Here is a 134,691-nt window from a genome sequence, read left to right as displayed (position 1 = left end):
AGAGCTGGCTCTGATAGGATACAGATAAATATGTCCCTGTTGTACAGATGGGTGAACTGATAGACAGTACATGAGTTGACTACAGATATACAGTCAGACGGGGGGCAGGAACAGGGAGCTTCAAATTTGCTCTGTGCTACTGTAACCGCCAGATCACGTTCCCACCTCCAGGGGTGAAGCGTTCTGCTTATCACACTCATTCTGGCTCTGCTGCGCCCTGCCAGGGTTTCACATTTCACACACGCCTGCTGCAAAAACTGCTTTCTGCCTTTATTTATATTGGCAAAAATAAAAGTCTATTTCATTCCCATGAAATCCCTTTCTAAACATTGTTAACATGTTGCTTATTTCTACTTCCTTCCAGTTTGCGTTCCCATAGGGTGTCTAAGCCTTGATGATACAAAGATGTGACAGATATTTCTAAATAGGTTAGAAAGATTTCATTAAGACAACGGTTTGAATATGATCTAGAGAGGAGCCTTGGGTTTAACTTGGCCTGTGTAGTACATGCATATTGTTCACTGCCCACATGAGATTTCTCAGAGACCTTAGAGCATGATAGCTGAGAAACGCCACCTCCTCCAAATCCATGCTGAGCATGACCTCAGAATGCCTGAGAAGTGCTTTGAGTGCTGTGATTTGCAAGTCTCTCTTGGATGCAACAAACACAAGTATTTGTTAGTAGTTACCATATCTCTTTCAGGACAGAGCTAGGGATAAAAGGAGTTGGGTGTGTTTTTATACAGAAAGGCCCTTTTTCCAGAACTGGAAGAAAGGCACATGGCCCAAGTGCTGGCCGTGCCTAAGGGAAGATCCCAACTCGCCCACACCATTCATGCGTGGGCAGAGTTTCCCCTCCATGGCTGAGATGAAGAATGTAGTGAGAGTCCTATGTATCGGATAGGTGGGTCCTGTTGCTCTGGATGAGCTACAGCTGCGGGGTCCTTGGTTGGGCAGCAGCTGTAGCTCATGAAGGCTACTGGGATAAAAGGGGTTGGGTCGAGAGCCCAGAAGGAGCCCCTGTGAAGCCATGAGGAACTGCACAGCAGAGAGGAGCTGCATGGTAGAAAACCAGCTAGAAGGTATGGACTTTAAGAATATCATAACAAGAGTATGGGACTTGAGAAATATGAAATACAATACAATAGAAGAGCACATCGGGAAGCCAAGGGGAAAGCAGTGTGTGGGCTGCCTGCCTCTCAGGAGTGGTGTCAGGAGAGCTGTGCCAGGGGATGCCGGGGATGGCGCTTCTCTGGGCAGAGGAGCTGGGAGCAGGGCAGTGATGGCGTGACCACTCTGGTGGAGCTGGCAGAGGGGCAGCAGCAGGGACAGCAGCAGCCTCAGTGGCTCACCGCCATCCCCAAAGGGGCTGGGCACCCTGGCCACGTGTTTCAGTTATTCTGTCTTTGCTGCTCATTAGAAAAAGTGAGCAAGTTAGTGTATGTTACAGTCACATCCTCTTTTTGTCATACAAACACAACCAGATCAAATTATGCAAGTACACAGCTGCTGCATGCAAGAGGAGAATGAGACTCCAAACACAGGTCATATGATGTGAAAACAATTGCTGTACTGAGAGCTCTTTATTTTTGGGATTAATTTTTGTTGGCTATTTGCCAAATTTCTCTGTGCAAGACATTTATATATTTTTGATGTAAACTCTGGACACCTAATAAATAAAAACCATGTTAAAAAGAAAAAGGGGGGAATGTGTTTTTACCTAAGAAGAAGCAAAACTGTAACTGATCTAAGTGTATGGATCAGACGAAAATGCAGGAAAGGGACAATAAACTATGAAGGTCCCCTCGTGGCTGGAATTAAAATTGCTTTTCCAAGTCACGCCTGCGCAAAGTATCTCCCACTATTCAGCTACCTCGCACACTAAACTGGAGAGAGGGAGACAGCACACCTCAGGCACAGTCAAATGCCAATGTCCCCTTGGAAAAATGGGTGCTACTGTCTGAGATCATGAGGTGATAGCTATGGCAGTGAGGAAGGACACAAAGGAAAAGGCCACAGGGGAGGAAGGACAGTGCACAGCACCCCTGCTACCAAAATGTCTGCTGGTGTTTAGGGCATAGGGTCACTCTATAAGAAAGGGTAGGGAAATACTCTGGAATGAAAGACCTACACAGAAGGTGGACATCACCAGAGAGAAAAAAATCTGGAAGAAAAACCATTTTTCTCCCACATCTGCACCATCTCATGCTGCAGGCAGTTGCTATTCTTTGTCATGAAAGTGGAAGAGAAATGCCTTTTCTTGTCACTTCCCTCTCACTACTTTATCCCTCACATTCTTACTGCTGCCCTGAGGGCCAACATATCCAGGGAATGAAATAAAATGGGGGAGGAGAAAGGGCCCTAGGTATAGTATTGCATGTCAGGAAACATGTGCTGAAAGGAGCAAGCAGGCAGCAGCATCACTGGCTGCAGGTTGTTGGTTTGGCCTGTGGATTGTGCGCTCCCTCCTCAAATTTCCTGTAGCTCCACAGAAGAGCATCTGAGATACTCTCACAGTTTCTGCTAAAGTTTTCCCTGTTCTTGCCTTAAATAAAGGATTTATCTTCCACAACTGGCATTTTAGCAGAAAATCCACACAAAAATTTTGTAATTAAGCATAGTTGTTATTTTTGACTAGCCATTTGTAACCCCTCAGAACACTGGGACATATTTGCCTGTATTTATGTTGACACATCAAATTTTGTGGACTTACTCCTGGTTTATAATCGTGTAAAGAAGAGGGGGATTGTGTCTCATTGTGAATACAGACAGACTAGTTTCAACAAGTTTAATTTCACCTGTTAATCTTTCAAACTGTGGATGTGCTTAAAGAACAAATCATGGTTCTATTGTTAAAAGACATCTTCAGCAAAAGACTATTCCACTTCTGAGACATTTAAAGGAATAAACTATTGTGGTGGTTTGCCCCTGGCTGGATGCCAGGTGCCCATCAAAACCACTCTATCACCCTCCTCCTCAACTATACAGGGAAGAGAAGATATAATGAAAAGTCATGGGCTGAGGTAAGGCTTAGGAGAGATCACTCACTGATTACTATCACAAGCAAAACAGACTCAACTTGGAGAAATTAATTGAATTTATTATTAATCAACATTGGACTAAGACAATGAGAAGTAAAACAAAACTTAAAAATCACCTTTCCCCATCCCTTCCTTCTTCCTTGGCTTTATTTTATTCTCAGTTCTCTACCTTCTCCCCCTCAGAGATGCAGGGAGACAGGAATGGGGACTATGGTCAGTTCATCATGTGGTTCCTGCTGCTGTTTCCTCCTTAGGGGAAAGATGCTTCTCCTGCTCCAGTGTGAGGTCTCACCCACAGGAGAGACTTCTTCAACATGAGTCCTTCCCACAAACCACAGTTCTTCACAAACTGCTCCAGTGTGGGTCCCTTTCCAGGAGTTGCAGTCCTTCAAGAGCAGTGTCCAGCCTGGATGTGCCGCAGGGCCGCAGGTCCAGCCAGCAAACCCGCTCCAGCACGGGCTCCTCACTCCCTGGGTGCTCCAGTTCTGCCAGGAGCCCGTCTCAGCCTGGGCTTCCAGCAGGGCACAGCCTCCTTTGGGCATCCACCTGCTCCAGCCTGGGATCCTCTGGGGCTGCAGGAGGATCTCTGCACCCGCTCCATGGGCTGCAGGGACACAGCTGCCCCGCCAAAGTCTGCACCACGGACAGCAGGGGAATCTGAGCTTTGGTTCCTGGAGCACCTCCTGCCCCTCCTTCTGCACTGACCCTGGTGCCTGTGCAGTTCTTTCTCTCACATATCCTCACTTCTCTCTCCTCTGTCTGCAAGTACTTTTGCACAATAACATTTTTTTCCTTCTCAAATGTTATCCCAGAAGCACTTCTACCATCACTGCCTGGCCCAGCCTCAGCCAGCAGCAGATCTGTCTTGGCGCTGGCTGGCATTGGCTCTGTCAGACACAGGGAAAGCTTCTGGCAGCTCCTCAAAGAAGGCACTCCTGTAGCCCCCATATATGCAATCTAAATAAAATTATAAAAACCTCAGTAGATTATGGGGATAAAAAAGCTCAAAAAAACTGAAAGTCTAAAAAAACTAGATTTTAATGAAGATTTAAGCTAAATATAATGTTTTCCACAGAAACCAAGACTACTATTATTTTTTACAGCAATCTGGCATAGCAGCTGCATTGAAATAGTCTTTTTAATGGTGTTACTACTCAAATGTGGCCAAAAATTATATCTCAACAGTCACGGGCTTTTATTTCCCTTTGCATGAGGGATATCTCTGGAAAACCCATTAAACTTCTTACTGGGCAATTGACTGCCTGGATGCTGGAGGTAGGGGAGCTAAGTACACACTAACGTTTCTTTGTCCACAGTTTGCTTTGCCAGTTCATTTGACAGTGCTGCATTAAGAATCAAACATATCCTGAAAGGTCATAGACACACCCTAGTGAGATGAATGATGCCACATGAGTGTATATTTAAGAAAAAAAATCTAAGCAGGAGTAACTACTAAGCAACAAGCAAACAGCTTTGTTTTAATGTAAGGGTCTGGTTTGTGCTTGTGCAAAAGAACTCCAAATGGTTTGTAGAGGGTTTTTAGGAATAAAGGTGCTCTGTGGCATGACCATAACTCCAAATCAGTGCAAATATGTCTCTTACAAAGACCATTTTTTCCTCTGTATTCCCAGCATTTGTTGGCACACACATTTGCCCAGCTTTGTGGACTAGATCACAGTATGACATAGAACTTGACAGAGATTTTTATTCGCAAGACTTGATAGTTTGTCTCTGGAATCAACTCAAATATAGAGTAAAAACAGTAATGCGAGAGAGAATAAAAAGTAAAATAATTCAAAAAAAATACCAAGAAAAATTTTTCTCTGGGGTTTTTGACATTTCTGCTTCACAGACTCAAATATTGTGTGCTTTATGTTTATTTGCCTGGGAGAAGTACTTTCTTCACTTGAGGTCATAGGAACCAATTTTGCACTAATATAAGTATGTCCATGTTGTCACCGTCTTCAAGGAGTTTTTCACTACAGGTATTGGAATTTTTTCAGGCGGAGAGTGTTGCAAAGGAGTGCATTCCGTAACGACTTCCTCCAGTCGATCATCAAGGTGTCAGGGAAAAGAGTGGCCTATGAAACTCCCCAAAAGCAGAGGAGAGGGGGGTACAGGCATTGGCGGGTGCGCGGGGGCCGTGCCGGGCCCGTTCAGCACCGCGGACAGCTCCGGGCCGCGCCAGGCGCTGTGCCTGGGACACGGCAGGGCCATTGGTGCCACGGCAGAGTTCACACCGGCACAAAACCTAATGCTTGTACTCAGTTATGGCTCTAGTTCTGTCTTCAAAACAGAGAACCCATATTTTGTCATCATTTTGAAATCCACAACACTACTGTTGCTAGTAATGCCTTTACAAAATGTCTGATAAGGTTCTTAAATGGTGTCCTGGTTTGGGCTGGAATAGAGTTCATTTTCTTCCTAGTAACTGGTAGAGTGCTGAGTTTTGGATTCAGTACGAGAACAATGCTGACAGCCCTCTGTTGTTTTGGCTGTGCTCACCCTAAGCCAAGGGTGTCTCAGTGTCCAGGCTCTCCAGTGAGGAGGTGAACAAAGCCAGGACAGCTGACCTGAACCTGCCAAAGGGACACTCCATCCCTCAGAACATCACAGCCCGTATATAAACTGCGGGGAGCTGGCCAGGAGGTGTCTTTGTCTCTGCTGCTTCCACCATTGCTAAGAGCACACAGAGTTCTCTTCAGTAACTAAACTGGGATTGTAGATCATTAGATTGGATTCCCATCTGTTTCTCTTTCCATGTGAGCAGATTGCTAGAAAAAAAAGACACTGAAAACAAGACAAATAAACCAACCATTCTTCCTTGTAAGGAGCTGCATAACCATGAGTCAGGGGTAGCCAATATTTCACCAAATTCTTCAAATTCCTCAGAAAGAGTAAGTGGCACAGCAACCAAGCATTCCTCCAGCCTCCTGAACTCTAGGTGTTTTCCACTGTTTTGTCCTTTCCATGGGACAAGTAGCACAATTTGTCAACAGTGATAAACAAAGTAGCCCTGCAAAAGTACCAGGGGAAAAATATTCCACGCTTTTTTTGGCATAAAAGATATTAACGTAGCATTTAACATTAAGGGAAAAAAAGCAGCAAAATGAAGAAGAATTGTCAGAGGTGTTTTATTCATGCATCCAATGTATCATTGCCTCAGGTAAGTGCAATTTTGCAAGGCTGCCCGATGACTAGACAGGAAGCAAAGAGAAACACACATCCTCTGCAAAAATGCTTCCCTAATGGGGTTATTATCAGGCTGAAGAAACAACTTTTGGGTTTTCCTTTACGAAGCTGCTAAGTGTGGCTATTAGTTAGTTATCATATTTACTAACTGCTAGCAAATATTTTTGTAGTGGGTTTTTTTCTGTATATCACTTGTAGTAATAATTAATCCTATTTTTCTTATAATGTTATCAAGGTTCTTGCCAAAGAGCTTAAAAAATTTGCCTCTGAGAGTATAAGCACCTTCAGAAAGTGAAAGATTGGGCTGAGATGATACAGGGACATTGATTGCAGTTTGCTGGATTTCATTTTCATTCTAGAAATTGCATTTCTCTCATAGGCAGCTGTCTGTAATTGTCATGAAAACACTTTCACTTTGATGCAAATGTATATGGATTCCTGGAAAAGAATGTTATTTCAGCTTTCATCATGTTCAGCAGAACTTTGGCTGAAATTAATAATGGAGGTATTAAGTTGCACTTTATACAGAAAATGCATAATGACAGGTTACATATTCATCTATCTATATACATACCTGTTTTTCAGGTTGTCAAATGAGGATAAAATTAATAAAGAGGTATTCAGAGAGACTGAATGGACAAATGTCTTCATGAAAAAGTTTTGGATTTGAATCACAGCACACAAAAGCAAATGCCTTTCCAAATATAATTAAGTGAATATTAACTGTCATCATAAATAATTTTATATAAAATGGAACCCTAAAGTTCAGTTAGAGCTTAGTTATAAATGAAATCCATAATGCCGTATTACAGGCCAGAATTTTTACAAATTTTTACAAAGGTAGGCTCTCACCATAGAATAAGATAAGAAGTTCTTGCTGGGACAGCACAGTGTAACTTCCAGTGTCAGCAGCCGGTCAGTCCTCACCAGTGGGCAAGTTAGGTAGGAAAGCTTGTGGTGAACCTGTGAAAAAACTACTGGGACAAGAAAGCTTGACTAGTGGTCAAGTTGAAACAGAATTCTTGTCCAAGGAAAGAGGAAGATAATCAGAGGGAGAAGGGGAGAGAAGAGGGAGAGAAAGAACAGGCATGAGAGCCTTGACATAGAAGGCTTCAGGGAAAAAAACAGCAGCATTGAAACACAGCATCCATCAAGGAGCTCTGCCCGGGAGAGCCTCCCTTGCCGAGCCCCCGGCGCCACCAGATGGCCCCGTAAGGACGCGGATGATATTGGGCGCTTGCTCCACAGACTTCGGGCCTGGGTTTCAGCGCCTAAATTCCAAGGATCCTAGCTGTCAACGGGGAAAAAAACGAAACAGAAATAAACCCCAACGTCCAAAGGTGTGGCCTTATGAGGCTGGAGAGAGAGTTTGAACAGTCCAGGTTCAAGAGCTTGGATTAGAATACACATCTCAAGTCCTGGGATGTTTTCCATGGAGTATCGTGGTTCAATTTTTAAATTACAAGAAGTGATTTGTTCCTACGAGGGTTGGCATTGAATTAACACTGAACTGAGAGTATAAATGGGAACTTAATAACATGTGATGTACCTGGGTTCATACATTCAATCTATGTGGCATCTGTAAAGTCACAGGTTTGCATCCAGCTCTGGGTACTCCAGGAGAGCCGGAAAACACCTGAGCTGTAGAGAATTAAAAGCAGAGCAGCACAGATGAACAGAAATGAAACATTGCCAGCATGCAATGCCTGAAATATTGGCTTGCTAAGCTGTTTGACAAAAGGAATAAACTATTGTGGTGGTTTGGCTTTGTTGGCCAGTTACAGGCAGCAGCTGGCACGGTGGGCAGGGTCCTGAATTAAAGTTCCTAGCCAGAAGTTATCATTAGGACAATAATCTGCTTATATTAATTTGTTTGCTTTTCCCTGTGTTTGTTTCTTGCCTGTGCTGCCTTTCTGAGATAGACTGGACCTAAAATCAATTGTTTAATGTCAGGTGTCAGGTGGATTCTCTCTTAAATTTGTCACTCTACTTTTCCATGCTTATTTCAGGCTAAAACCTCAAGGGGCTCTTTTGCCATGCAGACATCCCTAAGGACCAATCTGAACAGATCTCTGAGGGTAAACAAAACTTAACCCTGAAGAGAATTATGGCCCCTCATTAGAGAAAGTTTCCTGGAACTTTTCTTTTATGATTAACAGAGGTCTCTGAAACCTGATGTAAATCCCCAAAAGAGCTTTCTTCCTTAACCACTAAACCTATCTGAATAGAAGACAAGCTTATTTTTAAGGGGGTGGAATGCCTTCAAAACATCCTTCACTTTATATTTACATCTCAGCTTGTAGTAGCTAATATCTCACTGGTAGAGCAGGTGCTTAAAGAACTTTCTGACATAAAAAGCCTTCTGAAAATAGTTGTAATAATGCAAATTCACCTGACAACAACCTGTGCCTGAGTACATTAGCATTTGTAGCACCTGTTTGGAGGCTCCCAGCTGTGGGAACTCAGCAGGAGTCCATACATGCAGCTCAGGGGAATGCTGAAGAAGAGATCTGGGAAAAAATAGAGGATAACACAATCAAGTGAGGTAAGAGTCAGGATATAGTCATAGATTTGTACATAAAGACCTTTCCCCCTAGTTCTGCTACAGAATAGAAAATGGAGTATGCCTACCTGGATTGGGTAGAGTTGAGCAGAACTCATGCTAAGTTCTGCTCTGAGCCCCACTTGTGGCTGGATTGTTGCTCCTTTGATGGCACTCCACAAATGCTGCATAAACTTGTTAACAATGGCTTTGCAGGGTTATGGGGAATGGGACTTTTTGAGAAAACCTTTTCATCTTGCTAAGCTTTGGTACATCTCCAAAAGAAGCCATAATCAGGGTCCTGAAGATGTAAAAGAAGTGTTTTTCTAGTGGTGAGAAAAGGTGAGGTGTACATGGGTAGTGGTGAAATAGTGTGGAGCCATTTCCTTTTCACAGACCTGATGCTGTTATGCATCACTCATTTTTGCTCTGCTGATTCATTTGGAATATCAGCCTCAGTATACTGACTGAGATCTATGATTACTTGAGCTTTTTCTATAAAAATAGTTCTTACTAGAAGCATCATTGCAACTGCCCCCCTGTGTACATTTGATACCTGTTCAGAACTTGCAAGAGGAAGTTCCTGAAATTTCGGGCATTTCTATCAGGTAAACTCTCTGTCTGTTTTGATTTTATTTAGTTTACATTGATTTATGCATGTCACCCAATTCAATTACTTTTTGTTTTATACTAAAGCATGTCCTAAATTATAATTCTGGAAGGGAGGTAAGAACTGCTGTGACAGAGAGAAATCATCTCAGGCCAAAGGTAGGGTCATGGAGTGTTGGTGCCTTTTTAATTTTCCTGTTTCATTTTCTTTTTCTACTTGTATGACAGACAAGCCAAAAACCCCTGGCTATCATCAAGCTAAAAGCTTTTGACTTATTAACACTCTAAACACAGAAATGGAATCACCTTTAGCTGTGAGCAGTGAGTTCTGCAGTTTATCTGATGTGCAATGACTTGCATGGGTGCTGTTTCCTCTGCTTCCCATTAGTCAAAGACACTTCTGTGGAACACCAGACATTTGAAGTTTCACCGCTCACACGTTTTATTCTGTTCACGGCTGTCCTGCTCTTTGAAGTTCTCTGAGCAAGAAGCCACTAATCCCAGTTTACCTGTTAAGACTCAGGTTCAAAACTGTGTGAAAAATTAGGACTGCTTGCAGGCAGAATAATTGTTTTTAAAGTGGAGGAAACATCTTCTTCAAGGAACACCTGGTGACATGGTCTCCATTGCTGACAGACACGGATCATCTGTTAGATCTGTTATACTTCCATGAAGAAAGTGAGATGTCAGGTTTGTGGACACCTATCCTGAAAGCATATGTGAGGATTTTTATGAGTCTCTTATTTTCTCACTGCTGATAGATTTGTGGGAAAGATGCTAGCTTGACTTTGCAAGATTTTTTTCATTCTCTTTCTTTTGTTCTACTTATTTGCATTTTTTCTCCAAACTGGAGCATACATTAGTATTTGCTAATTCTTTCAAGTCTTTAAAATTTCTGAGAGTCAGACATAATAATGTAGCAAAACAGAGGCAAGCAGCTTTGTGTTGATTGTTGCCTAATAGTGTGCAGCCTTTGTTTTGATTTGATAGAACAATTTTGAGGTAAGTTTGTTTTTCAAACAGATGTTATTGAGAAGGATGAACAAATAGATTAATGTGTTAACTCTCTACAGTTTATTAAGGTAATCAGAAATGAACATTGCAATGATTATATTGCAGGCATATAACAATAAATCAAAAGATGAATTATGGCACTCCCTCCCCATTCAAATCCTCCCCAGGGCCAGAGCCTCACCACACTGCCTCCACCTTTGCTCCCAACTGCAAGAATCCATTTTCCTCCCAGGAACACACCACCAAGGGTTAGCAAAGGAAAGAAGCTCCACTGAGGGTTATTCTCTGAGCAAAAGTCAGGAGGGATCCTAGCTCAGCTTAGAGCCTTATTCTGGACAGTGCACTTGTAGGAAAGACAGCACACCCTGTTATATGGACACATACACGTACATATGTCCTCTGCTGCTTTTTTTTTGTTCAGACCCACATCAGCTAAACAGCATTGCAGCAGCCAGCGAGCTGAGGCAATGTGCTACTTACAGTTCTCTGTAGGCAAATGGCAAAACTCAAAGCCTGCTGTGAATAGTTACAGAGATTTTTCTGCTTTAATAGATACCCTTCTGCTACTGACTAATGCTTTTGATGAATGAATTAGCCATCATTTTTCTGCAACCACTGTAGGAACAATTCGTGAACCTGTGAAAGAGGAAATAAGAATAGAAAGCCACTCACATCTAACAGCAAGAAACTGGAGGGGGTGTTAACACTGAGTGCTGATAGCAAAGACATCTATAAAACTCTGTCAGTATCATTTCTTCAGAGCGTTCCTAGGCTGGATGAGGGGGCCAGAGTACTGATGAATTTTTAGATATTCTTACAGCTTCAGATATAGCTCTGGAGAGATCTCTCATGTAGAAGTGGGTTATGAAGCAAATCTTATTCCCCTCCACTTCTGCATGATCTGAAGCATATAGCTCTGTTTCAGGAAAGAGAGACTGCATCCTTCTGCGCAGCCTTAACTTTGATGGGAGTAATTTCCAGCTTCCTCTGACTAAACAAGACTAACAAGTGAAGAAAAATAAAAACCTACATGAGCTACAGAGTTGCCAGGGCAGCATGAACAATCCGATATCAGAGGATAGCAGGTTTATGGGGACACCAGATATGGTGATGGTGAGGGTAAGATCCAGAAATATGAATCATTCTGCATAAAATCATAACTTTTTATTTTCCAACTTGTTTTGCTGTTCTTGCTTGGTCTTCTCACTTTGAATCTCTCCCTATGCCAAAGGTGCCCCATTTAGGAAACAGTCAGCCAGGCAAGACCTGCCAGGTGTACACAATGCTAGTCCTGGCTTGTGTACAATCTGCTGGCAAGGGGGATAGAAAGCATTTCCTCCTGGGCCTCTCCTGCCACTGTGGCCTGGTCACTGTCTCCAGCTGATGTTGTGTGTCGCTGCACCTTCCCACTGGAGCAGATAATTCCTGCAACTCACTTCCTGCACTGGCAGGGCTCCTCCAAACCCTCATAAGTTAAACCCCATTTTGTCAATTTTTCACAGTCTCCTTTTCCCTCTCCCTTGCCCATGCTCCTGGCAGCAAAGGCTGTACAGATTGGTAACTACTCTGTGGTTAACTTATTTTGTATCTGTCCTTTTCTGTGTAATGAGAAGCTGAGAGCCAGCTTTGGGTCCAAGACCAGTCTGCCAGCCTTTAAGCATCTGCAGATTTAGCTGAAAGGAACTAAGTGCATTTGAGAGATTTTCAAGTTAGCTGCTGAGAGACTGACATCCCCTAGAGGTGGTGCCAATAGTCACAATTAGTTGCTAAAATTTTTTACAATTAATATGGTCACAAATTAATAATTGAACTTGACATACAATTTTTTTAAAAGGGGAAAATTTCTTGTTTAATAAAATAGCAGTTATAGGCCCCTCAGTGATCTCAAACCAAAGTCACCTATACAAGAAGGAATATAAAAAGAGGGTAATGGTTTGAGTTGCTTCTCTCACGTTTCCTTGTTCCCCTCACCATAACTCCACAATTTATTTGTAGTCATTCTCCTGCAATGTGAGAAAGCAACAAGTAGAACAAATATATTATCTAAGGTTACCCAGCTCCTCCCAAGTGCCATGCTCAGGTAAGTCCCAGGGGCTTGTGGATTCCAGCAGTACAAATGGGAAAGCCCAAACATTGTCCCCACTGCACTGACTGGCCTGTCCATTGACTGGGTGTTAAGTGCTTTTGGAGAATAAATAATAATCACTTTTCCACTGAGGTTTTAGATCATGCACCACCCCAGCTGAACAGTTTTGAAGGTATCTCTAACTACTTCTTTAAAAAAACTCCAATGCATTTTTCAGACCTTCTGCTAAAATGATTACAAAACTGGTGAAAAGAGTTTGTAAGGTCACCATGAATGCCAGATCTGCTCATCAGAAGATTTTTAAGAGCTATAATGCTGACAACTGTGCTGCTTGAGGGATGAGGCTGATGGGTGTGATCAGAGCACTGCTAGATAGGAAGATATACTGGCATTAGGTTCTGTGTAATGCAGCTTCAAGCATCTGAAGTTATTTGCTCCTTTCCTACAGCATTTATGATCGAGGCTCTTGCAAAGTGGTTTAACTCTCAAGCAGATTATTTATTGCTTCTTATGCAAATTTTATAATTAAAAAAAAAACCAAGTAAAAATGGTGTTCTAAAATATCAATTGTGAAATGCAACATTCTTCATCCTTCCTGTGTCTTTTGCCAATGGACCAAAATCTATCACTTATGAACACTTTTCATGAAACCAACATATGCTGTTAAAGATCAATAGGAAACAATAATTTTAATAGGTAAAGGTCTGCATGGAACAAGAGATCATGACAGGGATTTTATATAAGAGTGCTTACAATGATAAACCATATATACAAACTCCAGGATAATCTCAGCAGCAGTCACCAACCCATCAATCAAGCACTGGTGAGGACAAGTTCTGCCCATTTTGTACAAAGGAAACTTCTCTTTGTTTAGCCTACATTAGTCATTCAGGGAAAAATAATCCTCATATTTCGTAGTATAGTTGAACAAATAAAAATCCATTTCATACAATTTTTTTATCTTCTCAATCTGTTCTGAGGTCAGTTGTCTGAGGTATTCTAAGGTGATATCACCATCAGTTCGTTTCTCTGAGCTGTATCTCTTCAAGCTGGGGTATTGCAGGCTCTCTGGTGCACCAATGACCTTCAGAACATGCTCAGAGTCCAAGCCAAGAGTTTCATACTTACCCACAATATCATAGTGAATGTTGCAAGGGTCACAGAGCAGAAACATTGGTTTCCAGTGAATGTCAAGAGTATGTGGTGGTTTTGCTATAATGAAGTTGACAAATTCCTGGAAACTCACTTTTTCAGGAGAATTTTTATTTTTCCTGAACATTGCCCTGATCTCATTAGCTATAGTGGTACTGTAGAATGGTTCAGAGTGCAGGAGTTTGTCTCTGTAAGCTGAAACCAGCCGTTCCAGGGGATGTCTGGTGAACATCACTTTGGTGTAATTGCTTAGAAATTCCTTTTGTAAGGCAGGAGGGTAGGACACCAGCCTTTTGATTAGTCGGGTATGGTGGATGTTGTCATGCTCAATTTCAGAAGCTTCTGCATTCAAGTCTGATTGAAGAAGAAAAATAATTCTCTTCCAGTTGGAGCAGCCTACCTTAGGCACCTCACAGTAGATAAATTTGTGTTTGTGCTCCACAAAGAGCTGGTTTGCAACATGAGAATCCAATTTGCTTCTTGGTTTATTGAGGTTATTCCTCAGGCAGACAGAAGCCAGTGTGTTTTTCCGACCGTTTTGAATTGCCAGCCAATTTTCAGTAGGATTGGAAAAAGCATCTGTAACCAAGGAAGAATTGAAACCATTTCAGTGAAATAGGCTTGTATAAATCTCTTTATCTGTGACAATCATAGCACTCTATCACACTGCATACAAAATCTAATGAAGATGCTAAAATTATTTTTTTTTTACTGTAACTGGACTAGACCATGGCAAACATGCAATAAACTATCCTCCCTAGTGAAACACTTATGAAAATGAAAACTTTCAATATGTCAGCAGTACTAGTCTAAGCAAGTTTGGTGTTCCAATATCATGCTTTTGTAGTGCTCTCCTCTCATATATTTCTGAGATAACTTCCATAGTGACAAGTGACTAGGCCTTGAATATTTTCACAGTATTGTTTATATCTTGGGCTCTATAGTTACTTTCTAACACATTTGGAAATGGTGTCTCTCTTTCTATAAAACGTTAAATTATTTTGGTAATTTCTTTACTCACCTGTTAGGTTTTTTTGTCTCCTACAGAAAAACCCAAAAAGAAATATTCCAAATACAAAATTTGGGAGAAGGAAAACTAACACCTTCTGGTTCATGTTATTCTCACAGGAAGGAAAATGATGTGGTGTCTAAAGTGGAAATCTGTCTTTCTGTCAACAAGAAAAGATAATTCAGGTTAGATTTTGTATGACTGATATAACAAAGATAACATGTATATCTCCTTCAAAATTTAGGCCACAAAAAGACTTTTCAAGCCCTATAAAAATAGATTTTGCTAATAAGAAAAAATTCTCTTATGGAAAAGACTCATCACAATTATATTGTTAAACCAAATAAATAAATAATATGTCCATTTTGAAGTCTTTCAAAATTCCTTCTTTTTTCAGAACAATGAACTGCTTATGAGCAAACACTCCTCCCTTGTCTTTTAAAGCTGTTGGGGAACAATAACATCATTTAGAATTACAAAGTTGTATTTTTTTATAATCTTAGGAATCTGGGAACACAAACATCTCTATAAATTGTAACAGGTGTAGCCACAAAGACCAGGACACATTCAGGATGAATTTATTTCCATTTATTGCCCTGAAGCTTTGTACTTTGGACAAATAAATCATGGCAGTAGAAACTCTTCCCTATTCCTGCAGAGAATCCGCACCACTAATTTGAATTCTCCCTTTTCCCTCTCCAAAGACCCTGCATGGTATATATGTTTGTTGCCATTGCTGCTGCAGCAGAAGAGGTCCAAAATGGCTCAGTATGATAGGAAATGCAGAAAGTGGTAAACAACAGAAAAAGAGCTGTTCCATGTTCCCAGACAGAAGGAAAGAAGACAGTCCAACACAACATATATTCTCTCTTGTGCTCACTCATTTTCTCCTGGTGCTTCATGAAGAGAGACCTATCTAAATCCTCTGTGCAATCTTACTCTGTTTCCCCCAGTAGAGAGCTCTTCATCAGCATGCTTTTATTGGAATTTGCAAAATTAGGTGCAAAACAATAACTACTGGCAAACATAACATTCTCTTTCTGTTCCATAAAGTCTGCACAATCAAAAAAGCCAAACAGCACTGTCTTCCTTTCCTGTTTCTCAAGTTTTCACCCTGAACCTGCTGGCACTAAACACATCACTGTCTAGATTCCTTTAGGACATAATTTCTTCTTTTTTTCCCGATTTTTCTTATTTTGTTTTGTTTTTGCAAGATACAATAGGAGCAATTCTGGTTTCTGGTGTGTTCTGAGACAGCAGTGGAGGCAGTACCAGTTACACTGCTGAAACTGTAATTGAGCCAAGGGTTCCTCCTTTCACGGCTGATATGTGATTTTGATATCACACACTTTTACCAGAATATCTGCAGACTCATAGAGTTAGCAGCATTACTGACAATTAAATCTCTCTCAGAGTAGGTATGACCTAGGGAATGGAGAGGGACACTGTTCACTATCTCTGTATTAAAAATTTACTCATATTTACAATAAAATATTACAATAGTGATTCAAATTAATGCAGCACTCTTAAATGCAGCAGCATTTAGCCTTTTTTTTTTTTTTTTCATTTTCTTGGCTGTATAAGATCATTGTAAGGGCTACAGGAAAGGTCATGGGAAGATTGCCTTTAACCTTTCCTTCACTGTACATCAATTCTCATTTCACAATGTGATCCTTGAGTCCTAATGCACCAGAGGCCATTTTCAAGGCCAGCTAAAGTCAGTCAGGTTGTTCATTGATCTCATAAGGGCCAAGATTGAGTGTTCCCTTTTCTTCTCTTTCAGAAGCAGTTTGAAGACACAACTTTACACTGTATAGCAATTAAAATCAATGTGAGTTTAAACAATTCTGTACAAGGACTCCATGTTAGAGTATGCCTAGGAGAAAGATGTTGGGCTTCATTCACTTTAAATGCTGTCACTTCAGAAAAGAAATGTTATCATACCTGTCTCAGGAATCAGAAAATGAACTAGATTAATTTTACCCTATTATGATACTTGTATCATGCATATTTAATAATATTTACACCACCACTAGAGACTATAAGGTCTGCTATAAGACATATTTCACATGGAAACATGTCAATGACTCACCACAGGGAAATAGAAGAGACTTGTTTCCTTGGGGGAAAGAAGCTGTTTAGGAGCTAGCTACACACAGTAGACAACTCCTCTTCAAAGACTTATGCATAATTGTGGAAACAAAAGAATCTTTAATTAAATTCATGAGAACAATCAGACCATAAGGAGGGATAGAACAAGCTCCAAGCTGACAGGCGAAATCTTTCTGGACTCCTTAGAAAACCTCACAGAGCAGACTGGCAGTAAGAGTTAACATTGCCCTCAAGTAGGGAGGTCAACATGACATGAAGCTACCTTAAGGTGAAGTCCAAAGCCTTCTTCAGAAGATGTTTTCAGATGTAGGACCCCAGTATGGAGTTCTGTGTAATGCAAAGTTTCCACTGATGAAAATCACCTAAGGGAAACCTGAGGAAGAGGAGGAAAGAAAATTCTGAGAGCCATTTTGTCAAAGAGGGACAAGTGACCTGGAAATTGAAAAGGAGGAAAAAAATCCAAAATGGAAAGCACCTTTGCCGATAGGTGTCAGTGTCAGTAAATCAGATGAACTTTTCCTTATATTTTTTTATGGCTTTCCTATGTAATTGTGCTTGCTGTTTAAGATGTAATGAGTTAATACTTCTCTTTGCATTTTCCCTCATCCTACCTTGAATTAAGTGTGATTTTAGGTAACTCCAAGGCATTCATCAGTAAAGGAATGGCTAGTCTATTAACACAACAGGTTCATACTGAATAGACTATTTCTGCTGTAACTAAAGGGCAGCAGTACGGGCTCTCCCAGACAAGAAGGAAAGACAGCATCATAAGACTTATGAAACAAAAAAAGCAGAAACCTCTTCTACTGAAAAGTAACAAAAGAGGAGACAGGGAGACAGGGATCTAAATATCTTTTTGAATCTTGCATATTTCCAGAAAAGAAGAACCTAAAAATTAAATATAAGGCATTAATTTGCACTGTTCTTGTTGTACATAGTGGAGGGAACCAGAGAGGGAGTTGGATTTTTTTTTTTTATTTTTTAAAATTAATTAACCATAAAATCTTCCAGATAAGAGCCTTACACTGCACTGTGGTTTTTTCCTTGTTCTTCAGATCACATAGTTATAAATCAACTATACAGAGCTATGACTTGATATTTTTAATATCTGCATGTCTTACTGGATTCTGCAAATTACATAAAAAATAATTTTTGGACTCGTTTTTGGTCATTACTAAAGAGTAAGCCAGGCCAGGGAGCAAGAATTATCCCCACAGAATTCCTTCTTGCAGGAATCTTTCAGAAGGATTGCTATCAGGAGATTTTTTGAGGCCTGTCAGTTAATTAGTGTTTAATTTCTTCAGTGTGTATCCAGCTGTCTTGATGTCTTTCTAGCTCCTAAGCCAGAACATGCTGTCATTTCAAATGCTTTATACACTTCTAAATCCACCACATCAGTGCTATTGCCTAAATCAACCAAAGCCAAGCAAAAACAGTAAGTCAGACTGGTGACATCTGTTTCCTGTAACATAATCCAAAGTTTCTATATGAGAACAGCCAGAGCAATTGTTCAAGCAAAGAGTGGTAACAAATGGGGAATAGATTACTGGAGAAAGCAATTCCAATCATCTCATGTGCATACAAAAAGGCTTGAAGTCCTCATAAAATTAAAAATATTTACTGAATTCAACCCTTCTTTGCACTGCTGATAATTCCACCAAGGCCCTCTATAATTCCATTTCAAAGATTCTTTTCTTCCTGATAAACACACTGCAAGTAACGAAGCTAAAAACATTGTATCCTGTTGTTCATATCTTTGTTGTCAAGTTTGCTGACCATAAAATGTTCTTCCCATCCTGTTTACTTCAAGAAATTTCTGACAATTTTATGCTTTTCATTACTCTCAACATCTCCCTTTTCTACATGGTACACTGGGTATGGAGGTGTGGAGGTGGCTGGCAACCTACTTGCACATCCCGTGCATGGCAGGTGAGACTCACTGCATCTCTGAGACTGCTCTCCATCTCTGTATTGCACTTCTCCAGGGGTGTCAAAAATTGTCATATGATGACATTATTGGAATATTTTTTTTTCTGTTAAATTGCTTTTTATTGGTTCATTTGTCTCATTCTTGCTTTACATTTTATGATACTAGACCTTCTGCAACCTTCTTCTCTCCATGTCTGTTAGTTGTCTGTACTTTAACTGAGCCTGTGTAAGCTACACCACAACCAGCCACGCTTGTCCAACCACCAACTTTGGATTTATAATGAGTTCCCTTCCCCCTGATCAAAACAAGGTCTGATAGAAAATCTCTAGTATTCTTTCAATTGGGAAATGCTTAGTCAAACATGTTTTAATAATAGTCACACGAGTACATGACCCAACACATCCACACTCAGACTGAAGTTCTTCCCCCTGCCATGCAGATTTATTTCCAGAACAGGCACCAAAGGAATAGGTTACATTGCCTTGCATAGGTAGCACTTGTACACTGCTCTGTCCTTGAACTGCTGAAAAAATGATTCCTAATACAGCATTCCCTAATCCTTCTCCTGGAGCTTCTGAACCATTGCAATTGCAAAATCTTCAGTATTCAAAGAAATTTAGCAAAAAAAACCCTCTAAAATATTTTTATACTTTCATAAACAATAAGAAGTACTATAGCTGGAAATGTTGAATAATGTTAAGCCTTTCTGTGTGGCACCTATTACCCAAGTACAGAAACACATGTGCACACACATGTGTACATATATATACACACACATGAATAGTTCCAAAACACATTAATATCAGTTACACTGGCATATTATTTGCTCCAAGTAAACTAACTAAGCAAGCTGATAATGATTTAAAGTATTCTGATAATAAACGTACAAAGGTGTGTCTCAAGCTAGTTTTTCACAGACATACCTTGGTCAAAGCTGAGCATGTGGAGAAATCCTCTGCACCCATTTGATAAGTGGAACTTTCCAGACTAAAAGAATGAAATTACAACAATACTTATTTGTGTTCCTGATACATTTGAAGCCAGAAGAAAAAGAAAGTACCAGTACAGCAGCTCAGTGGAAGGTAGGGAAAAATCTCTGAAAACAGATAACATTTTCAGTTGCTGAACCCCATTCTGTACTTAAGCCCTGTTAATCCCTTCAAAAAGACATCTGCAAATACATACATACTGATATGTACACGGGTACATAGAAGGTGAGGAGGGGATGAAGGGTAGAAAGCCCCCAAGAACAGCCTGAACAGGAAAACCAAGCTCTGGGTGCAGTTCTGCATGTGCTGTTCTATCAGAGTGAATTGCAAGAACAAGACCCTTGTTTGACCAAATCTGCAGCACCCTTGATGCTGTACAGTTTGTGATGGGTGGACAGGAGGGAGAAGGACCCCAGAAAGTGGAGCTTTTGCAGCCAGGCTGGCCTGTCCAAGAAGTGGAAAATCAGTCATGGGTTAGGAAACTCACACAAGTTACAGACAGCCAAGGGCTAAAAAAAGTGTCTGATCTGGGTCATTTTGCCAATAAGAGACAGTATTTGACATCATCTCATTTGCAGCAAGGGTTGAATGGTGTCAGGTGAGAATGGGTAGAAGCTCAGTGGGGAGACACCATATGGGCCAGGCTGGGAGCTCCTGAGGAAAAGGCTGACAAGGGTGTCCTACAGACCAACACAGCACTGAGGTGGGCATGAAGCAACGATTTCCATTACAAGCACAATCTAAAACTCTTGTTCTGTGATCACCTCAGCCGTCCATTACTGCATCAGACTTCCTTCTGGTCTCAGCAACTGTAGTGAGACTTTCCTTGATGCCATCATTAATCTGCTTATTCTTCTCATTATACCACTTCTTATGCCTGCCTTTTAGCTTTTCCTTTTCTACTTAATTCCATGTCATCTCCTTGTCTTACCTTCCAAGCTTTTTTGTTATCTATAATTTCTCATGCAGTATTAAAAGCTCAGCTTTACTTTGTGATATATCATATTGGTAGCCCCTCTTGTCATTAGCCCTTGATAACAAAGAAATAGTTTCTGCTTTCTCCTCTGCTGCCCCTGCTTTTGGATTAAGTTTATGAAGCACCTACAGAGCCATTACATTTTTCACCTAAAATCACTCCTAAAAGTTTTCCTTTTCAGAGATGCCAACACCAGTTATGATGCCAGTGTGCTAAAAGTGTTACCAACCAGCCCAAAGGAGCAAATTAAAGGAAGAGCCAGTTTGGGGATGAGAAGAACCAAAGTGAAGAGAAAAAAAAGAGTTCTTGGGGAAAGGCAGCAGCAAGTCTGACAGAAAAGCTCCCAGAGAGAGGCAGGAAACAGAAACCCAAGGAAAAGTGGTACAGCTGGGGCCCAAGGGAAATAGAAAGTTTCTGTAGCCTGCTCTAAGTTGTGGAAAAGGGAGGTTGAGAACTGGACTGAAAAAGACACAATGTACAATTCAGTGAAGAAGAAAAACAAATTCAAAGAAATGAGTATAGAAAGCAGTATGCTAATTTTCCAATAAATTACCACAGATGTTTAAAAAGGAATGAGACTATATGCACTGCAGTCATTCTTGCACTGGAATCCAGCCCTTAGTATGTGATCAAAATTGTGTTTCTTTTCCTTCCTGGAACTGCAGCCAGAAAGGCCACTGACTCTTGATTTTCTGAGAGATACGTTCAGTGAGAAGAGCTGGCTCGTGGGTGGGCCCAGCGTGGCTGGAACCTGGGAAGCTGGATGCCAGCTCTGCTGCAGCATCACTGGGGCAGGGCCTGGTGCCCTCAGGAGGCTGACATGGGGTCCTGGGCTGTGGGCAGGGGGAGCAGCCCCAGGGGACTGGCCAGTGCCCTGTTACTGCTTTTGGTGCCTGACACCTGCTAATGGGCTGTGGGGCCTTTTTATCTAAACGCTTAATTCAAAATTCCATGCACTTGTCAACTGCCATTTAAATCCTGCAAAATCAATCACAGAAGAACAAACTTCGCTGCTGTCTTTTATGGGATCTGGATAAGCCTAAAAAACTTGGAAAGAAGGAAAAAGGAGAAAAAAGAAAGCATAGAAGAAAAGTTTAGAACAATGCACTCTGGCCAGGGCGGCAGTGAATGATCTCCCACCAAGCTTGTTTCATAGCAGATGGGCCTCACAACCCCTCTGCTTTGTCACATGTATAACTAACTCTCTGCCTTTGCATATGCCTTAGTGTCCCCTCCCATGTTTCTCTTCTCAGTTAATGTCAGTAATAGCAATGTTTTCCTTGCCATTCAGGTCTACCTGCCTTGTCTCAGCCCTAGATCCTCTTTGTCCCCTCCTGCTTTTCACCTCCCTGTGCAAGCTTGATTCATTTATCCCTGCCACTGCACACCAAATAGTACAGTCAAAACTGCTTGTAAAAGTCCTGGTTACTTAGAACACCACCCCCAGGCAAACTCCTGTTTGCTGTTCACCTTGTTATACCCCTGTGTCCCCACCCCTAGTACCCCTTAACCATAATTGATGACAGCTATGACCTCTCTTTCCCTCTTTACACTCCAGTGAATACAAAGCCTTTCTGCTTAAATGGTTTTCCTTTTTGCTCCTATCTCTTCCAGCTTCTCCTGTCATTTTAGTCAAGATTTTGAACTTTATTTTCAGGATCCAAAACTAATTTTGTCTGAATCCATACCTCTACTCTCATTACTCCCCATTTCTTTCTTTTTTATACTCCTTCAAAGACTCCCTTAGAGGAATCATGTGCAAGTCCTATCACCAGTGATTCGGTGTCTGCTCTTTTACAGAAATAACCTTTTGCCTGAAACATCCTGACACTTACTGACAAAATGTGTGTACACCTTTTTCTCTCTTCCTACATGAATTTAGGCTTATTCTTTCTTTCCCTTCTGCTCTCCTGTGCGTTGCAGGGCAAGCTGTTCAGCAGAAATGTTATGTTTAAAGTCTGTTTCTATGAAACATGTTTTTATAGCATACTGTGACACATGCAGCATCAAAAATTAAGAAGTTTGGAGACAGTAGGATTAAACTGATAATTTAAATCATAGACACTATAAAATGAAGTGTCTGCTGGCTTTTGGCAGAACAGTCTTGAAACTAAAGACTTGACATTTCAGAGCATTTGATGTTACACTACACTCTAAGTTCAAAATAGTCTTGTGGATTCAGTTACAGATAGAAATGCTTTAAAAATCTGCAAATCTGGTTTCCAGACTCTGCTCAAGTATCCAGAAAATGGAGAATGGTCAATCAATGAGTCTCTGAAAAGGTGGGTACCCCACACCCCATGGGATTATCATAGCAGACAAAGAATACAAGCTCTCCTCCTAAAAACTCTTGCCTGACTCACTGCACACCTTCCTTCATCTGACAGATAGTGGGGATCCTACTGGACAGCCCTTGAGTGTCTCAAGAACATGTTCATCCTCTGAACCAAACATATGAAGTTTGTGAAGTATTTTGTTTCTTTAAAAACTAAGTGCTGAAAAGGTACTAAAAAAAAGTATTCATGAAGTATCACAACAACATGCACAAAAGTCATTTTCAGGGTTGAATCAGCTCTCCTGACCAGTCTTATGATACTTACTCTAATGGAATAACCAATAGTGGCAGCAGATTGCTATCTTCTGAGCAAACCCAGCATCAACAGTGACAAGTCCCAAACTCACCAGTTTTACCTGCTAGCAGCAACAAAACAGTGAGACTTGGCCATGTGGGATGCCATTCCTGGCACTGAAGGAAAATGGTCCATAGCACAGCTTGTCCCTGCTTTCCCTGCTCCCAGCATTAGCATGGCCTGCCCAGACCCTTCCCCTCCTGGTCCCCCACCTCTTTGCACTCCACTGTCCAGCAGCACTCCCACACTCCTGCTCAACACATACTTATTTGCGTGGGCAACAGAGCTTTTCCCTTAGCCCCCATCTCAGGTGTGACCCCATCTTTCCCAGTCCCTTCTTCTACTCCTCAGGCAAAACTTTAACCCAATCTCCAGCAAATTCTCACCTCCAAAAACCTTCCTCATATCGTCCCCAGGCAGCTCGCCCAGCAAATCCTGTTTTCCAGCTTCCCAAACACCCATCAGATCTCACCCTGGTTCTGCTTTCAGCCTTCCTCATGCACAAGCCAGCTCGTTGCTGGCTCCCCCTGCCAGACTCCTCCCTTTGTCTCCTCAGTCAGCCTCACAGCCCCCCCTCCAACAACCACCCTTCCGAGCCAGCTCATCAGAACTGTCTCTCCTTCTACTTCCAAGATTCCCACACAGCCCTACTGCTTCTCACTCTCTGTTCTGTTCTCAGCTAGTTCCAGGCTCTACACTGCAGCTTCTATAGTTATTTTAGTATCTCCCAAACTGAACTGATACATTTTCCTTTTCTTTCCCTCCTACATCAATTTTCACACTAGTCATCAAGGCACATTTTCCTGCTGATTTTGTTCCTTGAATCTATTTTGCCAGCAATCTCCAACAATTTCTCCCTCGAAATCTTGCTCATGCTTGTTCTTTAAAATGAATTGTTTATTCTCCTGTGCAGAAGAGGTTCCACTAAGAATGTACAAGAGGAAACTCTTAACCTCATTTTTGAAATGTTTATTTCAAAATCTGCAATGTACTTGAACTTCTTAGAGAAAAGGTTGCTGGAATAATTTAAGAGAAGAAAAAAGAGCACAGATTTCCTGTACAAAAATCAATAAATTATTTTTGTTCAAATGGATTAAAAAATATCCTCAGGCAGATATCTGGCCCGAGGATAGCTCTGCTGAAATGTTTGAAATTTGACAAAAAACCTATGTAGATGCAAACTGTATTGAACTTAGAAGAATCAAGATGCATACCACCCTTAATAAAGTCAGAAAGTGAATGAAAGCCATTGTCATTTCATTTCAGGCACCAGAATCCCTGTAACATCAACTTCTTAATTGAGGAAAGCCATAGCAATGAATAGTAGTCTGCCAAAAAAATCCTCTGTAGATTCATTTCATCACTGTGTGATTTGAAAAGCTAAACAATGTCTCAGTTTATGCCTCAAAATATTTGATGTCAGTTTCTAAATATATAAACAAATAAAAAACCCAACTAACTCTGAAAAGAAATCTCTTTTTTGCAGAAATTTGCCTACACTTACAAAATCATGGTGACAGGAAAAGCTACTAACAATCCAATTTTACTCACTAATCAGACAGCCTCAGTGGAGATTTCCCATGCCTCTGAGTGATGCTAAACAAACAACAAAGATTCCGACAAAGAAATGTCAGTCCAGAGAAACATGTCATTTTAAATTTATGCCTAGGGATGGAAAGGAAATAGGGGAAAGATTTTGTGTTCTCCTTACCTGATCTCTATGGCTGGGTAAAGTGCTTCTGTATCCACACAGATGCTTTCACAGGAGAGCATTTGAAAGACTTTGTACACTTAATATTTGCCTCTGTTTTGATTAAAAGCCCCACTAAAAGTTGCCAGTGTTTCCCTGAGGATGTTTAGGTGAGCATCTCTTTGCCCTTTCCAAAGCACTGTGCTGTGCCTGTCTCTAGGTATACGGAGCAGCCTTTAACCACTCCCCGCGCAGGGTCTGCAGCAGCTGGTAGAGACTGCCAAGTGCTTCAAGAGCAGCCTGCCAAGAGGCTGCCTGCTCAGCAACCAAGAAAGGGGATGGTCTGGAATATGAGGGCAAATGTAGTTTGGTTGAGAGTAATTGTGTTGTGATAATATGCATTATTTTTAGATGGAGAACAAGAGACAAGATCAACTCAAACCCGAAGAACTCTATGCAGGAAGACTCCAATAAACTCTGGGAACTGGAAGGTAAGTTCTCATGGGAGACATGGCTAAAGCAGAAGGAATTCAGTAGAGTTGGCACTTTCTTAAAGAAATTGTGTTTAGGATACAAACACAAACAGTCCTACACAGTAGGAGGATAGGAAGTATAGTCAGAGACCTACTTGGCTAAGCGGCACAGTCTTCAGTGACCTGAAACACAAGAAGGAAATGTACAGAAAGTGGAAACCAGGTCAAACTCCTAAGGACTAGTATGAAAGAATAGCAGTAGATGCTGAAACCAAATCATAAAGGATAAAGCACAACTTTAACTGCAAAAAGCAATGGATATAAAGAGATAGTAAGAAAACAAATCTGGAAGGAAAAGAAAAACCTAGTGATAGTTCACTTGCAGAAGGCTGATGTACATTTTCCATCATTCTTCATAAAAGGGTGAACTGTAATTACATGACTAATAACTAAACTCAGCAAGAAAGAAACTATCTAAAATAGGAAAAGAACAGGACCAAAAATAATTTGAATATACTGCAGTTCGCATCATCCTCAATTATACCACTATAGCATGTATCCAGGAGAGCTCTCTAGTTGTGGTTGCTGTACTAAGTGTCCCTGGACTGATATAGGAACCTACATCCCTGCACAAATACAGGAGAGGAGAAGTCAGTGTTATACAGACTGGCACCTGGGCCTGAGGAAGTGCATGTTAAGGTACCTTGGCTATGGAGAGAAGAAAGGTCAGATCTGTTTGCTTTGTCTGAAAACCCTCAGAAGTTGTGTGAGAAATGTGTGAAGTGGTGAACACAGAGCTACATTGCTTTATAAAGTCAAGAAATGAAGAAGGATCAATTCTGGAAAAAATACTAGAAAAAAATGAAAATAAAGATTATTCATAATTATTCATATTTATAAAGCTACATTGCTTTATAAAGTCAAGAAATGAAGAAGGATCAATTCTGGAAAAAATACCAGAAAAAATGAAAATATAGATTATTCATAAAAGTTTGGAGATACTCAAGCTACATTGCTTTATATTTTTTGGCACATTGGCCATTAATTTCTGTAACATGGCAAGAAGTCTTACAAATACAGATGCAGTAGGTCACATAATATGTTTTAATTTTAATGCTGGTATTGACATTATAGCATTGACTTCTACCATTTTCAAAAGTATATTAAAGTGAAACTGTTTCTAGAAGAGTGAAAAACTAGCTGGGTGTAGGTAACAAACAGGGAAAACAAATCCAAGCAGAAAAACCCAACACCAAAATCAGAGACTAAGATTAGTTTTTCATCATTCACCATCTAACTCAAAAAATATAATAAGTAAGATTCTAGCTGGGTCCATTCTGGGCAGAGTAATGGTGCAGATCTTTAATGATTTGGATAAAGGAACAATCCTTCAACCAGTAAGCCCATGTGAACAGTAAACTCATTGCATGATACATTAAACTCAGAATGCTTTTGACAAATAAGATAAATTATCTGTAGGAGAAAACACATTACAATGCAGTTGTGTTACAAGTGTTAGGTTCTAAGGGGGAATAATAGTTCATAAAAATGTGGCAGCCATTCTGCCTAAAAAGGGATAAGAGGGGTACCAGTCAGTCACAAGTTATTCACTAATAAGTAGCATTTCATCATATCAAGAATGCAAACTGCATATTAGGAAGAGAGGCTGCTTTGACTGTGTACTTGGTTGATACATTAAGGAATGCCTCCTATTATATTTCTGTCTAGCACTGCAACAAGTAGCACTGTGTCCTGTTCAAGCAAAACTGTTCCAAGAGAAGGCAGACCAACTGGAAAGAGTCCAGAACAAAGCAGAGAAAATGGTCAGTTGTCTTGGGAAAAAAGAAAAGTCACAAGAAAGAGGGATTGAAAGAGTTTGAGTTACTCAGTTTAAAGAGCAGAATGACAACTAAACACATGAGAACCATCATCTACAAAGGTATCTGTAGGGAGGTAAGGAGGAATTATATTTTTTTTATCTGTAGTGGATAAAGTGATGGGTTCAAACTATGACATTGAAGATTATGCTAAATATTAAGAAAATCTTATTAACAGTAAAGACAATTAGATAATTTTTCATTTCTTGATTCTCTTTTGGAGATTCAGAATGCACAAGATGAAGTCTTGAGGTCTTTTCCAGTTTTCTTTCCTTTAAGTCTGTGTTTCATCCTGTTGTATAATTTAGACACCCCATCTCTACAAAAACTACATTTATCAAATTTTTCATGCTAAATTATACAAACCCAGACTGTTATTTCAATATAGTGACTCCAAACCAATACAGTCACTATGGGGCATAGCACAGTCCAGACTGGCATGATGTCACTTTTTTTCTACTGTAAATCACATTAGCTCTCATAAAAAATGTGAAGAGTTTTGGCAGAAGGACTGCTACCTTCCAGAAATGGATCTGGTATTTGATGGTTGTACACTGCTATTTCAACTGCCATAAATTTGTTCTTTCCTCAGGATTCAGATAAGAAGACTTCTAGAGAAGTCTTCTTACCTGCTGAAGCCTGCCCTTCTGGTAAGCTGCTCCACCAACTGCTAACAAGGCACAGAGCTCATTTGCCTCAGGGGCCACTTACTATGATCAGAGATGAAAGACACAGAACTGTGTGAAATGAGATGTGGGCAGAAAATATGGAGACACACCTTGTTAGAGGGCTGCAGAATCAGGTTGCTTCATCTAACAATTTTTTCATGTGCTCGTTCTTTGTATTAATCAAAATTCCAGATCATGTGATTTTAATAAAGTATCCTCACTTGGCAGAAAAGATTAAATTCCTTTTGCCTGCCTTCCACCAAAGATCCAATTCTGTCAAAGCACAGACATTCTTGGCCAAAGAACCCTGTCATATAGATGAACAGCTGCCCTGGTTTAGGACATATTTGGAAGGAAACTCAAAGAAAATCTCATAAAGTGATGTTGCATCATTACAGAAGTTCCAAGGACATGTGACTCCATTGCCAACAAATACCATTGTTGGTCATTACCTGTATTGCCTCTGCAATTTGCTTATAGACACATGTTCAGGTGATTTTGTACAGAATAAATTCTCCTTGAAGCAGTTTTAATCTTGCAGAAAAAGTACGTTTCTCACATTTTATAAACTATTGGAACCAGGAAAAATCAATTTGATACTCCTTCCTGGCCTTCTGAATTTCTATTGAACTCTGCATTTGTCTAAAATACACAAGATAATCTGTTTCTGTGAAACATACTTTTCAAATTCAGAGTAATATCCAGCATAGCATGAAATTCATGCTTAATCTATAATAACATACTGGAGGGGTCATACAACAAATATTTTTTCCATAAATTCATTAGCCTACAACTTTTCTCTGGGTAAACCTTTCAGATTTTGCTGAAGTAAATTTTTGGTGAGGACTAGGTATTTCACTTCAAATAAGGCTGAGAAGAAAAGAACAAATAAACTAAACCATTCATTTATACTATCAGAGTTTAAAAGCTTTATACATCAGGGGAAAACTTTACATCTAAAAGCAATGTCTGTCCCTCTGTCTAAGCAACTGTGGCCACATCTATCCAAATCCACAAGGCAATATTAGTGACTGAGTCCCAAAGAATCTGCCAATAGCTGTGCTTCTGAGCCCATGTTCCATTCCATTGAAATTAAAATGTAATAAAAAGTTTAATAAACCTAATAAACAGAATCCCCAGGGCCAAGTTCCAATACACAAAGCAATGGTTATCCTGAGAGAAAAATCCTGTTTCCTCAAAGATAAAAGATGTCATGATGGATATGAGATAGATTTTTTTGACCATGTGGAGTTGTTTTATAATATCAGTGTTCCTATGAGGCTTCAAAGATGAGAGATGTTAAACTATGTTAATCAGTAGCAACACCATTTAGAATTAAGTAATAAGTCAGATAAACTTCAGTTTTCTCACAACTTCTACTCTTCCAAAAAGAAAAGTAGCACTAGCAGCATTCAGATTTCAGATGAATAATGCAGCCTCAGAAAAGCAGTTCTGATTGAAACCTTGCAATGAAACTGTCTGGAAAGATCATAAATTTTTAAATTATGGACTCTCCACTGCATCCTCTTCCCCCTCAGGTCCTATTTTGGCATGACTGTAGTAATACAAATAAAACATGGCTTTTAATGGCCCTTTTAACAGCTATTTAAGAAACAGGCATGTTTAAGAAACATGCCATGGTACCATGTTGTGCAACCAGAGCATGGGTTATACAAATGTGGCTAACCATGCCTATGTCCAGCTGTGAGCCAGGGCTCACTCACCATGGGAGAGCAGAATGAGGAATGTCTGCAGGAAGAGGGCAGAAGCCCTTTGTGCAGTCACAATTTGGTAGCACTGGTAGAGCTCTCCCTCCCTTGCTTTGTCCACACAGGCATGACTAAAGCATGTCTCTGTTACACATTTACATGCTTGCTCAGAAAATCTGCTAGTACTGTTCACTGGAATTTCTAGCTAGTGACCCACTCCTAGTATATGTGAAGCCCAAAGGGGAACAAACCCACAAGGTGATCCTTCATTTCAGTTTTATTTGCTTTAAATTTGGAACTATTAGAATATTTTAAAAGGCCAAAATTAAAAAAAAAAAAAAAAAAAAAAAAAACAACAACAAAAAAAACCAACAAAACAGAGTGTGAAATAGAAGAAATAGAATAATCTATTAATTTGTATTGTCAATTTGCAACCTCTACTCAAATGCTGCAAGATCTGAAAAAAAGGGCAATTTGCTGCTTCCAAAATAATGTAGCAGAACCCATCCTACAAGTAAAAGTGTTCAGAAGTTTAGGATTTTTACTGGGGAAAGATTTACCCAGCAGATTCAGATTTTGGCAACTAAGAATCCAAAAGGAAAGAGTTTTCTAGAAATAATCCCAAAAATAAAATGTCAGTAAAAGAAACTTGCGAGCACTTTTGGTTTTTCTGCATGTTTTCATGAATAAGAGTCCTAGCACTACTAAAAAAATAGTTTCATGCATCACCATATCTATCATATTGATAGATAAAAAAATTCAGAAATTTGAAGGGGCAAAAAACCTCTTGCATTAAGAGGCTTTTCCAGGATTTTGAGGCCAAGAGTTTGAGATATCAGTAAGAAAGTGAAGAAGTTAAATAAGATTGTGTTCTGGGTTTTGATCAAAGCAAACAGAACAAAAATACAGAAAACATAGAATGGAATAACCCATGCTGTTCAAATGAGTCTATAAACAATATCAACATTTCTTGTTTAAACTACTACTTTAAATCTATTATCTAAAAAACATTTAGCTTCTTTTGTGATTTATGTGTCTTCTTTACATGGATAGTTACACATAATATTTCTCAGATAATAGGAATTAATCCTGGATATCTGGCTTAAATTCTGTACTCTTTTTTTTCCCCCCTGAAATTAGGGGAACATAACAAAAAAACTAGCAAACCACATAGAAATGTTAACAGCTGCAAAATTATTAAAATTTTTTCTGCATCTGAGGAGGTCAGTTGAAAAGCCAATTGCCTGTGACATCACTAAACATAAATCAGAACTCAGTGTCTTTTAAAACACAAACAGGAAACACAGAAGTTTTAATTTACTAAGAAAACACCTAGAAGATTAAAAAAAATCCTACTACTCTTCTAAAAGGAATAGATAAAAAAATAAGTACCTCTACAACATTTTCTGTCTCTGGAGGTTCCTGCTGAACACGGCTTTGTGCAAGTCTGGCTGAGTTTACTGCTTTCTGTTTACTTAATGCCTCAGCTCAGATAAAGAGAAGGTGTATCCTTGAATACTATACGCACAGCACGGCACATTGTGGTCTTTCTTCAGCAAGCAAGTATGAAGTTTTTCTTAGCAATGTTTGACTTCTGAAAAAAAGGGAAGAAAGTATTTATGCTGAGTGACCTTTACCTTAATTTTTAAAACTTCCTTGATTTTAAACAATTTCTTTCATCCATTCCCTGTCCCTGCGCTATGTAACCTTTCAACTTCTACTTCAAAAAATGTCTGACTCAAAGCTCAGAGAAGTTCTTCTGAGACATTTCAGTCACTGATGTCAAATACATTGATTTCTACCTCTTCTGGTGTGGTATGCAATCATTTCACTTCTAGCCTGCCTGAGTGTCAAGAGCTGTTTGGTGACGTTAGGATGGATAAAAGTGCATATGTGAAGTACTCAAAGAGATGAAAGTGTATGCATTGGGTTTAGCCTGAGACTGACATTGATTGAAGGATTGAAGAAGATGGAAAAAGGAATTAAATACTTGAATAGAATGCATTTTAAAATATTTTTTAAATATCTGTCCTTAACTCTCTCACAGCTCATTGATGACACTATGAAATAACCCTTGCCAAGGGGATGCCTGAAGCCCCTGCCATCCAAAGGGACATGACAGACTTGAAAAGAAGGCTTTTGAAAATGTCATGGGTTCACAAGACCAGGTGCAAGGTCCTGCTCCTGGCTTGAGGCAATCCCAGCCACAAAGGCAGGCTGGACATGGAATGATTGAGAGCAGTCCTGAGGAGGACTTGGGGGTTTTGGTGGATGAGAAGCTGGGCATGAGCTGGCAATGTGTGTTTGCAGCCCAGAAAGCCAGCTGAACCCTGGGCTGCATCAAAAGCAGCGAGGCCAGAGGGATGAGGGAGGGGATTCAGCCCCTCTGCTCTGCTCTGCTCTGGTGAGACCTCACCTGCAGTGCTGTATTCAGTGCTGGAGACCCCAACACAGAAAGGACATGAATCTCTTGGACCGAGTCCACAGGAGGGCCACAGAAATGACCAGAGAGCTGGAGCATTTCTCCTGTGAAGACAGGTTGAAAGAGCTGGCAACATTCAGTGTGGAGAAGTGAAGACTTCAGGAAGACCAAATTGCAACCTTCCAGTATTTAAAGGGGGCTTATAAGAAAGATGAGGACAAACTTTTCTATAGGGCCTGTAGTGATAGGACAAGGGGCAAAGTCTTTTAACTGAAAACAGGTATATTTATACTAGATATAAGGAAGGTGTTTTTTATTATGAGGGTGGTGAGACACTGGAACAGCATGCTCAGAAAAGCTGTGGATGCCCCATCCCTGGATGTGTTCAAGACCAGGCTGGATGAAGATTTGAACAACTTTATCTAGTGGAAGGTGTCCCTGCCCATAGCAGGGTGGTTGTAACTAGATGATCTTTAAGGTCTCTTCCAACCCAAATCATTCCATGATTCTATAGAACCAGTTGTTCAACTCTAATGAATACATAAATAGAATATGGGCCTGTCCTAGGCACAGCAACCTGTGTATTGTGACTGCCCCTTTGTCATGGGCAGGAAGGGGATTGGAAGAAGTAAGCTGGACTTCAAGCCTAACTTACTACCTACTGGAACTAACAGCAACTTGAGCTCATGAGTTTTAGGTCTAATACGAGTCACAGTAGTGCCCTGTAGTCCTGCATCAGCAGCCTTGCCTAGCCTTATCTTTTAGTTCATTTCACACCCTCTTTGGGCCTCAAAAGTGAGACTCTGCAGTCTGCAATAGAGTTAGATGTTCATTTTGGAAGAACAAAATCAGACCACATCACTAGACCACAATGACTGCCTAAAGACCTATATCACTAGTACTCACCTATCCAAAGAGAAAAGCAACACTCTAACCAAGTCCACAGCATGAACCTGATTCCTTCAGGTAAAGCCTAAAAGTGGTATGGTTGCAATTAAAAATGCAAAAGTGCAAGTGACTTTCTTGATAAATTTGCTGATTTTCTGCTTTCTGGAGGTATAGCACTATGTTACCTAATGTACATTTAAACAAAATGGAAGAAAATCAAAAAAAGTTCACTGGAAGTTGCCTCCCAGTATGTTTCTTTGTTGTCAGTGACTTAGAAATCCTCTGGTGAATGATGGACTTTATTAGCCAATGACAATTAATAAGATTATAAGATTTAATAATTTGCAGATAACCTTTGTTAAGGTTGTACCCTGAGGCAGAACAACACCTTATAAAATAAAACCACAAGTGGATCAGTTATACATTATCTTTAGAAGTTAAAGTGCCAACTAAAGCAACTGTGACATAAGTATGATATACAGGCAATTATTTTCAGTTATGACTGTTTTTAGGAGAGCAATACCTAGAGAAGAATCAGAATGTAATTTTTCTACGCAGAAGAAAGGAGTACTGCTGATAGAAGAAACTAACCTCATTATTAAGGAGGCTAAGCAGAATGTTTCAGCAAAAGTGACTTTGGTATGAGAGAAATAAGGGGAGGGTTCTTACTCTCATATTTTTGTTAGAAGAATGGGGCAAAATGTTTGTGGTACAGGAAAGGAATAACAGATCGTGTTGCAGATGTGAAGGAAATAAGCAAATGCTGGTATTTTTGCAGAATAGCATGGTGCAAACTGAAGAGAATCTTTCTATCTCAGTCTTTTAGAACAACTCTCTGGTGGAGTTTTTTAAAATGTACTTCTGTTTCTACTTGTGGTGGGAAAAGAAGGTACAGCAAAGGGAAAAAGTGCCTGTTCAATTGTGTTGCCTTGCGGTACAATGTCCCACAGCTTCTGCAAATTTGGAAAATCCAGCTTGTCACTGACTTAAGAGACGTTTTAGAGAGATATAAATCACCCCAATACAGATGTAGTATCATGAAGACCTGTGCCCAGAACAATATTTGTACCATTCTGGCTCACATCACAGATTTATGAGAGCTTCTTAGTGGAATTACTGAAACCTTTAGTTTGGGGAAAGCTTTCCTGGATGTAATGGGGCAAGGGACTCTGGTTTTCTAGGCTAGTCTCTTGCAGAACTCATGTCAGACTTAGTTACTGCTTGAAACTAGATATATATGTTTGGGCTAAAACACTCTTCTCCAAAAAGCACCCAACCCTGTTTGTAATGATATTAAATATTTTTAATGAAAAGGAATCCATCCTCTGTTCTTCCATCTTAACTCACCATCACTTGAGTCTTCCCTAATAAAAATTGCCACCTTTTTCTGAGCTTGAATTTGTGAAAACTCAGTCACCAGCCCCAGAATCTTGTTGAACACTTCTCCAGCCATATTGAACCAACTTCTGCCATCAAGCTTTGCTCTGCAAAGTAGAACACAGACAGGAGTAAAAGGAAACCAAGAGCAGCTGGTAACTTTGAAATGTACTCTACATAAACACATTTCAGTTATTTTGGTTATTTTTATGACCCTTTCCAATCTTCAATATCATCCATAAAATACGAACAGAAGTACTGGAGCTGGTGCCAGGAAAGAGCATATATCAGAATCACAGAGAAAAGTTTCAGTTTCATTTAATCAGTATTTGAAATGCAGTATTTTCCCAGAATATAACACACTGGAGCCTAGAGGGTTGGATGCATGCTGTCTTCTCATATGATGGTTTGTAGCAGGCATTATCATTACAGTCTTTTATTCTTTATCTTCTAAAACAGTGACCTGCAACACAGTACATTTGATCTTGCTTTGAAAATACCAAATAAACGAAGTTTTAATTGGAAAAAAGTAACACGAGAAAATCAAACTAACATTTTCAATCTGAACAACAAAATTTGGGAAAGATCATAAGAAAAAAAATCTTAAAACACTAAAAAGTTGTACAAGTTTAAAGTAGGAGTAGCTGTATACCCTTTACCTCCATACATGGATAAACATTAACATACTTACATGGTTGTTCAGAAGCATAATAATATCAGTTACCACTGCAAAACACTGTAGTATTTGTCCCAAGTAAACAGATGAAAAGGGTTGATACATATTTAAATCTCCTGGAGATAAATTTCTAAGTGCAGGTGTGTCTCAAACAAACATTTGGTGGGTAAAAATCTTGGTCACAGTCAAACAGGGTGATCTTCAGCACTTGATCTAGGGATAAGATTTTGCATGTAAAAAATAAAATTACAATAATACCCATATATGTTACTGATATGTTTGAGTGTCAAGGCAAACACTTGAAGTGACAGGGTTTTCTAATAAAAGACCAGCAAGACCTCTGGAAGCAGATAGAAGGAATAGTCATTGGGCTGCATTCTCTGCATAAGCTCTCTTAATCATTGGATGGTTGATATGCCAGCTGGATTTTCCATAATTCAAAACTATTTCAATTTGATTATTCTAATAACCAATGCAAAATAAGGTTTGCTCTCATTAGTTTATAATCAAATTCCTTCAAAAGTCTTGAGAAGAACCTGAACCAGCCAAAGAAGCCAAACACACACACGCACGCGCGCGACTCCAAAACAAAACTGCTGATGCTGTGATTTGAATTTGGAAGAGAAATATTTTCTCTCCTGATGGGAGAAAGTAAGAAAAATAGCATATACTTGCTATGCATAAAAAAAGCAATATTCAATAAGGAACACAAAAAGGAAAGGAGAATACGCATATTAACCCCCATAGTCCCTCTCTTAATATGGCTCAGAAAAACAAAACTCATAATTAGACTGTTGCCCCCCACACACCAGTTATTCACAGTGCTCTTCTCAGGCCTTAATAACTGCAGTCTTACCTTGCTGTAATCACCATATTCAGAAGTCTGACATATTACATCCATTGTTTACATCTCCTTTCAATCCTTCATTTTGATCACACCACACATCCATTGCTTGTCTGGGTTCTGAAGATTCTGAATGTCTTTGCTGTGTTCACCAGAAGTGCTCTCTCAGCTGCAAGACTGCCAAACTGGTACTGTATTACTGGTTCTTCTGGAGTTGAAGAAAAATCAATAGTATTCCTCTCAACTAGACAATAACTTTTATCAAAGCTATCAGATCAGTACAGCATGATCTACCTTTGGAATAATTTATGTTTCATTTAAATTTTCTGCTTTAATTACTTTCTTTCTTTAAAATCTTGGAAAAGAAATGTAAAAGCTGAAGTTGTTAGGCTTAGAGAAGACTGATATGAAACATAACTGTCTTCAAGTAAAAGAAACCTTTGCAAAGAAAAGGAAATAATCTTTTGAGTTTGGAAGAAATGAGAAATAATGTGTGTGTACTACAGTGAAAAACTTCAGTTAGACATTGGAAATAAACATTTTGTGATAATGCTGTTACACTCCAGCAAAAGGCTGTGTAAGTAGGCTGCAGTTTCTCGGCCAGCTGGGGCTTTTGTGGCTGATCTGCATGTGTCCCTTCTCTGTCATTCTCATGATGTGGCTTTTTTGGTTCTCAGTGCTTCCCCTCCTGCAAGACCAGAGTTAATGAGAACCAGCCCTCTGCATGAGAGGGTCATCTCTGGTTTTCACTTTTGTAAGGGAGAAAGAGGGGTATTTTTACTATTCTCAGCCCCAGCCTATGCAGCCATACCATTCAGCAGCCACAGAGGTGCCTCTGGAGCACCATCATTATCTTCTCTCACAAAGATTTGTTCTGCCCTGGTAACCTAAAACAGGGACCAAAATTCTGTTCTGTTGTGGAAAGTCTATGCACATCCCCCCACACATGCTGGGGTTGCTGCCTTTTCACGCTTGACTATGAGTACAACACAATGAGCACATAGTGGCCACAGACAGACAGGAACAATGACTCTCTCTTGATGGAAACAACTGCTTGAAGAGTGCTTTCAAAAGAGAGAGAGAGAGAGAGAGGGAGGAAGGAAGGAAGGAAGGAAGGAAGGAAGGAAGGAAGGAAGGAAGGAAGGAAGGAAGGAAGGAAGGAAGGAAGGAAGGAAGGAAGGAAGGAAGGAAGGAAGGAAGGAAGGAAGGAAGGAAGGAAGGAAGGAAGGAAGGAAGGAAGGAAGGAAATGGAAATGGAAATGGAAATGGAAATGGAAATGGAAATGGAAATGGAAATGGAAATGGAAATGGAAATGGAAATGGAAATGGAAATGGAAATGGAAATGGAAATGGAAATGGAAGGAAATGGAAGGAAATGGAAGGAAATGAGGAAGGAAATGAGGAAGGAAATGAGGAAGGAAATGAGGAAGGAAATGAGGAAGGAAATGAGGAAGGAAATGAGGAAGGAAATGAGAAAGGAAATGAGAAAGGAAATGAGAAAGGAAATGAGAGGAAATGAAAAGGGAAATGAAAGGAAATGAAAAAGGAAATGAAAAAGGAAATGAAAGGAAATGAAAAAGGAAATGAAAGGAAATTAAAAAGGAAATTAAAAAGGAAATGAAAGGAAATGAGAAAGGAAATGAAAGGAAATGAAAAGGGAAATGAAAAGGGAAATGAAAGGAAATGAAAAAGGAAATGAAAAAGGAAATAAAAAAGGAAATGAAAGGAAATGAAAAAGGAAATGAAAAAGGAAATGAAAAAGGAAATATAAGGAAATGAAAGGAAATGAAAAAGGAAATTAAAGAAATGAAAAAGGAAATGAAAGGAAATGAAAAAGGAAATGAAAAAGGAAATGAAAGGAAATTAAAAAGGAAATGAAAGGAAATGAAAAAGGAAATATAAGGAAATGAAAGGAAATGAAAAAGGAAATTAAAGAAATGAAAAAGGAAATGAAAGGAAATGAAAAAGGAAATGAAAGGAAATGAAAAAGGAAATGAAAGAAAAGTTAACAAAGAAAGGAAGAATGTTAACAGAAGAGGCTGGTACCTGAAACTCATCAGGTGCAATCCTTGCATGAGAAGAAAGAAAGATAAGAAAGAAAGATAAGAAAGATAAGAAAGATAAGAAAGAAAGAAAGAAAGATAAGAAAGAAAGAAAGAAAGAAAGAAAGAAAGAAAGAAAGAAAGAAAGAAAGAAAGAAAGAAAGAAAGAAAGAAAGAAAGAAAGAAAGAAAGAAAGAAAGAAAGAAAGAAAGAAAGAAAGAAAGAAAGAAAGAAAGAAAGAAAGAAAGAAAGAAAGAAAGAAAGAAAGAAAGAAAGAAAGAAAGAAAGGTAGGTTTCATTTTCCCTGACTTTATGAGCATTTCTCAGTCAAGTCAGGGTCACAATTTTGTCAAAAGTCACCTGTTTGCATGCTAAGATTATTATCTTGTCACATAGCTCTACAGATGTGGATATACCTCCAGGGGTGAATTATGCAACATACACATATGAGAAAATGCATTTGTCAACTAGGCAGAAAAATTGGGATGTGCAGGTTATGAATGCCAAGGGAAAAAAGGACAGATATTCTGTAATTGCCTTCAGACTCCCCAGAAGACTTAATTGAGCCCATTGCAGTGAGGTTATAATAAGGAATAACATGGTTTCTCCTGTTCCAAGAGATCAGACCAGTCTGAAATTTTCTAGCCACCAGAGCAAAGGGTGAGTTGCAATAGAAAGGCATGGATGCAGTTCAATTATTAAAATTCAATCATCTGTGACTCAACTGCTACAATTAAAATAGTGCTGGCACCAATCAGTATAATAATTCTAGAAAGCTTCTGACAGTGCTCCTCTAGCTGTAACAGAAATGTAGTCATCAAGAATGGAGCTGTCAGAAGTTAGTGCAATCTTTTGTTCCTTCATTTTACTTATTGACTACTGATACAGTCTAGGTGAGCAGTCCTTGGATCCTAGCCTTCAGACCACAACTGTTTATCTACCCACAAATTGGTTCATTCTTTTAAAAACTAGTCTCCTCATTGCCTCAATTCCATCCGCATTTTTTTCCCCTAAACAGAGGCCGAAGTTTCCTGATAGCCTGTATGCTTTATTTGGAATATCACATCCTCTGCTCAAATGCTGCCATTGTGCTGGTAAGTAATAGTCAAAGAGTATTAAAAAAATGTCAGAAGGATCCTCTGAAAGTCACCTGCTCCAACCCCCCACTTAAAGCGGGACACTCACCAATACCAAACCACATCATCCACAGGCTTGTCAAGACTTGAAAATCTGAAGCATAACAAGATAGAAGGTCCTGTAGAAGGGTACTACTACAGCTGGTACAGTGTCGGTGCTCATTCATGGGGAATGCTTCCCTGAGATGCAGCCGTGGTAAGGAGACAAAAGCCTTTGGACACTGTTCTGAACACACACATTTCTATGCTATAGTCCTTGTAATACAACAAAAGGGTGTTTGAAGACATCTGAGATAAATAATCTCTTTGTTTACCTTCTGCAATACAGAATGAATGACGGTTTCTATTACCTGTATGTTTATGATTGCTTTGACAAAATCCCAGAGCAACGTGGATCATTTAACACAAATCTGCCATGAAGAGCAAGGTGTATTAAGTTAAGCAACACTAAAAAATAGCTGTCTTTTCTGTTGCCCAGTAAAGTTTTCACCCAAGCAATTGCTCCAAATTAAGAGCTAAGGCCTCATGAAAAGTCACAGCTGATGTTTCACTGCTAATAGAAGTGTTAGCTGTGAAACTAGGATAGTGGGGCTGGGAGTGAAATCAAAGATATTGTTGTCACCTAGAGCATCTAGAAACTGCTATCAGGAAGTTTTCCCTGACACTCAGAATAAGTTATCCCACTGAGAAGGGATCAGTGCATACTCACTAAATTCAGGTCAGTTCAGGAAGGAACTTATGAAGGACCTAATGAATCATAAAATAGTTTGGGTTGGAAGGGATCTTTAAAAGTGATCAGGTCCAGCCCTCATGCCATGAACAAGGACATGTTCAACTAGACCAGACTGGTCAGAATCTGATTAGATTAAGTCTTTCTGATAACGTTAATACACAAGGAAAGTAGTGCTCCATCTCTGATAACAGTTGTATAGGCCTTGGCTCCTGACTACCTCCACCTGTTCCCATCTGAGAGGACAGGTTTTTTTTCTAGAGACACCTCCTCAGAAGGTTCCTGCAATCTTCTTAGCATCAGCATGATCATTAGGTCTATTTCAGAGGCAGGAGAATATCTGCATATCTGACTCTCCTGGCACTCTTTGCATAACCTCCTGCTGCAGAGCTGAGAACAAACCAATGGGTTAAATAAAATTGTATTCACCTTGTGCAATGTCAGCACTTGCAGCCAGCTATGCTGACTGGCTTTCATAGAGTGTGTCTTGATTCCTTTCTTCTGCTTTGTAGTAAGAGTAAATTTACCATCAGTTTTCTGATGGTATCTCAGAACAATGATATACAATATAGCCATTGTGCAACCTATTCTCCAATTCCACTATACATTTACAGATTTTTACATTTGCTCAGATTTTTGATAACTTGGAAGGAAATTTGGATAAAGATATTTGTCTTAACTACATTCTGCCAAGAGTGATGATTTTATAATGTTAAGCAGTGCTTAAACAGCACTGGAAATGTACATTTTCTGAGGATAGATGGAAGGGCTCTGGGAAGGCCAATCTTAAGGGAAAGACAGACTAATATATTTTGGGCTATCATCTCAAAACTGTCCTAGAAGCTAGAATATGTTAGGGATAAGGAACTGCAAGAATCCCTTCAAAGAAGTGCAGAGAATGCTTCCTGTTTCTATGAGCAAAAGCTTCACAAAAATAGTATTTTTTTTCTCTGCCACACAAAAGACTCCAGCCTTTGCAGAAGACTGGAAAAGGTGTGCAAGCACTATGTAGTCTAATAAATAAGTGACAGGTAATTGGGGAAGAAGAATTTTTTTTTTATTTTGTTTAAAGGTTATCTTCCAACACCAATAATTGAGTATCTCATAATAAAAAAGAATAGCCTGGGCTTTTGCCAACAACTTGCAAGAAAGCATTAGAGAGACTTGTCTTCAAGAACTGCTGGTTCTTTCTTCCTGTATCCTATTTTTGCTTACATTTTTGTAAAACTAACAATAAAGGTTAATCAGGCTAGACATTGCTGATTTTAACCACTGCCCTCTCTTTAAGATTACCTCCTTAAGACATCTAAAAGGTTTCCAACCAGAAAAAAAATTACAGGAAGTCTGATTAAGATTTCAGACTCTCTTTGCAGGGATTTGGCTGAATATTGATTAGGGAAGGCAGATGAAAAATACAGAAACAATGAGAGGAGAAACAACACTAAACATGGGCCCTCCATACTGCAAGGAAAATCCTAAAGTCGTAAAACACTGTAAGTGCCTACTGAAAAATACTAGCTGTGGAAAGTTACCTGACAGTCTTCCTGTACTCAGGAATGCAAGTTGTCTTCACTTACAGAACTAGGCAATCTTCATATCTCTAGATCTTCTGCCAGTTTTTCTTCTTCCTACATGACTCTTGCTCTGGTATCTGCCTGGAGATAAAAATGAGAATTTCAGGCATCTTGCTTTTCTGAATGTGATACATGTTCAGAAACTGCAGGTTTCTGGTTTCTCTCAATCTAGCTATTCCATAAAATTCCGTATCATACAAAAAAAGAAAACAGATTCATAATTTTAAAAGGTTTTGTACTGTAAATAAAATATTTGAACTGGTGGACAAAGATGTGCAAGAACTGACTAATGGATGGTGACTATTGTGTGTTTTTCTGATCATGCAGAGCTTGGCACTGTATTTTCGGGAGAGTGAATCAGAAAAGCAGTTGTCACACTCCAAATGGGCCTTTGTATTGCTGATCACTATTATCACACAGCCACTCCACCATTGTTTTCCAGAAATCACCTGTGCTGGATCTTCTGGTATAAGACTGACAAATGATTGAGATTATTTGCAGACACTAAAATGTTAGATTTAAAGCTTCCCTGATTAATCTAGGGGATATTGGCTACTTTTTGATGGAAAAACCAAGAAATTTCTTGTTAACAGAAGAAATAGAAGAATTTCAGATAAAGCAATCTATCTGTAGTTTTTTGGAACCACCAGTGCCATCACTTAAAAAAGAAGTTGGAAAACAAAATCTACATCTTTAAAATACTGTATATGTAGTAATTTTACCAATCAAGGGCTTTTTACCTAGCCTGGGCCAAAAGAGAATTAAGGGAAGGGAGGGATTTAAGAGACAACCACCCTACCAGCACAGGCTTGAGCTCTGCTCTGCATTGGCGCAGCCTCACCTGCAGTCCTGTGTGCAGCTTTGGGTGCCACAATATAAGAAAGATATTAAGCTATTAGAGAGCCTCCAAATGAGCCCATGAGGATGATGAAGGGCCTCAAGAGGAAGCCCTTCATATGAGGAATGGCTGAGGTCACTTGGTCTGTTCAGTCTGGAGAAGACTGAGGAGAGACCTCACTGCAGTCTGCAACTTTCTTGGGAGGGAAAGAGGAGGAACAGACATTGATCTCTTCTCTGTGATGATCAGACACCAAGGGAACGGCCTGAATTTGTGTCAAGAAGTTTAGACTGGATATTAGGAAAAGGTTTTTCACTCACAGGGTGGTTGGGTACTGGAACAGGCTCCCCAGGAAAGTGGTCACAGTACAAGCCTGACAGAGTTCAAGAATATTGTTTGGACAATACACTTGGGCATATGGTATGTTAGTCATCCCACAGCTTAGCACTAATGACTAGAGACTAAAGCCACAACCCTTCCTCAGGGCAGCAGTCCTGGAATGAAGACTGAGTGCATGGAGAATCTCCTGAATCCAAGATGAAGAGCAGGATGGTGGCTGCTCCTGCAGCACTGGGCCCAAGGAAATGCCCAGGATGGCAGGGCCTGTCCTGTTGAGAGAGACAACAGCCGGGTCCCACTGACAGGATCAGGCTCATGGTCCTGGGCCAGGGCTGGATAAAAAGCCAACACACAGGGCTGGGCTCAGCTCCATCATGGCCATGGGGACAGGGCATTGGCCCAACACAGGCCCAGAGCCAAGGTGTTCCACAGGTACGGCTGAGCTGGGGGCCAGCACCTGGCAGGGCAGGCAGAGACTGAGGGCCCTGGGCTGGGCTCACAGCGCCCCTGGGCCTGTGGCTGTGGGCAGGCTCTGGCTGAGGGCCCTGGGCTGGGCTCACAGCACCCCTGGGCCTGTGGCTGTGGGCAGGCTCTGGCTGAGGGCCCTGGGCTGGGCTCACAGCACCCCTGGGCCTGTGGCTGTGGGCAGGCAGAGGCTGGGGCAGGTCAGGCTGGGGGGAAGCCCCTGAGCTGGCCCTGCTGCTCTGGGGGGCCCTAGGGGTGACATGGGGGCTTACAGCAAGCTGTTGGCCTGGGCCCCCAATCGCCTGACAAAATAACAGTGCTAAGGTTCTTCTATTTCTGCTTTTTGGACACCTATATTTCTTCTTTTGCAATCTTTTTTTTTTTTTTTTTTCTTTTTTTGCATTATTGTCATTGGTTTGCTGCACTTTGCAAAAACCACTTTTTAGTAGATTTCCTTAAACTCATTCCTTTGTTTGAGCTGATTGGTCCTCAGGAGGATGTAGCTCACCTGTGGGAGCCACAGCTTCCCTAAATCTATGGCTGAAGAGAATCCTTGGGCTGTTTGCTCACTAGGTCCCCACACTCATGTTGGAGACAAACCACTGGTCGCCTCTAAGCCCTGGTGAGCAGCAGCTCCCTGTGGCTGCAGCAGCCTCCACAATGCTCTCCATGCCAGTTCCCCCTGTCCTTGCAGTGCTGCAGCCACGACTGCAAGGATGAGGCTCATGGGGATTTGGTTTCCCATGGAATGCCCATCAGCTCTTGCTCTCTTGTGTGCATGTAGTTAATCATTTTTGAAAAGCAACCTTCCCACAAAATTTCATATCTGCTGTTGGAGCTTTAATCTCATTTGCTGGAGAAAGTCAGATAAATAGTGAATGGAAATAATCAAACTGCTGTGCCATAGCTGCATATTTTCTTTACATTCAGCTTCTAACAGACCCTCAGCCCTCTGAAATGTTCAGTTCGCAAGTCAAATTTAAAATATTTATTTTTTGTTCCTCGTCTTGTTTGCTCAGTGCCTCACTCCCACTGTTCTGCTGAAAAATGGGCGAGTGTGAGTAATTAAGCCAGAAATAACACATGCACCAAGCTGCTACAATTAGTCCACCAGCTTGACTAATATGGCCCAATTTTAAACTCTAGTTTTCCTGATTTTTCTGTATAAAATGCTGCACTTTTTAATCTATCACACCAAAATTTCTGCTTTGAATCAAAAAACTTATAAGAAGGGTATATTTTTAACAGAGTTAAAAGACTATAGGGGGTAAACATGGAGCTTAAGACTGCATGAACAAGTGACAGAAATCTGGTACATCTTGCACTTCCACAGATCAACAGCTGTTCTGGGTTGATTGTGCCATTTTCAGAAAGGAACAATTATCTTTACAACCCTCTCTTCCATAAGAAAAAAGATTACACAAGGCATTTTCAAATGTCATTTGATGATTTCCAAAACAGCTCCTACCATTTGCTCTCTGCAGTGATTGGCTCACTCCTGTTCCTCAAAGATGTCAAAATTTAACAGCCTGTTCTGTATTTTCACTTAAAAACTCCTACTTCTCTTCCCCACTCCTTCCCCTTTTTATGCAATAATTCATATTTTCACAGTTGCTTTTATATACTTGATATTATTAGATAATAATTTTGTGCCTACCTGATGAAAATTTAGAAATGCCTCTAGTCTTTCCAACTTGTTTGCCACTGTCTCAAGTCTGCTTTTTTCTAGAATATTTTCAGTTTTATTTTTTGCTTGTGCAAGTAGCAGATCCAAATATTTACATTTTTAATATTGGCAATTATATTGTAGGGAAGTTCAGTTCTCAAATTTTTTTTTTGAAAACGATCTGAATTCAAATATTTTTAGCTATGCCAATTAAGAGTTTGGGCTTAACTCACTAGTTTAAAAATATCTATACTTTCTCTTCCATGGTAATATTGGGTTGTGGATACTCTACACTCAGTAGAAAATGGACACAGTTGTATAATTTTGCAAAACATTTTAACTTATGGTAATCACATTGGTTACTATTTAAAAGCAGTTATCACATTTAGCATGGCATCACATACATACCAGATATTACTTATAGCTTTTTATAAAATTACATTAGATATTTAGTACTTGAATTGAACAGTTGCTGCAAATTGAGAAAATAATCCAAACTGGAAGAGAATTTCAAGTATGAGCCAGCAAATCAAGACCACTTTTTAACTGCAGATCCGAAGTCTCTGCAGTTATCTTTGCAAATTTTTCTTGGGTATTTCTGGTTTTTTTCACATTTCCCACTCTTTGATGTATTTCTAAATCTTCATTTCTTTTAGTGTAATAGTATACAATTTTAGTCATTTTTAGTTTGCATTATTCCCTGGAGCTAAACCTAAATAAACTTTTACACCCTCATTTTCCATAATTACTACAGAATTAACCAATTTGATGGACTTCTCTTTGCTGTTCTATTTATCAAATTCATCTCCACATTTCTGCTGGAGGACTAAAGAAACATTTGTAGGTGTGCTGTAGGTTTTTGGCAATACTGCCACATCTTGAATTACAGCAATTTTCTTCTAACATGTTTTAAAACTTTTCTCCATTGATCATCCTGTCTGTGAATATGTGTCTACCTAATGTACACTTTCTCCTAACAAGCCCTGGCACATTTACAGGCATGGAATAAATATTTTCTATTCTAAAACAATTGAAAGCTATGCATTTCCAAGATTTTATATTTACACCTAAATTATTTATGCCTGGGCACTTATTTATGTGCAATATATTCTGAGTCATGTTTAACAAGAATACATTTTTCTCATTTTTTTCTTTATGTGCATTAATATCTCACTGCCCGATGAATACGTATTAAGATTTCAGACTACAGGTAGATACACAGCTCTTCCTTTAATGTTTTCAAAATAATTGAGTTGCACAAAATCCTGTCACTTCAGAAATGCTGCGAGTCACTTCAGTCTTTGTTGCTTCCTTATGCAGTCCAGTGTGCTGCTCCATGTCAGGCTCCCTTGGAGGCTTATTGGTTTTATTTTGCCTCCTGGTGCATTTGATTGTTATTTACTAAGTATAAATTGGGCAATTCTAACTATATTTTCCTCAGTTGTGGATATTGACATCTTCTTGCAAGACAGCCTTGGACCAGATAGCCTTTCCCCGACATCTTTGTACTTATTTTTATTGCAAGGACTTTATTTATTTATTTCTGGAAATGCTGTGTTCTTTGGTACCCAAATGACTTTTCTTAACTTGCCTTCTATTTTTGACAGATATCTAGCCTCTGAATCAGCCATTTTTAGCAGCTGCTTTACTTCCCCTCCTCATGGTGCTCAGGGGTGGACACAACTCACACACGTGTCCCTCCAATTTGCCTGCCACGCTTCTGCAGCGCTTCAGGCACCCAGGGGGTTTGGTTTCCTCGTCTCATATACACAAGCTCTTACACAATTTCTTGACACGCTTTTTTTTCCTACCCTGCTCCTGGCATAACTCCCTGTGTTTGGGTTCTAGTGAAGATGCTGGTCCTGCTTCCAAGGAGTACTCTGCCACAGTAGCTAGAATGAAGTCAGTTGGTGACTTAGACTCCAGAGGAAACCTTAATAAAACACCACCAGCTTCTCCAGCTGGGCACTCCCATGTCTCTTCCTCTTTTCCCAAGGTTTTCTCTAGGCAGGGCAGACAGGAGGGCCTGGCAGGGTGCAATGGTGGCAGGGTGATGAAGTAACTGTGAGCACAGTATGTGCTCCCTGAATAGACAAAGCACTTTCCTCTGCAGGGTTGCAAGATGAGCGCCTTTCACCAGCACCATGTTTGTCCAGAGTAAACAAAGGCTAAGGTATTGCAGATCAAAACATTAACAAATCAGGTTGTCGTAACATCATAATACTGAGATTTCAGCTCCTCTTGAGTGAAATTTAGATATTTCTGTAGTATCATTTTCTTTCATTCTGCACCAAACACACCAGTTTAATTATATCATCATGAGCCTGGACAAGTGACTTTTTTTAATTCAAAAGGATGAGTTTCTGTGGAGGACATAGTTTTCTTCATTCTTCAGTTTTCTGTGAAAGACACATTCTGTGTGTCAGAAATATTCAGTCCTAACCCTAACGCACTTAATGTCTTCACTTAGTCCATGACATAAAGCTGAAAGCATGTTCAGGCTTGGAGGGAGAGAGAGAGGGAAAGATATGATGAAACAGCGATTGTGGTATACCCATTGTTTGACCATTTGAGAACTGTATGACCTCTGAGTTTACTGAGAAATATGAATAAACATGTGAACATAGTGAGCAATTTCTCTTCTCTGAAAGCTTATTGTGTGTTCAGGTTTTTGGAAGAGACTTTTATAACATTTGTTTTCGTCAAAGATAAAGGACAATTCCTCCTAGCTACCTTTACTCAGGTCCAATGCACACATTGTGAAGTTTTTGCTGTAGAGCATGAAATAAATAGAAACTCCAGGGAGCATAAATATTTGAGGACAGATTAGAATTTTCTGTCCCAATCATACATTCTTAAAATAAGCCTGACTTGGTTTTGTTCATGTTTTTCCAGGAGGCACAAGCAATTCTGCAGAACTGATCTAGATAGAACAGAAAGTTATGTGCATTATGGTGGGGAAAGAAGAGAGTTACCAGCAGTCCTGTGAGGACATGACAGACACCATTACAAGCAAAGGCCCCAGGACAATGTGTATGAAGAAGAGCACAAAATCAGCAAAATCAGCAGGATCACCTTAATTGCTTACAAGCAACTGCTTTTCCATGCAGAAGCAAGGAGTGCCCACAGGGCATTGTGATGGGAAAACCAAGCAGGACACCAGGGTGCCCCTTGGGAGTGCCTGCACACATGCATGCAGCATTGGGAATAATAACCATGAGGAGCCAGAGATCTGCTTGCCATCACAGGCCATGATCTTTTTGGGACCACAGAGACATGGTGGGATGGCTATCATGGCTGGAGTGCTCCAACAGAGGGATACAAGCCCTCAGGAAGGACAGGCTTAGAAGACGAGAAGTTGCCCTTTGTGACAGAGCAGCTTGTGTGCATGGAGCTCTGCCTGGGAATGGATGATGAGCCAGCTGAGAGCTCAGGATGTACTCCATAGTCCTGGGTAGGGAATCAGGAAAAAAGCATCTTGAAATGTTTTGCTGAACACTAGAAGTGGTTGTCGAAGAGAGGTTGTGAAATCTTCATATCAAAAAATAATATATTAAACAGCCACCTGAACATGGTCTTGGGCAGCAAGTGACACTGCTTGAGCATGGGGGTTGGACATTTCTTCTAGCCTCAACCATTCTATGATTTTGTGATCTTACAAAAACTGAAGACAAGTGTTGTCTGGCTAATCCAAAAGGAGTCTTGGCTTTGGCTTAATAAAACAGTCACAAATAGGTAAATTACAAATTCTGTTGGTATGAGTCCTTTCAAACCTCCACTCTATGAAGTCTGGAGATACAATCAGCAATGAACCCATTCTTCATTACAGGAGCAATCTCTGAGCTCTAATCATAACAACTTCATGATAACTTAACTCTTTCATAATGAAAAATAGCACCTGGAGTTTGAGTGTACTACACTGCCTTCCAAGGCCACAGAACACAACAGTTACTGCATTGGACAATGTCCTCTGCCCACAAAAAGATGCCTATTCAGGATGCTGGAAGTGGGCACCAACACCAAAGAAGCAATGTTTTGAGACAGAAGTTTTCATTCAAATCCTATGATTAATGCAAGGAAGTGCTGGAGTTAATACTTACAGTAAGAACAAACAACTCATACGTTGGAATCACATAAAATACATTCACACAATACATTTGCTTTGTTGATTCAGATGATAAATACCTCAGTAAAAATTCCTGAGTGTTGAACAGAGTAAAGGGATCAAGTCATTGTGCCCTTTCTGTGATACTGATCTGACTCTTTTTACAAGAGTTCCTCTGTGGATGTGGTGGTACTGGTATAATGTTAGCAACACTGGAAATATTTGCTTCAAACTGGATAGTCTCTAACAGACAAGAGATCAGTATCTTTGAAATTAACCTGTGTGTTCATTACCTATTGGAGTGGTATTTAAAAAATGAAGTCACCTGGTTTACACTACCTGTTCTTCATCGTAAAATCTAGAGATTATACTTCTTTATATTCCCTTTAAAAACACCCTGAGATTTGGGGGGGAAAAAAGAGAACATTCTAATCAGTTCATCTCTGTACTTATTTACTCCTAAGAGGAAAAGAGAATGTGTATTGCACATAATTTTGAAGTGGAAAAATGTGTGATATGGAGAGAGGACAAGATTATTTAAAAGTTATTTAAGAACAAAAAAAAAAGGAAAATATTTATTTATCCTATTTTTCATCAAAAAATTAAATTTTCAAACATCCTTACAAAAATCTCAGGTCTGAAGAAAGGAAGGAGAAAATACATGGAATGTAATACAATTATTATCTTTATGGTAGATGCAAAAATAAATATTCTGAAACCCAATGTATGGATATAAACTTTTCATCTAGAACACTTAAGTAGCATTAAGACTTACAGTTTAGTTTCCTTTTCAAACACATTAAAGGAATAGTAAAACTAAAAAATAGCACTTGTGACCATTTGGGCAGGCCATGACCTGAATGAGGGGATCATGTGCCCTCTCAGTCACTTTGCAGGCAGTACCAAATTTGTGGGAATGTTGATCTGCTGGAGGGTAGGAAGGCTCTGCAGAGGGACCTGTACAGGCTGGAGTGGTGGGCAGAGGCCAGCTGTATGAGCTTCAACCAGTGAAGTGCTGTGATCCTGCACTTGGATCACAACAATCCCAGGCAGCACTACAGGCCTGGGGAGAAGTGGCTGGAAAGCTGCCCAGCAGAAAAGGACCTGGGGGTGCTGGCTGGCAGCAGCTGAACGTGATCCAGCTGTGTCCAGGTGGCCAAGAAGGCCAGGGGCATGCTGGTCTGGATCAGCAACAGTGTGGCCAGCAGGACCAGGACAGTGTTTGACCCCCTGTACTCGGCAGTGTGAGGTCACACCTCAAGTGCTGTGTCCTGCTTGGGCCCCTCAGGACAAGGACATTGAGGTGTGGGAGCGCATCCAGAGAAGGGCAATGGAGCTGGGGAAGGGTCTAGAGAGTAGGTCCTGTGAGGAGTGGCTGAGCAAGCTGGGGCTGTTTAGCCTAGGGAAAAGGAGGATCAGGAGTGACCTTATCACTCTCTACAACTTCCTGAAAGGAGGCAAAAGTGATAGAATAGTAGGAATTACCTCAAGTTGTGCCAAAGGAGACCAGGCCAGTAGCAGAAGTTTCTTCACTGTAAGGGTGGTCAGCATTGGAACAGCATGCCTTGGGAAGAGGTGAAATCACCATGCCTGGAAGCATTCAAAAAACATGTGGACATGGTTTAGTGGTGAACATGTCAGTGCTAGGTTAAGAGTTGGGCTCTGTCTTAGAGGTCTTTTCCAAACTAAGTGATTCAGTGATTTTCTTACCCCACTGCATTGGCACAGAACTTAGCTGCTGTAAGTTGTCAGTCATAGGTAACAGTAATTCCACACTCTCTCCTTTGAGATGTAGCCCTTAAACTGCACAGAGTATGCCTAAGGCCTGTTTGGTATCTTGTCCCAAGGCCCTCTGATGTTGTAGTGAATGTTACAGTGATGACAGAAGGGGAACAGGAGCTTCTAGCAAACAGTTCAAACTCTTGAGATGGCAAAATTGCTTTCTTTGAGCTTTCAGATCTTTACAATATAGTTGTGATGGTGGCTCCATAAGTTCCAAAGGATCAGAAAATATTGATAGGTTTGAAAAAATTTCTTCTCTGCTTTACTCACCATGGTTTGTCATAGAGGATTAAATTTTCTGCTTTTCCTCCCATATCTGCTCCTTAAAACTGGTCTGTGCTTTATTTGCTCTGTGGTCTCTTCTGCATTTGGGCAACATTCACCTAGCAACTTCATAAAATTCACCCAGCAAAAACTCTTCTTCTGACCTTACATTAAAACACAAAACTAAAGCAAAGAAAAACTGTGCCAGGTATTAACAAACAGAAGTGGCAGCTCAGCAGCAGTGCTTTGCCAACTGGACAAACCAAATGGCAGTGAGTCTGTAGCCTGGTCTCAGCCAGGAATATGATTTCCCTTTTAACTGCCTGTTAGAAAATTCTGTCACTGACTTGCAGCCCAAACTAACCTGGCAGGAGCTGGTGCTGCACTGGCACCTGCCACTAAACGTGAGGTTAAAAACACAGTGGGAAAAAAACCCCAACTCTACTGCTTTCTCCTGCTGGATGGCTGTGGTGCACTGCCCAGGGAAGAGCTGGGGCAGAAGGCTGAGCCTGACAGGCTGGGAAGTGAACACAAAAGGAAGGTAGTGTGGCTGGAGGTGCCAGGTGGGAAACTGGGGCTCTGTAGAGGAAACAGAAGGATGAATTGACATCCTTGAGGATATTTACATAAATGTTAAATACATAAATTCTCGAAACTGGACAAACAGCATGGTAAGGAAGCGTGGAGGAACTCTCTGAAAGACATTTAAGTCAGCCATAGAGATCAAAGACAGGACTCAGTGCCTCATTAACAATGACAGAAAATTAATAGGGTGAGGATAAATAGCAGAGAGCCTTAAAAATGAAGGCATATAGCCAATGTCTGATGTAATCAGAAAAGTATATCCCAGAAATGGGATATAAAGAGAAAGAGAGAGTGGATTATATATTGTCAATCAAATAAGACCTTAGGACAAGTCCCAAGCAAAGTGATCTTGTAATCAAATTAAGAAAGACAGCAAAGTCATGTGGACAGTAAGTGACAGACACTATAGCAATTTCTCCCAGTCCTTTCTCAGGGCAGCACAGCTCAGACACCTGAATCCTCACAGCAAAGGAGATTGTGAACATACATACCTGCCAGAAGAATGATGCTTGTTGCCCCACACCAGCAAAGCTCCTGTATTGTTTCTGCTTATACCTCAGCAAGGAACACATGCCAGCAAGCCAGCCAGCTAAAAAGCATGATGGTTGGGCAGGAACTCTGTTCCTCACACTGCTTATGTTGAGGTTTGTTGTCTTGATCCAATAAAAAGCAGAGGCTTTGAAAAATGTCACTGACACCTGCTCAACACACTACTGTTTCCTCCAGTACCACACTTCCTTTTAGCTCTTCTTCACCTATTCATTGCTTGAAATAAGAAAAAAAACCTCAAGATCTTTAACAACAAGGCTCTTGTTAAATACTGACTTTTTAAGTCTACAATCACACCCACAGTACACAAGTCCTCTGCAAATTTTGGATCCATCAAAGACCATCATAGTTTCTCCTTGACTCTTATTCCTCCTCCAGAGATCTCTTGACCAGTGAATCCCAGAGATTCCTCTTCATGTTTCTTAGCTTCTATTGGCTGTAAAAAATGTTGTGTTTTCTGTCACTTTAGTCTTCTTGCACTTCCAAAGGAGATTGTGAACAAATAGGAAGAGGCTAGATCTGCTGATGGTTTATTTCTTATGTTCATGTCCTAATCATCCCACACTGGCTGTTGTCTGAGACAGGATACTGGCTCAAAGGAATATTTCACAAGACTCAGCCTGGCAACTCTGATGGAAGCCCTTCCCTGCCTAGAAGGGGAATGCTGCTTCTCCCTCTAAAGAAGCAATGGAATATTTCCTGGCAAAACTTCTGACAGTCTGTCTTCTTGTGGGAGCCCTTCCCACACCTTTCTTTCTCCACTGGAGAGGTTTGTAGTATTTATAAGATCATCCCGTTGGGAACCTGTCAGAAAACCTACTATATTTCTCCCTCACCACACAGTTTTATTGTGAAACTTTCAGTCCACTGACAGAAAAGAGAGAAATCAATCTTCTACAGCCTGGTCAGGTAAATAATAAAGTACAGCTTATTATAGTTGCACATCTGTCCTGTACAGGATGTCTTTACTTTTTTAGAGAGATCCTTGCAAGGGATGGTCCAGTGCAGGGCCAGGCATCAGATCCACTGGTTCTCTTGGGTCCCTTCCAACTCAGCATATTCTGTGATTCTGTTTTTTCATTTTTTTAAATGAATCCCAAATCAATTTCAAGACCACAAAGAGACTAGCAAAGATTCCACAAAACCCTTGTCTCTCCGTCCTGATTACCAGTTTTAGCAGTGTTAGTTTAATTCCTGGAAACTGAATGCAGTGTTCATCTGATGCAAGTTAGCTCTGTGGCCTCATGATCTGCTACTGTCTAGAACAAGAAATTTCACCTTAAGTATTATACCATGACAAGCAAGTGCTCCTTCTCTTTTTTCTTTCTAATCTAAGTACTTCTTTGTGAACAAGTCGTATTTTCTCTTAGCTTTGTTCATGTCTGAAGATAAAGTCTGGGATAAATGAGACAAAACAGAGCATGTAAACATTTTTACAGGTGCTAGAGCACCATCTCAGCCTGTTCAGCCAGTGAGCCATGAGCTCCTTCCACAACCATGCAAGCAAACCAAACAATTTTATTCACATCCAAAGACTACAGTCTTAGTCCTCCCACACCAAGAGAAACCCCTCAGGAGATTCACCTTTTGCTGTTCTTGTTCAATGCTAGAGCTAAAAGGGCACCTAGAATTGCAACAATAGCCTGGCTCCTAAACAGGGTTTGACCCTAACAGGGTCAAATGTTGTCACTCACTTCACTTGCAAAAAGTATAATATCTGAATGTGTTGCCCAATGGATTGTTACCACAGCTCCCTGCCATGGCTGAATGGTGCTATGCCTCCCTGAACTTGACAAATCAGTTCTTTTTAATACTGAATGAGTTTCTACAATACCGTATTGGTTTTTCCACAGGATTAATTTTCAGGCTTGGTAATAAGTTAAGAATAGAAGTATGCATAAATATTATTTTTTTAATAAAGAAAACAAAGGCAATAGTAAACTACATACACATTTTTTTCAAGAACCTAATCAGGTACAGCTGTGTTACTACAAGCTTGTGGCAAAAAGGCAGTGCAGGCATTTGGAGAAGAGTGCTTAGGAGATGCTGCTGAGCTGTGGCAGCTGTTCAGCATGCTCAGGAGCAACCTTACCTCCCTGCTCCCCTGAGCTCAGGGAACTGGAAAGATAAGCCAAGAGACCACAATGGAGTCAGGCCCTGTTTTAGAAGCACAGCTCCCAGGTTTGAATTGGCTTGCCTTTGAGGCACTGCCTTTCATTCTCTTTGCTGCCCAGGCACTGCAGCCCCAGCACCACATCTTTGGTGTTTGAGACAGGCCATGCTGAGAGACGAAGAGTGAGAAATACCTTTATGCAGCCTGGACCACTCGCTCTGTGACAGCCCACTCTGCCAGCCCCTCCTCTCAAGGCTGGGGTTCAGATCACATTTGTTATATTTTTGTCAAACTCTCACTTCAATTCAGCCCTACTTTAACATCTGAAAAAACAGCTGTTGTTCTGCTGTGACCATCTGCTTCCATCCCCAAGAATGCAGGCCAAAAATACCCAGCTACTTTGAAGAATAGTGTTAGCTGAGACATATTTATGTTAAGACAGACCAGCAAATGGGTTATCTTAAAACTTATAGGAATCAATGGAACTTAGTTTCTACCTCCAAGCATCATTATTCCCTTTGAAAAGAGACTGCAGCAAATGGAACTAATATAACATATAAATATGCAAGGTGTGATAAACTGAAGAATTTACTCAAGGCAGAAGTTCATGAGCAGGAACAAAGAAAAACAGAGGGGCAATAATCCTTCAGAATTTAAATGCTTTCTAATTTTATAGTAATAACTAAAGATTATTACTATTAACCAGGCATCAACAAACTTGTCATGAGTGATGAGTCACTTTATGGTAGATACAGTGGATCTCTTTATGCATCACTTTTTGAAGAGAGCAGGACCTGAGGAACTAACCAGGCTATCTCTGCCCGTAAGTCAAAACTTTACTGTGTGGCAGTCCACAATGAGCTCTGCCTTCACTTTTAGTAAATAACACCAAAAAGTCACCACAGGAAGAGTCCTGCCCTGTGACTTTGCAATTCAAGTCACCTGTGAGTAAAAATATTCCTCATGAGGACTCTATCCAGTTCCCACTGCCTCCCACAGAGTCTTCCCCTTCATTGTAACACTGGCTAAATAGACCATAATATAACATTTGGGACTGTATGTCTTCAGGCTTCTGGGCATTCAACCAAAAAGTGTTACAAGATACAACCTATTTTTCCCCCTCTGTACTCTTATCTGCCTCTGGAAGAGCACTAGCTGCTGTGAACAGATTGCGCTAGCTGAAACAGGCAACACAGTGACAGGAAACTCAAGAGCACACTCTGTAATAGTAATGCTCTAAAATTAAAAACTCTTCATTGTTATGCACTAGAGGGATGTTAGCCCAAAGTGAAGGTGTTTGTTAAAGACCATATGCCCCATGCTGTTATGAAAGTTCATTCCCACTTCCAGACTTTGGCAGCTAAGTGAATTGCAGAACTCTTCATAGCAAATCCTTTACCAGGAGTAGAGCTAGAAGAGGATTTTACAAAACGCTAAAATGGTACTCAGCTTATATTTCACCTCAAGTTTTCCTATCATAGTTTGCTATCTTCAACTTCCTACCTTTGATCATTTGAGAAAATATTGCGGAAGTTTGCAATGGAAATAAAAATCAATAACCAATTTAATAATTAACTAACCTTGATTCAAAATTGAAAGCAACTGCTTTGTGCTTGAAATTCATCTAGTCTTTCTCAGATGAAGACAGCAGTTATTCCAACATTTAAGTTTACTTCAATAGTGGAAAACCAATTTGCCTCCATAGTCCCTTATAATATTTCTGGGAGAGAGCTTTATTACAGTAAAAATAGCTACTCTGTTTTCAACAACTGAGAAGTCTTCAAGAGCAAAGCATGAAACAAAACTCTGGGTTTTTCCTTTTAAGTATATATGTTGTATATGATCTGCTTTTTCTAGTCACAGATCAGTTTGTTCCCCCAACCAAGGAAGACTACATTAAACTGACTGTTGAACAAGAGCTTTTGTGCTAACTGCAGTCAGAAAAAACATTGCATTACCACCACTCTTGGGAGAAGCTGTAATTTCTCATAGTAAGCTTCTAAAGCACATGTGGGATATAAGCAATAATTTTGCTCTAATTTCTGTAGCATTAATCAGTACAAAAAGTCAGTTGGGCAGCAACAATTTCACTAGAACTGCCCTGTCTGAAAAGAGCCACACAACAGCTGCCAAGGCGCTGGTGCTCAAATCGCTTCCGCTACCGCTTCCAGCACACGGCCTGAACACTGATTGCCACGTGGCTGCTTTCAGGAGTTGAGCTGTTACACAGCAATTTCACTACGAAAAATAATGGAAGCAAGTTACCTGTTGGCAGATATACCACAGGAAGAATTACAAAGGGATGAAGCAGACACCACTTACACTGTTACACTCCAGGCAAATATTCTTGCATGCCAGGTGGGGTATCTGACAGTTGCATGTTTGTCTGTAGTCTTGAAGGAGAGCCAACAAATTATTCAAGAACGGTCTTTCAATAAAGCCTAAATCATCTCAAGTCTCACACAAAATTTTATCTGTTTAAGGGCACATTTTATGGCTGTTTGAATATTCCCCTCCCTGCCCTAAAGCAAAGATATTTTGAATTTCTTTCCTGGAGCAGGCACATTGAAACAAGGCATCGTGATCTTGTTTATGCCATTTACAAAAGTAGATCACTCCCAGCCTCTAATGTTTTACTCTACTGCCTCTTCCTTCAACCCACTGAATCATAAATTCAATCTCCCCAAAGTCTTGATGTCTTTTGGTCATCATACATATATACTCATGCCAGAAAATATCCTGTATTCTTTATTTCCATTCCAATGCTCACTTAGCATTAAGCTGCATTTATGAATCTTGTCTAACATGGTCTTTAACAAGTTGACAAAGTTACTCATCTGCAGTGTAATTTATTACCCTATCCACCCTTGTATTTTCTGCAGAACAAGCTGACAGAGGTTTAATAACAAAAAAAAAACTGCTTTAGGAAAACTGAGGAAATACAAAGTTTTTACTTGAATATTAATGTGAGATTTAGGACATGAACCTGAGACTTCCAGCAAGTTTTTTTGCCAATGGCTTTCTTCCCTTTCTCTTTTTTTGTGATCATGGATTTCTGTACTCACCAACCCTAATTTCTCCAGAATAGTACTCAAAAGCCATAGCTCTCATATAGCAAAATTGTATACATTTACTAAAACCAAATAAACTTGTGCAGAATCCACAATAATTTATGCACATTCAATTAAGTCAGGGATGTTGCTTGCAAGCATTGTATGAGTAACCACTAATTACTCAATTGACCAATTTCAAAACTTTATTGTTTCTTACAAATAACTTTAGAAAATTACTTCCTGCATGATGGTTTTCTGTAATATGGGTGAAAACAATGTGCCCCACTCAAACCTGGTTCCACATTTGGAAGAAGTGGAAGGCTAACCATCAGAAAGCAACATAATTTGTCTTTAAATTTGCACAGTACTCCTCCTCATGTACCAGAGGTTCCTAGTGTCTCCAGGCTACCACCACTCTTTTCCCACCCTCCTTATGGCTCAGTGTTTCTCCTGTTGCCAGGGGATTACAAGTGTGCTCAAAGACAGAAGCTCAGAATGGCATCTAAAGAGTTTTAGTGGAGCAGGGTCTGCTGTTAGCTTTCAGGAATTAGACATCAGCAGTTGTCACAATCAAACACACGAAGAAATCAAACCAAATCTTTTTCTAAATCTTGATATGAAAAAAAAAAAACACAAAGAACACCTCTCCATAACTATCACTCTTAATACACTCCCCTGCTTCATGCTGCTTAAGGTTATTGAGTCTCTTAAAGTATCCCCCTCACACTTTGACAGCGAGTCCCAGCACTTAAGAAAACAATTCCTTTTCATTTCAAATAATTACTCATGTTCCAGTACTGAAGACAGAATGCCATGTTAATGACACAGAGTACATTCTACCCAAAATACATTCTATGCAACTTAATCACACTTAGGTAAATTATTTGCTCTACAGAAAATACACTTAACAATCCACAGACTGCTGGAATGCAGCACACAGAACTTAGAAAGACAGTTGTTAAGTTCCAGTATTTTCCCAATATAGAGAGAGCTGCTGCCCACACCAGCAGTGGGCTACAGGAACAGAACTGTGCTTTACATTTTGCATTCAGTTAAAAGACAAAACTTATGTGCACTGTATATTTAGAGAAGCCAGACCTCACAGAAATCACTCACTGGCAAACAGCCAAGTCCTGTTTGGCAAGCTGGGTAACTCCTATCAGTTTTCTTTAAGCAGTTTCACTACAGAACAGACAAGCTACAGCAAAGTAAACTCAGGCTTCATTTAGAATCTACTGTAAATAGAGTCATAGTATAATTTAGATTGAAAGGAACCTCAGGAGGTCCCCAAGATTAGCCTCCTACACCCAGCAGGATCAGATCCAAGGCCACATTGCTTCAGCTTTATCCAGTTGAAAACCTCCAAAGATAAGCTCTTTGGGCAGCCTGTTCACGGTCCTCACAAAGGAGCTCCACCACCTTTAATCAAAATCTCTACTTTCAAATGATACCATTGTCTCTACTTCTCCCAGAACCCACAACAGTAAAAAGCAGACCACTTTCCTGACCACCTCTCCACATTCACTGGAAGGCTGCTATTAGCTTCTCCTGAAGTTGCATCCTCTATTACACTGAAGATTTTGTTTATGGGTTAAGAGGAAGCATAACATATATACAAGTAAAGCTAAGAATTTATTATTAACATATGGCAATCTTAACCCAATTAGTCTATTAGTCTAGATGTAATTGCTACAGGAAAAGAACAATAGTGCAGGTTGTGTACTTTTACACATAAGTTGCAATAATAAACTTGTAAGACACATTTCTCCATTTCCCTCCTTTTTAGGGGTTATTTTCACCCTTCTATTGTTACTCTGCATCTCAAAGTTAACATCTCCAGACTGCTGGAAAAGATAACTTGAAGCTATCAGCATTCCTCCCTTTGTTGGGAGGAATATGCTGCTGCTGTCTTGTTCCTCCCTCTAGGATCTACTTGGGGTAGTTTTTATGTTTGCTAACATGCTTTTACAACTTTATTTTTCCCTATTGGCCTTCAGATCCAAATATATATGAGCCTTTCACATATGTTAGATGTAATTTCTTTTTTCTATTACTTCCTAAACACAATTTTGTCCAGTTCTTGTTCTGCCTTAAACAACCAAACCAAGCCAAACAAAAACCCCACCAACAAATCAATCACAAAATCAGGAAAACCTACTAAAAAACAAACCACATCCAAAAAACCCACAACCCAAACAAGAAAACAATTCCCCTCCCCCTCATATTTGACTGTGGGTGAGTAACCACTCACCAATACAGAACTATGGGGTTTCCAGTTCCCCACATGTGCCCCATCATTAATCTGTACTCTTCTATTCTATATCCTTAGTTTCCTATTCTAAAGGCCTGCTATTATATAACATGCCTGCATTTCTCTCCACATCATTATTTTGGTCATAAATGTCTTATTGCACATAAGATACCTGCTTCATACTCTTCCACATATAAAACTCTGGTTGCACCACCTGAAGGCAAACAGAAGTAAAAGAAATTAACCACAGACACCTGGCCAGTTATAGAAATTGTTATAGCAAAGCTAAGTAAAACAAAGATACAGGCAGGCCGAAGAAAGTTCATAAGGGGAAGCATGATGTTCCTCCTCAGGCCCTGCAGGCTTTGCAGACTCATTACCAAACTTATGGCCTGCTCCTAACAGCCCTAATACACTATTACAGTGCTTGACCTTCTTGGAAGAAGCTGAACAAGCCCTAATCCATGACCATCTCAGTGGCCTTTCACTAAATTTGTTTCAGGTTGCTGAAATCTTCCTTGAATTGGGGAACCCCAAAATTACACACAGTCTACGTGCAGTCTCATATAAAATACCAGATACATCATCCTAAGTGCTATCAATACTCACCCTGCCTTCTGTTACTGATAGGTAATGGCAATATATTGGCTATTTCTGAGAAGTTCCTACTTTAAATTACCTTCTTTAACTTCTCATTCTCTTAGCTGAATACTGCTTCTTCTCAGTAGAAAGAAGTATGCTAAATTAAAAGAGTCAAGTCTCCCTCCAAAGGCTGGAATTATGCAGGTAATGCCTACCTGTTATGGCCAGACAGCTGGGCCACAGGAGCCTTTAAAATCTTGATACATGTCAAGGCAGAAAGAACCCCAAGCAAATATTGAATGGCTGGCTTTCCAGAAGTTTAAGATATTACCACTACAACTCTCCATGTTTACTAGCCCCACAGTCCAACTAAACAAGCAGAAACCTAAGTTGGTGGTTGGGTTTTGTTTGTTTGGGGTTTTTTACCCAGATAATTCCACACACAATAGACTTAAGAAATTGTTCATTTGAGATTCCTTCAGCTACTGAGTGTAGAGGTGATCTAAAATCTGAAGCAATTTATGATGGTCGTAAGGTAAAACCAGTGAGTTCAAGATGAAAAAAAAAAGAAAACAAACCTATTTGTTTGGCTACTTAAGCATTTCCCTCTAAAAGACTAAACAACTGTGCTGAAAGTAAGACTGCATAGGTATCAGTAGCTTACGACCCAATTTACAATTCACAAAGGAACACTTTGCTAAGCAAATCTCAGTTACAGCTCTTAACTCAAACTTCCAGGCCAAGTCTTCTAGACTGCTCAGTGATTAATCTCTAGGAACAATCTTGTTTCACAGACAGCCCTAGCAGGAACCCTACAGGTGTCCACAACCAGGGAGTCTCAGAAAGGATGTGTTGGGAAATCCTGCACAGCTCATTCTAAGCCACAATGTCTGTGAGAAAAATTCTGGGTACTACATTACTTTGCATGCCGAAAGGGGGATGGGGCAGAGGCAGTACTTGCAAGGAAGACAGACAAAACTGGAGAAAGTACAAAATTACTTACAGACTCATACATTAATTTAGATCAGAAAGGAGCTCAGGGTGATCCCCAATCCATGCTCCTTCTCAAAACTGGGTAAACTACAAGATTGCTAGATTAAGGCATGAGTAACACAATCCATACTCTTTTTGGAGGAAAACCTCCAAAAGAGACAGAAGAATCTCTCAGGTAACCTAGCTCACTGTTTAACTGTCCTGAGGGTAATTTTTTTAATATTACATCTTGGCAGAGTTTACCCTGTTTCAAATTATGCCTGTTGTGTCTCATTCTCACACTGAGCGCCCCTGAGAAATCTTGCTTCACCTTACTCAGTATCTTCTTTAAGTTCAGCTATATGCTTTAGCATTTTTGATTACAAAAGTAGACTGGATTTCTACAAGACAAGCAAAGTCTGTTTTAAGTGAGATGCAATAGAGGTGCAAGTGAACTAACCTTCCAAGAGGCTCCATTTGAGTCTAGTGATAAGGACCAACTCCAGATGTTAGAGAGTGATCCAGGAGTCAACAGCTGCTCTTGCAAAGAAAGAGGGCTTATTTTTCATGAATTATTTCACAATATTAGTATTAAATATAATACTGTCAGTTTCTGAACAAACAAGATCCAGACAGGAAACCCTTAGCACCTCAGATCAAGGGATAAACAATCAACCTTATTAAACCAACAAACCAAGTTTATTTATATAAGTCTGTACAATTGTGGTGAACTATGCTAGGACACCAATGAAACAAAGTAAACAAATCTCTCCCTCTCTAACAAGTGGGAGGTGTACTCACTCACCTTTACATGCACTTAAAGAAAAAAAGATTACAGCTTTCATACAATTATGTAACTATTCAAGAGTACTTTCTTCATGTATTACTCTCAATATAAGAGGTTTGCATAATTTACTGACGGTTGCCTTCTCTGAAAAACAGCATTTTAGCAAAACCCAGAGACTTTGAGAAGGTAAGTGGCAGCTTCATAATTGCAGATAACTAGGACATAGTCCATCATTCAGACTGGCATCCTAAACACACTGCATCTCCTGTGTTTCAGTTTTCTCTGCTAAAAGTTATTTGTAACACTGTATGGATCCATCATCCACATTTTGGTGTTTTACAGATAGTCTTGTGTTACCAAATATAGTAGTTAACTAAAAGTAATACATCAAGGCCAAGCATATTAAAAATACTGTATTTAAGTTTACCTTTAGACACCACTTGTCACTGCATCTCAGAGCTCTGAGGCATTTCTGTGGAAAAAATCAGTTCCTGATCTCTTTGATTTGGCAATTATTTCTGCAAACCATTAGAGAGTGATTATTTTTAAAACTGTCTATTGCCAAGTAAGTTTAATATTTTTTTAATCACAAATCACTTTAGCTGTTGAAAAAAACAAATCATATCAAATGCTTATCTACACAGTGAATCACAATGTTTCCTATGAAGTTATGATGGTATGTCCCATAAATTCAATCTTAAAAAGTTTAAAGTATGTATATGTGACAGCTTACTCTAACTCCAGAGAAGCTGCTAAAATAGGCCATCAAATAAAGTAGTCTATGATTACATATTTACAGAATAATCCACATGTCCTAGAACTATGGACTATTCAGTAAATAAGTACTGAAATAATTCTATTTATTTGTTTACATGGTAGGCTTCATACGTTTTCTTTTTATACACAGTTTGTAGAATCAATCTGCACATATTACATGATGTTTCTTTAAAGCTACTGTTAAAAAAGGAAGAGAAAGTTAAATAAGAACTAGATTAAAGTTTCATTAAGAATCCAACAAGATAGTATCAAACACAGGTTTTAAGATAACCAGTGTATGATTTCAGACAAACAGCGATGCTCTGACACACGAAGAGCATTGCATTTTCACTCCTTAGAGTCCCCCAGAAATATTCCTATCCAGTTCAGTGCTTAAGTTGTTATATTCATACTGGCCTGAGTAGGAACACACACGTGCTTGCACGCTTACCTGAATGAGGGCCTCTAACTTTTAGACTTCTAATTATCTTTTAATTTAGTTCTTAGTTTCATATATTCACCTGTATCTTGTTTGGAAAAGTTCTTTTTTAAATGTCACTTATATTTACATTTGAATTTTTTTTTCTTTTTTACACCTGAGTGATAATTTAGCTGTCAATTTGTGCCTAGTCAAATATTCCATAAAGCCATATAATTCTTGTGCTCGTGTTGCACTCCACTTGTACCAGTTTATATATGAAAAATGTCCATCACTTACCTCTCATATTACCCACTGATCTTTCTATTATGTCCTTCCCCTTCCATAGAGTGTGATTTTCTAAAAACATTTTTTCTTTATGATAGAAGCCCCATTTAAATGGTTCAGATAGCAAGAAACAAAGTAAGCTGGAGTCCAGTGACGACATGAAAACTTAACAAATATGTAATATTGAAGGCTTGGAGAAGAAACTAAAGCCCAACCAAATGAGCTCCCCAGGATCACCCCATAAAAAGCTACTTCACCCAGTTACAGCTGTAGAGTCTGGATGTGTTATAGATGACAAGTCCCACATTAAGAGCTGTGTACCTCTTTCTCATCGGTTAAGTGTAATTAAAAAAGAGAACATGAAGTTAAATAGCTATATCAGCCAAGCCGTTTTAGTAAGAAGAATCACATTTAATGAGTTTCTTTCTTGCAATTTCAGATGCTCAAATACAGCTGGTAGAAATTCAAACAGCCGTAAAGAACTGTGACAGACGGATACAAATAGTACTGCAGCTTAAAAATGATAAAAAACACCTGAAAAAAAGTCACACAACCCTCCCAAAAAAATTTACACTTTGAACCTAGGCCAGTTTTTGAAGATTCCCTTCTCCAAAGCTAGGATGAAGGAGGAAGAAGAGGGAGAAAGTGCAGATGACCTTCCAGCCACAAAGGTCTTGCGCCAATGTTTATTCACTGTGCCTGTGGTGGTATGTAAGGGGAGATCACCAAGTGCTGATTCTGCGACTGCCAAGAGATTCCTATGGAAATCCAGACCTCAGGCTAATACTGAACACAGAGTGGACCAACGAGCTGCATCAACAAAATAAAAACAAAACTCAAACTAAAAGAAATGGGAAAACCCCAAATAGCACAGATCCACATTTGTGAGGGGAGCAGAGGAAAGGGCAAGAAGGGAGGTCTTTACAGTAAATAGTTGAATGGTTTATGTTACAGATGACTGGCAGTTTTAAAGAGTCTCTTCCCAGCTCCATTGCTGCTCCAACCCAGAAGGGAGAACTGAAAAGGGAGGAAGAAAAAGTAGGACATCATCATGGAGCATGCAGGATCAGAAGCAGCAGAGTGGGCATGCTCAAATAAGCCCCCGTCTCTTTTTGTAGTCCTCCAAATTCAATGATCGCCGAGGGGCACCGTCTTTTGCTGGAGGAGCCTTGGAGGTGATGGCCAGTGCCTTAGATTCTGTTGGGGACAAGAAAAGAGTAAGGACAAAACCACAGGCAAAATTTTTACTTGTTTTTGCTGACAACTTCACCACAAAATCATGCTTGGCTTCTGTAGTACATATCTTCAGTTAATAATACAGACAGTATTGGGGAGCTTATACTCAGAGATGCAGCACATGCAATTTTGACTCTGTATATTAATCCAGAGACAGATAGTAAGCAGAAAAAGTCAAACATTCTATCTATGTCTACAACACACATTTTCATCAGTCTCCAGATTCTTCTGCTAAGCAAGGATAAAAATACTGCATAAAATGTCAAAATGGTGTTCTGTCTCCTCATCCTTCTCTCTTCAGTGTCCTTCAGTGCCTAACCCTTATCTGCTTGCTAACTCAAGTTCCTAACTCTCACTAGCTGTTACACAAAGTCTCTTGTTCTTGAACTCCTGCCTCATTCTCTAGTCTTACATCCAGAGCTGACCTTGTTTTGAAAAACAACTTCTCCTGCTCTTGCTTCTTGTCTTTGTGCATTCTTACAGTACTTCCTAAATTATTGTCCTCCAAGAAACTGCAGATCTAATCCTTCAGGTAATGAAAGAAATGGATGTCACTATCACACATCCCCACCCTCCTCAGTTCAAGATACTTGCCAAGATGGTAAACAGAGTCCTTACTCCCATTTCCAAAAGCCCACCAAATCCTTGAAAGAATTATTCTGGAAGAAGTAAGTTCTATCAAAATGGGCTGGACGATCACATCCCCAAACTCAGATGGAACACCTACCTGAACTGGGAACCTGAAGATCAATCTTTACATCAAAGTCATGCACTTTGAAAAGATCTTCTGAGAGGTCACTAGCTGATTTAGAGTTCACATCTTTATCTTTTCCTTGACCCTGAAATGAAAACTACAGGTAAGTCTCCAAACCTTATCTGGCCACAAAAACAGAGATAAAAATATTTTTTCCTCTCTTCTGTCATAAACACACTTAGTGTAGCTTTCATACGGCTAGAGCAACTTAAATTTCCTTTTTCAAGTAACCAACAAACTGTTGCTTTTTATGATAAAGCTCTGCAGGATCATTTATGTTCTAGAATTGAAGCATGCATCTCTGTTACTCATAAGCTTCACAGAGCAAAAGGGTGAAAGTGTGAGGAACATAATGGAGACCAAAATGGAAACTCACCTTATTTATGTCCTTTGGAGCATCTGGTAACACACCAGATCCATATTTTGCATTTAGCTGGGCAAGGATGGCAGCTTGGACAGCAGGATCTCTGGACTGCAAAGGTGAAATATTAGGCAAGAATAAAAATTAAAAATTCATGCATTTAAATTTGCAAAAGCTAGAACTACATTTTGGTAAAACAGTTTTCATATCCATGAATCTAAAACCATAAGAGACTCTATATGCGTTCACCCAACTTTCAGAATCCCAGAAGGCTACTGAAATCATCCTGGCATTATCTGACAATAACAAACTAAAAATCATCTTCAGAAAGAAACCAGAAATACATTCCCTGATTATACAGTTTGTTTCTGTGACTATTCTTGATGCTACTAAGTATGTATTTGCTTTCAGCTTATGGTTCTGCCTAAAACACTGACAAGCAATCTATAGAAGACTACTGTCTTTACCTAATAGTTCTCTAGCATAATAAAGCTACTCAGTTACAATTCTTTTCTATTAAAGAAGTATTTCAGAAATATTTCATTCAAGCCCTGCAACATAATTTCTCTTTTATTTCCTTGCTGGTTTGTGGAGACTGATGAAAGCTGACCTGAGCAGTTGGTTTTTTAGGTACCTACACCAGAACCACATACTCTTCCAGAACAGACCTCAACAAGGCCAGATTACTTAGAAGGAGGAGGTGATCACCTTGCTACTCATCAGTTATACACAGAGGAATTGCAGGAGAAGGTTTTGCCACAGTATCACAAGGGAGGTTTCTGTCGAACTACTTCATCCATCACAGGCCCAAATGCTTGTTCTCCTCTCACCCTAAACTGATCTTTCAAGAAACTTTCAGCTAATTAAAAGTGAAACTCACACCTAAAGCAAACTGTATTCTCAGAGCTAACTAAATCTGAATAATTCTGTCATGAACTCATGACAGAAGTCTCAATCATGGTTGCTTTTGCAGTACATACCCACATCACTTATGTCCTTCACACTTTGCATTAAAAGAGAAGAGGGACCAGGATCTCACTCAGCTGTATCTCACACTGCCATTTAGGGTGTTAATAGCATATGGCACAGTTGGGAATTTTTGTTCCTACATTCTGGATGGCATTGGTTTCTGTTTTTCAACAAATTGCCTCAACTGAACTTAAGTCTTACACTCACATTAGACACTATTGTGGGCTTGCACTGCCGCCTAGTAAAGGGGTCCATTTGTTGGTTCTTCATGCTGTGACTTTCAGCCTGGAGAAGAAACAGCACATGGTTTTGCAGAGTTTGCTACTTGTTCTCTTTTAAATCCTCCCACAGCCCCCCATCCATGCAATTACTCATTTGCTATATTCAATACTGAGATCAGAGAAAAACCAGCAACATTACAGATTAGAAAGATTTTTAATGCACCCACTGTCCTGTGCTTCACAGGAAAAAGTGTCCTTATTGCATGCAACAACAGAAAATACACACACAACTCTCAGGAAGGTTAATGCTTAAGCATTTGTTAACAAGCTTAACTCTTCCTTAATAAAAATGTAACTACAAAGAAACTAATACCTCCTTCACCCTTCTCTTATTTGAAGTGTCCTTTATGAGGAGACATTTTCTTTCCCATACAACAAGCATTAAGTCACTCTTATAGTGACTAATCTGCTGATAACTGAATTGAGGAAAAGGATAAAGCAATGTACTTTCAAATCATATCATTTGCCTCTATGAAAGATTTTACAGATTTTAAAAAATTAGCGACTTTGCCATGCAATTATCCCTCTGCATCATTTAATCTCTACTTGTAGAAAAGTATTAATTCAGCACTATTTACCACAAGAGCCTTCTCAGACTCGACAATATTCCACTCTCTGTTTCTCTGGTTGATGTAACTGCAGAATGGAAAAAAAAGGAGGGTGGGGGAAAGAAAAAGAAAGTGACTGTCATTTATCAGTCCCTACACAGCAAAACAGCTGAAAGCATTCTTGCAGCTTCATCCTGACCACAATTTACTCTTATTGCAATGCAACTGCCCCCTGGGGTATATAGAAGAGAGTTTACATTTTTGACAGTTTTAACAGCATGACAGATACAAGAAAGTGAAGATAGACAAGCACTAACAGAGCCATTACAATACACATTAACGCACTGTACAGGAAAAAAGAAACAAAATCCTGCAGTTAATTTGTTAATGCGTTAGTTTGTCTTTTTTACATATTGTTTGATACTATTTAAGAAAGAAAATTCCCAGTATCTGCTTCTTACCTGATTGCAGAAATATTTTTTGTTCGCTGACGATCCAGGGCCTCTGCTCTCTCTTCAAGTTCATTAAGCTGATCTTGAATCTGCTTGGCCTTATCTTGGTCCCCCAAATCCTCAGCCATAGCCTTCAACCAAAAAGGAACTCATTAGGAACTGCTCTCTACCCAGAATTACTCAGAGAGACAAGAGATATATCCGTGAATCAGTGAGCCAACCCTACTTCAGTCATGAATGTTTTTCCCTGCATGGTAAGAGTACAACAAAGAGCTACACTTTCCTTACAGCTCAGGGCAAAACTGGATTTCTTATTCTGAAGAACTCTCAAAACACTTACACTAAGGAGGATGTAGGAACACCAGTCCTAGCATGGGGAGGACAGGTCAGTGAGATGACTTAAATTACAAGTTTTATTAAAATTTAACATCCCCATTTAGCAGATCAGGAAAATAATTATTTCCACAATTCCCAGTTGCCATTTACTTCAGGGAGCGGGGATTCCCCTGAGGCACGACAACAGCTTATTGCGCCACCTGGTGACAACAAAAAGCAACTGCACTCCTTGTGACGGGAACCTCATCATTTACATGTTCGTGTATAGTAAAATAGCGACCACAGGAAAAAATACAGTTAAACCAAGGAACCAAGAAAGGTACATTAATACGAACTCTTGGATTTTACTGTATATGAAGCTTTCATGTCTCGAGTAAGACAAACAAATTTTGGCTCTATTTGTGCAGTCCCATCTTCAGAGATACTTAAGACTGCTCCTTTTCTTCACTTCTTGGCTTTGGCTTTTATGCACTGTTAGGTCTACTTGTTCCAGGAAGACTACAGGTAAAAATAGTTCATGGCAAATAAACCTTTCAGCCCCTTCTTTTTTATCAATAGAAATTACCAGGCATATAGTGACAATTCAGTTAGTCCTGAGTAAAAAATGTAACACAACTTCTGTTTTTCCTGTCTTAAAATAAGAAGAGGAAATCAACTTCCAAACATTATTACGAAGTACTCTAAAAACAAAATCAACAAGTACTCAAAAAAAAAAAAAAAAAAAAAAAAAACAAACAGCTAAATGGACCAAAAAAACCACAAAAAAGAAAAAAATGAAGAAAAATAAAAAGTTTCTGATGCAGATAAGACCTTGTTTAACGAACACAAGAAGAGACAGCTTAAATTGTTTTGTTTAAACTGCCCCTAAAAAAAAGGGGTGAAACAGCTGACTGGATTCTGAGTATTCTGATCCCAGCAATGAACCTTGAGAACCCCTTTCCAGCTACACAGTTAAAGTTGAGCCTACTGCTGACTTCTGCCAATCCAGATGAGCTCCAGTTCTTTGACATCAAAGACTGCATTAAGCTTGCAGGCATCATCTCATCTCTCACCTTCTCCTTTAATAGTTGAGTTTTCTTCATGGCATAATTTGGAGGTGCTTTTCTGAACCTTTCCTTCTCCTTCACAATCTGTAAGATGCAGAGGAAACAACATGAATATGCAAATATGAAATCTCTACTTCAGTACTTGGACATTAGAACCAACAGATGAGTGTCACCTAAGAAATTTATTTATTGCTACTGAATTTGATGTATGCTCTGATAGTTCTGTTTTTTAGTTTGTGCCCTTGGTAATGAGTTACAGCTCCATTCTCCTTACTACCTACAAAAGCCTGATGCTAATCACCTTTGGTCAGTACGAAGCAAGTACAAAACTGCAAAACTTGTGATAAATGCAACTACCATGATGCTGTCAAGTTTTTCACAACTTGAGAACTAAGTTGCCATACTCAGGAGTTCAGAGATACGCAACACAAGTTCAAGAGGAGATAAGAGGGCACAAATGATAAAGAAAAGCAGGAGTGAACACAAAACAACAGCAGGATCACCTAGCTACTCTATTCAGTTATGAAACTTCCTTTGAGACTTTTACTTCCTTCTTGGAATGCAAATACCATGATGATTTGGCTTTGTAACTGCTACTGCATGAATTCCTGTCACTTTTAAGCACTGACATAGCTTCACTACAGTGCACCATTTACCTCTTCAATGTCCTGATCATTAAACTTGTAGTTGAGGGCTTCTTTGATGGACACTTCCTTCTTGTTTATCTCATCAAGTGTGGGTAGCTGCATCCCAGCAGAGAACATCTAAACACAAGACAGAGTTACTTTCTACTTAAAGTATATTTGGCAGAAGGCTGCTAAGAAGAAACGGAAGTCTAGCAAACTTACTGCTTCCTTCCACTTCATAAATTCACTTTCAGTAAATTCCTGATTTGAGACAAACTCCAAGCGAAACACACGTGAATCATTGCCATGCCTGCAACGATAAAATGCAAAACATCCCCTTATGATGGTGTAAAGTGGTGACACTGGATCTATACGTGTAATCTGATTAAAGAAGTCCAAAAATAAACAGCCACACATCAACATAATCATAACATCCTGCATGAAATGTTTGGGGTATTTTTTCATTTCCACTATGCACAAGGAGGAAAAAAACCCAAATAAACCCAAACCAAACATTCTAGCATTAAGTAGCGTGACAAGGCTCAGTCTACTTTTCAGTTCTCACCTCCAAATCCCACAGACCATTATTTGCTATGAAAAGGACACTGATTCATGAACTAAAGAGGATTCCTTTAGTATCTTACCGCAACTGTAGGCCTTTGTTTGTCCGTGTGCCACCAAGCTGGTAAACCTTTGCAGTCTCTACCACCCCTGTTATTTCAGCAACCTGTATCACAGAGTATAATATATGAGAAGAAGGATGCAAGAGAGGTTTAGGGTTGTTTTTTTCATGTTTCTGGAATGTATCAGGCATATTCAAACTTTTTCATTAGAAATAAAAACCCTTAATCTAGCTAACAACTCTAACCAGATCAAGGAAAGCAAGACACTTCAGTATATGTTATCAGGTACTGAATGAGTTGCTTCATACATAATTTTTGAGTTAGTAAATTATACCATCTGAATGCCTGATGCAGTTTTTGTATCTTCTCAGCTCTGCCTTCCTGCCCAAATAGTGTACTCTCTCCTACCTTTCCTATTTCCTTCTCAAATAACGTTGGTTTGGGTTAACATATGTTTCAAACGAAATACACTACTGCTGCTCAGATACTAAACACAACCCTTCTGGGGCCTTCTTAAGGCAATTTGAGAGACTATTATTGTATCCTATGATTACAACAATGAAACAGAAAAACAAAACTGTGTTCTCAATGCAGTCTCTTCTGAAGGCACAGGGGTATACTAGAAACTTTGTAAAAAAATAGTCAAGACCACACAATAACTTCAGAATAGTCCTAGAAATAAAGAATGAATCTTACTCATCCTTACTTGGTCTAAGCAGAGTCTGAAACTCTAGTTTGCAATACAAATGATGAGACAGCATGAACCAAAACTGGAAGATCAGGCTTTTTTAGTGCTCTGTCTCTCTCACTAAATTTATCTCCTCCCCTGGGTGGTCACACAGATTTATTTATTCTTAAACCAGTCTCCTCCACCTCTTTGCCAGCAATTACATTTTCTGGTTCTAAGCAATCTTTTTTTATCAGTCAAACAGTCCCTGGTACCTGAGACCTGATAAGCTGCAAATATTTTACTGCAGCACACAACCAAGAACTAAATCCCTCAGCACTAAACCCACCCGATAAACAGGTTTGCTGTTGTGATTGCCGATGCCAATGCGGACGAAGCAGCCGGTGACGGTCTTGGCAAAGAAGGGCATGTGACACCAGCGCTCCAGCTTGTGCCGCGACAACCGCACTCGGTTCAGCTCTTCAGGCAGGGACACTGGCTGCGACTTTGGAGGGATTTCTTCTTTCCTGATTTGGGAAAGGTGAGAGAGAATAAAGAAAAAAGCAGAGACATAATTGAAGCCCAAAAAGAGGGCCCTGAGTAAGGTGCAGCATGAGCACCTTACATAATTTAAATTACCAGTAAAAGGAATGATTCATCGTGCACTAGTTGACTGTGGATGTGTGAATTTAGCATTCATGAGAAAGGCTTAAGGTGAAATCCTAGACTTATTAAATACTGCCTCTGCTACCAGAAAGCAGAAAGACACACACCGAGGCAGTTTACAGACAAATGCTTTAAGATAAGCCAGCACATGTATCTGCCCAGATATATGCCAGAGATCTGCAGCTGCTGAACTGCAGGACTAAACAAATCAGTACACAACAGTGTAATCTGGGCTAAATCTGACAGTAGGGAACTGAAGTTGCAAACCCACCCAAGGTAACAAGTCCCATGAACCATGATATAGTGCCAAGGACTCAAATTTGAGCAATGAAATTTTGCCCAGAGGCAAAAACACTTTAGAGACACTGAATTGCCCCAAACAATCCTCTGAAAAAGCACGTGTCTGCCTAAAGTAGATCTCTATTTTTGAACATACTTACAAGTAATCATAGCCTAGTGTTTACTACTTACTCTTCCTCTTCATCAGAGGATGACGATCTGGATGAGCGATCGCTTTTCTCACTAGACTTATCATCCTCCTCCTCCTCTTCATCATCAGAGTATACTTCACTAGTTTTTAATGGCTGTTTTTTTGCAAGCAATTCAGCTGGGTGAAGGACAGAAAACAAGGAAAAGCAAGCTATAAATATTTTATGAAATGCTTCCCTATACGAGCTGAACCTTAATTGCTTTAAAAAAAGTCCAAGAGGCAGACAGGTATTAATTTTACACTAGATACAGGTGGCAAATGTTCAAATCCACTAGTAAGCTGTGCACTTCGTTGACTTCTCCCTTTGCATATACATGAAGTATTTAAAATCATTCTAAACCTCAGTTGTACTTAATTTCAGTCTCCCAATTTGACTGCACATAGTAACTCAAGATGGGTGTAACAACTGGATGTACAAGGAAAAAACTATTATGATCAGACAACTCATTTTTATTTCACAGGGAAAAATAAAAAAACCTCATGTTTGGAGAGGATTGCAATGAAGTCCAGTAGAGTAAAAAATATGGCTGCATCAAGTTAGTGGAAAGATGGACAAGATGATGTGCCAGTTAAGAAACAAGCACATGTAGACAGGGTATCACAAGTACAATAAGCAGGAGTTTGAATGATTCAGAGATTAAAAACCTGAATCCAAGTGACCAATTCAGATACATTAACTAAACCTTACTAAGAACCATTCAGTGGACTGTGATGAAAGTTCTGGTGTTAGGCCACTCCAGGGAGGGGCAGGGGTAAGGAATACTCCATCCATCAGTGGTAAATTGCCAAGTACCACCCTAGATGGTCATGTTGGGCAAAGGCCAAGGAAAACATAGAATGGAATTCATTCACTCCAAGCTGTAGGATTGTTGCATTTATTTGAAAGAGGAAGCAGTGCTTTCAGAAAGCTGCAATAATGCCTGAAAAACTGTAGCAAGAGCAACATCCTTTCATACCTGTTCTGTTCTTCCTTTTCTCTCTTTCTGCTTTTAGCTCCTCCATTGCCTGAGATTTCTTGTCTAGCTTTTCATCCCGCTTTGATCTCCGCTCTTTGTTATGTGACATGACCTAAAAACATACACAGAAAATCCCTCAACACCATAAATCCATAAGTTGAAAAGCATCAAAACAAATATTTGTTTGCATATTTGAAATTTTTTCACATAGAAATTACTAGCTTATTCCTTTTTGAAATCAGTTTTTTTCAGTTCATTTTTTATAGAAGGTAGAGAGAGAAATCAATCTGGAGCATATTTCTTTATTCTGCTTCATATCAAAATTAATGAACATATTTACAGTTCAACATTTCTGCCACCAAGTCTTAGTCTCAAAATTCCTCCTTTAAGTTACAAAAGGACAGAGAAATAAAACAGAAATAATTTAGCAAATAACATGTAATGAGGAAAAACTGGATGAATAGTCTTCTCATTTGCTGCCTCTGCAAGGCCAATTCAAAGCACTAGTTTTCATTTAGTAGCAAAGGAAAACGTCATGTTAAAAAATACTTAAAGCAGAAAGAAAGTTGCTTGTAAAATCTGCAAGATGGATCCAAACCTTAAATGTTTAACGTCTTTTTGTGTTTTCCATTTCTAACAGGTCTATCTCTATAGAGAAAGCAGCCTTTATAATAAGCATAAAAGACAGTCATTTCACCTAAGTTGAAGTAATTTCTGCAAGGCACTGTAAAAGAACTCCACATAAGATCCTTTTACACATGCATATACGTATTTGCAAGTACACTTTGTGTATTATAATGGACAATTAAAGCATACACAATGTACATATATGGAGTTGAGGGAGTAGGGAAATGTGATTCACTCCACTCAACATGTGCCTAAGGGAAAACTCATTTTACCCAATTAGATTTTAGGTGTTAAACATCTGTTTCACTAGAAAATAACACAGTGAATCGTCAGCTGAAGATGCCCTCTTCCATTGCACAAAACAACAGGCAACAAAAAGTGTAAACAATCAACTGGTTCTTAGATGGCTGAAGTTAGGCTAGATGAATCTCATCCCACTCTGGGAGCCTACCTGCCCTGACTCTGTATTAATGGCAGGATCTTCACTATTTGAAATCACAGTTCAGTTACAGAGGCCTGGCCTCAAAAACTAGTGTTGTCCTCTTTTTACTGGAGGTAGGAAAAACTATAGAACTACTTCTGCTCCTCCTGGCATTCAAGCTTTTCCTTGACATCCCTGCCAGAGGAAACTAAGCATCTTTGCCTCTGTATGTATGTGCACACAATATAATTAATGTGACAGCTGAGCAGTTTTTGGTCTGCTCTCAAACTTTTCAAGAAGAGCATGTGTGGAATGTTTCAGACTGAACTACAGAAGTTTGGCTAAAGGAACTGAAAAAGGTTGCTTTCCTTTTCTCATGTGGGAGGGCAATCACAGCAACTGCAGACATAGCTGCAACTTTGTATTTTTCATTAAAGTGGTATCACTGCACCCCTCAACAGGCCAAAGATGTTAACTTCCTTAAATGAACTGGAAAAACTGAAGATAGCTTGAGCATATAAATTAACTAAATTCTGATCTACTTACTACACTGTTTGACATTAAGGGAAAACATTAGGGGTAGAAAGGCAATATCCTCCCCCCTTTCTCCAAGAAGAAAGGGGTTATTACAAAGAACAGTTTCATTTCCTACCTGGGATTCCTGGATCTGTGTGAGTTTTTTCTTCTCCTGCTCTTCCTCTTGCTTTTTCTTTTTTTCTTTCTTTTCTTTCTTTTTTGCTGTTTTTAGTTTTTTCTTGATTTCAAATCTAGTAGAAGTTATTGGAACAAAAAGAATTATGAAAGAATGAGCTTCCTGAGAGAGCAAAGGATTGCTCAGATGCTATCACAATTGCTATTAAGCTGCAAGTAACACTTCAACTGCTTGTTCCTTCTCCCTTTTATGTTATCCTGTCCCCTATTCCCATCTCCTCCCTTTCCCAAGAAAACATAGTGAAGAAAAGCTGAGCACACCAAGTGCAGTCCTACAGAAAGCTAACCTAAAGGGTTGATGAGACCATGTAGAAATTACTATTCCACAGCAAGATGCCCTTACTCCATCTTCCTGTTTGCCACTGCAGTGATCATTGCATGCTGCCTCAAACTCTAAAATCATGCGGCTATTTCACATAATTTGAACCTAAACAGCTAAAGATTATTTTTTCTTTAAAGCCACTATCATGCTAGCTTTTTCATGCTTAAACTTCACCTTTTTACTGGCACTGGTCTGTATAAGAATGACTGCCACATTTCAAGTCCTCCTTCAGCAGCTGAATTCTCATCAGACTCAGTTTCTGCAGAATAATTTAGGCACTTCCATGTCTACCTTCATGAAATATATCACCCTGATGTCTTATTTTCAGCCACTGAATTCAGAAGAGTAGTAATTTCAATAGAACAGGCCTGAGAACGAGACTCCACTGCACCCTGGACTGGTCATTGCTTTAGTGAAGTGTGCATATGGACATAGACAAGAAAAAAAATAGCTCCCAAAAACTGAAATTCATAATATGTTATCTACATGCACACTACACAGTCGATTCTTCTTCAGTCCTTTACACCTGGATTTTGTAGACAACAAACTGAAGTGTCAGATGAGCTCATTGCCCTTTATGCCTTTAACATGAGGCAGGACACACAAGGCACAGGCATTATAGCAGATGCAATGTCTGCTGTAATCCAAATGAACTCACAGCATAATGTGCACACAAAGAGCTTTTGAAAGATTCAATTTATCATAAATGACTACCCCACCACCCCCTTAGTTCTAACTGCCAAGACTTTACACAGACAGCACAAATTCAATTAAGATTAAATCAGTAACTCAAGCTTTGACTGTTTAGCTTGTTTGTATCAAGTATTCTCCAGCATTCATTCTAAAACAGAGACATTCAGTTACCAGGAAATAGAGAGTAAAGTTTGAATAATATGATGTCCTTCTACATGATCTAAATCCAAACTTACAATCATTCTGATCCCTTTGAGGAGAGCAGCAGACCACATAAGATTCTGAATGTGGTGTTAAAATCAAGGCAGGCAGGCAGTGCTCTAGCTATGGCTTGGACAAACACAGTTTGGCAGTTGCTTGTATTGACATGATTTACTCAACAGATGTCAGTCCTCTAGGGAAATTTCTCAGCAAATGAGAAAAGAGAAGGCACTAAAGAAGAAAGAAACTCAAGAAACTTTGTCCCATACATGCCAAATCCTTTTGATTAAGACACATGGGAAGTAAAACACCTTTACAATAAAGTAGCTGCCTGGACAGTGTAACAGCTACACTAGACAAACAGCTACACAAACAGAACAACAGTACACAAGGTACTAAAGATTCCATGAAAAGGACATATCCAACACCACTCATTATTTCAGTATCTCTACCTTCTATTAGGGCCCAAACCAGTTTCACACCCATATGCAGGCAATCCTAACACTGATCTGTGCTTCACCATGGTTTTCTGAAAAGTTGCAGAAACTCATGTACACCTTATGCTTTGTTTGCCTTTTCCCAAAGCATCAACACATGAGAGTTAATACAAAAAAGATGGAGAAAAGCAGGCCTTCTGATTGTCTGGCATCTAACCTATGGGGCAGTAACATAACTACAAGAGTAGCTGATAGAACCAGGCATATTCAACAGCTGAGAAACTTTTAGATACTGTCTCCTACAAGAATATGCAGAACTCCTGCTGTGTGCTTCTTAACTACTACAAGGACAGTTTAGTTACAAAGAATATACAATCAAGCTTATTTCACTTAACAGTACTGAGAGCACAGTCAGCATACTCCCTATGCAGCCTTTAAGAATTTGCTACCAAATACCAACAGATATAAAATTCACCTTCTCTTTAGCACTTCTCTCTTCTCTATCCGGTTAAACAGTTCCTGCTCTCTCTCCTTCTCCGTCATTTGTTCCAGTCGAGCTCGGTCTTCTTCATCTCCCATCAGGTCTTCTCCATAGCCATCATGGAATTCCTCATCTTCAGATGAAGAATCTGAATCTGAGCTAGATGAGGAGCTGTTGCTTTCTGAGTCAGAGACTTCTCCTAAATCAAAAATATAAGGTAATGAGATTCAGCTGGGGCAAAGCCCAACCACTTCATTATAGCATATTAGCAAGAGATAACATGAATTAATTCTACACTTGTCTTCCACTATACTAAAAACATACATATAATGCAATTTAAGGCCAGATTGAAATTATCATAATATATGTATGCTAAAAAAATTCTAAAACGAGTGGTACTACATTTGAATACAAACTGGGTTATAATTAAAATTTCTTAGTAGAACAAACAAATTTAAAAGGCCTTTTAGTAATGTGTTGCAGTCCTACAGTTAGACTTCTATGCCCATATGGTTATGTCCCTGACAAGTTGCTTATACAGCCATGAATTTGTGTGCACACACCTCAAACACCATGATCAACCACCACAGAATTAACCACCTCATTATAGCAACCTGAAGGACCAAAATTAGTCATGCGAAGACTGCAACACTATGAATTGCTACACCAGGAGGTAAAGTTGAAACCAATATCCTCCGGGTTGGCAATGCCCAGTTACTGTAACAAGCCCTCCCAGCTCCACAGGGGTTTAGGCAACAGCTGACTCCCCTCTAATATTGGGTAATACCACCTTTAAACATGATCCAAGTCCAAGAGCTTTGATTATCTCACCTAATTGACTAAATAAGATTGAATTATGAAAGCAGGCCATTAGGATTCCTTCTTTCACTTCCATTTTGGTATTAGCATTTCTGGAAACTCCCAGCTTTGCAAGCTCACACTATGAAAGCCCTTGATTTGTAAGCACTGGTATATACAGGTGCAGTCACTCCACGCCTTTGTCTGTATCTGCTGTGCTTGATACACTTAAAACTGTAAGCTCCTTCATATACTTTTTTAACTTCCTTTTTTAGCATCAATGGAAATTGCAAGTAAGCACCTGCAAACCTTCATGGACATGAAGAAACAGAAGATAGGAATTTTGCCCAGCATTGAAATGTATTCAATATTAATGTAAAAAAATTCTGACAAAGTTATAGAATGATTTTTCTTCTTCTATGTCAGTATAAATGTGCAAGAATTCCAATTCAAATCAGAGTGAATGCATAAAAAAAGACACTCTTATTTGCATCACGAACACTATGTACCTTTCCCTTTGTTGTCACAAGAAGTTTGGGATGGGAAAGTACGTCAATGAGAATCAAAAATGCTTCCCACATGGATAGATAGGACATGCTAGAAGGAAGAAAGGAAGCCTCTTTTCCAGGAGAAAGTCAAGCAATGAAATGTCATTCATTCTTCAGATGAAATAGCCTTTGCCTTGTAGTTGTAATGGAGTGCTCACAGTAATGCTACACCGAATTACTTTAAGCCACAGTAAATGTAAATGTTACCCTGACTGTAAGTTACACAACCAAAAATCTTTGAAGATGGTCTTCAATATCACCATGCAACATTTCTCTCCAGGGTGCACAAGAGGTAAGTTCACTTGGAATCACTCTAAACAAACGCACAAGTGTTATCTCACCCTCTTCAGGTGCCGAGCTCTCAGCCGAGCTGTCTTTATCCGAGCTGCCGGAAGAGGCAGCTTTGTTCATCTGTCTCTTCATGGCTCCTTTCTTCTCTGCCTTACCCGCTTTTCCCTTTTTTTTGTTTTTAGAACCTCCAACAGTCCACTGCAAGGAAAGAACCAAGAAAGGGATCGTGAGACACAAACACCACTCTCTTCTCCCTTCTCCAGAATACTGGAGTAAAACCAGCTGAGAAATAGCCCAGCTGACAGAGAAAAAATCATACAAGTGTAAAGAAGAGAAAAAAAGAGAAGCCAATAGGAAACTTATCACATAAATGAGAGCCTTTTACAAGGTTTTCGGGAGTAGAGTGCTGTGAGGTTGGTTGAAGATTTTTCTTTGAAAAAAAAAAAACAGTTTTAACAGTTGGTAGGTGACTGCTTTTAAAAGATAATGACGACTTCAAAGTTGGCAATATCTGCCAAGCGAGAAGGTATTGAAAATATTTCCCTAAGAAAATAATTTTTAAAAATGTGTCCAATGTGTTTGTAAAGATTAGCTTCAGTTTACTATTGAACAAAAGCAACTGATGTTTTTCCAGAACTAGTTTAACCAGGAGCAGATTTTACATTCATGAAGGACACCAATTATACGTGACAGCCTCTTCAAAATCTTGGTTTTACCAAAAGTACACAGTGTCTGTATTTCTATGCAACAAGCCAACAGTGCAGTCAGAGATGCAGGTGGTGGCACTACCCCCTAAGTACACAAAGAAGAATCAAATCAGAATCACAGAAGTCAGGAAAAAAAAGGAGAAAAAAATACAGTATCAAGTCCAAATTTTAATTTTATTTTAATGTCATATTTTCAGTTAACTTAGACCACCGTTTCCAAGTACAGGACTTACACCACCAGACATACACCAGACAGATAGCCATTTTAAATCCCAAAGTCCCAGAAGAACTAGTATTTACCTTACAGTATGATTTCTTAATAGAATTTTTACATTGTTCCAACTACCTGGGTAAAGCCAGAAGGGAACAGAAGCAATAAAGATTGCCCATCTATTACTTAAAGGCATTACAATATTTTTGCACTTCACCACCTCTTTCTAAAAATTCTCCAGGCATGAGACCCTCAGGCTTTATATATACATATACATACATATATATATATACACATATATATATATATATATACACACACACACACAAATCCTCTAAATACCTGCATATTATTTTCATCTTTCATGCAAAGCACCGTCTGGTTGAACATGGAGTCTTAAAAAACCAGTCATAATGCAAGTGAGCAAATACAACTGTGCATAAGCAAGGTCTTGCACTGAAAACTAGTCTAAGTGGGAAAAAAAACCACCTTAGATTTGAGCTCAAATACATAAAAACTTCAGGCTTCTTACCCAATCACTCTATCCTGGGGGATGAATCAAGTCTATCTCTGCAAACAGTCATCACTCCATCAAATTTGATAAATTGTTCTGTCTGATAAGACACCATCCTCAGAGATCCCTGGTGTTCAATTACTCTAGATGAAACTCAAGCAAGTAATTATAAACCACTACCTAATCTAACAATACCTGAACAAATACCTTTGGAATTTGCCAGGTTTTGATTACTCACACCCAGCCTTGTACTTTCTATATTACCAAATGATTCATCATGTACTTTAGGCACCATCAGAGTATTTAGAAGTCTCTGTCAAGGCCAAAGCTGGTTTTGTTCTTTTTCCTGAGGTAAAAGTACAGTGGTGAGCCTTGCAATTCATACCCAAAGCAGGTACCCCAGAGTCTGCTATGGCCTGTAGGACAGCTGAGAAAAAACTGCACAGAAAGCTTCTGACTTTACACCAGCCTGAGCTTGTACTGAAGTTTTTACTGGCTTCAGCATTAAAGTTTTACTTGCTCAGTGTTACAATATTGCTGTCTAATATTATTTCTGGTTACTATGCTCATATAAATCAGTAAAGAAAAGCTTGCACTCTGTCTAAATCTACTCAAATCTCAGCATTAAGGAATCATCTCCCAGGTGAACAGAAAAGTGCATTTTTGCTATGTGCTCAAACACTCACCTACCACTGACATACCAGAGAGGACACAACAGCAAGAAAAGTGAAACTCAGTGTTTAGCAGTGATGCAGAGGTGCCTCCCTCTCAGAGCTCTTCCACTTCTTTTCAGTGTTCTAATGCTGAATTATACCTCATGTCAGCATGCTGCACAGCAAGGAAGCAGCACACAGAAAGCCACAGTAAAGCAGCACAGTTATATCAAGACCTTGAGAGGTCATGCTGAGATTAAAGAATCTAAGATCAGATAAAAACCAGCAGGACTTCAGTGAATAAAATGTTTAATAGCTGTACATACATGTGTTACATATCACTGTTTTCAGCTTTTAACTCACTAGTAGAATTGTGGATAAAATCTGTGACCAGGAAGATAGGACTGAAAAGAAACCTATGTGACAAACATTTCGAAAAACAAAACAAAACAAAAAAATAGCAACCCAAAAAAAAAACTCCACAAAGAAACATCAAACAAAAAAAAAATCCCACCCAACCAACAAAAATCCCAAACAAACGACAACAAAAAAAAAAAGACCAAAAAACCCCACAAATAAAAAACCACACCACCAAAACCAAAAACCACCCGAACAAACCAACACAGGACAAGGTAATTAAAAATCTGCTCTCTCATCTAGGAAAGTGTGCTTTGGTTTCTATTTCACCCTGGAGATAACACTTCATCTCACTTTTGTTCATTCAAGTGACCTCTATGTCCATCCTCCAGTTTCAGTGCTGTCACAAAGCCAAACTCTTATCCAACTCAGTTGCTTCTGGGCTTATTCAGTTACCTCAATCTCTCATGAATGCCTGCTTATTCCCAGAACAACTACAAGACAAGACAAGAGTTGGGACAAATCTTGGACCACTCAAAACCAGGACAAGCACAAGACTCCTAGGCTCACAAAGTGCATTTGGACACTGCTGCACTTGCTGTTTGGACACTCAATGATCCATATGCTCTGCTCAGAGGGAGTGGCCAATTTGAACTTCTTCTCGCAACAGAGGAGGACACAACAGCTAAGCTGGCCTAGGAGGGAGAGGGAAGGAAATATTGGAAAGCCAAAGTCTTGAGTCCCTTCCTCATGCTCCAGCACACCAGCAGAAATCAAAAATACAACATGTTTACATGCAACATCAAGTAAAAAGGCACACAGTTATAGTCAGAAACATTTCTTCGCTCTTTTTTCCTTTAACTCCAAACAACAGTCACTTTCCAAAATGCATCCTCTACTGCAGTTTCTTCAGGTCCTGCAGTCAGGCATCTCCAGTCAATGCCCCTCATGCTTCCCATGGCTGTACAGCCTGCTGGGAACAGCCCCTCTATTCAGCACTGCCTCCTCGGCCACCATCTGGAACCCTCTGTGGCTCCAGACACAGCAAGTTCATAAACCCGTGCACAAGTGCAGTGCCCGTGCCCTTCTGCTTATTGTTCAGCACTACCCAACAACAGAGCTGTATGGCTCTCTCACAAGGACAAGCCAGGAGAGCCTTTTGAATTTCCCTCTAGCTGCCAAGGTTCACAGTGCTAATAGCTTGCATATTTCCTCCACGAAACAGTTGGACATGATGATCCTAAAGGTCCTTGTCAACCTAAATAATTCTTTGATTCTAAGAACTCCAAATTAAGCCACAGTAACCAGAATTGACTTAAGGGAAAAAAAACCCCCAACCCACCACATTAGAAATTACCTAGATTTAAAAGTCAGCTTCTAAAAAAACAACTACACAAAGTGATTTAAGAAAACAATTTACAGCTCAGCAAACATGGAACATATTTCCAGTAGGGAGATGAAACGAGATTGCAGAGAAAAGAGAAAAAAAGGAAAAAACCCTATACCTGAAAGTGAGCTCAGAGTGCAGAATTGTTCTACTGCTCAGGTAGTTGCTGTTTCCTTCTATTCACACAGTACCTAAATGCATTGCACAGTGAGATTTTAATTTGCAAATAGGTGTTCTCCCAGCTTTTTTTTCAACCCCCTATCAAGCACAAGTAAGGATGCACAAGTAAGGTTGCCAGCCTGTCTTGCCATATCCTTCCCTCCTGCCCCATCCAATGGCTTTATAAGCAAAGTGCAAAAGACAAGCCACAACATCAAAGTAAAATAGGTCCCTTACCAATGTGTTCCTTTCCAAGGGCACATAAAACTTCAGTTGTCCTGTTGTCATTGCATTTAAGTGCCCCAAGGTAGGTAACATCAGCTCAGCTTACAAACTTTCATGCATTCATACAAGAAAAAAATAAGGCAGTCCACCAGGCAAGCCATGAAAATACAGTTTCAGCCTGTCTGAACTCAACAGCAGGAAGCACAGATATGAAAATAAGGCAGAATTTACTGTCTTCAGGCTTTCTCAAAGCTTGGAAAACTCTACAGACAGCACTCCAAGAGCTTCAAGGAGGAAAATACTCTCTACTGCTACTTTTAAAACAATAGTAAATAAAATAAAAAGCCCCTGTTATTTATCCTATCTTTCAGGATCTACACCTGTCATTTGAACACCTCAAACACTTTGATGATGACAACAGCCTAGCAATCAGAAAACTTTAAGAACTATTTTAGACACAGAGAGGAAACTCTAGGTACGTACACCAAAATGGAAAGGAAATAAGCAAATAAAGAAAACACCTTTGGAAGCCACAGAAGAGGCTTTCCCAGGAACTGGCTGAAGAAGGCTTCATGGACCAGAGTATCACCAGACACCTGATCTACCCTTTTCATTCATGTACAACTCCAAGAAGCTCCCAGAAATCAAATCCCAATAAGTTATCCCCATGTTAGTTTGCAATTTAAACAAGTTCGTTACCGACTAAATTTTATAGCAATTTTGTCCACAGCTTATTCACATTACTCCTTTTGACATGCCAGCCTTCATAGAATTAGCTTATGCAATTCAGATTTGCACTTGCACTTTATTTGGAGTGGAGGAAGTACCACCACCTTTCTTACTTGAGAAAAGCTTTACTAGTGCACCCACTAATAGCTGAAGGAAACTGTCTCCAGGAAAAGTCAAAGTTACAAAGCACACAGTCTATAAGCTGTGTATAAGAAGATTAAAGCATGGCCTGTTTCAAATGTCCTAAGCTTGAAAAAAATGTGTGGCAAAGGCCTCATAGGACTGGAGGGCCCACTCATTTTTGAAGGTTTAATTAAGCAGCATTATAAAATAAAAGCATACAGGAAAAGACAATATTCAGTACTGTAATTTCTACAAACCCACAAAAAGACATCCCCAAAACAGAAAGAATACATGCAGTACTTGGTTCATCTATGCTTTGCTGGAATGCTCTAACTTAAAGTGCAGTAAGGAGATACAAAGGGGCATAAAACCCTCTAGGCTGTTACTTAAAACCAATCTCCTCACCAGCTGCATGACTACTGCTCACCTCCTCCTCTGTCCCATAGCTCTTGACAAGATCTTCAGCTATACAGGTCCCTAACAAATTAGCACATTTGTAAAAAAAGGTATAAACAGATAATCCTCACTAAACTCCAGAATAGTACTAAGCACTCATTATATAAGTTTTCTAGTTCTGGAAGGATATTCTGTCCTGACCCTGTAGGTGTTGAAAGGCAGAACTGAACCCTTCCTGACATTAGAATGAGTGTACTTTTCAAGAGAAACAAACAGGAGCTCCTGTAGCACTGTGGCTTTCTGTCTAATCAACACTAATGTCAGTAAAGTTGTTGCAGAAGTCATCCCCTCTTCTCACACAACAGAATGAATTATCTTACTGTAAGCAAAGGATGCTTAGAAGGAAAAGCAAGAGCCCAGAATTAACCTACTGCAACTGAGGAACATCATCCACCTAATGCCCTCAATCAGTAACAAGAACACTTTGTGAGCACACAAACCTCTGGTAGCACCAGCAGGAACCTGGCTAGCACCAAACTGGTTACATGCAGAAAGCTACCAGTTTGACATGGTGAGCTCTTGAGCAGATATGGTCACACACCAGATAAAGGAGCCATCTGTGTCCAGATTAGTACATCTCTTTGCAAAGGTGGCTCTCCTCATTGCAAAGCCCTGCAGTCATTGCTATTTATCAGCTCTCTGAACAAAAGACTAGAATGATTCAGTCAAGAATGCCCCACAGCCCCACCAGAAGACAGTTCAGAATATCCCTCCTATTTCATTGCTTGCAACTCACTTTCAGTCTGGTGGCTAGAAAATTTCATTCAGACCACAGAAATGGTTACAGAAGTGTTACAGAACTCAGTATCTAGGCAAGAGGTGCATTCTCACTGATACACACAAATATAACATTAAAGATGTAGTGACATCCCTTGGGCATTATTGTATAGATGCACCATGATTTGTACCTGCTATTATTCAGTAATTCCAAAATGTTTCTCTCTCCCCTATGCCCCGCAAACTTTCCTCCCTCTAAAAGAAAGCAGCATGCTGCATTACACTCTGCAATAGATTTAGGCTTCCTTCCTGTACATGCAACATAGTTCCAATCCTTGAACATTTAGTGCTTTCCAGGAATCACAAAGGACACACACATTGAAAAGCCTCTGTGGAAACACAGGGGTATGATTAGGCACATTTGTCCAGAGCAACAATTTCCATGCTTTTGCCTCAAGGTCTTCACCTTGCAGGAAGTCAAATAACACAAATTCAACTTTTAGATCCCCCTATTCCAAGAGGGGATCCCACCTACTCCAATTCCCAAGGTTGAACAAACTTCAAACCAACCACAAGAATACTTATTAAAATGTGAGTTATTCAGCAGGACTAATGTAGTCAAGCCCAGGAAAGGAATGACTGGCAGAAGCAGAACTGTTGTAAGGCAGCCGCTCATCCTGCTGTGACAAGCAGCAGTTCAGAATGCATATTTCAGGCACAGGAATAGAAGCAAGTGTCCTAATTACCTCTTCTCTAAATCTTTTTCCTCTTGCTGCATGGAGGTCGGAAAGAACATAGTATCAATTTGAAATGATACACAGATTAGAAAGAGTATCAAACATGCTGGGTGCAACAGTAGCACTGCTGATCTGCAAGGTCTGTGCAAATTTGTGAAAAGGTACTGTCACATTCTACACAGAAGAGGAAGGTAGACCTTACTTATTACACAAGTTAAAATTCTGACAGCTTTCAGAGATAAACACAGAATGGAAGGCTTTATCATCCACATGCTCTCCACACCCAAGTCTACTTTTTCCAGACAAGCTGGTCTCCACATAACTTAGAATAAATAAACTGTGAGCCAGCAGATCTGAACACACATCATGACAGACTGAGTAGTTCCCCAATAAGAAACGTAATATATCTAGGTTGTCCACAATTTTGTCTGTCTTTATGCCTTAAACGTATATTAGATATACAAGAAGCAGGTTTTTAAGAAAATTATTGATTTGGAACAGAGTTCCAAGCATATTTATTTTAAAAATGCCTCAGAAAGAAAATTAAACTGCACATTCTTCACAGTTATTGGAAGAACTCTGCTACACTAATAAATACTTTACAGTTTATCACTGGCCTACCCTGTTAGGCTGCAAGTTGCCACAATGGATAATCTGTACTGTTACTTTAGAAGGTAAAAAATACAAAAACCCACACCAAACATCTCCCTGACAAATATTTAAGAATAGGTGGAATTAACGACCGCACTATAATTTGCAGAAAGTGTGCAAAAATATTTGTAAGCTTTCCAGAAATTGCTTTTACTCACATACTTGTATAACATTTGTCAGTACCTGTTTTAATAGTTTTTTTTTAATATTTCTTTTCTCGATGCACAGGCTTTTAACCAGCTCTAGACTACAGTACCAAGAACAAATACTAGAAACAGAACCAGCACTGTTATTCTTGTATAAGCACTGTTACACAAGAAATTGAGAAACCTTAGAACAAAGTAATGCTGAACTCTTTCTTCCCTCTTTCTTCAAAAATGTCGATCAAAACACACCCTGTTGCATATCCAAATGGCCAGACAGCTAATTCACAGCACAGTTCTTGGAGAATAAAAGCAGCTAAGTAGAACAGTTTTACTACTGTAAAATAGTACTATCTGCCTTGACCCTTCTCTCGGGAAGGAAGCTCCACTCAAAAGTGAAAATCTCACTCCCTGAATTCAGAGTCCAGCTTCAGCAGCTTCACTGCTACTTCAACAGCAAGCACGACACAGGAAAAACACTAGTTTAAAGCAGGCAGCTCACCACACCATATGAATTTGGGATTACAGTGGCAGTCATCTTTTCTATATATAGACTATTTTGTATACAACTAGAATTCAAAACATATTCATTTAATAAAAAAATTCTCTGGCCTTAATGGATCTCCATCAGTCTCCATCATTGATAGCCAGTCCCGACTTATGAAGTCAGCAGGCTAAATATACTGCATGATAAATACACTTTCACTGCTTAGGTACAATCTGACAGATAACCCACAGCAATGTCACTGATAACGTGAGAAAGTCACCTCATCATCACTGTCTGATGTCTCAGAGTCCGAGGATGCTGTAGGTTTGCTCACAGGTGGTTCCTTTTCTTCAGAGTCACTGCGTTTCCGTTTGGCCAATGACAGGAGCTCCTGGTGTAAAAACACACACGTTTATTTCAAAGTGTTTTGATTAGTTTTATCCAGGTTTTGATTAGTTTTATTAGTTTTTAATCCAGGTCAGTGCACCTGCAGGTTCTCTGCAATATCTGAGCACATCTCAGTAGCACGGCTATTGCCACCTACTAAGGAACAACTCTACCTGTGTTTCATAAATATACATGTGCACACACAATACTGGATGCTACAAAAGGATTTTAAAGACAACAAGCTATACAAGGTAACTACTACTATCATTACTTTCTTGGAATAAACAATGTAAGACAAGTTACTTTCAGAGTCATGTCCAGATCTGTCTTATTTGGATTGGGTAATAATTCAAAACCACCCTAACTACACCATGAAGCATCAGCCCTAAAAAGCCAAATACCAGTAGATAGCAGCTTCCTCTCCTAAATAACAGAGATGTCTGCAATTATACACTTTAAAGGGTAAATGCTTTAGGCATCACTTTTACATCATGTTTGGTAATATTTAGTCAGTTTGTTCCATTCCATTTCACTGCTGGTGCATGCCCCAGAACGCACTCAAAGCTTTGGACAGACACAGAGCAGGTATCAAGCTCAAAGTCTGTGAAACTTAGTAGAGCTGTTCTGCTCAAAAGGAAGCATTTTCACAGGCAACACACACGCACACAAAGAACTACAGGGCTCTCAAATACTCTCATCATCTACTGTTCATCACTTGTTGAGGTGACACAAGCAGTAGTACAAAGCAAACATTCTTGAAGCTGTGTTACTGTCTTTGCAGTCTGGGACACAGAATCTATTCTCAGAAACATTACTCTGGGGCTGATGAGTCTTAGCTGTGTGTAGAAATACAGCCACACCAACTTCTGCAGTCTTGGGAAGTTGATGCTGGATTAGTTTCCATTAGTTTCACAACTGGAAGATTATCTCAACAAACTGATTACAATTTACTACCTCAAATGAGAACATAAACACTGCAGAAACTGATGGTCTGCCTACTTACCAACAAAGAAACTTTTTATTAGTTCATTAGCAATGGCATTTTACCAACCTCTAAAGAAGCCCTGCAACATCAATATAGCACAATTGTACATTTAAAGGATCTCTGGAAGCTACTGAAGAAGCTTCAGTGCTTCTCTTTGGGAAGCTCTTGAAGGGAAGCACCACTTTAAAGTTATATTATTTTTTTTTCTTTCTTTCTACACTTGTTCTGTGTTTTCCAACATACCATATTTAAAAGGCTGCTAGCCCTTTGATTCAGCAAGCCTAGACTGCCGTGGGAATCTGTCAGACATTTAATCTACTCAGTATTTAACATTTAAGTCAGTATTCTCTCATCTCAAAAACATGGCTTCCCTGCTACCTGATCTTCATCTTTGCACACACACCTCCCTGCTGTCACAGCTGCTACAAGCTTCTCAGTGGAGGGGGAAGCACCTTCTACTCGGGTCCAGCTGCAGATGCCTGCTGCCAGTGAGGGATGGAACAGATGCAGAACCACGTGGTTACTCCCACCACCATCACTCCAATTGTCTGACTGATGCTAGAGTTAGTCCAACTCCCATTTTCAAGTTCTAAAACTATCAGACTGATACATTAGCAGCGAGATGTTGGTAGTGCTAAGGACTTTAGAGGTATACAAGATCAACCACATCAGCTGCAGTGTATTTGTTTTACTAGAGTATCTGATTGATTTTTCTGAAGCCCCAGTCTGCAAAAGCATTTTTGTGTATTGGGGAAGGCTTTTTATTGCAACATAGCAACAGTTTTTGTATTAAAAACTCCGAAGGTCCAACACATAAATTACATCAGACATGTCGGCTTCAGCATATTCGACCTTCCAAACATCTCCCCGGAGCAAGCACTGCCATCCAAACTGCAACACACTTCACCCATAATGTCTTTATTTACCACTGGAATCACACCATCAATACCTGCTACACCAAAAGGTGACTCTTTGAAAGCAGCCCGCTCCACAAGGGGAGACATCCCCTTTGCAACCCTGACACGCTTGAACTCACGCCAGACATGGCACTTACAACGCCGGAGATGCTCTGATGACCAATACATAAATACTACCCCTTCTTACATCTACAGCCTGGTTTCCCCCCAACAGAGCTCTCCAGCGCGGTCACCAAGATTGAGAGGGTCGCATTAAACACGCATTAACACTCCGGGAGCCTGCCTGCCCCGAGCAGGGGCAGGGACCTGACACGCTGTTCTCCCGGCGTACCAAAGTAGCATGGAAAAGTTGCCCAGCCCTTTGGGCCTCTTTCCCCACTACTCGAGGTGAGAAGAGCGCTGGCAGCCGGGCCTCGCTACCCCCTGCTCAGGGCCAGACCGCCCGGAGCATCGCCCCGGAGCATCAACCGCGCCTCCGTCCCGCCGGCGCCGAGCACCGGGCCCGCCGCAAAGAGCCCCCGCCAGCGCGGGCCTCCTGCCAGGGGCGGGCCGGGGACCCGCCGGAGGGACGCGGGCTGTGCCCACGGCGGCCGCGGGGCCCCATCGGGCTGAGGAGGGCGAGAGCGGCGCGGGACCGCCGGGCGGGAGCGAGGGAGGGATGGCGGCGCCGAGCCGAGCGCGGGCCAGCGATCCCAGGCCCCGCGTTCGGGCCGGGCCTGCCCGCGCACCTGGTCCAGGTTCTCCTCGCTGCCGCTGTCCTCGGTGTCGGAGTCGATAAGGACACGGCCTTTCCGCTTCTTCACCATGGCGGAGCCGGCGGTGCCCCCTCCCCGCCCCGGCGGCGGCGGCGGCGCTCGCACGGCCCGGCCCGGCCTGACCCGCGCCGCCCGCCCGCCCGACACAAAGGGCACCGCGCATGCGCGGCGCGCGGGGCGGGGCGAGGGCGGGGCCGCCGCTGCCGCTGTGCCCTCACGGAACCGCGCGCTGTCCCCGCGGCCGCTCCGCCGGCGCCCGGAGACCCGCGGAGATCCCGCGTCGCGCCTCGGCCGCCGCTGTGGGCGGGACGTCGGTTGCCGCCGTCGGTGGCGGCGGAACCGGAGCGGCGCAACCGGAGCGGCGCGGTGCTCGTTCCTTGGCCGGCCCGGGCGCGGCAGACCCGGCGGCGGGAGGTGAGGCGGAGTGGGTGCCGGGCTCTGTCGGTCGCGGAGAGCCGAGGGGGTTCGGCCGCCGCCGCCCTGGCCTGGCCTCGCCCCTGCCCGCCGGGCTCAGGCGTGCGGGCGGGATCCGGGGCCGAGGCGGCCCGGGCTGGCGCTACCGCGGCGGGCAAGGCTGCGAAAGCCGTTCCGGGGGACAGAAGCCGGGCTGAAGCAGAATGCATTCACATTCTCCGCTCTCTTGTGGTACTCGGGTGAAGCAATGAGGAGACGGGGTCTCTTGATCGAGAACTTGCTCCGATCGTGAAGTACACGATAGAGCATAATGCGGGTTTCTTCAGTGTAGCTTTAGACATAACTTAATTAGAGTGTGAGAATAACAGTAGTGAATTTTACAGTGAGTAAAGGAAGGTGAGTGACATATAGAGGACATGAGTGGGGTGTCTGACTCCATTCTTAAAAGCTCACAGAAGTTGAATGCATGTGACATAGTTTTTGGTTTTGTTTTGTGGCATGAAAAATAAAAACGAAAAAAAAAACCGTTTAATTTCACAAGTAAGAGAAAATTGCCTCTGTACAGAGCATTGAGCAGAATTTTCCTGAAGTCTTATTAAAAAAAAAAACCATATTAAATTGTAGTCTTTCATGTTAAACTTTTCAGTCTTTGTAAATGTCTCTGTAATCCTAACATAGGTTGAGAATGACTTGGAAGAAGATTGTGGGACTTAGTATGTGAAAAGTCTTGTCATCTGTGTCAGATGAAATTGTGATTTTTGTCTGTGTGGCAGCAGTATCTGCCTGCTGTGAGTTTGTGATTTTCATGCAGGAATAAAAACTTTTTAGTTATATAGGTGTCATCCTTTAGAAACCTTCATGAGTTGTTTTTGCTGGTGTTATCCATCACACCTAAACTTACTGTTAGAAGGGATGAGGAGAAACTGATTTTCTTTTCTGTTTTCAGTTTTATTTGAAGTAGTTTACTTGAGTTTTTTTTATTTGCATGGGGATTTTACACCATGGGGAGAGGGGAAAGAATAGAGTGGAAGTCAATAAATAAACTCAAACTCTGAGGAACTGTCGTTCCTGATGGTTTTTTTCATTCTGTTTTCCAATGACTTGGATTTCTAGCTAGTATTGATTATAAAAGTTAAATCATTTCACAAGCATCCCATATGTAATTTTTTATAACTTTTTCTCTTTTTCATTAAAGGGCAAGATCAACTACGTAACTACAGTGAGATAGCTCTGAATACTAGTTCTGTTGTTCAATTAACTTTCAATCCATTAATTGCCTTACTGGTCGTGGATTCTTCAAGTTACCAGCATGGCTCTGGCTGTGATGCTGCTGGATGGTGCTTCCTTCCACAGTGCATGCTGCAGGCACAAAGTTTTGCTCTCCTCACTTGGACCTCTCCTCAGCCATTCAAAATTGTACAGCAGCTACAGGAGGCCCGGGGCAGAGCCTGAGAAAAAACTGTCTTGGCAAAATGCTGATTTCAGCTTGAAGAAGAGCATTGATCACCTGAAGACTCACCTAAGCTTGCTGAAGAAGGAAACCCAAGATTACTTAAAAGGACCTGGAGGCAATCCATTAAGTCAGCACTTGTTGGAGCAAACGAGGGTGTTGTGGCAGTTTAGGAGCCAAGAAGATTTAAATAAATGGGTTCTTTCCTCTGATGTGGAGATCGGAGGGAAAAGTAAAGTTTACATCAAATTGGGTGGGAACAACCAGGCTGCTCTGCTGTATGGAACCCTCAGTACAGAAGTGCCTCGAGATGGGGAGACCAAGTACAGTGGGTATTGCAGCATGAGATCCAGACCAGAGGTGGTGAGTACAGCTCCCTGCTTGCACAGCTTCTGGTGCTGGCTCTGAGGGTGTTTGTGCTGTCCCAGTGACAGCTTCTGGTGCTTGCACAGCTTCTGGTGCTGGGTCTGAGGGTGTTTGTGCTGTCCCAGTGACAGCTTCTGGTGCTTGCACAGCTTCTGGTGCTGGGTCTGAGGTGTTTGTGCTGTCCCAGTGACAGCTTCTGGTGCTTGCACAGCTTCTGGTGCTGGGTCTGAGGGTGTTTGTGCTATCCCAGTGACAGCAAGTGGCCTGCTCTTTACTGCTGATCCCTTTCAGGAGCACTGCATTTTCTCTCAGACATGTCATTGCTGCTGTGCTGCTTTCAACTGGAGGGAACTTCAATTTTTTCTTGGATTATGTACAACAGACAGACCTGTTTGCAGCATCCTTACAAATGAAGGGTCTGGAATGAGACTTTATGTCCAAAGTTGGTATGACAACAAAATAGACATCTTTCTAAATTTGAAGTTGATTGAATGTGTCATAAGTAAGAATTTTCTGAGCTTTAACTTGGTCTATTCATCAGACTTTTTTAGGGTGAATGAATAATTTTCTCACAAGAACAGAAAACAGTGCTTTGAAATGTACTTTTTAAAGGTCTGCCTCCTACTGTACATCAGAAAAAAAGCAAGACACAAATCTTTGATAGCTTAGAATTGAGCAAAATAGAACCAGAAATGGGTGTGCTTATTACAGACATTGCTTGTTTCATCCCTTATTTCTAAGCACCTTTAAAAGCAAAGGAACATTTTCACACACTGGATAAAACCCTTAAATATTTAATGTGTTCTCTTGCTTGTGTCTTGGCACAAGTGCTTAGGTAAAATAATTTCTGGGCCAGAATCTTGGCGAGCAGAGAATATGAGTAAGCAAAACCATTTTATTCACTGCTCATATGGCTCTCATGGTAAATTGATTAAAGTGATTAAAATGGTGGCATTAGATCAGGTGACTGGAACAAGTGGAGTCTTATCTGAGTTAAACTCTCAGGACTGCTACTGACTTGTGCAAATGTGACTCAAACTTTCACCTCCTCATTCTGAAGTAGTGGAGTGTATCAATCCATCCTTATTTAAGTAGAAAGGCTCAAAACTGTTAAAACCATAAAATGAAGTAGCTACAGGCCTTATATTTATATTTTCATCATCTACTTATTCTGTTACCTACCAGATGAGTTGGTAGAACAATAGCTGATAGGTAATCATAGCAGTGCTGTAAAATAAAGGGGAAACATGTGAATTTTTGGTGCTAATTTTGACTTCTTGGCAAGTCTGCCCAAGAATAACCCTGCCCCCTCCCCCTCGTTGCTCCAGGTGACTTCAGTGTAGCTCTCTGAGGACTCTTGGATATGCCATCATGCAAATGACAACATCAGGATTTTTCAGATCTTTGGAAAAAATTCAATAAAGAATTAGACATGCTTGCAATCTTATTATTTTACACAGTTAATGAAAAAAAAAAAAAGTTGGAAAACATTAAATGCTCCCTGTTTTCATTAGTCTTCTGTTGGGAAGTTATCAAGGAAGATAAATTATTTCACTGCTTCAATTTCCTGCTGTCACTTCTGAATGATCTAGAACTGAGCACAGAATATGAAACTTAGTGAGCTACATAAGTGCTGATCTATCACTGCAGCATTTGTGTAATTGCCTGGTAGGGAATTCAGTCCTAGCAAGGAGGTCTGATTTCTGATAATTACGAGATTGTGGCTTATAATGAGAGTCCTCAGGCAGCAATATTGTGATTTGTGGTGTCTGATAGAGGGCTGAAGGAAATTCAGTGAGCTCAGCAGCCAGGGTGATGACAGAGTAGCTCTGTTCACTGTGTTACAGTAAATGCTATCTGACATAATAACAAGGGCAGTGATCAAAGCAACAATGCTCTGGTCCTCGTGATTAAAATGTCCCTCTATTAAGGAGAAATAATTCTGTTTATCAACAATTTGTAGGGATCTTTTAACAGGAAGAAGTATTATGACTGGTCAAACTTCAACAGTCTGTATTTACGTGTCCGTGGTGATGGCAGGCCTTGGATGGTGAACATTTATACAGACCCCTACTTCTCTCATCAAAAGGATGATCTCTACAGCTACTTCATGTTCACCAGAGGAGGCCCATACTGGGAGGAGATAACGGTGAGCCAAGCAATCTTTCAAACTGATGAGACCATCTTGAGGTCCTGGCCAAAGCACAGGAAGGGGAAATCTCTCCACATTCACAGTTTATATTCCTGGGGAAATCTCTCCATATTCACAGTTTATATTCCTGTGCACTCCACATTTTCATTATACAATAGACATGAGCCTTTGGCTTGGGAGTTCCCAAAACTGGACTCGGGGAGGGCACACTGTGCAATTGTGTTAAAGAATTGATCCACCAGGTATTTCTCTGAATGCCTACTGTTGCCATAACAGGATAGATACAGCAATTGAAACTTAGCAGGTGTTGCCTGGAATATTCTCTGTGGTAACCATTTTATCTATAATGCAAATGGGTATGGGCTGTTGTAGGATTTGTTCCATGCAACAGGATTTGCTTAACTTGCAGCTTCTCTGGAGTCAGTCAGACTCAAGAGTTGGGGTTTGTCATTTGTGACCTTTAACTCTGTGACACAAAATAATATTTTTAAGTGTGAGTTGTGGCTCTTTTCTGGTGAAACTTGGGGACTTCTTCTAATTCTCTGATGACAGCTATAGGGAGGTTTGCACATCCCTATGAATTGGTGTTAGTGCTCCATGATGCCATTGTCCAGTCCTGTGGGGACAGCCTGCTGTTCCGCAGACGAGGAGCCAGGAGGATGAAAGTTGGAGTGTCATTGCTGGCTTGGATGTTTTCCTCTCACCAGCTGTTGTGGTGTGCTGTAATGTCCCATTTTGGCCTTCCAGGTCATTCCCCCAGGTGTGCCTATACCTCTCTCCCTTCCCCTTGCCCCCATGCTGAGTGAGTCCTGTCAATCAGGCTGAACATTCCAGCAAGGCGTCGTGTGGTTGGTCAAGTTCAAAGGATGCCCCTATGCCCAGGGGTCATTGGCCTGTCTGGGTGTCATCTTCCCCTGAGACCCTGCCCCTCTCACCGGGTTGGTGCTCACCTGTACCTCCCCTCCCCCTGTCCCTGAGCTTAAAAAGGTGATCAGACCATGCGACCCTGATTCTGTTGGAGCAGTTGCTCACGTTCAGACCTCTGTAACCATGGAATAAACCTCTGGATTTAAACCCTCCAGCAGAATCCTCTCCTTTTTCTCTTCACCATCGCCTGAAGCTATTCCTCCTGAGGTAAACGGGGTTCCTAACAAGCCTGGACTTGTTCAGTGCCCAGCTGCAACCACCAGCAAGCCAAGGTATCTCTGGGGTGACACACCGCAGTTGCTGCCTTTGGCCCAGCAGCGAGGGTCAGACTGGCCCAGGCACAATCTAACTGATAATATTGGGAGCATTTTTCCTCTCACCAGCCACCAGCCAGCCCTGCTTTCTTGCTCCTGTTACTTTCAAAGAAATTTTTACTTTACCCTGAAGTGCTTTGCTAGAGCTACCAATGTCAGAATATGAAGTTTGCACTGTGAAATCCCACAGCCTGGATACAGATGAGTTGTCAGTATGAACCCATGGTAGACTTTGCAGTAATTTCTGGTTGATATTTCCACGTTACTGGAAGGAGATATTCTCTCTGCAAGCAGCCACTCACTGTGTCCTGACAGGGCAGTGCTCCTGTGCCATGGCTGCAGCCAGCACAGCACAGGCTGGGCCTGGAGCTGGCTGCCAGTGGCCACTTGAAAGGGTTAATGTGGCCCATCTCTTGTGCCAGTTTTATGTACCCAACTAATGCTAGTACCATGTTATTTTCTTTTCCCTAAGTTTCTATTTTATACACTGGTGACACTAAAGTCTGATTTTGCTTTGTTTTGTTTATGTCAGATTCCATTCTCCAAATTCTTTCTCTCCAGTCGGGGAAGAGTCCAGGATAACCAGCATCCTGTCTGGTCAGACAAGGCAAGTTTTCTGTAGGCTTTATTTAAAATTTCATTTGAAAAGGCAGTATAAGGAGCACACAACTGCTCTGTAAGAAATTGAGAATTTCCTTCAAGATGACCTGATATAGATAACTTAAAAATTCTCTAATGTTTGTGAATTTGCAATTGAAGGGCTTCTTCATGTTATAAGGTACTTATTCTCATGTGTGGTAAATGAAAACATATATGGTCTATTTAAAAATATTTACTGGGAGTTAAAGGGACAAATCAGTACTTGATCTAAGTATGCTCCACTGAAGTTTTGTTGATGATTATTTTATGTATGTAGTATTTTATTTTATGTATGTATTTATTTTATGACAGTAAAAATTATGCACTTGCAGTGTAATTTTGCAAACATATTTTAAAGAAACCCAAAAATCAGGGAAGCAGTGTGAAGGTAGTTTAAGAAATCTTAATAAAATGTCTTGGTCACACTCTTGGTCACACACTGAGTATTTGGAGTTGGAAGGGACCCATAGAGACCATCAAGTCCAACTCTTAAATGAATGGCCCTCATGGTACTAATGTATGTTTTCCTAGGAACCTGGAAAGGCAGAAAATAATTGTTAAATAGGAATAAAAAAGGCAAGAAACAGTCAATGTATCTAGGGCTTGCAAAGGAACAGATTCTTTAGAGCAGAGTTTAGGTGACTCCTGTAGATTATCTGTAACAATGTGATTTGGAAAAAATGAGCTTTAAAAACTCTCTGGACTCCAAAAGCCAAGGGGCTACTTGTAGAGCTGGCTGCTGGGGAAGGAATAGCATGGAAAGCATCAGAATGATCTAGAGGAGTGTCAGTGCACTTACCTTGCTTTGTTCTGTGTTTTATTTAGCATATATTTGCAATGTAGATTTAGATTGAGTCCACATTTATTCATCTGACACATCCTAGACATTATTTTCCCAAACTTACAGCAGTTCTGAAGATCATGGGCACTGCTCAGACCTGCACTTTCAGCAGGGCTTTGGGGCAGCTGAGTTTATGAGGTGCCTGCACTGGTGACTGGACTGAGCTGGTAATGCTGGAGGTGTTTTGTAACTGAGGGAGCATTTGGGCAAGCCTCAGGCTAATAGAAAGCAGACACAAGCCACACAGATTTGTTTGTATATTTAAGAACATTATTCTAATTGGGAAACAGTGGCTAAGAACCTTGTCTTACTATTAAACTCAGTAATTAAGTTTCCTACCAGCTTAAATTCTAAAATGTCTGGTTTGGTGTTTTCACAGAGTAGATGGTGTATCACTGTCTAGAATGATCCCTTCCATCCTTAATTACATCTTTGTTTCTCCTATTAATGAAAAAATTGTGATTTTATGAAAATGTGTTTAGAAACTCAATTGTGATGAAAAGCATGAAGGATAAAAGTAAGTGTTGCTTTAGGCTCAGGCCATTTTAAATCAAGGGTTTATCTACACAGTGGTAGAAAGGCACATGTGGAGTCATTTCCCACTGGGGTCTGTGTTGAAAATGGGGTAGGGAAGTGTTCAAGCCTTAAAATGCTGCTGCGTTTTTAACAATACCAGTTTAAAGAAGATCACTGTGATCAGCATGTAAAATAGAAAACTGGGAAATACACCTGAGTTTGATTGTAATATTATAAATACTCTTCTACCCTCTGTGTCTTTTAACTAGGTTAGAACCCTTGGATTCACCATTGGAGATAAAGTAGATGGTCCATTCCAGCTGGAGATCGATTTTATTGGTCTGTTGAACGACAGAGCTCATAAAGAAAAGTTTGCCTATGAAGCATATGACAAGAACACTCCAGTCTAAGCTGGGCTGGTGTACTTTGGAACATTCTTCAGATATTTGGTTTATTTTTATAAAATACTTATTAACATGTGGCTTTTAACAACTTGAGGGGCCTATTAAAGAGATAAGTGCATGAAGTGTGGCACCACTGGCATCTTTAAACTCCCAGCTACAGAATCATGAAGAGATTGTGCATAGATGGATGGACTGCAACGTAGCCTGAGAGCAGTTGTGATGTTCTTACAAAGTAGTGACTCTTCTTGGCTTCTATCCTGACTTTCACTGAAATAAAAGTATTTCACAAGTCTGTTGTTCTTGTCTTGTCCAACACTTTCATTTTCTACATTGTGGTTTCTTGACAGGTGTAAAACACTTGCATTTGCTAGTTTTAAACTGAAAAAGGTATGAGAATTAATACTCTGAGGACTGGTGTGACTCAGCTTCTGAAATTTACAAAGAGCAGCACCAGAAGTGGAAAAGGCAGAAGTATTTCAACCTTTAGCTTTGGCTCCTCTAGATAGCTAAAAAAAGAAAAAGCTGCTGCTGCCAAGATGGAAACAAGAGCTATGCAGCAGGCTTGACTTTTCCTTCAGAGCTGTTGAAGATAATCCTACAATGATACAGAGCCAAGGATGTTGGAAAGAAGCAATGCTCCAAAGGGGTGGGAGGAAAGCTGCAGCTCTGTCTGCTCCCTGAGGGGGCAGAGCTTGGCTAACTTGGCATCATTACAGGGCAGAGCAGATCCCACTCCTGCTGTGTGCAGTTAGCCTAACTCAGCTGTGTAGCAAGAATTCACAGCCTCAACTGCTGCACAGAGCCTTAACACCTCCCTTTTGCAGAGAAATCCAGTTTTCAGGAATTCAAGATAACCACCCAACACTTGTTTTGTAAAGGGCATGTTTCAGCTGTCAAACTCTCAAAGCACTGACCTCCTCCACAGTGACCTTGTTTAAGTGAACTTTAGAAATATTAAATGTACTGTATTTTATAGGGAAGAGACCACAATGAAGCAAGCTGAAACAGAATCTTGTACTACCATTTTCATTTTGCATTGAATGCAGCTGCTTAATTGTAGAAGAATGATGATACCAGAGCTAACATCTTTCCATGAAGTGGGAGGGCAGGTGAGTTAGTGAGGAAAACCTGGCACAGGAAAACACAGCAGTAAATACAGGTGTGAACAAAATGAGTGCCAGAGAAAGGAAGTTGTAGTTGGTATACTAAATGATAAAGCCAGTGATAAACAGGACATATACAAAACATTTATTGTCTTCTTTATTAAAAAACTTGCTTTTTCTTGACATTGCAACATATATTTGATGGGATACTAAATTCAGTGAAACATTTATTTGCTCAACAGCTGAGATTACAACTGCTAAATTATCTTTCTACTTCTATCCCTAAAAAATCCAGACAACTTTTCTATGTATTTTTTAAATGCAAAAATAACAGCTTCTTTTAAAACCAAGGTATTGAGTGTACCTCAACACAATTATGACATCTTCTAAGCATCTTAGAGGTGAAAAGCAAGAGAATTTTAACATCTGCTATTTACCATAGAAATGAAGAAAACCTTAACTGTACCAAAGCATTCAACTGGTAATTTGTAAATTCAGTTGTGACTTTTTCAAAAAGGTAGTTTACAATTATGTTACACATTAGTTTGCCAGAGAGCTTGCATATTTTTTCTTCTCTTTGAAATTCCCTACTATTCCATAAGATTAGATTAGAAATGCTGAATAATTGCTGTAACTTAGAGCATTTAAGGATTGACCTGGAGAACAGGGCGAGCAGGTACTTCCAAATCTTGTCATTTTGAACACTGGGGAACATTTTGAAGCTGCTGCTATCTAAAGCCTGCACTCTAGCACACAACAAGTGCATTCTGATGCACAAGTCTGTCCTAAGTTGCAAGGAGGCTTCTCGAGCATCTTTTTTCCACTCATATTTTCTTCTTTAACATCTTTTAGTCAAGTAAATTAGTTAAATGAAAACATTACAAAGCAACAAGAGAGTTCTAAGCCCCTGAAAGGTTAGAACTCTCAATGGAGAAGTTGATCATCATTATGCTCAGAGCACATTCCAAGGTCTCATTAATTGCTTTCTGGATTCCACTCGCTAAAAGCAACCTGAACCATACACAGAGCACAAGCCTTTACATGAGAGGAACAGTATTTACAGTGAAGTCTTGGATACTTCTTGTTCATCCTAACACCCAGATAGGGCTCTACGTTTCCCAAGAGCATGAGCCCTTTTCTCTTTTCTGTCTTGCTCAAGCATCTCACGCCTTTCTTCCCTGGAGGGGAAAAAAAGAGATCATGTCAAGTTTTATTAAAGGTAGAGACACTAGCAACCAAAGGAATCTGAAGCTGCCCACAGCCTAACACAGGTTTAATCAGTGCTGCCTTTGCCATAGGCAGAGATAAGAGTACCACTATGGACTGCACCCAAACATTCAGGCAAATACATCTGCTGAGACATGCAGGTCTAACACTCAAGGTAACAGCATGGTAATATTGACAGCTTCTTCCAAGATTAAGGTAAATCTCCAAACCCTGGAACTGATACTGTTTGTGGAAAAAAAAACAAAAGTCTTAAATTCAGAGCAGCCTTATGTTGGCCTTCTTGAAATTTCAACAGTCATTGGAAAGAAAAATGTCTTTAATACAAAAGTATTCTTTCCTAAACTACATTTAAATCCTAATAAGAAGAATAAATCATCATATTACTTTAAGTAACACTATCTATAAAAAGACGAGTGGTGTACTAACCTTGTCTGGAGATGTGGCTGTTTGTAATCTTTCCTATGTGAACAGATACCACCAGACCTACTGAGAACAGCATTTTCTTTAAATTCTCCCCACGGTTTTAGTCGTCCTACAATTTAGGAGCAAAAAGAGAGACTAGTTTAATAGTTTAGTAACTAATTGTGGGCTTAACTTCCTATCATGAATTTATCCTAGCTAGCCTGTTTCTTACTGGTTGTTTTGAAGATGAAATGCCTCTTTAAGCTATGTTATCAGTTTCATTCCCTATAAGTAGTTCTGTAAGTAGAAACAGGTGACTGTGTTTAGAAGTAACATTCAACATGCAAAAGTTCAGCTTCTCACATGAGATTAAAAAAACCCACCTCGTTGTGTAAGGAATATTTTGTATTTCCTGTACATGCATCTATTCAGTGGAACGCAAGGATATTTATTCTTGTATTTATGGGCTTTAGGTCATAAAATCCTAATCTTCAGTAGGGAGGCACTTGAAGCATATATTATGAAGAAATTTAATATCAGACTATGTGGGAACCCATAGAGAAAGCAAAAGGGACAGGAAAAGAGGCTGTACACTTTGTTCTCACTGTGCGAGGGCTGTGACCGACGCGGGCTGCGCAGGGTCACGGTACCTTTGTGCGGCTGATACCGAAGCGGCCGAGAGAGACTTGCTTTGAGATCAAATGTCTTCTTTCCACTTGTGGGTTCTGCAGGTTGAGCTCCAAACTTGAAGGGGGTAAGAACTACAAAAGGCACCAAGATACCATTGTTAGAGTAGCAGGAGCATCAATGTACACAGAAAGACCACACTGCGATTACCAAGACCAAAGAGCCATTAAATTCCCCTGCTGCTACTTCTAAAGATAGAATTGCACAAACAATGCAATTCTCACTTGAAATAGGGAGGGACAAGAACTGTAGAGTACTGGCCCTTCAGCTGTGATTACACCTTAGAAGAGCACATACAGCTCCGTGTGCTTTTCTAGTCCTTCAAGGCAAATTGCGTTTCTTCCATGCCTATTTGGAACCAAGTGGTTTTTCATGTTAAAGAAGAATTCTTTTGGCTCAGGTCAGCTTCAGATCACTGTGGAATTTTGCTTGCCCCTTGAAAACATCAGTATTATTATACAGCAAACGAGGAAGCTCAGGGTTCTTGACCTGTGCAAATATCCCTGTAATGCTAAGGGTGCCAATGGCTGGATAGCAGAGCTGTGTTGCTGCAAAAATTGTTAGTAATCAGAAGATTTCTGATTTTTCTTAATTTTATTTCCTGAGTTATCAGGGTGCTGAGGCTGATCACAGGTTATCCTAAAGCACAGCTAGAAGCCTGATGCATGCTAACCACACAAGAAGAACGAGACCTCTGGGAAGGTGTCAGGAATTCCCTTCTGTGCTGATGGAGTGTCCCCGTATCTGCTATCTGAATCTTCTGCTATGTAGTCCCTAAAGGTCTGGAAGACTTTCTATCCTCTTTTCTGTAGGTAGCTAGGTACCATATGTTTAAGTTGTGGCACCTAAACATTTTAGTCAAATTGCTGGAAAACAAAGGAAACAAAGAAACTACTGCAGATTCTGAAGAACCGGTCATAAATTAGAGAATTAAATTAAAACTTGGGTCTATGTGACATCGATTGTTAAAAACTTGTACAGTAATTCAGTAAGACAAAAGTCTTGATCTGAAAGAGCCAAATAGTCACCATCCACCTTACCCTTTGATGCAGTCAGATCATTATTTCTTGCATTTCCCTTACTGTTCTTCTGACTTCGTAGTTTGCAGCTCTTTTGAGTGTCAGGTGTGCAGAGCTCCTCCATGTATGGAGACATTCTAGATGGAGTCTTGGTAAGAGAGCGTTTGTGCTCATTATCTTTTGTGGCTTCTGAGAACCTGAAAGATTTTAGAAATGTGAAGACAAGTTCAGTCACCTACAAGGAATGTAAGCAATGTGCCAGAATATAGAAGGTCCTGCCTTCTATATTAATTATTATTAAATTGTTTACTACAGATAGAAATATTTACTTTGTGAAAGATGTTCACAGCTCATACAAAAACTGTACTAAAATACCTTGCTGGTATAACACTTCAAGTTTCGAGCCAGTGTCAATAGCAGTAAGTACTACTAGAAAATACAAAGAACTGACTTTCTTGTTATTTTGAAAAGCAAATATACTTGGGTGCAATAAGCTAGTAGATTTATTCACCAACAGATATGATTTACTTTAGACCTGGATTCTGTAGTAAAGCATTGCATATTTCATTAGTTTTAAAATTCAAATTAAGAAAAACTGAAAGACAACTAACAGAATGCTGGACCTCAAAGACCTACAAGAGGAAGAAGCTGACAATTTTGAAACACACAAGTTATCTGCTGGTGAAGATTGCAATGCAAGATGTTTTCAGTCACCATCTGTATGGCAGATTATCCTTTGTCAAGTGGGCAGTTTGCTTTATCTCTCTCTTTGAGTGACCACATTCACACCTCCCTCGGGAGGGGACATCTGCTGATAACAGACTATTGAATGGCACTGCATGACTGATAAGAACTATAACATCCCATTGGGAGATGTGAGCCAGAGGGAGGAGCCAAGCATTGCTACCTGGATACAATCTGAGGTTTCAAGCATTGCTACTCAGATATAATCCAGAAGTTTTTTGAGACACCAACACGGCTTTCTGCACGGGATTCCCCAGAGAAACAGCAGCTGTCTTCTTCTTCCACTGGATCTTCAGAGGAAGAATACATCCTTCTCTACAGGACCCCCCTTTGCCCCAACAGAACCACACCTGATACTTCAGGAGGACTGCAGCCACATTTTCAATCAGACTGCCACCAACACCCTGACCCACAGGGTGTCAGGTTGGGTTCTGACTCTGTCAGTGTTGTTCTAGTGTACTCCATTATTTATTTTATATTTTTTTTTCTTTTCCCTATTAAAGAACTGTTATTTCCTGCTCCCATATTTTTGCCTGACAGCCCCTTAATTTAAAATTTATAGCAATTCAGAGGGGTGGGGAGGCTCCTGCCTTCCTTAGCAGACTACTGTCTTTCCAAACAAAGACACCTGCATACCAAGACACACACATTCCATATGTATTCCAAATGTGTATATACACATTTTTAACGAACACCTATGATTACTCATATGTGCACATGAATTAAAATTCAAGATCTTGCAAAAACGCATGAGAATAAGACATGAGCTTGCAAGATTTAGAAAGACAAGGAGTAAATGTTGAAGAAAGCTGTTTTTGTAGACAAGCAAGTTTATGATGAAGTACAGCTTGCAAGGTCCACCACCACAGTACAACTGTGGAATGGAATTTTGGAAGCAAATTCTGAAAGTAATGTTTTGGTTCACATATTGCTAGAAGTCAATTAGGGCTACAGTGAAGACATCCAAGCTCATCCAAGAGGACACTAGACGCAGTGTATTTTTGACATTTGTTATCTAGTGAAATAAAAAAGACATTTAAAGTAAAAACAAAGCCATTAAGTTTGTAATCTTGATTTTGACCTTTGAACAGCAGAAGACCTGCATTCCAAAGTCTCATAAATAATATATATTATCAGACAGCAATATGAGAAGTTCCATTATCTGATTTAAAACCAATAATCCCACATACACTTTAGTCAGGGACAAAAAAAAATTCCCAGCAGCCATGATTTTGGCATGCAGAAGTGGAAAAGTGAAGGTCATCAGAGCAAGGAAAACACTGGAACCAAGGCCTGTGAACAACTGTGTATTGTTAGCAAAGGGAGAATATCTAATCAGAACTTCAGTCGCTGTGGAAGGTTAAGGAAACTGAATAAAGTCAAAATTAGTATAATAGTTAGAAATCAACAAAGAAATAGTAGAAATAAAGGCTTTCATTAGAAATTAGAAATTTCATGAAATATTAACAGTAATATAGAATTAGATTACTGTGGAAGAATGATGACATACACATGATGTTCTAAAAGGAAATGAGACAAGGTATAATAGCATTGAGTAAGAATTCATCCATTTAGCAATTGCTCATGACTTCTGGTGTCAGTTCCCATCTGCTAGAAACAGGCTGCTTAGTCAATCACAAGAGGACCCATGCTGTGACACTGAAGGGCAGGGGAAGTAGAGGACAGAAGGAAGAAAATACCTAAAAACCATTGCAAGACTCACCTGGAATACTGAAGAGAGTTCTGATTTTAAAAATTTACAGAAAAATTAATTAGGATAAACAGAAACTACTAGGCTGCCTGGCAAAATAGAAAACCTAACACAGTAATAGAAGTAAAATAATTTGCTTGATTTTGCATCATTTGGCTTCAGAAAAATGAAAGCTAGGACTTGAGATTCTTCTAACAGACAGAAATGAAAAATGAAGACAGTAACAGCACAATGAGGCTTAAACCACCCAAAAAGCCAGGCTGAAAGTTAGTAATCAGAATTAGTCTTGCATAGTTCATTTTTTGGAAGAGAAATAATGTAGTAAATTCACAGTCAGTGTTAACTATTTCATGTGTATCACATCCAATGGCTTGCTGATAACTTTGATTTGTTTTTTTACCTGACGTTCATTTTGGATGTTGAAAGCACAGAAGGATGAAATGAAGATTTCTGGGATAAAATGCTCCGATTAGCAGCGTTCAGAGAATTGCGTGGGGAGCGCCGGACATTACAAGGAGTGCTGGTGGTGGAGAACCTGCCTCTTTCTGCATTTGGGCTGAATAAAAATCTTTTGCCACCAGCTTGTTTCTAGGGAAAAGCAAATTCTGAGTTACCACACTCTAATGAAAATTTATCTACAAAGCAGCCAAGAGGAAGGGAAAACACAGAGTGAATCAGAAGCCTATGGCCTCTTCTATTTACATTTAAATGTAAATACTTACATTTAAAATATCTTTAAAAGCATATTTTAAATGTAAGTATTTTTATTATTAAATTGACCTGACAACACATACCTTAGAATATGGAGTGTCTTTTTCGGATGTTCTTAAGGGATTTGATTTTCTGGTCAGCACCTCCTGATTAGCAATTTGTCTCAAGTATACATTGATACAATATATGCCATTAAAAAAAAAAAAGTAGCATTCAGGTGTTTCATTCATTGTTACTGTTTGATATGGACAGTGCTAGAGTAACCAACCTGAACAATTCTATGGCCACTGCCATATTCATTGACACATTCATTGATGCATTACTGTCACTTTTTTAGGCTCTACTGCACTTTGTGAGAGGCCCTGTTAGCAGCTTTCAGCCATGAGAGCGTGAAGTACAAGAACTGAGAACACAAATTGAATGTATTTTTAAGGAGAATCATACGTAGCCATGGGATGATAATTCAGGCACAAAAGAGAAAATATTTAATTCCTGCTCTTTGAAAAATAACCTATCCCCTTGGTTAAATTGTGCAGCAATTAAAAAAGTTGTAAACAAAAGATCCAGGAGATCTTTCACCAAAGTAATTGTGACAATTATTTTTACTCAAAAACCACAAATTAGTTGTTGGTTTCTACAGCTGCACACAGTTAACATGTAAAACCTTGTATTGTTATATAAGTTATATACAAATAACTATATATATTGGTTATGATATTCCACTGCAGGTTCACATGACCAGCTACTTACTGATCTAAAGAGACCTGGTAGGACTTTTACAGAAAGGCCCTTGAAATAATTGAATATGCCAACAATGGGTACTTCCCATGTTATCTCTTACCTTGACTGCGCTGCAACTTTCATTCAGTTTTTTTTTCCTCTCAATGTAGTCAGCAATAGATTCCATTTTCTTGAACTGAGCCTCATGCAACTTTTTGAAGTCTAAGAAGTTCCAAAAATAAGAACATTCACAGATAAAATTTGGTGCTAAGGGAGTTTAGTACATAATAGGAGAATTTTGTGACACCTATTGTCACGGCCTCAAAGAAGCCAATGCATCCCTCTAACTAGAGGCTGTAGACACAGCTGAGCAAACAGGAGCAAGAGAATCTTTCACCAGCTACATGGCCCATTACCTGCTAGCCTGGAGGATTATAGAATCATGGTCTGGGTTGGAAGGGGCCTTTAAAGAACATCCAACCCAATCCCCAAATTCTGCAGTTAAAGAAAACGAATACATCTACATTTGAGACGATTTAACACATTTTAAGAAGTGATGAACATGAGCTAATGTATAGTAGTACAGCACAACCATAGTATTTATAAAGTGAAAACTAAACAAGCAGGAATAATAGCATGTATGTGTTCCTGTTCTTTCAAAATCATTAATACAATTTTTGTATGGAAAAGTACCAATATGTTCAATAAACCAGTTTTTTAACATACATCCCAGTCTTTCACTACTATGAATTTACAAGCTGGAATATGTACCTTGATATGTAACATTTGGGAATTCTTTTTTTCTTGCTTTTTAAAGAGAGAATATTCTTTCATTTGAGCACAACTAGAAATCTGAGTTTTAAAAAAACTAAGTCAAGTCTCCCTTTACACAGAGAAAACACATCTCTTCCTAGAGATGGCAGCTTATCTTACTTGGTGTGGTAGCTGTCCCTCCTGCAGACCTGGGTGCACGGCTGACATGTAAAGGGATCTTCCCTGCTGCAGAACGAGCATTACCTGGTACAGCAAGATTAGACAAAATCATTATGACTCCTGGATGATTTAAAGTAATCACAGTGGTTTTAAATATTGTTCCAATGTTTGTGTCCAAAACACACTTTATCTCTTCAAAGCGGGTCATATTAGGTTAGTATCTTATGATAGTAAAATATTTTTCAGGGAAAGTTTACAAGAGACCTGTGCTTGCAGTAAATAAAAACTTTAAACTCACAGGCCTTGGTCTGTGTTTTTAAAATGTTGATACTAAAGAAGAAATACCTTTTGACCAACTTTTCTGCCACTGCCTTATTTACATACAAAGTCCAAGCTATTTCTGTCATCTCTGTTCTCGGGTGTAGTAATAAGCTCACGTTCACATTTTAAGGATTAATTTTCTTAAGGAAAAAAAAATCAGATATCAACTCTACATCAAGTTCAGCTTTTGCATATCAACAGCAAACACTTGTATTTCTGGTCATTCACATCCCCTCAAAAGTAAACTTAGATGACTACAATATATTGAAAGAAGTCCTTATTGGAAACAAATAATGGTGTGCAGTTAAAAAATCGATTTGATATTAAATGCAGACTTGTTACTACAGATATAGGAAGAGATGAGCACTGTACCAACTCTCAAGATGAGTGATGTCCCCTCATACTCTATTGCTTTTGTTTTTAAAAACAAAGAAAATCGTTTTAGTTCATAGAAAAACCCCATTTCTGAGCTAGTTCAAAATTATTGGTGGTGTCCCATAAGACTGTCCTTGTAAATTCTATGGAACAAGAATATCCATAATAAACTTACAGACTACATACACTGAGCCTAACAGAGCAAATGCAGAAGTGTATCTTACTTGACAGATCCCTCAATATCAAGAAATTATCAGATTAGGTGGACAAACTAATTTCTTCATGTCAGCTGCATACACAAAGCAGTGGGGGATAAATTAATTAATATTTTCAGTGGCATCATGTTCGAAGGACTAAAGACACCACCAGATGAAAAAGTGATCCAGTAGAATACATTCAGATAGTCTTAGGTAGTTCAAACAAATGGTAAAGGATTCTATGTTTTCTGCTGATTTTACTCCTGGAAAGCAAAAGATAAAACTGTTCATCTGTAGAAAAAGATAAATGGACCATAACGAAGCAAGTCCTCTCTTTCTTGCCACCTCCAAGAGGCCAAACACCACCTCAAGGCTATTCCAAAAGGCATTGATCCTTTTGGAAGTGTAAAACTCAAATCCACTCATCTCTCTGAAAACTCCTTCACTAAAACAAGAGTTCTGAAGTCAAAGCCAGCGAAATTCCTTCACTGCAGAATTTGTGGATTTGTGTTACGATGTTAAACAAGTAACACAAACTCAAACCAGACCAATTTTCTTCTGGCAGCCCCAAAACAAGTTACTGATCAGCAGATGCACCACAACAATGCTACAAAGACACAATAAAATTATCTTTTGGTTATTCTGAGCAGCACAAATTGAAGTTACTTTTATCCAATTTTCTACTTACGTTGTCCTCCCCTGACTTTAGTAGAAGCCTTCTCTGCCTGTTTCTTCTGCCCAGCACCCTTCCCTGGCTTCTCAACAGCTCTCTCTTCAGTTATTTGGATTTTGTTTTGTGATACCTTCTGTCCGTTTTTGGGCTCCCCCTGAGGCACTTCATTTTCTTTCATTTCAGAATGCGTCTGCAATTTAAACGTACCTTGTTTAACCTGTTTGCTCCAGCTGGATATAAAGCAAGGCTGTTGTTCTGAGAGCAGTGAGCCAGTGGAACAGATTGCAGAGAGGTGCACAGCCTTCATCCTCAAGGGTTTTCAGCATCAGATTGGATAAAACCTAAAGCACTGGGCTCTAACCTCACAGCTGAGTCTTCTTTGACTGAGAGACTGAGCAAGAGATTTTCTGAAGTCCAAACTGAGTTAATCTGTGAAATACTTACCCTGTTACTTCACAAACTTAAGATATATTAGAAAGCTTTGACCTGCATAGCTCTCACATTTTAGTATAAAATTGCCTTTATGGATTAAAATTAATGATTCATAAGATTAAATTCACTGGGGATGTTACTTTTTACTGCTGTATTTTTGCATACTGTACAATTCTCTAACACTAAAAGACTAATACTCCTCATTTTCTCATTCCCCTCCTCTACCTCAGTAAAAGTCTTTCAGACAGTTCTTAATTTACCTACTCCTTGCAACTCAAAAAAATTCAACCTTCATTTCACCTGTAACTTTCTCTTCCTAAGTCACACAACCCTCACAATAAAAAAAACTATGATATTTAGACAATTGTGCAACTTCTGATATTTTTTTCTGTATCAAAAAAGAGAGAACAGCATTATTTTAGATAAATTCTGAAACTAGCCTAAGATTCAGAATATTACAATGAACTAGCAGCCTTACACTCAGATAAAATGTTTGGAATTGTATATTTCTTAGAGGAATTTATTGTCTTGAAGCAGTGACTAGAAGTAATGTCTGTTTATTATGGGACAGTGCATAAAGGGACAAAACCCAGTGCTACAAAATACAAAAGACCAGTACCAGAATGCTTGCATATCAATTTCTCTACGTGTCAAAACACACACACACACATATATGAACACATACCATCTATAAATGGTGACTGAAAAGAAATCAAGTGTGCTTAAATTATGCTCAGAGGAAGGGAGGACAGCACACAAAAGCAGGCCAAGCAAATCACCTGTTTCTCATCAGAAAGCACTGGGTTTTCTTCACTGCTGTTAGTTTCCTCATGGGAGTTCCTCTTTTTTCTGGTTATTTTCTTATCCTGACCACGTCTTTTTGTAGTGAAACACACTGAATCAGACATTTCCTCCTGATTGCTCAGTTCATCCGATTTAATGGAAGCACATGCACTCTTTACAGAACCCTGTAGCAGAAAAATATTATAACTGGAAGATATCTGACACAAATATGCACTAAATACGCCAGGGACAGTTTCAATTTTATTATCTAAAAAAGTATTTTACACTAAGGATAAACAGTAGCATGCCACATAGCAGCATAGTAATCAAAAAACTGGCACAATCTAGATTCCCCTAAGCATCAAAGCTCATTGTTTGGAGACTTTAAATACAATTCCTATGACTGGTTTATCACATTTCATTTTAATAAATTATAACAATCTAATATTTTATTTTTGAAATCTAACTTGCATGATGTCATGACCCTCCCATATTTGTACATTTGTGGAATACTCTTCACCAGTAAAAACAGGGCTCCTTTCCTGCTCATGAAAATTTTTAAAAAGCTGACAAGGTTTATACCAGTTCCTCAAGCCTTTAAAGATTTTTAAGGGATGCACTTAAAGGGAGATGTATTTTAGAAAAAGGACATAACAAATTACTTTAATAAAAAACATTGCCACACTCAACAAAACAATTCAGCTTACAGAAAACTATTTAAAATTTAAGAAAACAAAACACTAAGAGGCAAATAAAGGAAGCAGCATAACCATATTGCTTTCATTATAGGGAAAGTAAACTGTAGTAGATGCAAAATGCTTTCCAATTAGTACCTAGTCCTCCTCATTAAGGCATACAAAATAAATAAAATATTTTTGTATTTGCTACTGAATAGTGTCTGGAGCCAAACAAGCAAGAATTAAGGTTTGTTCAGTGGAAATTAAATGTCATTGTTCACAGAGAATAGGTTTGTACTGATGCTAAAAAATGCATTGGTAATTTTGGCAGCTGAAAGGAAATCAGCTTTCAGTCATAGAGGCCGCTTCAAAACTAACATTAGCAAATCTATTTCTATCAGCACATAAGTACTTAAAATTAAGGTCACTAAGAAGAAAAAGGTATTTCTATTACAGTTCCCATTGTGGTCAAAATCACACTTCAGGACATGCTCTGCCCTATGGGTTACAAATTAAGGTTCACATTTCTTAAAAGCAAGGTCTGATTTATTATGTTACCATATTTTCACTTTCTTCATTCGTCCTTTCAAAGTGCAGCTTTAATGATTCCAACAATTTGTCTGCCTGAAGAGAAACCAAAACAGCCCATGAACCAAACAGTCCATTCAGTCACTGAAGCTGGCCCAGGCCCGACCCACATCCTATAAACTGAGCGAGCAGAACATTTCCCAAATCCAGCAGCAGAAGGCACACCAAGGACTCGCTCGAGTCAATGAGGCAAAGTGCCTGAGGCCACAGGTAAATCTGCAGCACATTCTCCACGGAGGCACAAGGGCAAATCTCCTTGACTAGGTTTCCCCTGCTCTATTGTCGAGGAGGGTAATTGTTCAAGGAAGGAGACAAAGTGTTTTAAGCCCCACCGCGCAGCTGAACTTGAATTAAAATTGTGTCAAATTTCTGCAATTGCTTCTGCCTTGCCCATGCTACGGGCAAAGCATTCTTTTCACCCCTCGCATACGTTCAACAGTAACAGTAATAAAACAACGATGAAAATACACCATTGATAATTCAAACTATGAAAGACTCTTAAACACCTAAGTAGACAGGTCAGCACAAAAACAAAGAAAGTACCCCAAAATTAATATTTCCAGAAGAGCTCTGAGTCCTGTGAGGACAGGGAACCGCCTTGTCCACCCAAGATCTTTCCTTTAAGGCTCTACGAGTTGTGCCATGGCTGCGGGCGGAGCCGGGTCGCGCCTCACAGCGCCCGCAGCTCCAGGCAGGACCCGGGGGCGCCCTTTGGCTTCTCGCCCCTCAACCGCGACCGCCCTCTCCTCCCGTAAGGGGCTCTCTTGTCACTGCTCCTCCCTCTCCGAGTCGTTAGGAAAAAAACCCAAAACAAACAAAGCCAAGCAAACAAACACAGCTACCCGCAGCGGGGACACCGGCGTGGGGAGCAGCCGGGCCAGCAGAGGCGAGGCAGCCGCCCCTTCTCGATGCCCGGCGGACATCGGAGCCCCGCTCTCCCCCTCCCCAAGTGCGTGCCCGCACCCCGGACGGCAGCGCAGCCCCCGGGCGCCCCAGGGCGACGCCACCGCCGCACACCGCGGCGCTCCAGACCCGGGAGGGTGCGCCCTGGGAGGCTGGGGACGCGTTCTCGCTACGGGGCACCCCAGAACCCGGAGCTTCGTGGGCAGCGCTCCCTCACAGCCGCCCCCGCCTCACCCGAAGGTTGGCCCTCAGCCCGGCGGCCTTGGCGATGCGCTGGAGCTCGGTGTATTTCAGCGCCTCCAGGGGCTGCAGCGAAGAGAGCGCCATGACAGCGGCTCCGACCGAGTGGCCCTGCCCGCCCGCGCCAACCGACACCGCTCGCACCGCCCCCGCCGTTCGAACTGGCCCGCCGCGCCAGCCCATTGGCTGGGCCAGAGAAGGGGCGTGGCTAGAGGGGGCGGAGCGCGGGAGCCGCCAATGGCGGCGCGGTCCGCCGCGCCTGCTTATTTTCAAGCGCCATGAGGCGTTCCTGGTAGAGAAAGCCGCGCGCGGTGAGGCCCGCTGCCCAATAGCCGAGGGCGGCCAGGATTGACACGCCCAGTGACCAATGGTAATGCAGACATGCGAACCACCCTCCAATCGCGATACTCGGGGGGCGGGTCCCGCGCCCGAACGCTTGGCGGGAGGAGATGGCGGTGCGGCAGCAGCTGCGACAGCTGTTCCAGGACCCGCAGCCCATCGGGGCCATCGTGCTGGAGCGGGCGCCCCCCCCCGCCGCTGCCGCCTGGGCCTCGCCGCCGCCACCCCCGCCCCCGCCGCCGCCGTCGCCGCCCCCGCCGCCGTCGCCTTCCTTGCCGCCGGCCGCGGTGCCGGCATCGCCGCCGCGGCGGCAGGGTCCGCTGCCGGAGGAGTGCGCCGTGTTCCACTGCCGTGGCTGCTGGACGGTGCTGGGGGACTCGCTGCAGCTGTGCGGGCAGGAGCCGCCGGGGCTTCGCGTCCTCATCTGCCTCAGTCAGTGCCTCGTCGGGCCGGCGGGCGCTGTGGGCGCGCCTCTGCCCCGCACGGGCGTCGGGCGGGCAGCGGAGACCGGGCGGGGGCTGGTCCGGGGGCTCTCGGCTGCAGCGCGTCTCTCTCTTTCTCCTCAGAAGTCACCAGCGATGTGACCTGGGAGGACTCGCTGCTGGTCGGCCTGGAGGGAGCCCTCCTGGGAAGGTGCGTAGCTCCCGTAGTTCCGGCCCCGGGCCTGCCCTGAGCGGCAGCCGCGGTAAATCGTGCGGGCAAAGCCGGGCTCCGGCACGGCCGGGAGCTCCTCCGGCTTGTGCGCGGGGGTTCTGAGGGGCTCGGCAAAATCCCAGGTGACTTCTGTGCCTATTTCACACTTCGGATGGAGAAACCTTTTGTAGGGATGTAGTTTTCACTTGAAATCCAAGAGTTTTGCTGCTCTAACCTCTGTAGGTAGAGAGAAACATTCGAGCAAAGCAGTAGAAGACAGCTTAACTTGTAGGTCCCTTTGTTCCCTTTCCTAAAAGGTCTCTTACTTAAAACATCTTTGCGTTTGGTTTGGTTTGGTTTGGTTTGGTTTGGTGGGATTTTGGTTGGTTTGGTCTTGTGGGGAGGGGTGGCTATTGGCTGGTTGTTTTTTCTTAATACTTAACATTATAAAATTGGTTTTTTTATTTATAACTGCCTTATTCTTGCAAGGTTTGGTAACTCAATCTAACGGGAAGAAAGTGAAATGTCATCTAGGGGCTTACAGAACCAATAGCTTGTTTAAATGATTTTTAAAGGCTGTTTTACAAACTGTCAGGATTGGGAACTTTTTCAATATAAGACTTGCTCTTTTTTTGACTTTTCCTTGCCCCTCCCTCTGCATGGGGTAAGAATCTATTTTATTAGAAAGAATTTACAACTAGCACATGCATTGCTTTATTACTTAAATCATGTTTGAGTAGAATACTCTAAACCATTCTGTGATAGTAAGATGTGCATTTTCTTCCTTAATAGCAACTTCACTTATTAGATTACTTCTTTCACAACATGCCCAGTTTCTTATGGTGATGTTGGTTTTGTACATATTACTTTTTTGAGGAGGAGGCGTTACTATGCCTGGGATTTTGCCCCAAGGGAATTGAAGATTTGATGTCCTCTGACAAATATACAGCATCTGTGGTTTCAAAAGCCTCTTTTTAAAAACATTTTCCTTTCTCCTTTTAGTGCTTATTATTTATTATTCTGTCGGTCCTGTGGCTTGGCCGTGGGCTTCATTCTTTATTCTTCTGGCAGTGAGCTGGCACATCTGCGGGACTTGTTCTGTTTCTTCAAGGACAGCATCATGTGGTGAGCACAGGGCATTCTTATGGTCAGTGACTTCACAGGTTACTTCACTAAGTTACTGTACAACTGGCCCACAGCTAACAAAAGTGGTTTGACTTTTGTCTGAGCACACTGGTGTGGGATTTTAATATTCTTGATGTCTAAACTGTGTTGATGTGAATCCCTTTGATTTGCCTTACACCTCTTGAGTGTTCTTGTGTAATGTAGGATTTCATATTTGCTTGTGTGCAATGCTGAAATCTCTTCAGTTCCAGATTCATTTAGCTAACCTAAGGTATCAAAGTGATTCCATGATAGGTTGAGGACTTGACTATAGCAGCTGTAAATTACTTACAGCAGGTGATGAGAGGATCTTGATTCCAAAATAAAACCATTGTTATGTTTTGAGTATTTTCATAATTACTACTTTTGGCAGCAAATTTGTATTTGCTTTAAAACCATCTTAAATCATCTGTCTAAAAAGTGCAACTATAGGTTTTTAACTGTTTTTCTTGTTTTTTTTTTTTTTTCTTTCCCCTTTTGTTTTCCAGTTACTTCTTAAAAAATCAAATGATTTTAGAAGCTTCTAAGGTGAATTTTCCAGCAGTGACCTTAAAGAAACGCATGCAGAATGTAAGAAAATACTTTTAAAATGCTGGTAATTTTGGACATTAATTCAAAACCATTGACACAAATGTGGGGGGTTTTTAGTGCCTAAGATTGAGAAAATGCTGCCTTATTTGACAATAGCTGACTCAATGCATGAGACATGAAACATTTTCTAAGACCTCTAAAGTGCAGAACATACCAAATTCTAGCTAAATTTTGGCAAAAGTTCATTATCTTTTTATCTCTATACCTTGCAAAGAAAAAAAACCCTAAAGTCATTTATGCAGACTTGGCCTAAGTATTATGACTTGTGTTGTCATTGTTGAAGAATTTAAAAATAGATTTTTTTTGAAAGGGATTTTTAAAGTCGTATTTTTATGTCTGTGTAAGATCAAAACACCATGGCAGGATTTGTAGTTTCAGAGAGAATTCTAGGACCTCCCTCCTCAAGAAAGTGGATGTTCTTATCTGTAACCTGACTAGTGGTTATGCTAGTTAATTGCCTGTGCCTTAGCTCAAATAAAGTTATTGTGTGTTGGAGACAGCCAGAATATCCAGTATTTATGTGATAATTTGTTCATTACTTTTTTGGGGGGGTTCAGTTTAGGTTTTAGTTTCTCTTGTAATGGGCCTTTTACATTTCTAAGTTTTGTCCTCTTCCAAGTCATCTTCCAATTTCTATAAGATCAGAGTGTTTTCACAGGTCAAGTGAGGCTAAGATAAAAAAGTCTTATCTAGATAAAACTTCTGAAGTTTTAACTGTTGATTTAGTAATAATACATGATTGAAGTAAAAATATGACAGCACTTCATTGCAAACACAAGTTACCTGACTGTAGAGAGTTCCCTTGTTGACTAGAACAAGCTCAAGCATCTGGCCTTTGCTTTTTGAGACATAATGTCCACATGTATTCCTAAGCTAATGATGAAACAGTTTGTCCACATACTGTCAAAGAAAATCTCTGTCTCTGTGAAAACTTAACTAGGAAAGATCAGGTTCATCATAGTAAAACTGCAGCAACTCCATCTTCCACTATGTCCCTGGAAGGGCTGATTCTGGTTCACATTGATCCATCTCCAGTTTTTCGTGCAGCCCTCTGATCTGGGTGCTGTTTTTGTCAGTACTAAACATGCAGTATAGAGATCAAGCCCCTCTATATTTTCCCACCTTGAAAGTGAGCTGCTCTTTAGCCATTTTAAGTGGGGTGCAGGTTATTCAAAGATCCAGTGTTAGGACTTTTTTTGCTGATTTTAATACTCTTCTCTTATTTCCTAGATGAAAGAAAAGCTTGTGGAGTTAAGTACTCGTGTAGAATTATTGACAAGGAAGCTGGATAAAATAATTATGTAACAAAATACTTATGTAACAGAATGGCAAAACTCTTCAACAGATCCAGATGATCAGGATATGCAGGAGTTAATACCAACTAATACCCATTTTCAAGAACTGCTGGAGTTGTTTCTGCATCTCTGCTGAGTTTGGTCATTACAAAGAAATAATGCACCAGACCAGGTCTGAGTATTGATCTGTCACTTTATCTGTGTGTGGAAAGAACTGATGATGAAGTGCATCCCTTCAGGAATACCTCAGAGTCTGACATACTAAAGTTATGCTTGGGAGACTGAATAGCTCACCCATGCAGCATGTTACTCTCTGAGGCTGTGTAAATCTGACTTTGGTTTTTCTAAGGACTTCAGGGGGAAAACCAGCCTTTGAAATACTGAAGTCAGGTTTCTGGAGCTATGCAAAATATATTTAACAAGGTGATGCTATTGAAGAGCCACCATTACAAACTGAACATTGTTAAAAACCTAAAGCTCTTGTCCTGTATTTCAATACAGACCCATTGTTAATGGCAGCTAGATTTTGGTCAAGTGGCTCATTAGCTACATCTGATGGGTGAGCCACTGCTGTATGGACTCCTGAAGAGTTCTGAGATTTGCTTGTGTGTGTTGCCTGCAAAAGCAGCAGACAAGCACGTCACAGATGCTGCAATATTCTTAGAGCATAAGTCAGGATGGCACCACGGAGGCAGAACACAAGGTTTTGAATTTCAGGTAAAGGGCAACCCATGTGCCTGCCAAGTCTGCTGAAGTGCAGCCCCAGGAACAGGACTGAGTCAAATTTTGCCAGCTAAGGCTATGAGCAACTGCCTTGAACAGATTTGAGAGTTCCTTTCTGGAATGTTAACTATGAAACCAAGGAACAGCCTTCTGCACAATCCTGGAAGCACTGCTTTCCTGAAGTTAGGACTGCCTGTTGCCTTCAAGTGGCCAGTTAGGATGTTTCATAAAGCTCATTGGCATCTCTCTGTTGAAAATTGGTTCTGCTTATTTCCAAATATTTAGAAAATAATTTTACAGATAAGAAAGCACTACCTACCCTTTGCTCCTAGGCCAGAATATCCCTTATTCTTGTTTTTTGGAAGGTTAAGGTCCCTTTTCCTCTCCCCTTCCCTGCCTAAAGGGCTAATGTTTTTCCCCAAAGGAATAATGAATTTTATGGAAAGTTTAGTAGTTGTCTGTAGTAGTCTAGAGAGAATTCTATTTTCTTGATCAACTTAATTCCAGCGATGCAAATTGCATTCTCCTAACATGTATATGACCAGCAGGTTGCAGACCTCGTTGCTGCTGCTGCCAGTTCTGTGTTTTGTGTTATTTGCAAAATAACTGTTGGAACAGAGGGTACAAAACTCACTGTAAGGCACCTCAGAGGTTTTAGGTGGGCAACTGGCACTTAGGCTACTACTAATGCTCACTGTGCTGCTTTCTGTTTGGGAGTTCTTATGGACTCAGTTCATTGTTGTAAGCAAAACCATGGAGTATCAACAGTTGTTGTGCAAGGAGAGCAGGGACTCTCACAAATTCTAATACCAACTTTGTAATACTTCCTTAGTGCTTGTGTTGTTGTTGCATGAGTATAAGAAATGTGATTGATAATGGGACTGTTTGCTTTTGCCCTTTCATTCTAGTTTCTGCATTGAGACTGGTTCTTGCTATTTTATGTCTGTACTATGAATAATGCTAAATTGTTTTGCTTCATTAGTGCTGATCCCTATAAGAAAACTGTCAGTTACATTTTTGTACTATATTTAAAGTTGTGAAGAAGGAAACTTCTTAAATAAAAGCTGAAACTCAGAAATTCATATAGTCCGAATCACTGCCAATATTCTGTGAGTCCTAGGCCTACTTCTTTTCCTTTGATTATTTTGCAGAAAAAACCCATCACTTTATCTTACTTGGGTCCTCATTTGTTATAAAGCATTAAAGTACTGGCTCCACAAATTATATTACCTTTCATGAATTTAAATAAATAATAAGTATATGCTGAAGAATAGCTGGTAAATTTTTAAACTGCATTTCTGTAATCTTTGAAACTGGGAAGACCTCCACCAACCACAGAAGAAATTTTTTGAAGTGTAGTCACCAAAACAATAAACAATACATCCATAAAACAGTCTTCTGAGGGGCCTTGTTACTTTTAAGCAATCAATAAAAGAAGCAGAATTTTTGCTACCCTCTAAAATAACCCTTTAAGGGACTGAAGTGGAATGACAATTTTTGTTTAGCTGCTATTTAAGTCAGAAGCTCTTGTGCCTGAAGTCTGCTGGGACCGCTGGCCCCAAAGCAGATATCCAGCATTTATGAATTCAGCTCAAGGTGTTAAGTTTTGACAGAGCTATAGTATGTACACCTCAGAAGTGGAGTGGAATGTACAGTAATTTGGTTAATTTGTCTTCTGAACAGATGACACATCCAGTTTTAGTGCATTCTCAGCCTGTGCTGCTTTATTGCTAAAAAAGTTTGTATACAGGTGCAGAGTTTCCAGGTTCATTTTTAAACAGTTCCTCTTTACAGTGTCAAAAGAATAAAATCTTATCTTGAAATCCTCAAAGATGCATAGATATAAAAGCAAGCTGCCTTTTGGAAAAAATCAGAATTTGCAGGGAGACATTCTTTCACTGTTACCATGTAAAACATGTGCAATGGGAGTACATAGTTTGTAGTCACACCAATAATTTCCTCCACTAATCCATGCAAGAATGCTATCAGAAATTCAATATAAGTATTCTTTAGCCTATTAAGTACTAAGGTAATTTTTAGGAATTTACACCTAATACTTCTCCTTTGCTGTTATGTTTTTCAAAAGGAAAATAACTTCACTGATATCCTGAAGTAGCTTATTCCCCAGGTTATACTGAAGGGAAATACAAAGGATACAATGGCTTACTCATCACAATATTTAACAGACTTTAAAACCATGCATAGTGTTCTAAAGAATTAAGAATGACCATGGTTAACCACTGGGCTAACTTTGTGTTAGAAATTTTCTTGCTTCTTGAAGGAGTTGGCTCAAAGACTTTCATTCAGTCTAACTTGTGATACCATGGAATAGTTATCTTCTTTTATAAAATTTGTATCTTCTTTTGGCAATCCTTACATATTTAAAAAGAGCATTTATGGGTAAAACCACAATTCCCAATCCAAACCCAAAACACAGTGCTTTATGAATGGTTGGCTATGAAGTATGAACAGGAGTTAACTTGACACACCTTTTTTTCCTCCAAGACACTTTCTACTTAAGAGAGAGGACTGAGCCTCTGTACATGGAGAAGTGTTCTGCACAAGTTAAGCCCACTTACAAAATTAAGCTAAGCTACAAGAATGGAATTCTGCAATTACAAGCCAGTATTCTACATATTTAATTACAAGTTTAAACTTGGAAAAGTATTAGTGATGTAGGCTATGCCACACATTCTCTTATTTTAAAACTGCCAGCAGAAACTGCATTATCCACTAAGAGACTTGAATTACAGAGAACACACTAAGAGTTTACAGAAAGATGGCACCCAAATTCCCTTTTATCTAGTAAGCAAAATAAAGAAAAAAAGACAATTGCAACCTCTGTTGCAGAAGATAAAGACCTTCACTGATCAAATCTAATTTTCTGTTTTTAAAAATCTCTTTAAAGAACTTAAAAAATATACAAGATTACCAGTATTTTCAGGTTCATTCCTGCAGATGCCATTATTGCTGGCTGGTATCAGTATGCTTCAGTACAGCTGCCTATGTGGCTAGAGTTACCTGAAAATACTGTCTCTTAAAAAGCTATTCAACACCTGAAAAATATCTACTGTGCTTATTAATTTCAGTATTCTCCAAATAATTTCTCTCACCACACTCAAGCTATTACTTACTGCTGTCTGGCAAATACTACACTCAATTTGAGTCTGTGGTTTCTGTTACTCGTTTGTCGCCTTGGGTTTTGGGGTGATTTTTTTTGTGGGTTTGGCTTTTTTCCTTCCCACCAGTAGCTCCCCTGCACCGTGTAAGAAACTCTGCACCCTTTTCCTTGCTACAGCTGCAGCAGGTGAGAAACCTCATCTCGCCTCTAAACATGCTTAGTTCATGCCCTGCTTTTTACATGCTCAGGACAGTGAGATGAACCAGACTAGAGGTTATAAAGGCGAGTTCTGCTGATCCCAGTTCCTGATTTACAGTTTTGGTGCCATGCTTCTGTCCCTATCTATACATTCTGCCCCCTTCTCTACAGAGGCAGCACATTCTCTAAAAAAAACCCAAAATTTGAGAATCAAAGCAGGAAGTTCAAGCTATTGGTATATTAATTCCTATTGCTTCATTATGTATAAATGCATATCTCAGTTTACTGGTAATAACTACACTACACTAGACATTTTGAATCATGCATAATTAGAACACTAGCTCTAAGATTTGTTTGTGGGCCTGTGCCACTTTCCTTCAGTTTCTCCATGCAGTTCTTCATGCCTAAGGCATTACAAACTACCTGCCTTTCATTTGACCTGCAAACACACTCATTTGGAGGGGAAGTGGAGAGAAGCAGACAGGATTTACATAGGACACACTGAACAGAAAGTAACCTTCTATCTTTAACTTTAGATGGGGTAAAAGTCTTGGGAGTTTATCTATATTATAACCTGGTACATAGGCTCAGAGACAGAAACACGCTCTGCTGACATCATGAACACTGACACTGTCTCTAAAACACAGGAGGAAGTGTAGAGACTGAAAGGGAACAGACTTCAGAATCCATGGTTAGTGTCTGCACTGTTGAACAAGACACCCTGATTCAACTGTTGGCTTTTGTATGCCAGTAAAAGTGCTACAGGGACAAAATGCTGGATCATTCCATGAAAGAAATCCAGTGGAATCTAACTTGAACTGTCATTCTGCAGCTCTGTACCTGATCAGCAAGCAGGATTATTAGTTTTGGAGGGAGACCAGCCAGTTTCCTAAGGATGCAAGAAGCAGTAATTTCTAAGATTCATTATACATCTAAAATAGTTCTACCTTCAGCATTTTTTCCTCTTCTGCCCCCCAAAAAAAAACCAGACTGCCAGCTCTTGACATTGTAATCCTCATGTAAAGTGTCAGTATCCTCAAGCTCAGTACAATTTTTTCCCACTTGCTATCAAGAAGTCTTTGCAAGACTTCCTTTTTTCTCATAAATTTGACAAATACCCTCAGTTTCAGAAGGTATAAGAAGGTTCCCAACACAAGTACTGGCTAGACCTTCTGCAGCAGCACTACTGGATATACAAACAGAATATATTTGTATCATCTGGGTTTAGTACTGCTAAAGGAGGCATGTCCATACTGGTCATTATACCTTTTGATATACCACACCCAAGAGTGGTAGAACCTGACACTTCCACTTAGGTTTAGAAGCTGTTAAATCAAGGAGGTTGAAGCAAAAGTCATGCCATAGTACAAGAGCTGAAAGGCAAAGGGACTCCTTTTGTTGGTGTGAATAGTAATGCCTAGTCTAGCAGCCCACAGAATTCAGGTCATTATTAAAAGCCTGAACTGGGAAGTGTATGTAGATAGCTTGCCTGGCTACCAGTCTTTATTTCCTCTCCCCTGTTCTGAGTGGATATACCCTCGAAGAATTCTGTTCAGCCACAAAGTTCATACTTCCAAAGTATGAATGTGACTTTGTTACAATTATAATTTCATTATTATGTAAATGTACTTGCTGATCACAGACCACGTAATTTCTCTAATGTAATCAGAGAGCAATCAAATGAAGCTCCCCTATGGCCAGCTTCCAATTTTATCAAAAAATCAATAGTTGGAATTTAAGCTGATTACAATCTTTCAGATCAATTAGTTTTCATAAGCTTATTACACATTAGCCAACACTTAATTTAGACATTCTCATGCTTATCCTGTTACTTTATACTGCAAAAATGCTCACAGCCCTCACAGTTCCATTGTCAATTGATGAAGAGCCAAAGTGCTTCACCCCCATGCTTTAAAAACACAAGAAGCTTCCCCTAAGCTGGAAGGTTACAGTCTAAATTACTTCAGCTTTCCAGAAGAAATGCAGTCAGATTGATCTAAACCTCTGATTCTGTTCAGAATACACTACTGTAGGGTGGGCCACACTGTGTCCATAGATGAGGCATCTACACTGAAAAGGGTCAACTAGGAACAGTTTAGAACTCCTGTGGCTCTTTTATGCAACCCTTTGATAGCAAGGAATTTTCTGGATGCAGATCTACAGGTGAAGATCAATAACCTTTTGTGTTACCAGAGGCTTCACAGCACTTTCCTCTGCAAAACTTCAGGCATCAGCTGAAATCAATTATGATCTGAAGCAGTGTTTAGCAAAGCTGAAATTATTTTCTGCTGTAACATCTTTAGAAATCTACAGTTGTGCTTGGCATGCACAAATGTTTTGAGTGTCAAGTGCTCTCTAATGTTTTGTTTTGTGTTTTTTTTTTTTATTTAAAGACTACCTCAGATTGGTCTTTATAAACAAAGAAAACAAAAAGTACTTCTCACCACAAAAGCTTCTAACTTTAGAATCAGGTCCTCTTCACAGTACAGTACTTAGAAAAGTTTCATTTCTCAGAGAAAGAGAGCAAGTGCTAGGCTACAGAGAAAGAAAAAAATTACAGGGAAATTTCAGCTACCCTTTCAAAGAGAACTGTCTGCCCTTCCCCCAGCACTCACTGACAGTGCTTCAGACATGTGGCAAAGCTAATTTTTCTTTTTTTAATATCTATATCACGTTCATTAACTTAGTATTCAAGTGCCAAATTCCCTCCAATGAGAGGAACGTAAGAAGAATTCACCCTTCTTCTCAGGAAGACTCTTCACACAACTCCCTGCAGCACAGAGCGCCACAAACTTATTTGGTTATTACCCACTTACTCTACTGTACAGTCTTGCTAATGCAAGTTATTTAATATCACATGCAAAACAGTTATTGCTACTAAAGTTCTATTTTCTTATTAAATCATCTTATGGCTTTGTTTGCATCAGGGATTCTTCCCCCTACATACTGTGCTATTTTGCATTCCAGTTTCAGAGGTATTTTTCAATTGATTCTCCCAAGCACTAAACTACTTTATTCAATGGTACAGCTACGTCCATTTAGAATTGAACCTGACTCTTAGCACAGGTCCCCCAGAGCTCTGCTGTAAATGGCCCACCTGTCCAATTTTCTCAGAAATTTATTAGATGCAGAGGGTTGTTTGGTTGGTTTTGTTGGGGTTTTTTTTTTTCCCTGTTACATACATGAACTCTGCCTGGATTACTGTCATTGCATGGAAGTACATGCTTTTTGATTAATTATTTTAAAGATATATCGTACCAAAATTACAAAACCAAGCTACCCATTCCCTCCCTCCCCCTCATGGCCATTTACAGGCAGGTCTCAGGAAAAAAAGATGCAGTATCCTCTCTAAGCTGAAAGAGAGAAATGGGTGAAGAGCAGCACTGGCATCAAATAAAAGACTTATTCCTAGGAAATCAGAGGATGCCATCCACAGAGCAATGCACATCTCAAGAATCATACCAGTCTCCTATTCGACCAGTCTAAGCTGCCCATTGAGTGCTAAGCCAATTTTACTTCCCTGGTCTAAACTTTCCTTCTGAAAAAAGCAGAGGGAGAGACAGAAATCATTAAAATTGAGCTTAGAGCTGCAAAGCAAAACTGGAAGTTACCTAAAATACAAGATACTGAATTCTCAATAATACAGGGGTGGGGAATCTCTGATTCATTGGCTAGAGACAGCCTGCTGCAGAGATACAGTCTACAACATCATTTTCCAACAGCCTTGGACCTTAACACATTCTCTCTTATTAAGATGTATGTAAATGCAGGATCCACCAAAGTTATTTTAAGATTCAATAGGATTTCAGCCAAAAAAGGTTCCCCATTCCTGCAATAATGGAGAGAAGTCTTCTACGCATAATTAGCACATCACATTTTGCAACTATTAACTTATCACACAATGAGGATAATGTTTTGCTAGCTATAATCATAGAGTCAGATCTGAAAAAAGACAAGATTACTTAACAGACATTGTAAATTATCTGAAGGTAAGAGATGTGTACAGAATGCACACAAACTCCTTAGCATATTCATACTTTTTGAGTATACCACAGGATGGGTAATAGCCAGTTCAATAAAATTGAAAATGGAAGAAAACACCAACAAAGATTTAAAGAAAAGAATCAGACTGATAGGGATGAGAATTATGGATACTTGCATACTCTAGCTTACTACTGTTGTTGGACAGACAGACAAATATCAAAAAGTCAACTATGATTCTATGAAGCCCATTAAGTGAATGAGTTCCATTTCTAAGGATAGCATTGCCATTGTCAAAGGGAGGATACTGCATGTTTAGACCATGTTTGTGACATTCCTATTGTATCCTTTCTAGTGTTAATCACATTATCATCACTGTTTACTAATAAATTTGTCACTCAGAAATTGTAAAAATACTACTAGGCTCATGCACTGGTCCTAACATGGCACTACAGTTTGCTACAAAGCACTAATGCTTATGGAACTATACACATCTCAAAATGGAAGACATTGGTGATTTTGTTGTTTTCAAACAACTTGTAACATCATTTTGTCCACAAGTATTAAAATATATATATGTATATATATATATATGAGCTATTGCACATGCCCCTTGTTTTTGTAATCTTTCACATGGGAAGATTTCCAACCAACATAACGAAAAAGCGGAGCAAGGAAAAGTGAGTCAGATGAAGCAGCATTTCCATACACAGCAGCTCTTTAAAGGTGCTGGCCAGGAAGGTACAGCACTGGGGGTCTTCTGGGCATGCACCATAGGAGTATTATTTCTGTGAAAGCCACAGATCCTTAACCTAATAAAACCCTGATGTTCTAAAATTAAACTCGAAAACTAATGCTGCTACACTGTCATGAATAGGAGTTAAGAAAAAAAATCAGTAATTCTACTTTTTGTTATAATGCCAGGTTACAAAATATTAAGGAACTTAGATTATCAGCTCTCTAATCAGGCAAATTTGCAATTTTTGTACATGTCCACAGAAAAAAAAAATACCTTCCTGTCCCCCAAATATTTTGTCATCAAGCTATGCAAGAAACAACTGCTATCTCTAACATCAGAAGGGTAAGTATGGGCAGAAGGAAGAAAATTCCCAGATCTAAATCAGACATTTCTTATACCACATACTTCCCAACCACTGTAATCCTATATTGACAGTATTTTCCACCACTTAGAGATGGATCCTGCTTCTACAGACATCTCCATTAAATCCTATTGGCTTCAACCTAAGGAGGCCCTAAAACAAAGTGTGCTTTTCTAGTTGCCTCCAATGCCAGAAAGTTCAGACCACATTCAGCAAAGTCAGGCCAAGCTGGCGGTCGCCTCATCAAGGTCAATGTTAGCTCTTATCACACAGCTCACCACAATGTTGCACACAATTTTAGAGCACCTCTCTGCTGATTAAATTGGCATTACTTTGATACACTGCGTCCTGCCCACCACTTTTAAGCTTACATGTCTGCTCTTTGCTTCATGGAAACACAAAATGGGTGAAGCTGTCATTAAATCCTACTGTTACAAAACAAGTCTAAACACAGACATTGCTCGGAGGACTGAATCAACATCATCGCTTGTCCTCACTCTGCTATGGAACTTGGTCCCATAAAATGTCACCACATTTCTGATACTAGAATGCTGCCCTGGCAATCAATCACCAAGATTTAAGAAGGATTTCAATTGTTTGCTTTTTCAGCCATTTTCAGGCTGTCTGGCTCTCTCTAGCAGTTTTCTAAAAGGAAAAACAGAACAAGAAATCTAAAACACTTCCCCAGCCATTTTAGTATCTCCCGTACTTTAAGCTAGCAAGCCACATTTCTAAATCACAAGCTTGGAATAAGGTGCACTAAAGAGTTTCAGATTTGAGGTGGAATATAATACATATCCCAGTTCTGGTAGGTTTTTGCCAAAAATCTTACTTGTTATAGATAATCCCATAGCAGGGAGCATGTAAACAATATATGCTCCCATCTCAGAATGACAGAAAATATCCTATATAATCACAAATTACATAGACAAAGAATCTTGTGTAAACATGAGAACAACCAGATTGTGCCTTAGTTTGGGAAGGAATAAGAAGAGCCAGAAAAAGGACTGTACTAAGTATTTCTGCTCTCAACTCACCCCTCTTACGTGGCTAACATTCCATTTTCCTGGGCCTATTTCTACCTAGATGGAGGAAACATAAAGGTCCTCTCAGTCATGAAAGAATCAAAAAACAAGATTTCATCAGCAGTAGGAAAAGCTGAAATTGTGTCGAGGAAGCCAGGTAGATAAACTGCAACTTTACAGCTCTGGTCTCTTCCATCCCATCAAAAGTTAATTTCTATAATAAAGAAAGATGTTCTGCCCATCTCTTCTCTTGTGGAATGGTCTTGCTCCTTTTGATGCTAAGGATTCCTTAAAAGCCTGAGGAAGGTAATGATTAAATGCAAACCTAGTCATTATGATGTTACCCCAGAGGCCTTCAAAGCTTCCTTTTTCTTTGCTAAAAATGAAATTATGCAGAGTAATTTCTTCTTCAGGTGAAAGCTCTTCATATCCCGCACTTACAGAGGTTCACACATGCAAATATACATTTTGATCACAGCTTGGGATACACAGTATAGACAAGGTGATTCTGTATTTGTTCTTGTGCATTAGCTGCTTTATGTGAGTTAATGCCTATCTACAAAGTCAAGCCTGGGACCTGGACTGGAAAATACCTGTATGAGATACCCCTAGTTGTTTGGTAAGTTTCTTGCAGAAAACATTCTGGTTTTCCTCCTGCAACTTGTCATATATATCAGGTCAGTGTGACACAGCAATGCATGCAGATGCCTTATCTGCTAGGAATTCCAATTTGACACAGAGAAGTATTTAACTGTCCTAAAATTAAGAAGGAAATACCAGTGAAAAACACCAGCTTCCACTTGCATCTGATTACAAAGTATTTTTCATTTTAAAACAGAATGCAGAAAGCTGTATGAAGAGCTGGCACAGAAGACATTTTTTCAGGAAAACAAATGTTGATTTCTGTTACTCTGCTTCTGAGTTTTGATAAAACAGTGGGCTACTTCTGTGGGGGAAGTCATCTGGTGAATCAAATGTTTGGTGAGATGATTCAAACAGAAGTGGACAGATCTTTGTTCATTCAGCTCCATGGAAATGAAGAACGAGTTTTACTTGCTAGAAGAGAAATATCCACATTTTATAGCCTTTGACCAAGCAAGAGGACCACCTTCTTAGGAGAGGATCTGAAATTCCAAATTAAAAAACAGGGAAGGTAGTTTAGTAATCAGAATAAAATACATTCAAGGTTAAAATGCCCACCAGTTCACTATTTTAAAAGCCTGACTCTAATGGATAAAATTACCTGCTTTCACAAACAGCAACAGTCCCTTGGTCTGTAAAATTCTGTATCTAACTTTAGATGGCCATAAGCTGGCTAAGGAAACACTTGAGAAATGCTGAACTACACACTTAGAAGCAATGCAGCTAAAAATACAGCACTGTTAATCAGCTGTGGGGCTTCAGCCGTGTCTGCAACACAGAGATGACAAAGGAGAGGCAGCAGCAGAGCACACATGGCACAGAGTGTATGTACTCTGCTCTAGCAGGTTGCAGCTCAAAGAGACATCATAAATTACCACCCAACTAATTATGAAACTGTCAGTGCCAGAGAGGAAAAGAGCACTTACAACAGTTTTAAGATCACATAGATTAGCTTCTTACTTTTACTCATTTCTCCCCACTTATTCACAGCATAGCCAAATTTCGGGAACTCATCTTTTCACAGATCTCCTGGCCTTCCATCAGTGATACTCACCTGGCACTACCCAGCTACAGCAGCTGTTAACACTGATATTTTTGCATTAAGTTAGAAGCTAACATGGCTGCACTCCTGCATTGCTATTGCCAGAATGTTTATTAGCATTCTCTTGTGCTAAAATAAGAGATGCAAAATAGAGGGGAAAAAAAGGGGAAAAAAAAAAATCTTTCTCGTATACAAGAACATGAGAATAACTAAATTCTTCCTTTTTTTCCCTGTCTCTATTTCTTATTTTAATTACCTTAACCATTCCGTTGATCAAGTCCAGAAATAGTCTTCCAGTGACAATTTTCAGCTCCTATGTTAGAAGCAGTGAGCAGACCATGAAAATGGCAATACAGTACATGTCACTATCAATATCTCTCTTGAGTCACTCAAATATTTCAGCTGATCATTGGGCTGACCATCGACTGTTGGGAAAATCTTATTCTTATGAAGATGTGGAAAAACAGACCTGGAGAGCTGCAATAAAACATGCCAAAGGTTTGTGACAGAGCTGAGAACAGAATATAGCCCTTTGTTGCACACCTTAACTACCAGAATATCTTTATTTCATTCACTGGGAAAAAATAAAACTACAGAAGTTCATTGTAATCTCAAAAATTCTGAATGTACTTTTTTTCTATTTGATAATTTACACTTGGTTATTTTATCATCTTTCCAATCCTATAATTTAACAAATAACACTTTTAAGAAAACTATTACAAGTTAACACAATTTGTTTTAGCAGAGCAAATGACACCACAGGACAGGGATTTTATAACTTTCAAGGCATTTATTCTTGTTAGAACATATAATAGTCAAATCAATGTTTCTTTAAGGTGAAGCCCAAGCTGAAATCTGACACTGTGGCAACATTCCATTTCTCTGAAAGCACACTACAAAAAATTTAAATCTCAATGACAGATTTCTTTGGTCAGGGAAAAGGGAACTAAATCAGCTGACAAACTTGGTTTAGTACCTTACATTTAGTATCTAAATAACCTCCCAAGTGTACTCACCATTATTTTGATCATTCCACATCCTCTTCCATGAGCTGAGAAAGAAAGAGATTAACAAACAAAATTAAATTTGCATCTAGGAAGCAGCTCAGATAATACATGATTATCTGCATAATACACAAAAGATTAGCTGTACCTTCCATGAACCAAGTAACATTTTTAGACTTCCTACACAAAACATGCTGATGTTATTTTTCAAATTATCAGATATACCCCCTCTTTTAGTTTAAATCAAGAGAATTAAGACTGTGGAAGAGCGAAGACACACAAACTTTAAATAACTGAGGCACACATTTCATTTTTATGGGAACTGAGATGGACACATACTCAGTCTCCAGTAAGGCAAGAAACTCTTTCACGTTAATAACAAACCACTGTAGTGAGGATGCTGAGCTGACAACCTAACTGCAAGAATAATGGATTGCTATAAGCAGAACTATCTCATCACACAGAATCTAAATCATTCAAAATTCCTTAGCAGAGCTATTAGCTGCCACACCTGCACAACACAGCATTTCTACAAGCACCATGCACCAGGACCTTCAGAAAATCCCCAGCCATGAGACAATCCCTGTTTCAGGGTAGTTACTTCCTTCACATGTTGTTAGTTCTGGCCCTTCCTACTCAAATTTTCCCTCAAGAACCAGTCAAGCAGTATGGGACTTTTGAGCCATTAAGGAACCAACAGCATATGCTTCACAAAAGAATTAACTTGAAAAGGAACAGTTACCAGCATTGGTAATTAATTGGTAATAATCCCAAATTGCCTTGTCATAATAGAAACCACATAATAGAAACCAATCCAACCTTTGAAAAGCTGGGACTTCTTTCAATAAGACAGTGAATTAACTAAACTAAGCACTAAAGTAAGTCTTATTAAAAAAGAAAGCAGCTGGTGACATTTAAAGCGACTCAAGCAAAGGACTGGTTCATCCAACACTGAAATTCAGTTAGCTTTAACCTACTTTTTTTAATTTTAACAAGTTCACTGACTTTGAATGCCCCAGTTTTTAACTACTCTGCTTGATACACTCTCTACCTGACTTTCATCAATTATGTGAGCACAGAGTTCACAGCAGTCCAACAGAACCTGCAAATGCAAGTGGATATATATCAAGGTTATTGAAAATGAGCAGGCACTGAGACTGATGGTGACACTATCAACTCTTCAGATAAAAGCTAGTGGACATTACAAAGAAAAAAAAAAGCCATTTTTCTTGTTTCAGACTGTACTGAACACACAAACAATTGATGTGGAGCAAGAAATAACTGTGAAAGCTCAACACTGCCTACATGACTCCTTCTTTGTTAAAAATTCAGAATGTATTATTTTCATTAAGTCTTGACCTATTGCCCATTTTTTTTTCTCTACCATAACTAAAGATTAGTTTCCATGAACTTTAAATCTCACATTCAGAGAGGTGCCTGTATTGAAGAAGTTTGGTAATTTCAGGAATTCCAAAGCCAAAAAGAGATGAAGTACTATCTCATAAATTTACCAGCACAACTGCAATATTTGTCTTCTCATATATATTAACATACTGTATTACCAATCCATCAGTATGGCAAAAAAAAAAACCCACCAAAGTTGGTGTTCTGACATAAACAGCACACTGGAATTGGAGACTATATTAATATAATAGTATACAGTTAGGCAACCAACTTCCACTCCACCCTCCATGCTCTGTTTTAAGGGACAATAAAAACTGTGATCCATCAGATCTGGCTTTCCAAAATACTATCTTTGACTCTTATACAGACACAAATCCTCCAGGAGATGAGCAGAACTAAAAAGACTCAAGATGATTCTACTTCTCTTGCCTAGAGCCTGAGAAGTACGAGGAAGCAAGGAAGGAAAGATCTAGAAGCAGGTTTATATAGAAAGACCAATACATAAAAAATTGGAAGTATAATGGAGACCTACAGAGATACAGAAAGCAAAACCAGCCCCCACGAGTCTACTGTGGTTTTCCCTATGGCTTAAAAACTGCCAAATTTAACCTGGAAACTGAAGAACAACAAGCACTTAAATTACAAACACAAATACAATAGAAAGTAGCTTACAGTCCTGCAAAAAATTAGCTGCCTTCATGCTCTTTTTGCTTTCTAGGCAACTTTGAAGTAAGCATCTAAATCCAAGCTACAAGGCAAAGGTGAGAACTTGTAAAAGAAAGTCTAAGACTGGTGTGACTGGAGAAAGAACAGGGGAGCCTGAGTGTGTGCAGCAAATGTAGCACTGAGCAGGACCTGGGCTCTTACCAGCAGCACCCAGGCTGGCAGTGACATCCCCTGCCACTTCAGAACACACCCAGACCTGGAGATAACTCAGACAGGACAATGCAGAGACACAGGGCAATGTTCCCTCCCAAAGAGCTCACAAAGGCACATCTGAAGCCTGGAGTGGCTGCCAGCCTAGGAAGAGGCCAGGAGACAGTAAGGACCTGTCAACTTTTGTCCCCTGCCAACAGAGACTGCTGGATCCATAGCATGGTGCTCGGCTGCTGTAGAGACATCTCAGGCACCACACACACCATCTTAATTTTTTGTTTCACTCTGTATTTTTAAATAAAACCCCTTTCCTCTTTTACCGGGTTTCCAATGCACATCTACTTATTGTTGGCACAATATTTTAACAGTACTTCGCACCACAGCAGAGGAAACTGCTTAAAGATGAGCTTTCAATTCCATGACACCCACACTGCAGGAACGTGCCCTAGGAACACTGCTCAGGCAAAGAAACAACCCCTCTTCCACATTCTATTTTGGAAAAACCCTCTTCATTTTTTTAATCCCCTAAAGACTGTGCAGGTTTTGCATCTCACACTCACATAAACTCTGGCATGTCAGGACTGGTTTCAAACACCGCTCCTTTTTTAGTTTTGAAGAATGAATGTGGGAGGTGTTCAAGTGATACTCCAGACTCTTCACAAACTTGGTCAGGACTTTTTAGCCTTGGCTGGCCCATGACTTTTGACACCCCTGAATAAGAAGTGACAACCATGAGATGCATAGCCTGCTCGTGCAAATTTTCACGCTGCAGACTCACAGCACTGTGGGCAAGATTGTAAACCAATGCATATTGATTTGACATATACCAGAGCAACAGGAAATTCTGGTATTATTTTTAAGATACTACTTCTCACAGCATTGTGCATTGAAAGCAATTAAGAATAAATACTAATCCATATGAATTTCTTACTGCTAAAGTAGTATACAACTTCACACAAAAGTAAGCTGATTGCTTACTATTCTTCTAATGTTAATATAATTATCTTTGTATGTAGTATGCCAAAGACAAATCTTCTAACATATTTTAAAAGTTCATACACAGACATGTGTAAGTAGAAATATTCATCAGTGGCAGCATAATGTGTCTTAATGTTATGTTGCTCCTAAGCTGCTATTACTGTTACTACATTATTAATGTTGCACACGAAAATCTGTAAAATGTTCCTTAAGAAATTTTTCTCCTAAGTAGCTACTGCTTTCAGAACTAATTATAAGACACGCTTATATTTCTTTTGAGTTATTTCACCAGTTACAAACAACTACTTCATTATTAGGTCATCTGTGCAAACACACCACATCTCCACAAAATCTAAAGCTATGCTTCTCATTTAACCACTTCAAGTTGTTTCTTTTACCTGCCACACAGATTGAAAATGCAATCACAATTCCAGGACGAACTCAAGAACTGCTATCAAATATAGAACACAAGGAATCTCATGCTAGCGACATTAATTCTTTTGCTTTCAGTAAGAATTGTTGATTCCCCCATTTTTTTTTTTCTTCAGATTTAAACTAAGTACCATTCTCTAGCCCAAAATTCCACGGACAATTCTGAAGAATTCAGGGCATACCTGGCCTGCATGGTACTAACCTGGAAGGAAAAGATAGCGCATTTAGCACTATCTGAAAACAGTTACTGCATTTAGTACTAACTGAACACAGTTTCACGTGTTTCATGGTGCCTTAAATTCTTTTTACCTTATTATCAACAAGAAAGCATAGGGCTAAATCAAATTCCACTATAATCTCTCTGCTTTCCATAGAACTTGTTTTGCAGGGTAGATTTTTGTACCTTCCGGTTCTGTCAAACAATTAGGAAGCCATCCCTTTTGTGCACTCCTGTGTCAGCACTACAGACATCATAAAAGGATATAACCATTCAGATCAGCAGAATTCATCCAGCCCACACATCGAATGAATAAGAACGATAACAGCAGCGTAGCTGTATTCGGCGCTATGCTCGTAGCAGACATGCGAAGCCTCATTTCAGACGATCATTTCGGTTTCCCTTCCCCAGGTCGGTGGCGGCCACAGCTGTGCCCAGAGGGCTGCGGTGCAGGAGCAGGCTCTCCCCTCGGCCGTCTGCTGCAGCCCGGGCCGGAGCTGCCGGACGCCCTCGTCCCCAGCGCCGAAGTTGCTCAGACTTTCCAGGGCAGCGAGCGGGTGGGACCGGCCCGATTCCGGCTGCCGTCCGTCCCCACACGGCCACCGGCCCGCTCCCCGCTCGCGGCGGGCGCGGCGACGGCGCCCGGCCGCTCCCGCTGCTCCGGCCCGGCGCCGCGGGAACGAGCCCGAGCCCGGGCCCAGCCCAATCACGGGGCGGGACGGGGAGGCGGGTGTGCGGGCGCTCGCTCCCAGCCCAGTCAGGGATCCGGCACCAGGCTTCGGGCTGGACGCAGCCGCCGCTCCCGCCGCACTCACCTGAGCGCGGCCGAGGCCGCGGGGCCGCGGCCGGCCCGGCCCCTCCGCCTCCTCCGCCCCTCACTCCGCCATCTTCCCCTCCTTCCCCCGGCCTCCCGGCGGGGGCTCGCTGCGCCCGGGCCCGCCCACTCGGCCGCGAGCCTATTGGGTGTCGTGCCCGCGCATCAGCCCTTCGGTTTTGGCGATGATTGGCCAGCGGCGCCGTCAATCACAGGACTGGCCTCCCGCCTCCAAGGCGGCCCACTCTGATTGGCCCCGGGCAGGGCAGAGGGAAGGGATTGGCTCGGGCGGCGCGAGCGGGACTGGCCCGGGGCGAGTCCTCCGGTGACCTCCAGGGGGATTTAAAGGGGCCGCGCCGCAAGGGCGGCCGCGCTGAGCACCCGCCCCGCACCACCGGCTCTGAGGGAACGGCCGCGGGGCGTGGGGTCCCGGTTCGCCGGCCCTACAGCACCTGCTGAGCTCATCGAGCATCGTGCGTGCTCCCAAAGGCGGCCTTCAGTCGTTCTGCCTTCAGTCATTCTGCCGGGTTTTTGTCATCCGCAATTTTTTTTACTATTTTTTTTTAGCAGCGGTAATTTTGCACTTCAAGCTGACGGGTGG

The 134,691-nt window shown here is 40.2% G+C and overlaps 5 protein-coding genes and 2 long non-coding RNA genes across 12 annotated transcripts; 3 read left to right on the top strand and 4 right to left on the bottom strand.

Annotated features, from left to right (window-relative positions):
- Nucleotides 1–10,435: 10,435 nt before the first annotated feature.
- Nucleotides 10,436–25,214, bottom strand: LOC134419592 (carbohydrate sulfotransferase 9-like). Of its 4 annotated transcripts, none has more exons than XM_063159049.1 (5): nt 24,994–25,214; nt 19,611–19,674; nt 17,020–17,130; nt 14,658–14,805; nt 10,436–14,215 (listed from the first exon to the last, which is right to left on the bottom strand). In XM_063159049.1, the coding sequence occupies exons 4-5, from the start codon at nt 14,749–14,751 to the stop codon at nt 13,365–13,367; spliced, it is 945 nt and encodes a 314-aa protein (XP_063015119.1). In that variant the 5' UTR covers nt 14,752–14,805; nt 17,020–17,130; nt 19,611–19,674; nt 24,994–25,214; the 3' UTR covers nt 10,436–13,364. The 4 variants fall into 4 exon arrangements, with proteins under 4 accessions (XP_063015119.1, XP_063015118.1, XP_063015120.1 ...); XM_063159048.1 differs by lacking the exon at nt 24,994–25,214 and adding an exon at nt 23,669–23,807; XM_063159050.1 differs by lacking the exon at nt 19,611–19,674.
- Nucleotides 25,215–25,285: 71 nt separating this feature from the next.
- On the top strand, nt 25,286–28,120 carry LOC134419594 (uncharacterized). The gene is made up of 3 exons (XR_010028086.1): nt 25,286–25,463; nt 27,174–27,398; nt 27,915–28,120. It is a non-coding gene; the product is annotated as an uncharacterized LOC134419594 (long non-coding RNA).
- A 35,471-nt stretch (nt 28,121–63,591) lies between these two features.
- RTF1 (RTF1 homolog, Paf1/RNA polymerase II complex component) lies at nt 63,592–90,205 on the bottom strand. Its single transcript, XM_063159047.1, is given in 19 exon segments — nt 63,592–64,398; nt 65,165–65,276; nt 65,568–65,663; nt 66,729–66,806; nt 67,381–67,438; nt 67,812–67,933; nt 69,191–69,268; nt 69,841–69,948; nt 70,033–70,120; nt 70,455–70,537; nt 71,450–71,627; nt 72,238–72,373; nt 73,213–73,324; nt 74,913–75,027; nt 77,100–77,304; nt 78,793–78,940; nt 87,279–87,389; nt 90,016–90,181; nt 90,183–90,205. Coding segments are annotated over 19 exon segments (2,124 nt in total). The 3' UTR covers nt 63,592–64,291.
- A 151-nt stretch (nt 90,206–90,356) lies between these two features.
- On the top strand, nt 90,357–98,354 carry NDUFAF1 (NADH:ubiquinone oxidoreductase complex assembly factor 1). The gene is made up of 5 exons (XM_063159046.1): nt 90,357–90,456; nt 91,652–92,269; nt 94,236–94,421; nt 96,198–96,272; nt 97,931–98,354. The coding sequence occupies exons 2-5, from the start codon at nt 91,766–91,768 to the stop codon at nt 98,069–98,071; spliced, it is 906 nt and encodes a 301-aa protein (XP_063015116.1). The 5' UTR covers nt 90,357–90,456; nt 91,652–91,765; the 3' UTR covers nt 98,072–98,354.
- A 949-nt stretch (nt 98,355–99,303) lies between these two features.
- NUSAP1 (nucleolar and spindle associated protein 1) lies at nt 99,304–112,626 on the bottom strand. Its single transcript, XM_063159044.1, has 11 exons — nt 112,506–112,626; nt 111,339–111,404; nt 110,100–110,288; nt 108,904–109,078; nt 107,323–107,406; nt 106,511–106,611; nt 105,359–105,546; nt 102,525–102,700; nt 101,448–101,558; nt 100,822–100,927; nt 99,304–100,346 (listed from the first exon to the last, which is right to left on the bottom strand). The coding sequence occupies exons 1-11, from the start codon at nt 112,596–112,598 to the stop codon at nt 100,259–100,261; spliced, it is 1,377 nt and encodes a 458-aa protein (XP_063015114.1). The 5' UTR covers nt 112,599–112,626; the 3' UTR covers nt 99,304–100,258.
- Nucleotides 112,627–112,960: 334 nt separating this feature from the next.
- On the top strand, nt 112,961–118,337 carry OIP5 (Opa interacting protein 5). Its single transcript, XM_063159043.1, has 5 exons — nt 112,961–113,282; nt 113,417–113,483; nt 114,486–114,608; nt 115,136–115,217; nt 116,469–118,337. The coding sequence occupies exons 1-5, from the start codon at nt 112,961–112,963 to the stop codon at nt 116,541–116,543; spliced, it is 669 nt and encodes a 222-aa protein (XP_063015113.1). The 3' UTR covers nt 116,544–118,337.
- Nucleotides 118,338–118,952: 615 nt separating this feature from the next.
- LOC134419588 (uncharacterized) lies at nt 118,953–134,106 on the bottom strand. 3 transcript variants are annotated; one of them, XR_010028084.1, is made up of 4 exons: nt 134,092–134,106; nt 129,382–129,416; nt 128,622–128,842; nt 118,953–127,805 (listed from the first exon to the last, which is right to left on the bottom strand). It is a non-coding gene; the product is annotated as an uncharacterized LOC134419588 (long non-coding RNA). The 3 variants fall into 3 exon arrangements; XR_010028083.1 differs by lacking the exon at nt 134,092–134,106 and adding an exon at nt 133,463–133,767; XR_010028085.1 differs by lacking the exon at nt 134,092–134,106 and adding an exon at nt 133,369–133,383.
- Nucleotides 134,107–134,691: the final 585 nt, after the last annotated feature.

This window comes from Melospiza melodia, chromosome 6, assembly GCF_035770615.1.
Source record: "Melospiza melodia melodia isolate bMelMel2 chromosome 6, bMelMel2.pri, whole genome shotgun sequence".
Lineage (NCBI taxonomy): Eukaryota > Metazoa > Chordata > Aves > Passeriformes > Passerellidae > Melospiza > Melospiza melodia.
The sequence above is the reverse complement of the archived record's forward strand: the minus strand, read 5'-3'. Positions and strand labels throughout refer to the sequence as shown.

Excerpts from the sequence above, each read along its gene's own strand:
- OIP5 (XM_063159043.1), top strand. The coding sequence starts at position 112,961 with ATGGCGGTGCGGCAGCAGCTGCGACAGCTGTTCCAGGACCCGCAGCCC. Across the intron at positions 114,609-115,135 it reads TTCAAGGACAGCATCATGTG|TTACTTCTTAAAAAATCAAA; the intron begins GTGAGCACAGGG and ends TTTGTTTTCCAG. Across the intron at positions 115,218-116,468 it reads TAAAGAAACGCATGCAGAAT|ATGAAAGAAAAGCTTGTGGA; the intron begins GTAAGAAAATAC and ends CTTATTTCCTAG.
- NDUFAF1 (XM_063159046.1), top strand. The coding sequence starts at position 91,766 with ATGGCTCTGGCTGTGATGCTGCTGGATGGTGCTTCCTTCCACAGTGCA. Across the intron at positions 94,422-96,197 it reads CATACTGGGAGGAGATAACG|ATTCCATTCTCCAAATTCTT; the intron begins GTGAGCCAAGCA and ends TGTTTATGTCAG. Across the intron at positions 96,273-97,930 it reads ATCCTGTCTGGTCAGACAAG|GTTAGAACCCTTGGATTCAC; the intron begins GCAAGTTTTCTG and ends TCTTTTAACTAG.
- NUSAP1 (XM_063159044.1), bottom strand. The coding sequence starts at position 112,598 with ATGGCGCTCTCTTCGCTGCAGCCCCTGGAGGCGCTGAAATACACCGAG. Across the intron at positions 111,405-112,505 it reads GGCTGAGGGCCAACCTTCGG|GCAGACAAATTGTTGGAATC; the intron begins GTGAGGCGGGGG and ends GTTTCTCTTCAG. Across the intron at positions 100,347-100,821 it reads CAGCCACATCTCCAGACAAG|GGAAGAAAGGCGTGAGATGC; the intron begins GTTAGTACACCA and ends TTTCCCCTCCAG.
- LOC134419592 (XM_063159049.1), bottom strand. The coding sequence starts at position 14,751 with ATGAACCAGAAGGTGTTAGTTTTCCTTCTCCCAAATTTTGTATTTGGA. Across the intron at positions 14,216-14,657 it reads GAGACAAAAAAACCTAACAG|ATGCTTTTTCCAATCCTACT; the intron begins GTGAGTAAAGAA and ends CCTTGGTTACAG.